At 39.2% G+C, this 144,179-nt stretch overlaps 2 protein-coding genes across 2 annotated transcripts; one reads left to right on the forward strand and one right to left on the reverse strand.

Moving 5' to 3' along the window:
* Window positions 1-18,059: 18,059 nt before the first annotated feature.
* Window positions 18,060-22,343, forward strand: ERMN (ermin; the record flags this gene model as incomplete). The annotated part of the gene is made up of 3 exons (XM_079782973.1): window positions 18,060-18,300; window positions 18,913-19,005; window positions 21,847-22,343. The coding sequence occupies 3 exons, from the start codon at window positions 18,060-18,062 to the stop codon at window positions 22,341-22,343; spliced, it is 831 nt and encodes a 276-aa protein (XP_079639099.1).
* Window positions 22,344-31,915: 9,572 nt separating this feature from the next.
* On the reverse strand, window positions 31,916-78,202 carry GALNT5 (polypeptide N-acetylgalactosaminyltransferase 5). Its single transcript, XM_079783076.1, has 10 exons — window positions 76,557-78,202; window positions 59,023-59,189; window positions 56,851-56,970; window positions 50,401-50,536; window positions 49,710-49,829; window positions 47,761-47,878; window positions 46,452-46,775; window positions 39,185-39,265; window positions 35,553-35,714; window positions 31,916-32,318 (listed from the first exon to the last, which is right to left on the reverse strand). The coding sequence occupies exons 1-10, from the start codon at window positions 78,008-78,010 to the stop codon at window positions 32,178-32,180; spliced, it is 2,823 nt and encodes a 940-aa protein (XP_079639202.1). The 5' UTR covers window positions 78,011-78,202; the 3' UTR covers window positions 31,916-32,177.
* Window positions 78,203-144,179: the final 65,977 nt, after the last annotated feature.

The raw sequence follows: 144,179 nt of genomic DNA on the forward strand, positions 1-144,179 counted from the left end.
TGAGGATGAAACATTTGCAACTAGAGTCTTGGAGTTAGTTTTTTCCTCAAAGTGACACACTAGCCGAGTTATGCTCAGTTTTTTGGCGAAGTTTGACACACCAAGCTCAAAAGGTTGCCTATCACTGCATTAAAGTGTAGTAAAAAGGTGTGGTAAATATAAACTTTGGAGAAAAATATACTTCCTAGATCTAGCCTTGGACATCACACAGTCTACTTACAGGGTACTGACAGACATTATAGAATCAACAAATAGCTACAGGTTCTGTGAGCTAGACTGTTGTACTCTATATCATCTGAGCTATAACTTCAAGTTTGAGAGTAGGAGTTAGGTATAAATATTGTGTTGGTAGTTAATATCTGGAGGTACTTTGAGAAGAGTTGGGGATGCTCTGATATCTTAAACACTAACTTCCTGTTACACCTAAATGTCAATTTAACACATCTGACTACTTAGTTAGCAACAATTGTGTACTCAGTACTCTGATTGTTACTGTAGGACAGGCAAAGGAGGTAGGGTGTAGGAAGCGGTTATAGGGTTAAGCCTTGGACTGACCTGTGGCAGGCTCACAAACAAGTTCGTTTGGAGGGCAGACCCCTTCCAGCATAATTAAGTCTGATTCTGTAACTGATCCCTAGATCTTTCCTGGGTAGCTAGTGGGCTGTGGGAGGGGCAGCAAGTGCTGCCAAAACAAGTGAAACTTACAAGAACATTGTTAATTGCCTTGTTTGTCCCTGATTATAAATAAAGTCTCAGCTTTTCAGTCTGGATCGGTTCTGTGGCCTTAGCCAGGCACAGAAAGATCCACCCAGCTCCCAGCTTCATGAATCTATTTCTGCGTCTTGTTTTCTTTATTTCTAATATTTCTCAATCCCTGGCTGCCTCCATTTAGAACCGGTTCGTTCATCTCTCTTTCTGCGAGGGATGCGGAAAAGGGAGATCCCTGCCATGTCTGGCCCCCGCCGCATCAGGCCCCCGCAGTAGGGTATGATCCTAATTTAAGGAGATAAAATCAGATATCAAAAGCCAGTTGCATCTTTATTATTTATGTATGAATCTTTTTAAAATTCTATATAGTAAGCTTTGGGAAGCAGGCTTAGTAATCTGTACCATGCACCAATTTTTTCCAAGAATTATTTTTATAGTAATAATTACTACAAATAAAACTTCATTGGTAATACCAGTATAATACATTTAAAAGGTATACAGAATATTTTCTCAGTCTTTTATATAATAAATTTATGATTTTTGCCAAACTTTAACTCACCTATACTAGTTTTTTTCTTAATTTTATTTATTTGTTTTAGAGAGAAAGGAAGAAGAGAGAGAAAGGGAGGGAGGGAGGGAGAGAGAGAGAGATTTATTGTTCCACTTATTTATGAATTCATTGGTTGAGTCTTGTATACGCCCTGACCGAGGATGGAATGAACCCACAACCTTGGCATATTGGGACAACACTATAACCTGGCCAAGGCTGTACTAGTTTTTGCTTATTTAATATAAATCAATTTTCTTTTGGTTTAAATTATTTGAAAAAGAATGAGGCATTGAGAATGTATTGCTTGTTATAAAAAGAAGGTAAGAAAAAATATGTACAGTTAAAACAAAATAATGTAATTAAATTCTAGATAAATGCTGTTACGTCTTAATAGGAGGCCTGTGACCTATTGTTCTTTTATTTCAAAAGGAGATTAACAAGTGCTAGAAAGGTGGGGAACCATACTAGCACCAAACATTTTCTTCTTTACGTAAGTAGAAGGATTAAAAGAGAACTGCAATATTTTTACTATGTGATTTAGTGTTATTTAATACATGTACAATAGCCATCTAAAATAATCATGTTTCACACTTTGGAATTCACTGTTCTTAGGTTCCAAGATCAAGTTGATGTATTGTATTTCATTTACCCTTACAAGAACCTTATGCAGTTGGTGTTAACAGCATATTCAATTATTTACACAATTTTACAGATGTGGAAGCAAAGGCAAAAACAGATTAAAAGACACACAACCCCCAACCTGCCTTTTGTTTAGTCAGTGTTAGGTACAAACACAAACCCAGATTTTTTAAAACAAAACCCCTTTTCCATTATACAATCAACATATAATATTATATTATACACTATTGTTATATTATACATTACCCATCTATCATCTCAAACTTTTTCTCCTCCCTCAGCTTCATCCTATCTAATAAAGAGGGAATATGCTGATTGACCATCATGTCCTCACAAAGATGGTGGCACCCACAGCCAATAAGGAGGTAATATGCTAATTGACTGCCACAACCTCAAAGATGGCAGCGCCCTTAGCCACAAGATGGCAGCACCCAGTCCCCTCAGCCCCACCAGGGTGGCAGGCATGTGGCACGGCCAGGCCGGCCCCCAGGCAGGTCCGGCCGCTCTGTGCACCTGCCTCTGGAGTCCCCCAGTCCCCTCAGCCCCCAAGCCACCCAGGGCTGGCCCAAGGAGCAGGCAAGCCTCAGATGGCGGCTGCCGGGGAGGCCCTCCCGAGGCATAGGCAAGCTTGGATGGTGGCTGCCCAGCTGCCCAGGGCCACCCGAGGCTCAGGTAACCAGGGTCGGCTGAGGCTTATGCTGCCAGCAGTGGCAGCAGCAGAGGTGTGATGGGGGTGTCACCTTCCCCTGATCGCTGGGTCGCCTCCTGCCCCTGAGGGCTCCCAGACTGTGAGAGGGGGCAGGCAAGGCTGAAGGACCCCCCTCCTGTGCATGAATTGTCGTGCACTGGGCCTCTAGTTTAGATATAATTGACTATAGCATTGTGCAAGGTTTAAGGTGCACATCGTGTTGATTTGATACACTTATACATTGCAAAATGATTACAACCATAGTGTTAGCTAACACCTACATCACATCACATAATTACCATTTCTTTTTTTGTGGTAAGGACATTTAAGATTCACTCTCTTATCAAGTTTCAAGTATATAACACAGTATTATTAACTACTGTATTTCCGGCGTATAAGATGACTTTTTAACCCAGGAAAATCTTCTATATGCCCAGTTGTCTTATACGCCAGAAAATATGGTATAATTACCATGTTGTACATTAGACCCCCCAGAACTTATTCATCTTACAACTGGGAATTTGACCTTTTTTACCAACATCTACCTATAACCCCCAGTTCCCCAGCTCCTGACACCTACCATTTTACTCTCTGTTTCTATGAGTTTAGCTTTTTAAGATTTCCACATGTAAGTGATATCATTCAGTATTTCTTTCTGTCTGACTTTTTTTAAGCTCCTTTATTATTAAATATCTATATATATAAAAGCCTAAGCAACCGTTACAACTTAATGACTGGTTGACCAGTAGCTATGATGTGCACTGACCACCAGGGGGCAGACGCTCAAAGCAGGAGCTGCCCCCTGGTGGTCAGTGGGCTCCCATAGCCAATCCCATGGCCTGCCAACCTCCCGCAGTCCCTCCCCCTGGCTGGCCAGCCCAGATCAGCCCTGGGACTGGGCGAGACAGACCCCATCAACTCCACCCATGCATGAATTCATACACTGGGCCTCTAGTCTCAAATAAGTAACAATGAAAATTATCTTACCTTATAATAGAGAAACATGCAAATTGACCGCACCTCCGCTATGCCCACGATTGGCTGGCAGGAGGCTGGGGGCGGGACTCCGGGTGGCATATCCGCCGTTGAGAAGATCAAGATGGCGGTGCCCAGTGGCCGGGCCCATGCCGCCGCTCCCGGGGGTGCCTGGGGCGATCGGCACCCCGTTAGGGCGTGGCCGGGCCCATGCCGCCACTCCCCGGGGTTCCTGGGGCGATCGGCACCCCGGGGGGCGTGGCCGGGCCCATCGGCACCCTGGGGGGCGTGGCCGGATCCATGCCACAGCTCCCAGGGGTGCCTGGAGCGATCGGCACCCCGGGGGGGCGTGGCCAGACCCATGCCGCTGCTCCTGGGGGTGCCTGGGGCGATCGGCACCCTGGGGGGCGTGGCCGGGCCCATAGGCACCCCGGGGGGGCGTGGCCGGACCCATGCCGCCTCTTCCCGGGGTGCCTGGGGCGATCGGCACCCCAGGAGGGCGTGGCCGGGCCCATGCCGCCGCTCCCGGGGGTGCCTGGAGCGATCGGCACCCCGGGGGGGCGTGGCCGGACCCATGCCATCGCTCCCGGGGGTGCCTGGGGCGATCGGCACCCCGGGGGGCGTGGCCGGGCTCATAGGCACCCCGGGGGGCGTGGCCGGGCCCATGCCGCGGCTCCCGGGGTGCCTGGGGTGATCGGCACCCCGGGGGGCGTGGCCAGGCCCCTCCCTCCCCTCCCGGGGGTCCCAGGGGCCGAGGCTTTTCGGGCCTTGGGCACCAGTGGGGAGCCTGCACTGATCGCAGGAAACCACTGGGGGTCGGCTCCTGTGATCGGTAGCAGGGACGCTGGGTGCGGCGAGCCCAAGGCCAGGAAAGCCTGGGGCAGAGGCTTTCCCGGCCTTGGGCACCAGTGGGCAGCCTGCAGGGATCGCAGGAAACCACTGGGGGTCGGCTCCTGCGATCCTTAGCAAGGATGTTGGGTGCCGCTGAGCCCAAGGCCACCGCCCGGGGCCAAGCCCCGACCCTGAAAAAGGCAGAAGGCGGTGGCCACAGCCAAGGCCTGGGTCCCTGGTGCCGGCAGAAAACTGGTGCAGGCAGCCAGATGAATGAAGGTCTATTGCAGGAATCTTCGTGCAAATGGGCTACTAGTCAAATATATTTTTCTTCAAGAAACAGGGCATTTATTTTCCTCATTTCAGTACCCTGATGATAAGCATTTTATTAACTAGAGAGGTATTTGGCATCTTCTCAATGTTTATTTCAACAGGGATCTTGATTAGTAAGTAAATTTTATTCATCTGCATTTGTATATAGTGTAATAGATATGTGGATATCAAAAGATCTTAGTAACATTTAGGACAAGAATATGACCATCAAATGAACAAGCTTAAGAATAGGGGGTTATTTCACAATTAGGTTATTCCACCCCCTCATAGTCCGGGTGAGTGGACATATCCTAGGGTGCAAATAAGGACAGTGATATGTCAATAAATTTGAAGGATAAAGGGGAAAATGGAAGACAGGAAAATGCAAAAGTAGATTCACATTTTTAAAAGAGGAACAAAAGAAGCTTATATTCTGCCATTCCAGAGTAGTGAACTCTAAATGAATGTTGGGCAAGGTTCCAGAATGAATTATTAAAGAGATGATTCATAAAATCTTAGAAGGGGTTTAAGCAAAAGTTCACTATTCATGACAGAATAACATCATTTTCGTCTTTAGCCAGAAACATTGTCTGTTCTATAAGTATGTCTGATATTCAATAGGCATATTGAAATTGCTTTCATGCCCTAACCAGTTTGGCTCAGTGGATAGAGCGTCAACCTGAAGACTCAAGGATCCCAGGTTCGATTCCGATCAAGGGCATATACCTTGGTTGCAAGCACATACCCAGTAGGGAGTGTGCAGGAGGCAGCTGATGGATGTTTCTCTCTCATCAATGTTTCTAACTCTCTATCCCTCTCCCTTCCTCTCTGTAAAAAATCAATAAAATATGTTTTAAAAAAGAAATTGCTTTCATAAAGTTTCTAAGGAAAGGATTTAATGCAATGATCAATACCCAATTGCAAGAAGTTTCATATGTGCATGAATAGGGATGCTTGATAGAATGATATCATACAAAGAGGAGGTTCTTATGTTGCCTCACTAGATACTTCCGTATTTAACATTTTTTGCATGACAGGTCTGCTGATGACAAATTCCCTCAGTTTTTGTTTGTCTGATTAAAGTCTTTATTTCATCTTCACTTTTGAAGGATAAATTCATAGGATATAGAATTCTAGATTGGTGGAGTTTTTTTCTTTCAATCATCTTGATATTTCTCTCTTCTCTTCTGTGGGGGCTGAAAAAAAAAAAACACCTAAAAGTTTTCCTACCATCTAAGTTCTTCTAGCTGGCTATTAATTCAAATTACATTAACAGGAAAAAAATCAGATTTTAATTTGTATACACAGGGAATTCACATAAGCATGAAAAGTGAAGATTTGCTGAAAGGAGTGGGGCCTGAAAGCTGTCTTCAACTATTTAAAGGATTGTTAGTTAAAACACAGACTAGACTTGTTCTGTGTGGCTCCAAAAAGTTCAATCAAGAACAACTAATGTGTCTGTATGATATATAGGAACATTGTAAAGAGAGTATAGCCTATGAGTTCTCATTGCAAGGGAAAATATTTTTCTTTTTTCTTTCTTTTCTTTTTATTATATTTATATGAGAAAATAGGTTTTAGTTGAACCTATTGTGGTCATCATTTCACAATATATATAAATCAAACCACCATGCTGTCCACTTTAAATTTATACAGTGATGTATGTCAATTATTTCTCAATGAAACTGGTAAAAAGAATGTATCATTGAGAAACTCCTCTCTACTTTCTATTTGTGATGGGCTGAATAATGGCTCCCAAAGATGTCCATGTTCACATCCTCCAAACCTGTGAATATATTACCTTATAAGGCAAAAGGGACTTTGCAGAAGTAATTAAATTAAGGATGCTGAGGTGGATTATCTGAATTATCCAGGTATACCTGATATAATCACAGAGATCCTTAAAAAAGGGATGCAAAAGAGCAGAGAAAGAGAATATGCTAAGCCTTTGAGGTTACTAGGACCTCTCCATCCCTTCAGTCTCTGTGAACCTTGACTTTTAGTAAGGAAGGGTTCGAATTCTAAATTAGAAATGTAGATAAGTGTAAAGATCGTTGCAAGTCTATCCATGAACACCAGACTATAAAGAATGTTAACAGTGTGTGAAATTGAACACTGGAATTCTGGAAAGTAAAAGAAGTTGAGACCATCCTATTTAGGATAAAGTAAAAAAAAAAAAAAAAAAAAAAAAGATTAAAAGCATTAAAAGGTGTCATGTGACTGATATATTAGTTACCTGATCCCCTGAGGCTCCATTAAATGGAAATGCCATACAGGAAACTTGGCCCTTATTTTGAAGAACAACTGTTTAGTCCACGTGACTGATTTGGTAGTGAATATTACTATGCTTTTAATAAAGGGTGGATTTGTGTTTAAGAGCAGATGCTCTGAGCCAGTCTTTCCTGGTTCAGATTGTGGCTCCTGGCTCTGTCCCTTCCTAGATAGGTGACTTTGGTAAGTTACGTAAACTTTTTCTGTTCCTCACTTTTCTTACCTGTAAAATGATGACAGTAGGAGTTACCTAGCTTAAAGGGCTGTTGGGAAGATTAAAGGGATAGTGTATTAAAAACTCTTTGACCAATTTTGGTGCAATAATAAGTGTTAGTGTGTGTTGGTTATTATTATTATTCCTTTTACTCCCAGAAGTTTATTTGTCCCAAGGCTTTAAGTTCTTAAGTAATATGAATAATAATAAAAAAGTGTTGTCCTCCAAGAGAGCTGCTACCCTTTCCTTCCCCTTGTGTAGGCATGAGCTGGAAGTTAGGAAGCGTAGTATTGCTTATGAGACAGTGTACCAGACTAACACAGGTTCTTATTGATAGTGCGTATTCTGTGTCTCAACCAAAAACAGACTATCTGGGAGTATGGTCTAGAAACCTGTTTGCTCTAAATGGGTATCCAGAAGATTCGAGGCCAACTGAAGTTTGAAGACAACTGAATAAAACAAACAAAACCCTACTTTTGCTTATCACAGCGACAGGTCCATTTCTTGAGCATATATTAGACACCAGCCACTAAGCTCTCTAAATTGGATCTTATTTAACCCTCACAAGGGTCCTTGGAGGGCAGGTAATATCATGATTTAAAATTTTCAGGTCAGGAATGATGGCTTTCATGGGTTCAATGATTTGCCCAAAATCTGGTGGTGAGGGGCACACTGAGGGATTGGGTGAGGTCTAGCTGTTTAGGTGTTCCTTAACAGGTTGAACAAGTCACATTCTGTCGGAGCACATAATTCTCTGCTGAGGCTTTCAGTTCTGGCAAATCAGACCCAGAATATTCACCTCCAGATTAGTCAGGGCTGAGGTAGCAACCCCTCCATCTGAGGAGTGTATTAGCAAGAGTACTTTCTGCAGCCGGGAGGATGGTGAAAAACAGAACACAGAATAAACATCTGAGGGGCCATAGAGCTGTGTTCACTTATTTCCTAACTTAAGTGCTGCCTGTCTACCAGTAGGTGGCGTCTTCTCGATCATACAGCAACCCTACACTAGAAAAAGCAACACTTAGATCCCAAATCCCTAATTTTTAATTTAAATAGATAGAAATGGATTTATAAAGAAAAGATGAAAAATGGGGTCAGAGATGTGTTCAAATGAATTTTCCTGTCACCTTCTAATGCCAGAAACCTCCGTTGCCAACTCAAATCATATTTATACAACATAGACTTCTAATGAGGTATGCTTGTCTCTACAGAAGTACAAAAATGAACCACACAGAGTTTGCAAAGACCTGAAAATACATTAATAGCATTATTGCTATTGCTCAGATCTCACGATGTGTCAGACACTGTAATGGTTGATTCACATGTATATTGTCATACAATTTAATAAAAACCTCCATGAGAAAGACATTCATTCTCCCAAATAAATAATTTGCCCAACTTCATATAGCTTTTCAGTGGCAGGACTGAGATTTAAATCAGGGTCTTTTCATTACAACATAAGCTTTTCTGGTAGTTAGATAAGACAATTGCCTAAATATGCAAGGCAACCTGAAACAACATAAATTGCTAAGAGGCTCAAAGAAAAGTACAAGTAGAGCCTTTGGGTAAAAGTGTCATAAAATACTTCCTAGTGGATGTAACACTTGAGATAGGGCTTGACACAGGGCTCTGGCTTTGGAAGAGAGAGTGAGGAGGATGCTAGGTGCTATGAAGAGGCAGGTGTTCCAGATATGGGGGAAAGAATAAGCCAAGAAATGAACATAGGAAATTATGTTTGGTAATATGGAATGGTTCTCTATGGAAGGGTGAAAAAAGAACTAGGCACTGTGGGCTGATAAACCTGAAAAGTAGCTGGATCATGTTATAAGGAGTTTGTACTTAATATGATAACAATGGGTCAATGGGCAAAAGCTGAGTTTTTTTGTTTGTTTTTTGGTGTGTGTGTGTGTGTGTGTGTGAGAGAGAGAGAGAGAGAGAGAGAGAGAGAGAGAGATTATGGCAAATATAGAATATTTTAAAATTAATTTTTATTGAGTGTTTACTATGACTAGATAATGTACTATGCAATTTACTATTATTATCCCAATTTGGAGGTGGGTGACAAGAGGATTGGAGATGAGGTAGGAGATTGGGTTGAAGGCTATTACAATAGCCCACATGAGCAATTCTCAGAGGCTAAATTCACTTTACTGTGGGGACTCCACTGAGTCCCTGTGCTGCTCTGCTCCCACGTGTCTCTGAGTTGCACAGCTCCTGAAGTACATTTCCTGTCTGGCTTCAAGTTCTTGGAGGTGAGTAAGCTAATCAATAAATAGAGCTTTAAAGTCATAGCTCTCCTCATCTAAAGGTCAGTAGTACAGCTGGCCAATATTCCTTTCTTAGATTCAACACAAAGGCTTTACAAGAGCTTCTAATATATCTGCGGATTTATCTCACTCCCTGAGAGCATGCGAATTTTCCTGCTTTCCTTCAGACAGTGTACTGAGTGAGCTAAGTTATCAGAGGCATCCTAGGAGGAACTGTATTTTTTCATGGTCACATCACTCTCACCTTCTTGCAAAATCAGAGACAACTTGTGTTTTTTTTCTTTGTTCCTTAAGGAAAAATGTGTTTAATTATTTTGTTGCATTTCTCCACTGAAAAACAACATGTTGCCTTAAATTCCTGGTGACATTCAAAATGAGAGGCTGCTGACAGTGACATTACTTTCACGGAGTTCTGCTTCCCCAGTAGGATCATAAAATTTTTCAAACTACCAAAGAGTATGTATGCATATATGATTCAAAATTCTCTCTCTGTGGTTTTATAAACACCTGCACAAATTATATTTCTATGTAGCTGACAGAGTCTCTGTGAACAGAGAAACCATTCTTTCCATTAAAATGTACTAAGAAAAGTCCCACTGTATGTAGACAGAATTATAAGTGCTTAGCTTAAAGCTCTAGAGAGCCCAGCTCATTGGGGGCACTCCCTTATGCGTCTGGGATAGCAAATCTCTAAATTATGACCAAGAGAGGGAAATGATTTTATTTTGTGGGGATTCCCCCTTCCTTACCTGTGTGATTGTTCTGCTATGGTCTCATACACGATTCATTCTCTACTGCATGGATTCATGTGAAGAGCAATCTATGGGTCAAGGTCTACAGTCACCCTGTTATTTCACACTCTTTTAGGATCAGTTTCCAACAAGTCAATGCACTGGGGTGTTTGTAGTGGCCATAGGCTAATCACACACTAATCCCTATCCAAGGTAAGGAAGATGAAACCATGGTACTCACCCAAAGTGTGTGTTGTAAGATAGAACACATGTCACCATTGTTTGCAGTGACATCCTACTACAAGCCATTCTAAAGGATGCTAATCAATGACTGAAGGTTTCCTGGGGATTGCAGGAAGGATAGGACTGGGGCCACATTAGATCTAAACTCCATGTATGTGCACCAATCTCAAGAGTAGGCATGTCACAGCCTTCACATTGCCTTCTTCTGAGTAAATAGAACCTTTCCGTTACCAAACTCCACCAGTCTGACCTCAGAAATCAAATTTCAGAGTTTGGCTTGTTAAAAAAAAGTCCATGCATATGTAGATGAGATATGCCCTGTTCTTTCAGGAGACTTTCATTCTCAAATAATAATAAAAATAATATATACTCTTCATGGAGGAGCAATGAGAAGCGGCGAGAATTCGCTCATGCCTGATTGTGAAACTGACCATCATTGCTCTAAACAGTCCCCTTAAATCTTGATTTAGACCATTTCTTACTTAAGACTGACTTTTAGGAGATTTGGTAGAAAACTATCAGGATGCTCTAATGTTTGTAATTTTCTTACAGTATTTTTATAAACTGCTACAAGCTTCAGTCAAACTTGTAGTGTCAGAAAGATGAGAGAGAAGCTAATACAACCTGATTGTGAGAAGCATTTTTGGCCAATAAGAAGCAATTCAAGATAGTTGAGTATGAGTATCAAAATTACATGCCCACAATGGTTGAAAGAGCTGAATTTTCTGCTCCTAGCCATCAATGAAAATGAAGCCAGAGACAGGATAATTAGTGTATTAGTCTCCAATTACTGTGCTGACAACTTACCACACATTTAATGACTTGAACAGTACAAATTAATATTTTTGGCTCTGGAGGTTTGAAGTCTAAAATCAAGGTGTTGATAGGACTGTATTCCATTAAGAGGCTTCAGAGGAGAATCCGTTTTCTTGCCTTTTTCAGCTCTTATAGGCTGCCCATGTTTCTTAGCCCATGATCCCTTCCTCACATCACTCCAACCTCTTGCTGTGGTGTTACAATCCATACTACTCTCTTTAACTTTGCCTCCTGTGAAAATATTACATTAGATTCCATATAATAATCTAAGATAATTTCCTTACTTTAATTGTGTCTGCAAAATCCTTTTCACCGTGTAAGGTAACACTCACAGGCGATGGCCACCCTTGGGCTGGTCATCATTCAGATGAACACACTCAGCTGGAGATATTAGAGAACTCCAAAGAAGACTGAACCCTCAGGCCCACCCAAGTGCCTACTAATATTCACCTTCCTTGTAATTGGGAAAGGTTATGTGACATGGTTGAAATCCTTGGATCCAAATAAATATGAAGCCAACTCTGGACTTTCTGCAATGCAAACAGGCCTTGCCCAGGGTCACAAAACTGCAGAGCCATGATTTCATTCCAGGTCATCTGATACATGAGTCCATCCTCTTGACCACTATAGGGGTCACTGATCATAATGCCCATTTGTCCTCTATTTGCGGGGGCCTCTTAATTCTTGTTTAGTGCTATCCTTCCCCATCTCGGACCCCTGTTGGGGCCACAGGGACTTACATTGTGGCTCCTTTCAGAGCTATACTCTCCACGAATCCTCACCAAATTACCAGCCTATTTCTTCCAGTGCTTTTCTTGACACGCAATGACTCACTGAGAAGCCAGGCCCCAGATTCTAGGACCACAAACAGGTACACCTTCCCTGGGATATAAGAAAGGCTTTGTTTTTAGAAAAATAATGGACACCCTACCCCCAACACACACACACACACACACACACACACACACACACACACACACACAAAGTGACTCACCTCTAAGTTTGGAAAGCATGCTTCTTATAATATGCAACTGAATTTTCCAATTCTGTTACATTGGATCCTTAAAATTTAAGTGCTATGCATAGACTTCATCACTGGCTTTCTGGGAGAAGCCATCCTTTACTTGAGATCTGGTATTTCCAAAATGATAGCTGTTGCTTCACACTAGGCATAAATACAAACACAAGATACCAACTTAATTTATACCCGGTGGAAGGCAGTTATTGTACATTAAACTACAATATTTGGAGACCGGTTGATTTTATTGTATTATGATATTTTATATTTCTGTCTTATAAATGGAATGTTAATTCCTCAAGTGAACCATGTCAGATTATCCTATCTCCTCAGGGACCTTCAGGGTTGCACACTTCCTTGAGGTATTACTTTGTTCTCTACAGAAGATTCTGTGGGTTATTAGTGGGATTTTGACCTGAAAGTTTGCACATGGCACCACTCTGGTTTTGAAAGGAGCTTAAAGTCCAAAGTAGTGATGTTGTTATGTCAACCTGAGATTTGCATAAATATTGCCTCCAACCTGCCAGGATCAAACACTGATCTTTCAAATTTACTTCTTGTTTTTATTCAGGGCTCTTGGGCTGTTGGAGCTATAACATGAACTTGTGGCTTGGCTTTTCACATGTTGTTAAAGGTCAGGAGCTATGACTTTTTCTTAAATCTTGTTTCTGGACTTAATATAGCCTTAATGTTAATCATTTGGCTTTTGATAAATGGAATGTGGATATTTACATAATTTTATTTCGATACTTTATAAACCCAGGTGAAGAAACTCTTATCATATTTTGTTATAGATTTAATAGTTGATACATTTATATGAATTTATATAATATCCTTTACTAGAAAGCATAGTAACTAGGGGAAACAACAACTAATTCAGTAAATCATCTAAAAAAAATCATCTTTCTTGCAATGGAGATTATACAATAGTATTTAAATTAAGGATCATCAGTGCAAATTCAAACATACTTTACAAGTAATAGTTTGTTACATACAATGGGTGGCAACTTACCTCGTTAAGGATAAAAGACCCTCTGTTTTATTTTTTAGTTGGGTAGACTCATCTTGGTATAAATGTATCTCATGTTGCCAACTACTTGTAGGAGCATAATACATGCTGCAAACCAGTGGCCTGATGTCCATTATTCTGTAGCACAGCATACGAACACTGCTCTTTCTAGAGGTAAACACACTGGTTGGCTGATACTGATGGAATTCTGGATAATTTCTCTATCTTTCAAAATCTGAAATCTAATGCCAGGGGGAAAATGTCAAAGCATGGCATGAAAAAGAAGATAGTAAAAAAATTAAACTTCCATAAAAACTAAGCCAGGGGTATGAATCACAGGTTGCTATAAGATCATAGAAATCTAGGGGTGGAAAAGATAAACTCAACTTTCTGCACACTGCTGTGTCCCTGGATTAAGGAGCTTGGCAGTCTCAAGGGAATGGAGAGTGATTGAAGACAAGTCTTCAAGGATAATGTGAGCATTTCTCTGTTTGTATGTTTATTGCAGGGCATTCCATAGAATAGTGTCACTTCCTGCTCTTAAGGATCTCACAATCTAGTATGTCCCCATGTGTCCCTAGCTTGGTGTTGGTTTTTGTATTTTTCCATCAAATTTCATGCAATATTTCCTTTTTGCCTTAGATTCTGGGCTGTTTTCACTACAAGTTAGTGGGATGGACTGACCTAGCCCTCAAACTCCAGATTCTGATCTTTGAATCAAGTGATTAACCCTCTTATTCCTGGTGAGAGAAACACCCTGGCCCTCCCAACACTGTCCTCAGCAGCTGGGGTGTCCACCTTAGGGAGGTCTTGTCCACCTCAGGCACTCTGCTGCACTTTCCTGGCTACAACTACTTCTTGTACATCTTGCTGCAAGGTGGTTCATTCATCAAGCTGGAGCCCAGTGGAACTTATGGCTGAAGGAGATGGTAGCAGCCTGGCCAGGGATGGCAATCGGCTTGATCTATGCTGCAAACTCTCATTGGTAGGCTTGCTGGCTGTGTGACCTTGAACAAGTTCCTCAATCTCTCTGGGCTTCAATTTTCTAGTCTGTTGAAAGGGGACAATAATAGTACCAACTATACAGGGCTTTTATGCAGATCAACTGTGTACTATTTGTGAAGCAATTTGAATAGTGCCTGGCATATAGTAAGTGCTATATAAGTGTTTGTCAGACAAAATAAGATCAAACAAATGAAGGATAACCGACTATGCCACCCCAAAATATGTCTCTTTGGCCTAAAAATTCCTGTGAGCCAATTATTTTTCAGAAACAGTAGACATTGGAGAATCTCTGAAAACAAAGCAGAGGATGTAGGAACATTCCCCTTTGGGGGGGTGTGGGGGGGTGGACATTCATAAAGAAAATCTCTGTAAGTGTGTCTCCCTCTTGGTACTAGAGAAAGAAGAATGACTCAAAACCACAAGGGAATCTCATCAATGGAGAAGGCATAACTACTGCAAGACAAACCTTGCCCTCATTCACTGTGCTTCCCTGGTAATCCCTCATAACGCCCTCCCCCCGACCCCCTTTCTTTCCTTTGTCTTTAGTTGAAAGTGATATTTAAGTAACTTGGGCCATCTCAGGGAATTACTCAGTTTCCCTGGGTATCTCCTAGGTATACCTGAGATACACTTGTTAATAAACATCTGTTCCCTTTTCTCTGATCTGTTTTTATTGCAAGGCCTCAGCCAATAACTCAGAAGAGTGAAAAGTGTTTTCCTCTCCTACACAAACAATTAATTAGTGTATTGGGCAGAGAAGAGCGAGTGAAGACAGGGAGAGAATTCCAGGATCTGTAGAGATGTCTTCCATGTACTTGGTGATACGGGAACATGGGACTGGAACATAATATTCCCTTGTGCAGGATGGTTCCTGGGTTCTTTGTCTGGTGGAGTAGAAGAATGAAACCACAGATAAAAGATGGTATAGCAAAAGGTGGAAATTATTGAGAAACAAGCACAGACTCTCACGTGGGGAGGGGGAAAGAGTCCCACCGAGTTCCCCTTCCCATGGTTTATAAAGGCTGCAGTTTCCCCTCGGGTTGGTCACTATTCCCCTTTGATTCGGTCACTATAGCAACTCCTGAGCTCAAGCCTCACATAAGTGAGGTTCCCTCCTTCTCCCTTACTGTTCTCCTATTCCCTCTGGGCTTTCCTTCTCTGCTCTTTGAATGAGGGGCTTCCTTCCCTTTATTCTGTAAATGTGTACCTTTTGCTACTCTCAGCTCCCTTATCTTATGGAAAGGTACCCTTTGCAGCTCTGTAGCTCTGTGCTTTTTCCATGGACCCCTTAATTCCTAAAATTTTCTAAACCTGCCTATTTCACCCCTTTCATTGGAAGAGGATGAGCCCAGTGCCATGTTATTTGTCATTACTGACATAGATCTTAGTGGGCCTAGCCTCGGATATAATTTTAAAAGTGATACACTTATAACTACTATCCAACCTCTCTTCTCTCTTTTTAAAAAAATATTTTTATTCATTTCAGAGAGGAAGGGAGAGGGAGAGAGAGATAGAAACATCAGTGATGACAGAGAATCATCAATCTGCTGCCTCCCCAATGCTCCATACTGGGGATTGAGCCCCCAACCTGGGCATCTGATCCTGACTGAAATCAAACCCAGGACCCTTCAATATGCAAGCTGAAGCTCTATCGACTGAGCCAAACGGGCCAGGGCTCTTCTTCTCTTTAGAAAAGATCTGAAATGTATTCTCTTGGGAGTAAAATTTATTCATTTATAATATTCAATAATATATTATTTTATTGAGTACCTACCTAGTTCAAGGCAGATGCTACATGGTGAGGACACCTGTAAGGAAATTAAAATGGTTCCTGCCCAGATAAAGCTTAGGTTCTAGTTGGTGAAAGAGATGTTACAGATAATTGTGCAATTACTAGTTTAATCACAATGTTCAGGGTACTCTGGAGGACAAAGATAATGTGTAGCAGGAATCCTGTTTTAATCCTTTGGGTCAGGGAAAGTGTCATGAAAGAAAAGATATTTGAGGACCTGGTTAGGACAGGGGTTTGGCCTTGCGGAAGGGAAGGCATTCTAAGGCTGGGGGTGGGGGCAACATGAACAAATGCTCTGGGATCATTTTGCACTAGATGAGATCCAAAAAAGAAAAATATAATCACCTGTTTCCCCTAAGGGCAGGCTATGTTGGTGCTATATAATTTTACCAGTGTGGACAAAAGGGGCCACATGCTAACCTGACTAGCTCAGGGAAGGCCTGCATGGCAGTCTTGCAAACTCAGAGACCTAAAGTAACCATAAAGGATGGTCTGAAATTAAACTTTAAATAAAGCAGTTATGGTGGGTAGTCACCTCCTAGGCTAATATCTTTCCTGACAAGGTCAATCTTTACCTTGACTGAGTTTATTGTCTTTTTGCATCTATGATAACATATCCTTGCAACATCAGGGTAACTTGTAACTTCCTTTTTCTCAGGACTACACAGGGCACAACCAAATGCCCTGGGTGCCAAGACAGCTGACCACAAATTCCTTCATTGTTGTTGTTATCATGTTAATTGTTGACTGTTAACTATCCAACACCCATGGATATATACTTCTGTGTAAAAGAAGTATGTGTCTATCATTTTACTTTTTATCCAATCCCAGAGGTCCTCTCCCCTTTGCTTTCTCCCGCCTCCCTAATCTAGCACCAATGGATTTCATATAACCCACTTATGTCTTCTCCTTTGATTGTAAGTTATAAAAATAGGTGAAAAACCGTCATTCTCTGGAGCATTATCCCAATTCGTTGAGATTCTGCTTCCCGGTAATTGTCAAGAGTTTGGCTCAAATAAATTCACAAAAATTCTTTACTGGTTTGAATGTTTTTATGTTAACACCAGCATCATGCAGTATCAGTAGGGAGTATAGAGACAATTTCTGATTGGGGGAGACAAAACTTCATGGAGGAAGTTATGGGAGGGATTTAAAGGATGGGTTGGGCTTCAATAGATGTAAATAAACTAGAGAATAAGAAGCTATAGACCAAATGCATTACTCTAAAATTGTAACATTTTTGCTATTAGCAAGATGGCAGAATTTTTTTGCTTGTGTTTTTCTCTTAGGTCCCTTCTCTGGGCTCCTGAAAGCAAAGCATGGAATCTGCTGCCAGAACTGCTTCTAATAAAGTTGTCCTGTTTACAGGTTTTCGATAAGCTGTTTTTATTCTTAAATAAATAAGAAGCGATGCCATTGTCCCTTACAAAATAGCTCAGGCTTTACTCGAACAAAATCTGTTTGGAAATGTTAAGCTGGTTTCACAGAACTAATTTGCCTCAAGGTGGTCATTCTCTCTGGATTAAAGCTGTGGAACAATTGTGGCTCCTGTTACAAGGAAAATAACAAAAGGCCATTATGAAGAGGGACAACAATCTCTGTTCCCAGAGGGGGGCTGACAAGCTGAAAGTCCCCCTCTACAAGCCAACACAAAAGCCTGATTGCCTCCAATTGTTTGTTTATGTAAATCAAAGGCAACCATTAATTCTGCTAGTGGGACTGTTAAGCAGCAAAGAAGGTGACGATTGGCCCAAATCTTGCTCATGGGCTGGTGGCAAATCTGACAAATCCTATTGCTTTTATTCTAAGTGCTCTCTGGGCACCTTTAGAAAAAGAAGCTTGTTAGTAAGTTTTATTTTCACTAAAGTAAAAAAATTTGTACTCTTAGAGTCGGAGTTGGAACTATAGGACTTGAAGGCAAGAAGGCTTATCGAGGATCGGTTTACTCAGTTTCCCAAAGCTCTTTCTAAATCGGACTCAACTGTACATCATGACAGATGTTCCAGTGACATTTAGCCAGGTTGATTGTAATGGGGATACACCACCTGAAAACGGTAACCCACCGATCCCTAAAACCAATGACGAAGTCAGTGATGTGGATGGCACCCCACCATACTACAGGGTGGAACCGAGTCTTGAAGATTTGCCCACAGAAAAGAATCAGGAGAAAAGTGAAAAATTACATGGGAAGATGCTGCTCAACTGGCCCAAGGATGAGAAAACTTTAAAAGGTAAAACATTTTCCTTCTTTTCAATTTGCTTGATTTGATTTGTAAACTCATCCAGAATTCTTTTGATAGATTGTCATGACAGGAATGAGATGTACATCCTCCCACCCCCATCCCTGTTCAAATGTGGTCCCTTTTGCTACTGGGGCTGCATAGTATTAGGACTAAATTTGTGCCTCTGGTCAAATTCAGGCTTATCTATTTCATAGTTCTGTGATCCTGGACAACTTTCCTAGCCTCCTGAAGACTTAGTTTTCAGAAGACAGAATAATGGTGCCAACATTTGTCGGATTGTTGTGAGGATTACTCAGTATTGATTAAATGTTAGCTACTGTTATTTATTATTCTTATGGACAGCCCCATTATTATTTGAGCAAAAAGAATTCAGAATTTCCAGTTTTTCTTCTAAATATACCATAAAAGTATTTGAATCATGGTTATATACCATAGATATCAAAGGAAGATTAGCATTATGTATAAATAAAAGGAACCAATGAAAAAAAGGGGGAAGAGTGAAATAGTTATTTTTACTGATCACAATAAAAAAATCAATTATTATTTAACCTTGAACTACTTAAGCATTAAAATATTAATCTAGTGTGCCCCCCTCCCCAGAAAAACCAGAAGAGCATCTCTTCATTGTTCATAAGGCCATCACAGATCTTTCTCTCCAAGAAACCAGTGTTGATGAAATGACATTCAGAGAAGGTAAGAGGCACTGCTCCATTTTGTACACTATTTGTCTGACTGGGTGTGGATGACAGTTTTGGCCTGGGATGTTGAGTGAGTGTGGTGCTGAAAAAGCAACCCAGGCAATGCCTTCCAAAGCTCAAAGCTGCTGTAGGCAGATAAAGGAGTCTTGATTATCTGTGGGTTCCACCTTAGAAAGTATTCTAGAAGCTTCAGGATGGACTACGTGGACTGGTGTAACTGATTGGCACATTTTGACCTGACACTACATCTGTCTCTTAATAAGTTAGTCCACTAAATCAATGTTTTTAAAATTTATTTAGTATCTCAAAAATCTGTGTGAGTCAACTTGTGAAATATAAATGTTTTCAAAGGGTTTATCCTAAAAGTTTACCATTGACATACAGTTTAAAATAATTTTATAAATTTATTTGGTATAAAGGAAAATTCCAAGCCGATGAGGTAAACACAAAACAGCTACCTAATTCTTATCAAGGAAATCTCCCAGGTGGTAATTTTAATTGTGTTTTTCAGAATGAAAACATTGTGAGAATAAAAAACAAACAAACATTGATTTTTAAGTGACTATATTACATTTCAAATAAACTCAAGAGACTAAGAGTCATACAATCTTTTAGACTTCTCTTCTAAGGAGACACCTATATTCAAGCAATTTCCAAATACAGAGAAGGATAAAAACCTGTTAGTTAATAATGTGTGTCCTCTCGTGCAGCCATAAGCCTCTTATCTCAAAACTGAAGGCAGGTTGTTAGACCTAAGCAATTTAGTTTAGTTAGGACTTTAACAGGAAAAATATTTGAGAGATTATTGATTGAATTTAAACATCACATATTGTAAAATGATAGATGCCTGAGAAGACATGGACGCGATTGGCAGTTTCCTGGGTTTGTCCACTTCGCCTGGACACCTCTCAGACTGCCCACTGACCGCATGCAGTGGTCCGCTGTGTAGACACTTAAGGAAGAATGAGGTAAACAACAGGCATTGTCAAGCTCTGGCCTTATCACCGATAATTAGTCACTTAAGCCCCTGGGAAATGAGCTAAAACTCTTTGCCTTGATCTTTGGGCTTCCAATGTAGCAGGGATCTCAATTTTAGAGCCCCTTTCAAATTTCTAATCAGGAATTCTAGTGGAGACAACAGTTTCCTAGGATCTTTCATTTTTATCATATAGAGAACAAAAGCAGTCTGGATTTTCAGAGTAGTGGATCTAAGGGTGAATTTTTTCCTGAATGAATCATTTTGTTTTTGGTGGTACATGTGTTTTTCCTGTAAGCTAGAGGTATATGTTTTGTTGTTTTGTTGCCTTTTATCTTCACTATGACAAGCAGCTATAAAGTCTCCAAAGAGAATATTCCTGGGTTAAAAAAAAATAGAAAGATGCTAAAAATATTGAAGAAAAACTATAATTCAAATTCAAGAAGTAATTTCATGCATGACAACTCCATGCCCAAGTCATGAATATGAGCAAAAAGATCATTTTATTTGTTTTTTATGGAAAAAAATAAAACAAAACAAAGTTCAACATTCTCATGCACATTTATTTATAGAGTAAAGAACATGGGCTGGGTATCGGCGCACAATGAGTTAGAAGTGAAAAATCCATCTTCAATTCTATCTCTTTTTGTAAGTTTACCATTTGACTCCTATAGTTGGGAAAACAAAAGAATAAAAAGAGAATGAAAATATTTGATGGAAATGAACTTGTGAACATCTTTCAGTGAAAATAGAAAATTGTGGCGGGGAAGGGCAAAGAGAACCTCATCTCTCACTTTAGGTCAAGACTCCTAGAGTGTTGAAAGGGAAGAGCGAACCCAGCCCTGACAAGGACTCAACACAGGCAATATTTCTGAATCATGCACACTGCAGACAGATGCATCCTACACAAGTCCTCTGGGGTGAAAGGTCACAGAGCTACCTCTACTCTCTTATAATTAATTCTTTTTGAATTCTCAATACATATTGTTGAGACTATCCTAATATGATCCGTTTGTAAAGTGAAGTTTGCAATGAATTAAGCCTTTTAAAAATCAGGACATGGTACCAAACAGCTTGAATTAATTAGTTGTCATTAGGGACATCTCTAAAGCAATAGACTAATCTAGCATTATGTAAATATGATTCAACATTATTTTTAAATCTTGGCTCTCTGGAAATTCATAGCAGGTATCAGACTAAAGTGTGTGTGCTTTGTGGGTTTGGTTTAGCCTCAGTTCATGACTTCTGACCATCCGTGGTCCTCTGCTCCTCCTTCTGTACCTGGTACCTTAGGACATCTCTGAGAAGCATGGTGGCAAATACTGAATGTGCTACTCTGAGCATGGCAGACAGGGGCCGTCATTGTTTTTACTATTGGAAGAAAGCCATCTTCATTTCCTTGTGAGATATTTTTTCTAATTTTCCCTGAGGGGTGTGTGTGTGTGTAAGATATAGGTCCAAATATTTATTTTACATATTCACATCCAGTCATGACAGGCTAGACACGTTTTTAGAAGTGTGTCTCAGGGAATACCAGTCTCACTCAATACAATAGTCCACAAATCCCTAGTCAAGTGAGGTTGAGTTGATAACTTTCTTGGAGATTTACAATATTCTTTAGCATTTAAATGGCTTGGATGAATTATGAGGAACCTCGCTTAATAGTGTTTAATGCAATGTTTTCCAAATGAATTTGATGGACTAACCCATTTTATTGTATAAAATAGATTAGTAACCCACAAAATAGTACTTCATAAAACAAATGTGGGGAAATGATTGTCCAGAAAAAAAATTTTGTAGAATAACATCTGAGTTTTTGGAAACTCTGCCCATCTCAGCTATCAATTGATTTTGCTACAGGGCATCAGTGGAAGAAGATTCCTCTGAGCAGCAGTAACCAGGAAATAAGTAGACAAAAGGAAAGAATTGCTGAACAACCTCTAGAAGAACGAGAAGTTGGGGATAGGAAGAACAAAGCTTACCAGGCAACTGAAATAGAATGGCTGGGATTTCGAAAAGCTGGCCAAGTTGATGTGTTGCATGACGAGGAGCAAGAGGTTTGGGATGAAGAAACTAACAATGAAGATGATGATGAAGATGAAGTTCGAGTGATAGAATTTAAGAAAAAAAATGTAGAGGGTTCTCACTTCAAAGAGGAAGGTGACCCAAGTGAGGACTCCCCACTGAGCAGCCCCAGCTCCCAGCCTGTGACCCCTGATGAGCAGCCACCTTTTGGGAAGAAGAGTGATATTTCCAGAAATGCTTATTCACGATACAACACAATATCCTACCGGAAAATCAGGAAGGGGAATACCAAGCAAAGAATTGATGAATTTGAGTCTATGCTGAATTTATAAACTAACTGGATCTGAGAAGTTCTCAGCCCCACTAAAGCAAAAGCTAATTCTGTTTTCCTGAGATGCATCTTTGCATGCCTTATGTCAGTTATCCTCTTTAAAGATGTGGAAGCTTCCTTTCTGTTTCACTGTAGAATAATGTGGAAATAACCCTAGACACAACTCAGTCTGGTAACTTCATATCAAAAACCTTTAAGTTTATTCACGGACATTTGCTTTTTCAAACTTCACTAACATAGCACATGTGATAAGCCCTGAACAGCTGGAACCCCTGGGGAATCTGGCATGGTTTGGCTTTAAAAGGAGCAGCACTGGGAAATACAGTCATTCAGTGAAGAAACCTATTTGAAATGATTCCTATATTTCTTTTGGGGTCTTATTTTTCCTGTACCTTGAGGCTGATAGAAAATCTGTTGTTAACCCTTTCTTAACTTTTAAGCTCTATTTTATAGACTCGGCCAGTAAACTTTTCAAAAGACTTCGCCTTTCCTATTACCTTCAAAAGAGATTTTAAGTGGTTTCCTTGGCATCTGCAGAGTGAAAATTTGGTACAGGCTTCTTCCTCAGTGTTAACCATTCACTGAATTTTCTCACTAGAGGAGCTGAGCAATTGTGAGTCCGGAGAATTCTGTTTACTGAATGTTGCCTTTATGCTCTCAAGATGAATTAAATCCATTGTGAGGTTGGTACAGGGAAGGGCTACACAAATGGAGGGCAACAGACTAAAGAATTATATTGGATAGTTTTATTTCTGTGACAAAATAAAATCTTGTCTAGCAAAGTGAAAGTCATTAAAAATGAAAATGAGGGCCTTAGCACATCTTAAAGAAAATACCCCCTCTTTATTATCACACTTTTTCTTATTAATTATATCTCAGAATAATTTTCTTTCCTTAGAAACCTGAGACAACTCTAGTCATAACTGTACTAGTTACTATGAAAATGGAAATAATTATCTTAGAATATTCTCAAAGTAGAGTGTGAGCATGCATTTTTAGTGAGAAAGCTCTGATAGTTGTTGGGAATATATGATTCACTGGACTTCAGCCCAAATTGAGATGCTTAAATGGAGTTTTATCAAACCAATGTGTCAAATAATGTATTGAATATTTATGAAAAAGGAGAGTCTACATTTATATAGATTTCTTAGATAGTTTCATAATTTTTTATTTCATGCTTCCATATATATTATCTGGTATTTTCTGTTGCCACAGATAAAGATATTTTTTGGCCCTGCAAATAAAAAGACAATTCCTTATTGTCTGAATGTAATACAGTCTTCATTGTACTATTCAACCCTTTGTTTATTTCTTTTTCATTTTGTAAAAAAAACCCTGGTTTCTCCCTTCTTAGATTATTGCTTATTTATGTGTAACAAATCCCACACATTCTAATGGAAATTTCTTTAAGTCTTCCTGGTCATGTAATATATTTCCAAAGTATTATGTACTTTTAGTTAGTGTTTACAAGGCTCAATTTTGAAATAAGATTGCAGTGTTCCTCTTATTCTTTCAAACAGATACTTTGCATCCTGAATGTATAAATGTTCTGCCATCCTTCATCAGTAGAACCTATAGCTTTCATTTTTGACAAGGCAAGTTTTCAGAATAAAGCTAGGAAAATTAGGTCTTTATTGATAAACGTAGATAGAAAATGAATGCACTAGAACAATTTCCTGTTTATTTAGATCCTCTAAACCTGTCCATCAGGACAACCTATTTTTTTTTCTGGATTATTGATGACCCCTACAATTTTCTATTTAACTTCAAAGCTCAGTGTTGTGTTAGCCACCACACAACAGGATCATATTGTTAATCTACCATGAACAGAGCCTATATTTTAAATTATTCCAAGAGAGATGATGATGTGGTCTATGGCCTTATGATATGGCCAAGCAACTAGCTCTTTTGCAGCTCCAACACGTATATATATATAGTAACCCTGGCCTTTTTAGCTTTGTGCTTTTACCAGACAATTAATGAAGCATGAAAGATTTTGTCAACAAAGACTTCTTCAGGGCATATTTGATGAGTACATACTTAATGCTCATGGATGAGTCAATGTAGTTGCAAAAGAGCACTGAAATTATTCTTGTTTTAAAATGTGTTATTGATTTTAGAGAGGGGGGAAGGGAGAGGGAGAGAGAGAGAAAAACATCAATGTGAGAGCAAGACATCTATTGGTTGCCTGCTGCACACTCCCCACTGGGGATTGAGCACAACCAGGGCATGTGCCCTGTCTTGAATCAAACCAGCAACCTGTTTGTGCATGGGATGATGCTCAACCAACTGAGTCACACTGGCCAGGACTGAAACTATTCTTTGACATTGTCCTGTGCTGCTGCCATTTTATACTAAGGCCACAGAATTAGGTGACCATAAATAACATGACAGTGATGGGTGAGTGTTTGATTCTTTGTAACCTAGGAAAGACAAGGGTCTGATTGCATGAGGGATATTATCATATTAGAATACAAATTGGTAACTATACAGGAAAGTTTACCACTTTTGTGATTCAAGGTTCCAGGTTGGAAGAAGGACTCTGGTATTTGGGAGGAGGGAGAGCTGATTTATTGTAAGAATGCTGATATTTCTTACATGACTTTTAATTTTCTTCAGTAGCTGGATGAACAGGAATTAATAACAGCTCTATTTCTCTGTCAATTTAAAATGTACCTTTAATATATGGCTAATTTTGAAGACACAGAATATGTCACAGTCTATCCATCTAGTAACAAATTAATTAAAGAACTTCTGTGTCTGACTTGTTCTCAATAAAAATTTGGATCCTTGTTTTTGGTGTCTAGATTTTATTTTCTTTAGCTGCCCTTTAAAATTGAGAAGGAAACCTTGCATATCAACAGCTACTAAGAAGATCAATAAATGCTGCTTCAGAAATCAAGAGAACATGCTATTTCAATTCATTTGCATTGTTTATATATATATATAGGTCTTCAAATGATCATATATGAAATTGCAAAAATTTCTAATGGCTACTATGTAATGTTCATGAAAATTTCTATTATTTTTATAGGAACTGAGCTATTGTTTTAGATGTATCTTAACTCCAAAACTTGAAAAAAAAATATTTGTAGTCATGAAGGTAATATATGTAAACTATGCCAATGCTTTTATAGTAATTATTTCTGCATATTTACATGGGGTAGTAACTCTTCGTACACTTACAAATGACGAATGGATATTTAAGTTTTTCAAAGTGATATGAAAAATATTTAAAATAAACAATAATAGAGAATTATGGGAAAAGATGAAGCACTCAAGTATCATAAAGAAGAAATATGTTTGACCATATGAGAAAGGCAACTCCATTTTTTAAAGCTTGAACTTTCATTGTTCTATAAAAACAAAAAGGCCTATAAAAAGTAAGGCAAAAAGTTATAGCATACATTTGCCAACATTACAATATCAGACAATCTATATAAAAGGCTATTATGCTAAGTGTCCTACCGGTCGCTATGTTGTGCACTGACCATCAGTGGGCAGACGCTCAATACAGGAGCTGCCAAGCTGCAGTGACTTGGCAGCAATGATTCTGGGTGATGCACCCCGAAACCAGAGAGGAGGGAGCTCGATGAAACCACACGATTCCACCTTCCGCCATGGGTTATGTTGTTACTGTCAGACCAGAATCTGGTTTACTGCACACTTGCATTTGCGTTTCACACCCTGTACAACAGCAACTTTGCAGAGTGCCCGCTTGCACTCTGGGACCCCTCGGGGGATGTCGGAGAGTTGGTTTCAGCCCAAACCCAGCAGGCAGGCTGAGGGACCCCACCTGGCAGAGGGACCCCGCTCACTCTGCAGATGCTGGGGAGGGACCGCGGGAGTTTGCTCCAGGGCATGTCCAGCCCATCTCGCCCAGCCCAGCCCCACTGGCCACCTTCTAATTAATTAATTTCCTTAAAACATGCACAAATTGGTGCACTGGGTCACTAGTAACATAATACATATGAATTCCAAAATGTGTATACAGCTCATAAAGAACACGAGGTGACTAGACCATACAATCAACAGAAACACAATGACTTGGGTAGAAATCAGCAGTAGGAATCAGTCAGATACATGGCAAACTATGTAATCAAATGATAATGTCTAGTAATTAATTGCCAGCTAAGGAAATTTTTTAAAATGAATTTGGAAAGTGATTTAGATTTTTACTTAGAAACTTCAAAATCAAACATTATATGTTTGCTTCCTTCTTTATAATAACTTCAGTTGGTCAGAGGCAAAAACACTGGGTACTTAAAAATGTTCAAATTAACTCAAAATTCCTGTATACTCCATAGTTTTAATCCAGTTCTTCCCATTGACAAATGTTTTCAGATAATAAAAAACAAAATTCACTAATTTGACCTTTGCCTCTTCTGATTTTTATCTCCACTTCTTATAGCTAATATGTATAAAACCAGCAACATTTGGGCAGTTGTTTTGAAGGAGAGGAATTAAGGTGTGTGTATAATCCTAACCTGAATAACAAAAATTTCGAAAATTTAGGGTTTGATTACTCCTTTCAAGTATGGAAAACAATACCCAGAGTGAAAGTCCACCTGCACTTTTGTCCAGAAAGCCAGATGCAGACAGAGCTATGCACTTAAAAAAGAGAGTTAAAAATATCAAAACATTTTTTTTATTTTCTTTATTTTTAAGTAGAAACTCTTGGTTTTACTTTCTCCCAATTCAAAGCATAAAATATAGAGACTCATATATACATATATATGCATAAAAATAAATATATGTGTGTATATGTATATATTCATATATATTTGTATAAATTCATATATACAAACATGCACATATATTTACAAAGATCAATATGTTTTTCAATAGTCAAGTGAAGATCTGCTATCAAAAATTTTAATTTTAATATCTAATATAAAGGCTTTATATATATATATATATACATATGTATATATTATGACTAATATTCTAAAACTGGCAAATATCTATCAATCAATAATAAAATAGAAAGCCTCTGTTTTTAAGGAAATTATTTGTTACTTATTTGATGGCAACTGTCATCATTAGGGACTCAGCATATTAGCAGTTGCTCTATTTGCTGGAAAATGATAATTTTATGCATGTTTTTGCAAAACAAAGATTCACTTAAACTTGCAAAGAGACCCTAATTGGAGTGGTAACTATTAGTTGACTCATTAGGTTGAAAACAGAGGCAGTAAGTCTGCTTAGTGTAGTGGTATTTTTTTTTATTTTTTTTAGATACAGGCACCACCAACACCTGAAATACTATCCAATAAACCTCATCAGGAGTATACCAGTATAATACTTTACATGGCTTATTCAAACCTGTCCATGAGATGGCTATTTGCCAAAAATAAATATTTTCTACATTAGCTTTGGTTAGTGTACCTTTTCTTGTTGCAAGACATTTTGGCTTGTAAGAATTGTTGAGTAACCTATGCAAAAGTTGTTGCAAAAAACACTATGGTGGCAACACATAGAAGTCACAATTACAAGTCTCGGTGTATGCTTTAAATTAAAGGACTCCTCAATTTTTCACTTCCCACCTTTGTTCAAATCTGTCAGCTGTGATTAATGCTTAGGGGAAGAAAGAATTGGTAATATTCAAAGAGAAGCAATCTCTCTATAGCCACTTCTCCCTCTCATATTTATTCCAGAAAAATGGAAAATAATGTGTCCAACATGAAGTCAAGGAGACAGACCACAGCAAAGCATGTGGGGATGGCTATCCTTAAGCTACACTTCAGTTGTTTAACAGAAGGGGTGCAATTTCTACTTCCTGTCTGTAGAACATCCAAGAGTGAAAACAAAGAGGTTTGATTCCACAAGCAAAGGATTTTAACTGAGCTGACTGCCTACTTAAAAAAAAAAAAAGGAAGAAAAATAATAGTAATATGGCATAATGAAAGAGACTCTTTCTTTGCTCCTTCTCTTCTTCTTCTTCTTCTTCTTCTTCTTCTTCTTCTTCTTCTTCTTCTTCTTCTTCTTCTTCTTCTTTTTGAGCCACATAGAGTAAAAATTGGGTTTTTAGCTCTTACAGTGGGATGACATTAGGCAATCCCTCTCAGCTATGCTGTTGTCTGCATAATGAGGAGAATGAGACCTACCTCTCTGAGTTGTGCACAACAGTGAACTGTGCCTAGCACATAGTAGGTAGTCAAAGATAATTTGTTTTCATTTTTTTCCCCATTTACTCCTTGTCATTTCCTTGTTTTTATCCAAGGTATTGGGGCCTTCATCTGAGGCCTAATTTATTTCCTGGGTTTGCATGTGGAAGTTAAATTAAAGGTGTTAAAACAAATAAAGATGGTACTATCTGGTGCATCTCAACCCCATTATCTTGCATGAGAGCCTTCCTAAGACCACTGTAAGCTATTCATGAGTCCGGGAAAATGGAATCCCTATACTCTAACTATATTTTTGCCCCTTTACAATTCCTAAGGGCATACTAGAAACAAGGTGTTTTAAAAGCTCAGAGAATATTTCCAAATTAGTGTGGAGAAGACGACAGTGCATTGTGATCATGATACATGATGGTTTTTGGCCCAGTGAGTGACAGCTAATTGAATGTCAGCAAGCAGAATTGAGGAAATTTGATGCTGGTGATGAAATATCATTGTACCAACAACAGCTGTGCCATCCTTTGGGGGGAGCAGGGTAGAAGCTTTGGGTAGCTGTTGAAAAAGAGAAAGAAATTGTGCAAACTGAAAAGCTCAGAAGCACTCAGATGGTTTGGTAAGTTAGTTTCTGGTCAAATAAATCCTGAAAAATATTATAAAAGCTACACTTGTGTCTAAGGTAATAGACATTTTTCTAAGACGGGCAATAACTCAAGTCAATCAAGGAAAAACTGTGAAGTCCCCAATAACACAGCCCCTATAGAAAAATTCAGGGCTAATAAGGGTCCTATTGTGTCCCTTCCAAGGGTTTTTCATTAGAAGTATCAGAAGACCTTGTAGCACTTTTACCTTTATTACAGCCTTCTGAAAACAAAATTTATAGGGCAATGCTTAAAAAAATGTTGGTAATAGATTTCACAATTAGCACTGGCAAGGTCAGGCCTAGAAGATTCCTAACTAGTGATCAGTTATTTGTATCTTAGAGGACTTGAAAAAAAATACATGCTAAACGCTGGTTTTAAAATTCTACCCAAGAACAAATATGTGATGTATGAAAACAATGCTTTGTTGTATTGACAATATAGATTCAAATATAGCTTCATATGATAAGTATGTCAATGTAAAGTTGGGAAGAGCACACACTGAACAGACTCAAAGGTTTTTTGAGAAAAACATTCACATTTCTTCTGCTGTTATACCCGAAGTGGAGTGTATGCAAACCATAATTACTCTTTTTCTGAGCAGAGTTGACATTTTTGATGGAATCTGTTTTTGAATAAAAATACAGTCTTTAGACCGGGGGAAAATAACTGTTCAACATTTTTCAGCTACATGAAGAATCACACGAAGCACCTAGTGTATTCAGTTTGGGCAGCCATTTAATTAGACATTTGGCAACCACCTTGTGTTTTATTCCCCCACTTGGCTCTGTATTGAAAGAATTAGCTCATTTTCTAATCATTCTCTTATCTCACCTACAATGTCAATTATTTGAAAAAAAGCATCCCAAATATGATGCAAATATGCAAAACTATTTCCTCTTCTGATTCTTGGTTATTGCTCTGCTCTTGTGTAATTAATTGGGAATTATAAGTAAATTTTAAATATGTTTTTATTAATTTTTTAGAGAGAGAGAAAGGGAGAGGGATAGAAAGATAGAAACATTGATGAGAGAGAAACATCTCGATTGGCTGCCTCCTGCAAGCCTGCTGTTGTGGATCAAGCCCAAAACCTGACCAGGAATTGATTCCATGCTCAACCAATGAAGCACACCGGCCAGGCTAAAAATAAATTTTAAATAGGAAGTCAGAACTAAAGATGCCCAGGGTTAGCCCTGGCCTGTGTGTCTCGGTTGGTTGGATGATTGTCCCATGCACCAAAAGGAGGTTTGATTCCTGGCTCGCTCTCTCTCTCTCTCTCTCTCTCCTCTTTCTCTCTCTCCTCTCTTTCTCTCTTAAAAAATTCCTAGGTTTATTATCTCCTCACCCGAACAAAGCTTTTTGTTTGTTTGTTTTGTTTTTTAAGTATTAATAAGCATATAGCATGGTTATGGTTATCTTCCAGAGATCCACCCTCAGCAAAATGGTTTCTCATCTCTTTTATAGAAATGCTGTGGAACAAGTTGTGTAGGCCAGTGGCCTGGGGCAAAAGAATGAGACCTATCTCTGGAGATGCAAGTTTAATCCTGATTCTCTCCTCTGAGATTTTCAGATGGGTAATGTGTCTTCTGGGTGTCAATTTTCTTACCAAAATGAATGTGGATTTCTAAGATCTTCTCTGATATGCCTATGTATTGACATACCTAAGATTAGGACTCACTATAAATCAAAGAAATATTACTTTTCCCCAGTGTTATCCTTAGGTCTATATCTAAGGTTTTATTATTCCCCCCTTTATAGGTGCCAGATTCCCTTTCTTTTTTGGCCAAATCTAGGGCAATTTTTTCTTGCCTCTCTTCCTAAAGATTGCTTACCTCATTCTCTTCCCCTTTCATTGTTTCCTTCATTTTATTTCTACTTTAAAATCTTTACAGCCCATTTTAGCATAGTTTATCCCCATGAATGCTGCTAAATCTAAGGCAGTATTTTATATAAAAGAACCTTAAGATTTTTCAAGGCTCTATTTCTGTTTTATTAGTTCCAGCTCCTCATATGTGTTCAGTGATTAAATGAATTTTGGGTTACTATAGTGTATTGTGATCAAGCCTCTTTTACTTTGCCTTTTTGGTTTTTTAATATTCACGAGTCTAGGAAGTTACTAGCATAACCATTTTTTAAGTGTAGTTTTAAAAGCACAAAATGAACTGAAACAATGTCCACATCTAGAATTGAACAAGCATTTGACATCCTCAATTAAAAATGTTCCAGTGACTCAGACTGGTAAAAAAGCATCATATAGTAATCTAGATCAAAATCCTGCCACCAAGGAGTATCCTATATAATAAAAGCCTAATATGCAAATCAACCGAACGGTGGAAGGACTGGTGGAATGACCGGTTGCTATGACGTGCACTGACTACCGGGGGGCAGACGCTCAACTCATGAGCTGCCCCCAGCCTGCAGACTCCAGGCCAGCCAAGGCGGGTGCCAGTGGGGGCCCCCCTGATCGCCCCACTGGTTGCTGCACAGATCAGCCCTGATGGCCGGCCAGGCCTAGGGACCCTACCCATGAAATTTGGGCCTCTAGTAATATTAATACTATTCCAAACTGTAAGGTAAAGATGAATGTAATCTGAAGGGTTTTTGCCAAGGTGATAGCTGTGTGTTTATGAGTATTTCTAGCCATAAAAACTCAAGTAAATTTTTTGATGAAAAAAATAGTAAATAAAGGACCAGGTTCTCACTACTGTGGGCCAAAGAGCTGGTTATTACCCAACACAGTCATAATGAATATCATCGTACTTCCCCAAGTACTCTGTCTTTATTTCTGGGGACCCGATAGGTTGTACGGGGAAATTTACAGGCTGAGTTTTAGCACAGAGCAGAAAGCAGGCAATTCAAAAGGACTTCTAGTGCTGAGGAAGGACTCCAATCCAATGTTGGACTGTTTCCCTGAGTTAACTTTTGGTATCTCAAATATTGTGATTTTAGAAAATCTTCTATTCAAGTGCTATTCATTTTAAAAATTTAAACAACCATGGAGAAATATAATCACCAAGTTCACTGTCATTTTCACAGTGTATAATGGGCTCACTAGATAAAAACATCAGTTCCTCTTCAGTCTTCAAAATAGTTTTCGAATTTCCACTTTTGATATGGCTTCTTTGGGTCACAAGCAGCAACTTTCAGGGTTTTCTGAGAAAGATTTCCTTCCAAGCATAACAACTGATGATAGTTTCCAAAAACAATGTGATTCACCTGGAGAGAAAGGGGATCTGAGAATGAGCCACGGTAAAGAAATGGAAACCAATTAAAAAAAAATAAAAAGATAGGTACTTACATTTTTATTTTTTAGGGATTATCCTGAACTAAATTAATAACATAAACACAGGCTTTGGACAGTATTAAGTTTGTCTTTCTCTCTCAAACTAAGTTCTCATACTTCAAAGATGAATTTTCTGATCATATGGCTGATTACTATATTATTTAAAGAAAATAGTACCAGATGGCATTTCTATATTTGAGGGATGATGGCTCCCTCACTGATGGTAGAAAAGAAACACACACACACACACACACACACACACACACACACACACACACAAAATAAAAAACCCCACAAAAAAACAAAAAAAACCCAAAAAACACACCCACATACCATCACAGATAGTGAGTCAGTTAATTTCTTAATTAAGTCTATGACTTAGAATGCAAAGTTAGAATACAAAGTGCTAGATAAATAATGTATTCTATTTATGAGCTCCCTACCATAATCTCTGAGTACATAATGCCTGATGTCCAGAAAATTTGGATGTAATTAGGAAAAAGTCAAAGGCACTTCAGGATTCTATTATTGCTTAATACGTATTAATATCCTAGAAATGGTTGATGGCCTACTTAGAACTTTCCCATGGTTTTGTAATTTTTTTTACCTAATAAACTTCTCAACTATCCAGGAGTATGACAAAGATGACTATATATAGTTTTATAATACTTTAAAAATTATTAAACAGGGGTGACAATAATTTATTTTACAGATGTTCCTGCAAAACTATGTTAGAAAAAAATAGACCTCTGGTAAAATCATTCTAAATGCTTTTATCTACTGAATCATTTGTAATGTAATTGAGATTTAACTTAGATGATCAAGTATGTCATTGGGTTAGACCTCTCCACTGAAACTATCATCAGCATCACCCAGGAGACAGTTGGACATGCTGACTCTCAGCCTCGCCATAGACCTATGGAATCAGAATCTACGTTGTAACAAACTCCCTTGTAGAACTTTGGCAATATGATGCTCGAGTATGCTCACGTTTTGTAAAGGAATTAAACTTGAACAACATTATTATTGACTACCTACAATGTTCTGCTGCTGCATTGTAAAGAGGTAACTAAAAAACTTGTCCCCAGCCCTGGCCAGTGTCCTCAGTGGTTAGAGCATTGGCATGTACACTGAAGGATCTCCGGTTAGATTACGGTCAAGGGCACCTACCTGCGTTTCAGGTGTGCTTCCCAAACCTAGTTGGGGCTTGTGTGGGGGGCAACCAGTCGATGTTTCTCTCTCTCTCTTCTCCCCTCCCGCTCTCCCTTCCCCTCTCTCTGAAGAAGCAATGGAAAAAATATCCTCAGGTGAGGATTAACAGCAACAACAAAAACTCCCCACACACCAAAAACGTGTCCCCAACCTAAAGACACATGGGGTAGAGAGGTATTCCATTCCTCAAGTCCTAGAAGCCACCTATGAAACTATTTATCTTTAGGTGACCTCATTCCGGAGCATTTGGGGAAGGCTGACCTAGAGAACGTCTTTTAAATGCTGATTTATGAACGTATAACTTTAATAACTCATTGGTATCCAGGGTCAAGCTTACCATTACCCCTCCTCCTTCCATGAAGCTCCCAACTCCTAATGCTTCCTGAAAAGGGAGACATGCTCCTGCCATTCATAGTCTTATTTTCCATTTCTCCCTTTTCTTCCTAAGACTTTCACGTCTACGGGGACTCAGAAGGGTTAGTATGAAAACTACCAAAATACTGAAAAAAGAAAAAAGACCATTTTCAAGATATTCATTTCTATGACATCTAGCAGCATGAAAAGGGGAAGTCAAGGCAGAAAGCAGCTATTTATCGTGTTAAAGCCACAAACAAGGTGGGGGTAAGGATTTTGTTCTCCTTGTATTCTGTATTTTCTTTTTCTTTTTCTTCTCTCTCTCTCTCTCTCTCTCTCTCTCTCTCTCTCTCTCTCTCCCTATCTCTACTTCTCTCTCTCTCTTTCTTCCTCTCCCTCCCTCCTTTGGCACAGGGTTAGAGAAGCAGAAGGTAAGATGTAATTTATTTGATACATATTTATGGATTTTCCCAACACCATAAAACATAAAGTTATCAGTTTATGCACTAATAATTCCTAATTTTTCAGAAAAACTCAATAATAACCACTATTACTAAAGAGAAGAAACATGCCCTGAAGGAACTGAAATGTAACAGAGAAAATCTAAAGGGGGGAAGGCTGGAGAATGTGTGGCTCGGGCCCTGGTTTTGACCCTGGGCAGGAAGAAAATTATCCTGAGAAGAATACTCACTGGCTGTGACATCAAAAGGAATGGAGGCACTCCAAGTAAAAAAGTGGGCTTACTTTGGGGCTATTCTTGAGCAAAATGATGGTCTCCAATACTCAGTGTGTTTAGCAGATTTGGCGGCTACCTCCTGGTGAGCTAGTGGGAAATTTGAGAAGGTAGTCCTGACATTATTTCTGCCACTCCAAGATCCTACATAGATGCTTATGACTTTTTACCCTGTTGAAACAGAATTGGGAAAAGCTGAGAGGACTTTGAGGGACTAGGGTATCGCTGGGATGTTCTGGTAAATATGAACGACCAGACCTCTGGAAAAACACCCCCTGATTTGTAGCATGGATATAAATACACCCATTGTGGCTGGTTTGAATTTACCAAAGCAGGATCCCTGAAGGTGCAGTTGGCAAGAGTTGAACACAACTAGCTCCTGCAAGCTGGTGGGAGCTGGCTCCAGCGCCCCAGGTGAGCCCTGTCTCTGGAAACCAGAGGGCATGAGCAAACGCCCCTTGTTGGAAAGAGGCAGAATGGGGAACCCGATGCAGAGTAAAACGCAGGGCTTGGAGGGAGCGCACTGCTTCTTACTTTCCCCATACACTCTCCTTTTGAGCTTTTCTGGTAACCGATGCAAACCAATCCTAGCCTATAAGCCCAACTTTTGGCATTGTTAACTGACTAAACAACAACTTTAGAAACAGATGATGATACCAATACAACCAACAAAACCTGGTGACTTCCATTTAAAATAATTGATAATTTACAAAAATATGCCTATCGCTCTCTAAGAACTTTTTCACTGCCTCTGTTGTCACAAACACATTGAAATCTTCAGATTGATTAGCTGCCAGTGAGGGTGTTCTGTTACATTTAGTGGGAAGTTGGATTTGTGGTAGAGAAGAGATACACATATTTTGCTTACCAGTTCTGAGTGAAAGGCTGATGTTGATTTGTGTAGCCATTTCAGCCCTTTGTTTCTGTTATCACAAGGGTGCAGCCTCAAGGCTCCCCGATCAGGGACGGGAGCCAAGCACCATTCTTCATGTTTAATAAGTCTTAACCAGGTGTAATTAAACTGTTGAAGCTGTGGAAGAAATGAGTAAGAGAAAGGTCACCTCAGGTGGAAAACACAAGTAAGGGCTTCGTCAAACATTTTTGCCAGCAAAGGTTAAGAATATAGGCACTCTCGTCAGATGTTTTATATGTGAATCCTGGTCCTGCCACTTTCAACACTGATAGTATAAGCATAATATTAATCCAGTCTAATCTAATTTTTATCCATTTTAAGTTGGGTAGCAACTTCAATGTGTCTGTCTCAGAGGCTTGGGTGATGACTGTCAAGTGTTTAGCATACTTACGTAAGCCTTGAAAAAGTGTTAGTTGCAACAGTACACCATAGTCCAGTTCGTACATATCTGCAAATAAATGTCATTCCAGAGTTCGGAATCCCAGACAACCTGGTGCTTGAAGTATTGGAACATCCAAACCACCATAACCTTGAGCCAATGGGGCTCCAGGAGATCCAAGTCAGGGTCTTAAACTACCTTGTGGAAATTATTATGCTAGACAATTGGACCCCTGGAGGAAATGTTAAAAATCTTTCTTTGCTGATAATGAGAAGAACTGCTCTTGGAGAAGTCCAGTTTTGGGGAGTCACCAAGGTCTAAAATAAATACCAATTCAGGTGATGGAACCATGTTTTCAATTTTTATTTACTTTCTCCAGTTATTTATTTACAACCTAGTACTATCTGCCTGGTTAATAAACTGTAAGGCTCTGGGTCTGTGGAAAACTTGTAAACATATTAGGAAAAAAAGGCTGCTGGTAAAATCTATCTAAATGCTTTTATCTAATGCATCATTGGTAATGTGATTGAGATTTCACATAGATGATCAAGTATGGCCGTGGTCGGCAAACTGCGGCTTGCGAGCCACATGCGGCTCTTTGGCCCCTGGAGTGTGGCTCTTCCACAAAATACCACAGCCTGGGCGAGTCTATTTTGAAGAAGTGGCATTAGAAGAAGTTTAAGTTTAAAAAATTTGGCTCTCAAAAGAAATTTCAATCGTTGTACTGTTGATATTTGGCTCTGTTGACTAATGAGTTTGCTGACCACTGAAGTATGGCATTGGGGTAGACCTCTCACTGAAAGGTCTTCTCCCTGGCATATGCCACTCTCTGGACCAGCATTAGGGACACCTACATCTAGTTGGAAATGCTGAGAATCAGTTCTGCCATGAACCTATTGAATCAGAATTCACATTTAACAAACTCCCCAGGTGATTTGTGTGCATATTAAAATTTGAGAATGTGGAATAAAAGGAGGTTCTATGGAAAGTAACCTCACTGGGGGGATCTGATCACAAATTCCCAACTGGGCAGGTCATGGTGGGTGGTCATGCCCCAGGCAAAAGGCTTACTTTGCCTTAAGCAAGCCTTGTCTATTGTTTCTGTGCATCTAGGTTAACACATCTTTGAAACGTCCCCCTTTAAAGACCCCTCCTTCTAAAGTGTGACCACCCTTTCAGACCTGTTTCAAAAATGCTTGAGAGCACATAATCTGAACTACACACCTGTAATCCAATCCCTGCCTTGTTTTCTCCCACCTTCATGTACTTCCTAACATACCTTAATCTCAAATGCACACACACACACACACACACACACACACACACACACACCACACAACAAAAAACAACCCTGCAAAACTGTTATTCTCTAGAGCATTTGGGATCTTACTCCCTGGTATATGCCATCAGTTTGCCTCAAATAAACTCATTAAATTTTTCTATAGGTTTGGATGTTTCTTATGTTGACAAGAAGCATAGACATAATACAAAGAAGCTATGTAGCTATGAAGAGAAGCTAGATAGTACCTTGCAAAGGGACATCTCAACTGACTGAGAAGTTAACTAAAGAGACTTTTTAGGTAAGGTGAAAGATAGGGCTTGATGGGTCAATCCTACAACCCTAGGGATTTATTCCTTTTAAGCTTTTTTTTTTTTTTTAATAAATGCTGTAGTCACTGGCTTGATATTGTCTCATTATTTCTGGCAAAAATAAGTTAATTTCCACCAAGTTTCTTTACTTTTTATTACTCAAACAAGCCACAGGAGGCAGAGGCTGAAAAGGAGTAACAAGACAAAAAGGGAGATGGGCATTTGTGGAAGGTAGGGGTTGCACAAGTCATACCTTTCCCTCCTAGTCTCCCCTCAAGAGACTCAATGGTTATTGAGAACAGAACTTGGGTTTTCAGATAAAATACTGATGAGACTTGAAGGATTGCACTATTTAATATTTAATATTTCATTTTCATATAATTTGGACTAATTGTTTTGTTTTACTATTTGTGAGTTGTTTCCTCTCAGAGTTGTTAATACATACAAGTTATGTCTTTCCATTGATTTTTGACACTTTTCTCTTTCAACTGTCTCCTCTTTTTCCGAATTAACAGTCCCCTTAGCCTCAGGTTACAATCCACAGCTGAATTATAGCCGCAGAGATGACAAAATGCCTTTTCTTCTAGTAGCAGCTTTGAATGAAGAGGTAGAGATGGGATGTGCTTCAAAATAAAAGCAATATCTCTTAGTCAAATCAAAGAAGTATGTTTTGGCAAGCCTATGTTATCACGAAAAATAATTTCTCTACCTTAGAGTGGCCTGCAATTTTAGGGGACTGAGTTGTACTCATGAATTGATGTCCCTGTGAGTCCTATTTGACACCCAAACCAGAAACTGTCCCCACAGAATAAGAATGGATAGGGAGCATGTGTTGGAGAGGGAGGTGCCATCACCTCCAACTCCCCTCCAGCTCCTCTCCAACTCCCTCCAGCTCCTCTCCTACTCCCCTCCAGCTCCTCTCCAACTCCCCTCCAGCTCCTCTCCAGCACTGCAGAGTCCCTGCTCCGTTCTCCCCATGCCACTCTCTCCCCTAACCACTGTGCTCTGAGTCTGTGGGAGTGTTGCTGCAGGGTTTTCCATCATGGATCATGGATTATGTGATTTAAATTATTTCCTTCAGATATAGAAGAATGGGGGCAGGGGATTGAATCAGAGAATCAAATTGTTCCGAGATTAATTATTTAAAAATTTGTCCTGTCTTTTTCTTTATTACTCTATCTTTATACGTCACGTGCTATTTTCCACTTTTTTTGGTCTGTTATTACAGCAGTGAACATTTGTGGAGCATTAAGTACTAGGTGTTGTTCTACATCCCTCATAGTTTCATCTAATTCGATTCTCACGCTAGCTTTAGCGTAGGCGCTATCATCACTGCCATTTACCTAAGGGTTAAGAAACAAACAAAATTCACACACTTTGCAAGTGAAGGAGCTAGATCTGCATTTCTCATGGGTTGACTTCAGTACCCACATCTTTACATTTAGTGGTGGACCCTCTTATCACCAACCTTAGGATTATATAGGAATTAACTATTGTTTCTGTAAGCAAAAACCAATTTCTCAAGTGAGTGATGAATGTGTTATACCCCGCACTTACCAGCTACACCAGTTCCGTGAACTGCACCTACTATAAGAGAGCAAACCCCAGCCCAGCATACCTTGCTGCTCCCGTCACAGTCTTCCAGAATAGCTGTGGTATTTTCAATGGAAATGCATTTACCCAAGGCCACGTTAATAAGCTAGGAAGCAAAATATAAAATATGTATGAAGAAACAAATATTTCAAAGTAGATCAAGACATTCAGAAAACACGGAATATAAAACTACAGGAAGGTTAAAAGACAGTTAATAGCTCAGCAGTACTTAGCACTATAAGATTTCAGTGGTTGCTATCTCTAAAAGACATAATGTAATCTTGCTAAAGTACAGCTTCAATCTGTCAATTGAGGCCTGTGATTTAGCCACAGAGCCAACAAACAGAAGCTTTTAATTAACCCTTGCCTGGAATGCTGAATAGGGAATGAGTAAAAGGTGGCAAGAAAAAGTAGTTATTTTCTTGGCTCAGGTTTGTCTGATGCATACATTAAAAGTCAGTGCACACACTTGCAATTTAATCAAACTGACAGCTACGGGCTCTGTTGCCTGGCTGACCCCTCCAAGCTACTTGACTGCTCAGGCACTGAATCACAGATAGATAAATTGAGTCCTTCAAGAACAGCAGATTTCCAGCTGATTCCCTGTCAGAATCTTCCTAATGACTCAGGCAAGCTACAATTCATTACAGGAAAGTCACGAAAATGAATACAGAGCCAAGCTTAAAGGCACTTTCTGGCAGGCCCCCAGATTTTTAATGGATTTGCAGGGTCAAATATGGAGGCAGCTTTCTATAAGTCACCATTGAACGCAGAAAAATGTTGATTCCCTTGCCCCCTTGACATCCTGGGCAGGGCTAATGAGGCAGTGGGTTAATAGTGCAATTTAGACTTCTCAGGTTTCTAGAAGGGCTGTGTAGAACCAAGTTTCCACTCTGGAGAGCCTGCAGAGCAGGGAGGCGGTGAAGTCTTCGTTTCCAGGGACACTATTAGTGCCCTTTCCTATTCCACGTGCCTAACACAGAGCTCTAACTCTGGGGTGATGACTCAGGCTATGTAGCTCACAGAACTACCAGCTTTCAGAACACAATGCTCAGTGAGTTGGTCCTCACTTTTGCACACATAACTTAGCTGCAAGAAAGTAAGAGGTGCCTTCAGGAACCGGAAAATGCAGACAACAACTAAACTAAACTAAAAGCAGTGGGGAAACTGCAAATACTATAAGAAAATGACCAAAATTTTATGGACAGGAGAAAAACTTGGGCATGGATAAGCCAGAGAGGTGGGATTGCAGTCCTCCACATAATGATGCAAAACTAGAGTAAGGCCCTCAGTGGAATGGTGCCTTGGGAAAAACAATCTACCCTTTAGCAGAGGGACACCACAGGGCGGCTAGATTCTGCCAGATCTAAAACCTTACAGCCACCTTCATTTGGGTTTGAGATGTAAATTTACACTTGTATTGAATATAAACCCTGACAGACCCTTGAGGCACTGAAACAACATAAAAATAGTATCCGGTTGGTTACTTTGGGGATGGCTGGAATGCAAAAGAAATTCTAGAAGGACAGGTACTCTGTCAGAAATCCTCAAAGAAAGCTCTGTTCACAATTTAAAATGGCAAATATGGGAGAAGACCACCCACCATTAGTAAGTGGGAGCAGTCAGAACTCACAGAAGGAATCAACCATCCTGAACTTCAGAGAAGAGAGTTAATAGAGATGAATGAAGGTAGAATAATCCTGGAGATTAAAGAAAGGAAATGGTGCCTCAACTGTTCTCTGGATTTTTAACAGAAATAAATATAAACTCCTCTACTTGTGGATTATTTAGAAAATATCTTATTGTCAAAGGGGTATGGGAATCTCTGGCTTCAATCTCTTGAACAGGTGGTCTTACCCCGGAACCTTTCAGAACTTTCAGTAGGGTACCATAATGTTCAGCTTGCTGCTCTAAGAGGGAATGTAGTGTGTTTGCCAAATGTATTTGACCATGGATCCCTAGTTTTGGCAGCACAGCTATAACATGGCCCAGAACAGTGTTTGGGAGCCCCAGGTTCAATAGATTTCTTTGTATTTATTTTGTACAATTCCTTCTTCCAAGAACTGAGAGGCATTAGAAGGAAAAAAGAGCAATCTTTTCTATCCTTGCCTCCCTCCCCCCCACCCAACCCACTTCATCTGAACATCTGTTTCTCTTCCCTCTTTATCAGTGATTACTAGAGAAATTTACTGGAGAAACTCCTTTTCTTCGTAACAAAATATTTGATGAAGTGCTAAGGAACTATGATTCTTGATCTCATTGTGAATGGTTTTCAAAATTGAGTCATTTTATTTTATTATTATTTTATCCTCACCTGAGGATATTTTTTCCATTGATTTTTAGAGAGTGGAAGGGAGGGAGGAGGGGGAGAGAGAGAAAAACATCAGCATGAGAGAGACACATCGATTGGTTGCCTCCCATACATGCTCCTATGGGGGCAGGGAAGCCTCAATTGAGATACATGCCCTTGACTGGGAGGGAATCAAACCCAAGACTCTTTGGTCTGTGAGCTGACTCTCTAACCACTGAGCGAGCAACAGACCAGGGCTTCATTTTGTTTTTAAAGAATTGCACCCATGATTTTACTGTAAACCATTTAAATATTTTTTTAAAAATCAGGTAGTATATCAATTTTAAACTTTTCATTTTGAATTATTTTATTGCCAAATTAGGGAATGGGAGTTAATCCCAGTTTATCACAGAATTGTTAAACATTAAGCTATAGGCCTGTTTCTAAGAATTTTATCCAATATAAATGAACATTATTGGTGAAGTTATTTTATTTATTCCAAATATTTTTCCCTCTCTCTCTTTTTTTAAATAAATCTTTATTGTTCAGATTATTACAGGTGTTCCTCTTTCCCCTCCCCACGCATAGCTCCCCTCCACCTGATTCCCCACCCCTCCATGCCCTTACCCCCCGCCACTGTCTTCATCCATAGGTGTAAGATTTTTGTCCAATCTCTTCCTGCACCCCTCAGACCCCCTTCCCCCTGATAATTGTCTGTCCTCTCCCTTTCTATGTCCCTGATTTTATTGTATTCACCAGTCCATTCTGTTCTTCAGATTTTTTATTCACTTGATTTTTAGATTCACTTGTTGGTAGGTATGTATTTGATGTCTTTTTGTTGTTCATAATTTCTACCTTAATTTTTTTTTCTTCTTCCTCTTCTTAAAGAATACCCTTCAGCATTTCATGTAATCCTGGTTTGGTGGTGATGAACTCCTTTAGCTTTTTCTTGTCTGTGAAGCTCTTCGTCTGACCTTCAATTCTGAATGATAGCTTTGCTGGGTAGAGTAATCTTGGTTGTAGGTTCTTGCTGTTCATCACTTTGAATATTTCTTGCCACTCCCATCTGGCCTGCATAGTTTCTGTTGAGAAATCAGCTGACAGTCGTATGGGTACTCCCTTGTAGGTAACTAACTGTTTTTCTCTTGCTGCTTTCAAGATTCTCTCTTTGTCTTTTGCCCTTGGCATTTTAATTATGATGTGTCTTGGTGTGGTCCTCTTTGGATTCCTCTTGTTTGGAGTTCTGTGTGCTTCCTGAACTTGTAAGTCTATTTCTTTCACCAGGTGGGGGAAGTTTTCTGTCATTATTTCTTCAAATAGGTTTTCAGTATCTTGCTCTCTCTCTTCTTCTGGCACCCCAAAAATTCGGATGTTGGTACACTTAAAGCCATCCCAGAGGCTCTTTACACTATCCTCACACTTTTGGATTCTTCTTTCTTTCCGCCTCTCTGGTTGGGTGTTTTTTGCTTCCTCATATTCCAGATCTTTGGTTTGACTCTTTGGGTACGGTGATCTACAGTTGAGTTTCTGTATATTCTTTATTTCAGACAGTGTATGCATAATTTCTGACTGGTCCTTTTCCATTTTTTTGGTATTCTCATTAAGGTCCTTGAAGGTCTCTTCAAGTTTCTCAGCGGTTTTTAGAAGATTCTTGAGTAACCTTATAAATGTGGTTCTGAACACTGTGTCGTCCAGTAGTTTACTTTCCTCCATCTCTCCTATTCGTGACATACTTCGGTGTTTCCGCATTTTGGCTGCCTCCCTGTGTTGATGGAGTGGCTTTGTGTGGTCAGTGACCTATAGGGGCCGGTAGCTCAGCTTCCCCAATCACCCTAGGTGGTCACTCTTGGTACACCCCTTTGTGGGCTGAGTGGAAAGTCTTGGTGTAGTTAAAAGCCTTGATTGCTGTTGGTACACTGGGAGGAATTGACCTCCAGGCCAATTGGCTGTGAGGACCTGCTGTGTCTATAATGGAAGCGCTGCTGCGCTGGAGACACGCTTGTGATACAGGGCTTGTTTGAGTGGGGCTTTGGTGCTCACTGAGTCCGCCTCCCGAATGTGTCACTTATGGATGTGAGGAGTTGAAATCTGGTGTCTCACACTGACCACTAGGTGCATTGGCTAGTTCAGCTGCTGTCTGAGGCTACCCTGCAGGAGCTACAGCGAGAACTGCCGTCCTCTCCTCCCTGCTTGGAGCTTGGAGGCCTTGGAGCTGTCTGTACCAGGTTGCAAGTTTACTAGTTTAAACTGCAATAGAGAAGGCCATTCATATGCAAAAGCCGCTGCTAGGAGCTTGGGTGTGTTTGTAGATTGTGCGGGGTGGAGTCTCAGGGCGTCACTAGGCTAGGGCGTGGCCAACAGCAATGGCTGGCAGTGAGCTGCCTCCAACCGTGTCCCTGCAGTCTCGTGCCCCGGTTCAGCCAACAATTCTACCTCCACGCAGCTCTGCTAGTAAGCCACCCTCACTCTCCGACCCACTGGCAGACAGCCCAGTCTCTCCCCAGAAACTGGATTTCAGAGAGATTGGGGGCTTGTCTCTCTTCAGATTGAAGAAAGCAACGCCCACCTCCAGCTGGGCTCCACCGCCAGTTAGTATGGCGCGTGCACTCCCCTGTACCTCAGTTTTTCAGCGTTTGCACCCTGATTGCTCCCGTCTCTTTCGGTCTAGTTGTAGAGGTTCCGCTCAGCCAGCTTTCCCGTGGTTCTGGGTGATAGACGTTCCGTCTTTTAGTTGTAGTTTTGGAAATTGTTGTGGGCAGCAGCAGCCCAGATGTTTATCTATGCCACCATCTTGGATCCTATTCCAAATATTTTTGGTTCACTAAGAAATTACTTGTTCTCACTAAAAAACACAAACAGAACCCCCTGCCCCCCCCGCTTGCCCCCTGCCAGCAAACAAACAAAAAACTTCACTGGATTTAAATTCCTAAGTGTATAGGTTGTGGAGCTCATTTTCATAGAAATTTTCAAGATTGTCTATCCAAAATACCATTCTAGTTCATCTCACTCTGCATTGCCTGAAGAAAGGTCCTAATTTTTTTTCTTTTCTTCTTCTTTTTTTTTAATGGTAATAATGCTCCCTACTGGTTGCTTCAGAAGGAAGCAAATGACATATTTAATAAAATTTGTCTAAGGAAGGCAAAACATAGTGAGAGAAATAATTTGTTAAAATCATTTAAAAATATACTTTTTGCATTTTGATATATAATAACTCAGGCATCAGCCAAAGGCTGTTTCATTAGGAGAACTCTTCAAAAATTTCATGGGAATGCAAACAAGTTAGCCGCACAGAGGAAGCAAAAGACAGTTTTTTAGTTCCCTCTGGTGGTTAAAGCTCAGTAATGCTCTTGCTGAGATTTTGTGTGGTTAGGACAGAAAAAATTACTATGGTGAAAATTTCTTTTCTTTTTATGCTCAAGAGATAGAATTAAAAAATATAAATTTATTTTACAGACATATCATTTGAATAGTGTATAAGTCCAGGGTATTCTTCCTATTGAGTTGCCTAAGATAAAACACCAGATTGAACTACCTGAGGCAGTACGATTCTATTTTGACCTATAAGGATGGCAATATCATAATACATTTATGGTACGTACAAACAGATCATGTGTACCCATTTGTCAGTTGAATTTCATAACAAAAGAACAAAATTCCAGACCACTTTCCTCTGTTTCACAGTCTTCCAGGATATCCTTATACCACCAGGGAGAATAGTTTTACTAAGTCCTTGTCATCAGGAGATTTGCTTGGAAAAGAATGGCTGGTTTGCACAATCCCCTTTCAAAGGCAAACAGAAAAAAAGTTGGCTTAAAAAAGCAGGCTTACTGCGGTTCAAGTCTGAGAACCTCTGGCATGAAGAAAGGGGAAACTCAAAGAAAATAAAACAACACTGGCAGTAAACCTTAAATGAGAAATAGAACAATAAAATAAATTAAAAATATGCATAACTAAGGAAGAGCTCCAGGTCAACACTTGACTAACCGTCTCCAAACCCATCCTATCGTAAATGTCCTCACGTCTGGCCATCCTCTTCAAGTCCAGCCTCACTCCTAGAAAATAGGTTGAAATGGTTTTTGTCTAGTTTCTCCTCTTCCTTGATTCTTTCTTCGCTCTGTACTCTATCCCACCTATCTAGCTTGGCTTCTTCCCTTTTGGTATATTACCTTATACCTTGGAATTTTCTCTGCTGTTTTCTGACAATTTGTTGTTTTTAACACGTCTTTGAAATCTATAAAACTCTAACTAAATCATGCCATCCTATTGTTTAACCCTACTCAATAACTTACCATTACATTCAGAATAGAGGGAGGAAAGAAGGAAGGAAAGAAGGAAGGAAGGATCTTTACTCTGCCTACAAGGACCTACATGATCTGACTCCTTCCTCCCTCTTCAACTTCACCTGGTGCCATTCTTTCCTCCTTCACACCCTGACAACAGTCATCTCCTTTCCAGTTCTTGAACACCTCGGATGGTCATCAGTCTCAGAGTTTTCGCACAAGGGCATCCTGTACCTGGGGCTCTCTTTAGCGCTTGGCTGACTCTTGGTCTTTCAGACCTAGCCTTCAACATCTGCTCAGTTGACCACTTTAACTTAGAAGGATTCTTCACTGTTGGCCTGTCCCCCAAATGAGAGCTATTACATTTATTCACTCTTTACTTGCTTATTTTTATAATCTTTTTTTCTCTTCTCAACTCCAAGCTCCACAAATAAGAGGTCAAGTCTACTTAATTTGTCACCTGATAATTCAGTTTTAAAATACTGCCTGGTTTATTGATACTTAACAGATATTTGCTGAATTAATCAGTGAACACAGCTGCCTGGAAGCCTTCTTCAAGTTTACCTTTTATTTCACCCTCAACCCTGCTTTGTCTCATCTGCACTCATACTTGGTATTTATTTATAATGTAATAATTAATTCATTCTTTCCCACACATTTTCAAAAGTATATTGGCATTTTATTTTTATGGAGTCAGATTTTAAATTGCTGCTTGAACTTACCACACCACCAGCTCTCACAATGGGAGCCTTCAAGTCAGGAAACACATTGTCCAGGTACCACTTGAAACTTTTGCATTTTAGTTTCTTTCGAAGTTCCCGTTGTTGGGTGAGGTTTCCGACATCTAGCCCTTGGTCTATGAGGTGATCCCCGTGGCCATAGAACAGCTCCTTGTACTCGTCAAGCCAGACCTCGGCCACCCTCACCAAGTTCCGCTCCACCGTCTTCATCCGGTCTTTGGGGAAGGAATATGGGTTGTCATTTCTGAAAATGTGGCCCACTCGGGAACAGGGAATGATCTCAATTTCGCCACCACACATCCACACCTGAAACAGTTTAATGATAAGCATCAATTATCAAATCCTTGTCCACAAATCATGGGCAATGAATGATGACAAGAAACCACCTGACTATTCCCCTCCCCCACCCTGTTTGAAGTAGTCCTCTCAACTTCTAAAATCTTCAATAGAAAATTAAACTCAACAGGTTTATTTAGTTTTGTATGTTGCTGTGGACCATTTTAGAATTAGTAAAATATATATTTCCCCTTCCTTCCTTTGCAATGTAAATTTCTATTTCCCAAAGAAATCCTCACAGAATCTCATTATATAAAATGAGTTCCTGCTTTAGTTGAATCAGGGAAAGGAGTATATATTTTCTTAAAAACACACACACACACACACAAAAACATAACTCGAAAACCATTCTCCTTGATCAGGAGCTCAAATAATACTACTTTTACTACTTATCACCCCACTGCATACGAGAGCCATTGTTTTTTGGATGCTCTCCTCTATGGCTGCTGCTACAGCTTCAAATATTAATCAATGACTTTATAAATACCCAGAGTCCTCTGATATGTCCCAAGTTGCTGCACTATGGCCTGTCCGCAGCCTGCCCTATGGTCACTTTCTGTCATGTGTCTTCTCCAAGTTGACCCATAACTAAATGATTTCATTACTTCCAATATATTAGAAAAATGTTCCAAGAGAGTTATTTTATATTAAGTATGAATCCTACAGTGTTTACATGGGATGACAGACAATTATTTCCCCCATATTCTGATGCAGAAACAGTGCTGTGAAATATTAGGGAGCTCTAATAAATTTCATGAGTGCTATTGATTCTTCCAAATTCAATCTTGGATATGAAAACATTAATCCAGAGGCCCTAAAATTTCTGTGAAATCCCTCCCCCCCCCCCGCCACTCCACCCTGAGGCAGTCACATATCTGATTGTATTAGTACAATGAAATCATTTAAAACTATAAACTCTTAATTGTAAATAGAATTTGAGAAACACTAGTAATACCTTGAATGACAGCTCCATATTTTCTCCACCCCAAACATCAAGCCCAGGGTCATATGTTCCAAGTTCAAAAAAGTAATTTTTATCAATAGAGAACAATCCACCTGCCATGACAGGGCACCTACAACGAGAAAAGGTTGTTTTTTTTTACCTTGCATATCATGGGAGTTCAGTTGTTAGCATAGGTTGTGATGAACTTGGGAGGCTTTTTAGAATAGCTGCCAAGTGTGGGGAGGTCTTGGAATAGAGTCACAAACAGCACTTAAGTGGCAACTTTCCTGGTTCATGGTGGCAGAGCGAAGGTGGGACCTGGAACTAGGATGACCTGTATCCCAAATGTTCTGTCTGGACTATTCAGAATACATTCTCTTCCTAATATTATGTTGAGTTTAATCTGAACCCTACTACTCCATTGATCCTCAACATGAGAGTCTAATAAAGGCAAAGAGGTTCTTTAGGTGCAGGATCAGAGCAAGAGTGTTAGGTTCAGGCAGATCTGGGTTTCAATCCTAATTTCTGCTTTTACTATCTATGTATCCCTGGGAAAATTACTTCACTAGTTTTTTGAATATATTTTTATTGATTTCAGAGAGAAAGGGAGAGGGAATCACCAATCAGCTGTCTCCTGCATGCCCCCTACTGGGGATTGAGCTGGTAATCTGGGCATGTGTCCTTGACTGGAATTGAACCTGGGACCCAGTCTGCAGGCCAATGAACCCAGTTTGCAGGCCAATGCTCTGTCCACTGAGCCAAACCAGCTAGGGCTACTTCACTCTTTTAAGTCTCAATTTTCTCATCTCTATAATGGGAATAATGCCCCCTCTCTCCTAGGGTTATAGAGTGGGTTAAAAGCAGAGCGCTTGATAAATAACAGTACTCCTACTTCACTGGCTAGGAGCATCAATCCTGAAGCAGCATACCTGGCAAGGGATGCGTGTGCTTTATTGAGGATTACGTTCAGGGAAAGCATGCTGCAACGCATAGTCTCGGTTTGGGCTTTCTCTTGGAACTTGCTGGCTTGAGTCTACAGAAGAACTCTTTCCGACAGGGAAAGCTCAGGGTTCCCACTGCACAGCCTGGGGCTGGCTGCCTGCTTGTTCTGTAGGGCTGGACTCTGGGGCAAGTGTTAGGAAGCCTCCACTTTGACTTCCAGTATAAGTTGTGTTCTTCTGTCCAGCTTCTCCAGCAATAAAGCTCCAATTTTAATTCACATCCATCTTCTACATCTATTTATTAATTCATGCATAGAAATTGACAGTTCTCCCATGAAGGGTAAGACTAGATTCGAAAAGAAAATCCTAATAGTAGCTATTATTATTATAATGATACTTCTATTACTATTATTTACTCTCTTAATTTTCACTCTTATTGACTTCAATATTATGTGTGTTTATATAGCATATATGCAATGCATTCAACTAGCTTAATGTTTCTTGAGTTGTAAATCCCAGTGAACAGAAATTGTGTTAGTGAATTCCTCTGCATTCAGGGCTGACTAGGGTGCAGTGGACCATTTGAAAAATGAGCTTTGGTAGTGGGAAACTATTTTTTTCAGGAAAATTTTGTTTACTTTTGGACTATTGGCTATAACTATAATTCTTGATATCCTATTGAATGACAGGATATACTTGCTTGGTGAAATTGCTTCCTATGCCTTTATAAAAAGACGCATGAGCCCTGGCTAGTGTGTCTCAGTTGGTTGAGCATCATCCCATGAACTAGGAGGTCACGGTTCAATTCCCAGTCAGGGCACATGCCCTGGTTGTGGGCTTGATCCCCAATAGGGGGCATGCAGAAGTCAGCTGATCAATGGTTCTCTCTCATTAATGTGTGTGTCTCTCTCTCCCTCTCCATTACTCCCTCTCTATTCATTTAAACAAAAATGAATAAAAAACATACTAGGGTTTAAAAAACACATGACTGTTTCCTAAAATTAAATTTCACACACTTACCTTATTACATCAGTTTCTTTAATTTTGTTTTTTGCAACAACGTCTGGAGGAATTGTTCTCCAACCAAAGTTCATGGGCCACACAAAGATGCCTCTTTGAAAGTTGTCCACTGTCATGTAACTAGTTCAGGGAAAAACCAAAAGTGCTACCTGAGATCATACATGTATACTTAACCAACCCAATGCCATGTCTTGTTTAATGAATAAAATAAGTGCTTATGCAGATGACTTTAGATCATTACAAACTTTTAAATAACATTTCTGGAAAATTTATAAGTACAATTTGCATTAGTGACCAATTGGCTGAATTGATATTTTTAACTTATACTTAAACAAAAAATAATATTATGGCCATTTTTAAGGGGGAAAAACCAACTTACAAGCATATATATGTATTTACCACAAAAATAAGAACTAATCTTAAGGAAAATATGTATTTTTGGTTCAGTTGAATACAAAGAGGAAAGAACTGGATAATGGTGTTAAGGGTTAAGAATTTGTGATAATCAAATAAACAGATTCACCTGTTCTGATCCCAAGATATCTATCATGTATTTCCATTTATTTAAATGGATAAACTGTGTATTTCTTAGATTTGCAAAAATGCACGCATGGCGAGTATGATCAGTACTTTCTGTTGCTGCTGGTTAAAGACTCACTTAGAAGCATCTTGTGGAATATGACAATATTACCTCATATCCTTATCATTGATGACTTCAATTACTGGACAGGCTACTTTTTTTCTACTTAAATAAACTCTTTCCAGAAGAGGTTCCAACCAACCAATGTTACATTCCACGTGAGAATCTAAGAATGTCAACACATCACCTAAAGAGCCAGAAAAAAAAAATCCATTTGAAAATGTGATATAAGATCTTCGATATTGTTCCAGAAGTGTGGTTGTAAAGGCAGAAGTCTTCTTTTCTCACTGAATTCCTTGTCCTTATCATTTTTGTTTTACAATGAAATAAAAGAAATTTTGTTTCTAGCAATTGCATGGGGCAAGTGCCATTTATGTTTGCAAAAAAAACTGATAAGCCACATAGAATGGGTGGCCAAGATTCTGAAGGGAATACTCAGCATTGGAGGTGGTTGCTTATGTCCTGCTAAGGAGATGTGTCCCAAAAACTCCGGGGGTGGAGAACTGGGATTTTGTTCTGCAAAAGAGCAGGAGAAGTTAGAGATTCCACGTTTGGCCTTAGGAAGGATGAAGAGGAAAAACTGCTCTACATAATAGGGGCGAAAAGAAATTAAGGTAGAGGAAGCAGGAAGACTAGGAGGTAGTGTTAAAATGGTTGTTTAATGGGTCTAGAGTTTGAGTTTTGCAAGATGAAAAGAGTTCTGAGATCAGTTGCACAACAATGGAAATACTAGTATACTTCACAGTACAGAACTATATACTTAAAAATGGTTAAGATGGTAAAATTTTATGTTATGCATATTTTATCACAATTTTAAAAAGTTGTAAGAGAAAAAATAAAACTTGGAGGCCGGAAATATTTATTAAGAATTCTTTTTTAAAAATTAGTTGGGTGAAGTAACACTCTTTCTCTTCTCATTGAAAATCTCAGCAGTATCTACATTGTTCCAAACTGTGTGTGTGTGTGTGTGTGTGTGTGTGTGTGTGTGTGTGTGAGAGAGAGAGAGAGAGAGAGAGAGAGAGAGAGAGAGAGAGAGAGAGAGAGAGATTAATAATACTCAGAGGAATCTGGCTTGGCCAAAATCCTATGTGGAATCTTTCAGGCTCTACCATATGCAATTACAAAGGCTTTACCCCGCAGGCTTCATGAAGGAAGCCACCCTCCCCTCCAAGATTTTGTGCACAGCTGGTGCACTGGAGGAAGGTGCAGTCCAGGATGCAGGCCTTCCCTCCCTCTCAGCTGGACATGCTTTTATGGATGTCTGTGTTCCTAGCCCAGGTTTTTCCATCTGGAGGCCTCTCTCTAAGGCCGATATCTCTGCCTCATCTTATGGGAGGTGGGTGGATCTTGAAAACATTTTTGTACACTCTGACTCAGTACTTTTCTTATATAAAAATATATATTTTTAGTGATTTCAGAGAGGATGGGAGAGGGAGAGAGAGAGAGAAACATCAATGATGAGAGAGAATCATTGATAGGCTGCCTCCTGCATGCCCCACACTGGGCATGTGCCTTGACCAGGAATGGAACCATAACCTCCTGGCTCATAGGTTGAACCTCAAACACTGAAGCGTGCTGGCCTGGCACAGTAGTCAGTACTTTTCCACTCCTAGCCCTTCCCCTTCTCTCTCAACCTTTTATTCTGGATTCCTTTCACAGCAAGATTGATATCTGTTCTCGTTCACCAGCCCAGCCCCATTCCATGGGGAAGACATCAGCATTGGGGGAGCCAGGACTTTCTTCTTGTTTAGCTTCTTACACTATGGCAGTAAGTGATGAAAGCAGTGACTGTACTTTCATTTGGGCTCATTGTGTCAATTGATCACTCTGACACCTAGCTGCTCTCCTCTGCTCTTGACAAACCTTTAATAACATCATTTATCTCCTATTAAGTGCTTGCTCTATGCCAGACATTGTTGTAAGCATTATACATGGTTGTATTATTTAATCCTTACAATAAACCTGAAGTATAGATCTAAATTTATTCCCATTTAAGAGATAAGAAAACTGAGGAACAAAGAACCTTAGCAGATCCCACTCCACTTCTGTCCATTCAGACCCAGAGTTTAAATAGCAGTTTCTGCTAGACCCTATCCCTATCCCCACAGTAGGCTTAAAGGGTCAAAAGGGTTGGATCATCTTCTTCAGGCCCCAATGGCAGCAGAATGGGTCCCCAAACTTGTCTTCAATTCCTGTCTGTCCCAGATCCCCACAAAGTTTCTCATTCACTTATTGCCACAACCCGAGGGAAATAGCATCTGTCTAAAACATCGGATGACATTTTATACTGTATTTTGGGAGGGATGAGACCTCCCATGAAAGAATGTCATTGCTCCACACTTTTTAAACAGGATCACGGGAATTAGAACAGGGAGCTGTGTCTCTAACTTTGAGTGGGATTTCTAATTGTTCTGGATATTGTTTACGGACATTTTACATACTGTTCTTAACTCTGAGAGGCTGAGAGGCATGGTGAAATGAACATAGGATTGAAGTTACACAGAACTGTCTTCATCCCAGAATGGCTGCTCTTAGCCACATTGGATAGTTAACTTACAACTCTTTGAGCTTTCCCTTATGAGGCTATTTCTAATATCTACTTAATACCTAAATGCTTAATAAGTGGTGAGTATTGTTTATATTTTTCCATAAACAATGAGTGTTTAAGTTACAGCTCAGAATAATTAACTCAATCTGGATAGCCACCTGGCAGGGTTTTTTGTTTATTTGTTTGTTTTCTAGGAGTAAGTTCCCGTAATGCTAGAGTGTTTGTATGTGGGTTTCACTGTAACTTATTATTTATTTTTTTGGCCACCCCAGAGCCACTCAATGTGCCAAACATTTTTGGCTCCTTTTTGAGCACGACTCCCACTTATATTTAGCCGACCAGCTTGGGAGATAGCTGCCAGCACACAGTAGTGCTGGAATGTTGTGTTTAGGGTTCCTTGAGGAATGTGGACCTGGCTCACCACTTAATTTTGCATAATGATTTATAAGTGATGCTCAGAAAACCACCTGTTTTAACTTCAGCAGAAACTAGTGGTAGAAATTTACAGGACTGTTGCTCTTTAGGAGACCTCAGTGTTGGCCAGGAGTTAGATGCCACTTCTTAAAGTTAGCCAACTGATTCTTTGGAATGCAAAGAGCAATGTCAAGTATTTTGTTAAAGGCCATGAAGGAAATGAAAGTCTGATCTCTACTCTGACTCTCTACTCAATCTGCCTGACAAGAGGCTCCTCTTGGCAGGGCAAGAAGTCACTGGGCCAGCTGGTTGGTTTATTACCTTGTACCTGAACTACCACATCTCTTCTTACTTCTGCTGCTTTCATATGGGAGCCTTTCCCTAGAGATTCATTGACCATGGCCTTCCCCTCACATTTTGAAATCCTACGTGGCCTCTCTACCTCCTCATTCCTAGTAAATAACTGGTTGGAGGTTATTTTTTTAACTGATTCAGATTCAGATGAAGAACTGACCGAGCCCTGGAGCCTGAATTAGTAGTGGACATGGCTAGAGATCAGAATCACTGCTGTGCCCTTATTATTTTGTAGAAGACTCAGAATTTCAGAAACGATACTTGGTTGTGATGTAAAATTTTATCTTATAATATAATAGCTTAAAGGTTAATAAAATAAAACTAAGCTAATGTACTCAAGGGTGCTAATGAATGACTGAGAAACAGATTTATATTTTTATATTTGGATTTATTAAATTCAAAGAAATTAGTTTACAGTTGTAATTACTAGTGCTTGAATGGGCCAATTAGGCAACTGCTTTGATCAAGTTCATAACACTCCATTTGAAGACAGCTTCCCATGTTGTCTAACAATTTACACTATTATGAAGATCCTTACCAGCATGTTTTGTACTCTAGGCAGGCAGAGGAAAATTTTTTTTACAAGCAGAACATTTGTGGTTCTGTATTCATCATCTTTCTTAGGCATCTACATGGATGTCTAATTTTCATCTCCAACTTACATGAACAAAATCAGAACTCATTTGCAATCCCAAATCTATTCCTCTGGCTATGATCCTACTGCCCATTGAGTTGTTCAAATTCTTTCCAATCCTAGGTTTCTTTTTTGACTCCTCTCGTTACTACTTTCTTCACATCTTATCTGATGTCAAGTCTTGTAAGTTCCATGTCCACAATATATTCTAAGTCTGACCACTTCCTCCATCTGTCTTGGTACCTTCCTGGTGCCTATATAACTACAATAGCCACCTAATTGGTCTCCCTACTTTCTCTCTCATCTCCCTATATCAATTCTCTACAAAGTGACCACAGTGAGCTTTTAAAATATAAATCAGACAGTTTTACTCTCCTCATTAATGTCTTTATTGGCATTACATTATCCCAAGAATAATTCCTACACTCCTTAAATGATGCAAAAACTTTTAAACGCCTACCGTTGCCTTTCTTTCTAAATGAATCTCTTACCTCTCTTTCCATAGTTAGCATTCATCAGTCAAAACTTCTTTCTTTAACCTGAATATACAGAATTTGTTTCTGCATCAGTATATTTATACTTTTTGTTCCATTTTCCTGGATATGTTCTTCAACTAGATCTCAGCTCAAAAATTATCTACTTGGACTATTTCTTGACCAGTCTATTCTTGTGTCATTTGTGGACAATTATTTTTCCATAGAAAATCAAACATGAAAGTTCATTTATTTTTTCCAAATGCACTTCATTATTGAGAATCTTAGTTGTCACTGCAATGCCAATTTTGGTATGATGTATTTGTTGTCAATTGAAAATTTATATTACCGAGAGAGAAGACATTTTTTAGCAAACCAATGGGATAAGAAGACTTCCAAATTTGAGCTATAGTTACAGGAATTGAAACTCAGGTGAGCACATAATTCATCATCTGGATATGCTTGAATGCAATCAGGTGGAGATTTGCAATGCCATGACTTACAGGGGCAGAATGGTGGCTACCTATTTACAGACAGCAAAGTGAAGTAGATAAGAGTGAAGATTCTGGAGGGAAGATTTCTGTGTTCCAATCCTGGCTCTACAACTTATTAGCTAGGAGAACATGGACAAATCACAACCTCACTATGTCTATGTATCCTAATGTGTAAAATGAGAATGGTTGTACCTACCTCATAGAATTAATCGAGGATTAATTCAGTTACTGTAGAAAGTTTTTAGAATGAAACCTGGTACAAAATCTCAGATATTTTTATGAGGTCCTTCCACAGAAGATGTGAAAATGAACCAAAATGCTTGATGTTCATTTTAGAATACCCATGGACAGAAAAGATTCACTTCCTCCCATTCATCACCAACACCCACACACTAAAAAGCGGTGAGGACAAGAAGTCATATTGCTCTTTAGGAAGACAGAAAGGGCTATCAGAAGAGCAAGCATATGTCAGAGGAGAGACAATTTTAAAATTCTGAAGATCTGAAATATTGATGGGGTCAGGCTTGAAGGGGCTCCTGGTGTTCAAATTTGGGACAACTGAGCACATCCCCCCAAAATAATGCTGATAATATACACATTTATTTTTTTAAAGTTATAAATCCATAGTGATAGGTGCATGAGAGGGGAGGAAAAAAAGGAGAGAGGGAAGGACGGAGAGATTACTATTTTACAAGTCAATGGCAGCTAATAAAAGAAGAAATGATAGAATTAGAAAAAATAAATTTGCAGCTCTTAATGTAATAACTGAATCAAGCAATGATCATCATTGAATGCTAAACCATTAGATAAAGTCTGTGAGAAAAACAGGATATTTGATTGGATCAAAGAATCACCCCACAAGTACCTTTTCATTACCAACTAGCTGCTAATTTCTTAACCAAGTACTCAAAAATGAGTATTACGAACAGCGGGGCAACCTGACATCATGTACCTCTTGATTTGAAGCAATAAGTACACAATTCTTTCACTTATGCAGTTGAGTTCTCTATAGTATTCATGCCAAAAACATTTATCCTGTAGGTAACAGGAAGAAAGAGGAAATTTCAGACTGTGGTCAATTATACAATACAAATGGCCTATACTCTTCGAAAACACACACACCACAAGTCAATGGTTGCGACGTTGTCTATTCTACATTGAGGGAGTAAGGAGAGCGAACAACCAAATGCAGTGCATGAAACTTAATTAGTTCTCAAATTTGAAAAGAAAAAAAACACAGCTATATAAAATATTTTGGGAGCAATGAGAAAATTTGAAAGGGTGATATATTAGGTGATATTTAGGTCTGCAAGTTGTGCCTATGTATGGAAACGCCTCTGTTCTTCAGAGATGCCTGCTGAGGTATTATATACAGTGTCATGATGTCTGTAAATTCCTTTGCAAAAGTTCAGAAAAAAAGGTGTGTATGTATAGACGTGTCTGTGTATATGTGTGATGAAGCACATATTGCAAAAAATGACAGATATATGGATGCACTGTACTATTATTTCACATTTGATGTATTTTAAAAAAATTAAAATAAAACAAAAATGTGACCAAAACAGAAAATCAGCAGCTTCTTACCTGTTGCAATCTGTGCCCCTGCCAGTCTGGCTCTTATTAAGCCGTGTCTCTCTTTGAGGTGAAGAATCCGAACTTTTGGAAACTGAGACATGTATTTATCCAAATTATCTTTTAGGTAATCTATATCAGAGTGTGAGAGTAGAAAAGACATCACTTAACTAGATCTGGATAATACCAGAAGTAGTGCCTCCTCAATATTAAACTTCAAAAACTATGATATTTATAAATTACAAATTTTTTTCAATTACAGTTGACATACAATATTATATTAGTTTCAGGTGTTAAACATAATGATTAGACATTTATATAGCTTATGAAATGATCTCCCCAATAAGTCTAGTACCCACCTGACACCATACATAGTTATTATAATATTATTGACTATATTCCCTGTACTGTACTTTACATCTCTATGACTAATTTTATAAGCGGTAATTTGTACTTCTTAATCCCTTCATATTTTTCACCAATACCCACAATCCCCCTCCCACCTGGTAATCATCAATTTGCTTACTGTATCTATGAGTTTATTTCTGTATTGTTTGCTCATTTATTTTATTTTTATTTTTTAGATTTCACATATAAGTGAAATCATATGGTGTTTGTCTTTCTCTGTCTGACTTATTCCACTTAGCATAATACCCTGTAGGTCCATCCATGCTGTTGCAAATGATATTTTATTCCATTGGCAATTATTTTATTTTCTGATGTCATTTTCTTGGATGAATTTTTATCTGGGTTCAATACTCAACTCTTTTCTTTTTCCAACTGTTTTTTTAAATCTCAAATCCTTCTTCTCTGTGTTGCCAAATTACACAGAGGAGGGATCACCTTTTCTGAGTATTTGTAAGTACAGGGGCAAATTTACCTAGAAATAAATTAAAGTTGTACCATCCACCCTCCCCCCCCCCACCCCCCTTAACAAAATCCCCTTCTAAGGCCCAGGAAAAAGGCTAAGCATTGTATGCAAACTGAAAAATTTGCAAAAGAAAGATATTGCAACTGTAATTGCTTAAGAACACTGTCACTTCCTGCTGTGACATCCCCCTCCATCACAGCTACCATGTCTTGTTGGATGGCAGCTAAAGGAACGTGTGTGTGTGTGTGTGTGTGTGTGTGTGTGTGTGTGGTTTTATAAGGTATTTTGATGTGCCTTGTGGTCACTTCTATGTGCAATTAACATTCCCAGGGAGGACTGGCTTTAGGAATACTTCTGCTGCTCACTTTCCTACTCACTTTGTGTTGTTTTTCTTAAAGAGACTCCATTGAAGCTTCAGGTCCCACAAAATCTGGATACGCCATTCCTAAAGAGACTGTTATCTGTTTGGTAACTACATACTATTTCTGTGTACACTTTCTTAAAGTTTTCAACTAGTTTTCCTTAGGCATCTCATTGCTTCAGAAGCTCCATGTGATTCCAGTGGGAAACTCTGAGGCTGAGAAAATTAGCTGTCATTGTGGTCATGAACAAGGCTAACCTGCTCTATTAAGGTTTGCCATCTCTTTGCTATTTTCTAAGCTTTTTGGAAGTTGGCTGCATTTTGGGAATTTATAACATGGCAGTCATGGGATCTCTCGTAGTCATGGGACCACTTACACACACAAATTATCTGACAATCCAAACAGAGAGTCTTCTCTGTAATAAACAAAACAAACGTAAAGCCCTACACTGGTGGATTCTGCTTCTGAACTCCGTTAGAACCTCATCTCTCTGGTCCCATTGGCAATTCATCTTCTTAACACTTAACTGAAAATATAGAATGTTTTTCTCTTGAGGAAGAAGCCATAGGACTTCCATTTCCTTATTTTCCATAGAGTCTAACTCAAACTCTATTTATAGGAAAGGCACCCCATTAATTGTGAGGTGTTTGCTTATTAGATCCCATAAAAATGTGTTTGTGCAATTGAGAGAACATCTTCTGGTTTCTAGATTTCATAGTGCCCATCTCCAAGGGGCTAGAGTTAGAAAGTCACTCCTCTGTGGCAGAGAAGTTACAGCTGAAAGGAAGTTTGGGAAAGCTAACTGGACAGAGCCCTGGATGGTTGTTAGGAACGATGATTTGGCATTTGTAAAATGTATATGCTTTATCAGATTACCCAGTAATTTTGTCATACATCTAAACTGCAATTGTTTTATATCAAACTTTGATTTTTCAGGATCGGTTTTCTTACCTTTGGTGCTAAAGTCATCCACCAGCAGAATCTCCTTGATGAGATGCGGAGGAGAGCGATTGAGGACACTGTGAACAGACCTCAGGAGAGTGGACCACACCTCATCCACAAAGCACATGATGACACTGGTGGTTGGGAGGTTATTGTGAACGAGCTGCTTTGCACACCTGGGCCAGAATACAAGCTGAGCATAAGTGATGTGCTAACAAGATCCACAGGATGAATTTAAAGTACAATTGTGTGTGTGTGTGTATACATTATCTATCTATCTATCTATCTATCTATCTATCTATCTATCCATCCATCCATATATATCAAAGAGGATTCTGTTGTGTGCTTTTTTATAGGGAGGTGCATAAACAAAATAAGAGAGCAAAGGAAGAATAGCCACTAACAGGAGTTGGTGTAAAAGAACTAACAATGCGAGACACGAGAACTTCCTGTGGAGGCATCAGGCTATAGTGGAAAGGACATGGGCTTTGCAGATGGTTAGACACTATTTTGAATCCAACCACCAATATTTCTAAGATTTTTATTCATTGATACCTTACTTAATCTCTCTGTGCCTCAGTTCCTCATCTGTGAGATGAAGTGATGGTTCTTATTGAACTGAGTTGTACAGCCTAGTGAGAATGTTCATAAAATGCCAGGCACAGTTCTTGGCAAAGAAATTCACCAAATGGGAGTATTTTGTTATCCTGATTAGATTATTTACCATGAGAGAACATTCAGAATTATATAGTGCTACCAGGTAGTTTATGATTGTCCTTCCAACTGGCCTTCTGCCAAGTGCCAAATAAAATACATTTTTCCACTCTGTGAGTAAATGTATTAATACCAAATTTTACACACACACACACACACACACACACACACACACACACACATACACACACACATACACTGAGTGGCCAGATTATTATGATCTCTGAATGCATAATAATCTGGCTACTCGATGTATTTGTATCTCAAATGAGTACCAAAAGTATTCTAGACTTTTGCTGGAGATCAACCACCTATTTGCCCTGAACTTTCTATCAGCCAGTGCAAAGGGGAAAACTGATCAGGTGCACGATTTATAGTATCTTTGATATCAAATAAATGAGGTACTCAAGAGAAGTTCACTGAGTGGCCAGATTATTATGCGTTCAGAGATCATAATCATCTGGCCACTCAGTGTATATAGTGTCCCCAAAAAGTGTATACACACTTATCAGCTGATAACTCAATTTTGAAAAGGAAATGTATTTTAATAAACATTTCTTTATAATTATTTGAAGTATATATATACATTTTGGGGAACCCTATATATATATCTTATATATATAAACATTAAACTCTTCAGCTTCTCTATCTATTTAGGGTTTTCTTGCTGAGACTCTCTCTGCTAAAGATTAGCCACAGTTGAAATCATTTTGCTGGCATAAAAATGAGAGGAAAGCTACAGTGGGAGTTGGTATTCAGGTAGGTCGTAATTGGTTTTGGTTTTCTTACATGCCTTGCACTACATACTGCCTCACTGCTGGCATTTTTCCATCTCCTGCCTGGGTTACTATTCAGGGATGGTGCCCAATGGAACCTCACAAAGAGTATTTGCCATCCTTTAACACAACCGTTAGCAATGCAATACTTAAATTATGATGATCATAAGTAAGTACTATGGGCAGTCTACATTATTTCAATTTAAACTTCAAACCAACAGCATATATTTCCCTTTTTATAGGTGAATAATTGAAATCATGGGGAGACTAGTCCATGAATATACTGTTAGTAAAGGGCAGAGTTGGGACTCAAGTTCTGGTCCAAGTCTGGCTCCAGAAATAAACATTCAGGAAGTCTTAACAACACTAGAACAAAAGCAGCTGGCAGTAGATGGGCATTTTGTGGGGAACAGGCCCTTCTGCCAGATAACATAGTTACACTTTGTTTAGGTCATAAATAAGAAGTAGATACACATCACATTTGTACAGCACTGTACAATCGGTCCATTGTTAAATTCAATTTTTATAACAACTACTTGATAATACATATTATTATACTCTTCTTCAAATGGAGCAAACTGAAGCTTGAGAAGTTAAATCATTTACCCAACATTATTCACCTAGAAAGCATGTACAGTTGACCTTTGAACAACACAGGGTTTGGGAGCACCAGTCCCAGTGTAGTGGAAAATCCATATATAACTTTGACTCTACAATCTGCCCTTCACATCCATGGATTCAACTAACCATGGTCCAAAAACAGTATTTCCTCTCTGTGGTGAGGAATCTTTGGAGGGGAATTGGCAGTTGGGAATCCAAAAATCCTGTTTGCCATCCTGGGTTGGCTGAATCTGAAGATGTGAAACCCAAGGATATGAGGGCTGATTGTATTTACCAAAAAAGAAAAACAAGCAAACAAACAAAAATTGATGTGTAAGTGGGCCCATGCAGTTCAAACATATCTTGTTCAAGGGTCAACTGTATACTTTTTTTGAAGAGAGAGATGACACATCTGTTATTTCCTTGGATGGGTGAGTGCACTCTCTACCTGTCAACAAAAGGTTGGTTTACTTTGAACTAACAGAATTATTAAAGTAAAGGAATATCTTCTTTATTTTTTAAACTACAAAAAAATAATAAACTACATTTGAATCTTCTTTGAAATTACACATTGAAGATCATGAAAGTGTTAAATTGGTGACATCAAATTCTAAATCCTACTATTAAAATTTAGAGTTCTAGCCCAGCCGGCATGGCTCAGTGGTTGAGAGTCAACCTATGAACCAGGAGGTCACGGTTCAATTCCCAGTCAGGCCATATGCCAGGGTTGTGGGCTCAATCCCCAGTGTGGGGCATGCAGGAGGCAGCCCATCGATGATTCTCTTTCATCATTGATGTTTCTATCTCTCCCTTCCTCTCTGTAATCAATAAATTTTTTTAAAAAAGTTAGAATTCTAATATTATTATTTATAATTCAATTATAGATAAGAAAAATATTAGAAAAAGGGAGAAAAATATGATGGATTTCTAAGCATTATGTATAAGATTATAGCATTTGGGGTTGCATCATTACTAATAATTCCAGTAATTGAAGTATAACTTTGATACTAGACAAACTTTAAACTATGGAATTTTTTCACAAAGCAATGTGACAGTCCAATGATCAGAATCTCTGGTGATGACCATCAAAGATGAGAGGTAATAGGACTAAAGTTCCCCAAGGAGGAAATGGGTTGGGCTAGATTACAATGAATTTAGAGTAAAAGGTTGATGAAGGAGTTGAGATTATTTTGTAGACTATTTTGGGAGGAAACCTAGAAAGAAAAGAGATAGGGTAACTAGGTGGGTGTAGGGCAAATTTGTTATCTCTGTTCCCTTTCCCTTTTCTGAGTAGGAAGAAACAGATCAGATTTATGGGCTTCAGGGAAGGTATAAATTGAGTTGATAGTTGAAAGAATCAGTGATTTATGTGATTTTTGGTGGAGTGAGATCTCTCTCCTTGTATTAATCAGACTTACAGTGGCATTGACTCAATTGTCAAGTCTTGCCTCCTTGAGTTACTCTCCTTTTATGTCCCATGAGACACTATACACTCCTGGTTTTCACCCATCACTCACTGGCTTTTTCCCTTCAGTTTCCTTCTTAGCTTTTCCCTCTTTTTACTCTCTAAACAGAAGATTCTCAGAGGTGGGTCCTGCTTTTTGTGTCTCCTGTGTACAATGCTACTGTATGATCTCATCCATGTCCACAGCTTTAAATATTATCTTCTAAGTTTATATTCTGGCCAGATTGGTCTCTGAATTCCAGACTCATATATCCAACCAACTACTTAACTTCACCTCTGAATGTCTCACAGGCATCCTACACATAAGTTTTTTAAATAGAAATCTTCATTTCACCCTACCTCACCCAACCAGTTCCTCTGCATTTTCCCTCTTAATTAGTGACATCATTACCCACCTTTATTTACAAATATGAATGTTAATTCTAGATTTACTCTCTTTCTGTCTGCCAGTAAAACCAATCTCTCATTAACTTTTGCCTGTTGTATTGCCAAAATATATCTCAGCTCCACCTTTAACCTCCTCTGTTACCCCTTCTTCTTGAGTTTCCATCATTTTTCTTCAGGATCATTGCTGAAGTCTCCTAACTGGACTCTCTAATTCCACTTTTCACCACATCCACACTACTCTCCTGTTTAAAATCTTTCAATGATTTCTATGGGATAAAATAGAAAAAGAATCCAAAAATTTTACCATAACCTATAGGACCCAAATAGTATGACCTCTGGCCATCTCTCCAACTGTTTGTGAGTTATTCCACAAGCACATCACACACTTCCCATGGCCACATTGACCTTCTTTTAGTTCCTTAAATGATGTGAAACTCCAAGTTGACCCTCCCTATGCCTTCATGGCTGGCTTCTGTTCATTTAGGTCTTAGCTGAAGTACTACCTCCACAGAGAAGCCTTCTCTAACTACTCAATTGAAACTAGCTACCCTCCTTTTATTCTCTCTTCAGTCATCAGTATTCCTGCAGGAGCATTAATTTACTTACTTTACTCCCTTATCTTCTGCATCTAGAATTTCTTGAGGGCAGGGCAAGTATTCCTTGCTTACTACAGTGCCACAAGCTTCTAGCATTGTTGCACATAATAATTATTTGATAATTATGGATTGAATGGATGGTTGAAGGAATGGAGTTGAAATGGAACTGAAATCACAAGTTTAAATGATGGAAATAGATATTTCCTTTGAGATAAGAAAAAATGATGATAATGTATAGTAATAATTTTATGTATCAGGGATGAGAAGTTAAAAGAATTTGGAGTTCATACAAGAGGAAAGGTTAGTTGCTCATGTAATAGGGTAGAAACTTGAGGAGAATTGAGAATATTTGGGATAGACTATGAGCAATAGGAGACAGTACTGGCTAACTACACCCATACACACACACACACACACACACACACACACACACACACACACTGAGGGGCCTTGAGCACTTTCCTGAATTTGGATATCCCAAAATTTTAGTCAAAATACAAGTGTGGTTTGCTTTACCAGTGTCTGGCAGCCTAGGTGTAGGAGGAGATAAAGCAGATGGTTAGATTAATCCAAGTTTGGGGGTTACCAGAGCAAATGAGGTGGAAAGAAAAGTGGCAGAATATTTTGAGGGTACTGATGTGGAATGGTAAAATGCTTCATCTCGGGCTTTAGTTTGGGAAAGAGGAAGTAAAGCTAAGAGGAATAGAAAATTGAAAGGGAGGGTAGAAAAGACATTAGTGACTTCCTATGACTTCTTAACATTATAAAGTAAATTAATGGGAAATACATATTTCACAATTAAATATTCTTTACAACATTTCGTGCTGAAAAGATAAATCAGTTCTAAAAAGGAAGGGTCAGCTGCACAAAATCTGCATGTGCCATTTGAACAAGCAAGGCTGTGAAGTCTGGAGAGTTGCTCTGTGGCTGAAATTTGGTTAATTGTAGAAACATCTGGTTATAGTGGGAAGAGTTAACCAAGGACACTAATGCAGATGAAACTTCTTATATTAGAAATCAGTAGATTTTTGGCCTCTTTTAGAAGGAAGTTCTAAGAAGTATTATAATGCTAGCCAATCTGAAATTGGAGGCAGAAAATGCTCTCAGAGATTTGGGGACGGCACCTCCACTCACCACCCATCTGATCCTCCATTGACCACAACCTGTCATGGTGCCTTGATTTTACCAGGGGAACCATGTGGATAGATTATGAAAGATTCCATTAGATGCTAATATCCCAGGAAGTAAGGAGTGCCTCTGCTAATTACTGACAAGCATATTTTAGGTGTATTTAAGGGATCACATTGAAGAAAACCTTGTGGAGGACTGTATTGTATAGATCAGTGGTCGGCAAACTGCGGCTCGCGAGCCACATGCGGCTCTTTGACCCCTTGAGTGTGGCTCTTCCACAAAATACCACGTGCGGGTGCGCACGTACAGTGCGATTGAAACTTCGTGGCCCATGCGCAGAAGTCGGTTTTCGGCTCTCAAAAGAAATTTCAATCGTTGTACTGCTGATATTTGGCTCTGTTGACTAATGAGTTTGCCGACCACTGGTATAGATCATACTGGTGTCTGGAAAAAGGGGAAGCATTAAAGTGTGGGGAAGTGGGCACAGAAGGAGATGTGAGAGGTTTCAAATACAGAGTTTCAGAGTGTGCCTTGGTTCAGGAAGCTAAGATGTCAGGCCACTCTAACATTTATAGCTACCTGGTTTCCTGCATTACTAAACAAGTTAAACATGTTTTCAGGTGTCTAGAAAAAACAGCATGCTGTTTTGTTCAAAGGCAATGTGGGTCAGACCAGAACATTTTCAGTGTTATTAGCTCTCACACCATTTTTACATACCATCAGCCGCCTAGTTTTCACAGGTGGTAAAATCTATTTCAAGTTATCTTAAACTGACCCAACTGAAGTAAATTTTCTTTCTTCCAATTTGCTATACTGGGTGAGGAATCACAGCGAAAGTCAAGTCTAATTTAAATGCAAGCCATTTCTGGGTTGGTAATCATTTTTTGGAGAATAAGAAATCATACTTTTATTCTATATGTCGATTCATTACAAACATTAGGTATTTAGAGTCTGCAGTTCCCTTGTTATCCTTAAAAATTAGTCCAATCTATTTTGTTTGGGGGAAGTCTAGACTGATTAGTGTAGGCAATCCAACAACTAAAAATAAATGGGGCCTCTAATGTGGGGGATTCGTGTCCTGCGCAAAGTTGATACGCTACTGCGGTGGGACAGAAAGACTCTGGACTTGAGAAAGATGATGAAGGACTGAGTTTTGAGTCCTTCCAGACACCTACTGTCTGCATGACCACGTGCATATCCCATGACTTTCCAGAACCTCCATTTCCTCACTGTTAGGATGAAGATTTCAATGCCTTCATCACAGAATGTCTGTGAAGATCTGATGAGATAATGGATATAAATACTTTGTAAGCTCCATGGTGGCAAAGAGAAAAAAGCCATGTGAGGACCTATGATTATCCACAATGTAAATACGCCCATTTTGACTGGGGGCACTGCCCTTTCCCCAGGCAGTTCTTTAATCCAAGTCTATCAAGGGCTCATCATTTATCAAGAGACTCAGAAAGTGATATGTTTCACTTTCTTGGCTTGTGTGTGCTGATCCTCAGCCACTCACTTGATTTGAATGTAGCCCATCAAATAAAGAAGGTTTCAGATGAGAAGATTGAGGGAATGATAACATTCTCTCACGTCTATGAATTTTTCATTTTATTCCAAGACAGTCAAAGTGTAGGTCAAATCTCAGTCCTCTCAGGTTTGAACAGAAGGTCGAGGAGAATATTTTCTCAGCTTCTATTTGCAATTCAACTACTGCCTCGCTGTGAGCCTTGGGGGCTCACTGCCCAAGCTCTGGTATCTTCAGGATGATCAGAAGGAGAATGGAGCCTCAGCTGAGGAGCTCTGTCACGAATTTTATTATTTTCTCCAAGACCTTAGAATTATTGGGACTTCTTTTGCACTTACTGATAAAGAGAGTATTATTAATTAACAATATTACTTTTATGGTTTGTTATTTCTAGGGTAGACTACTCCTGACATTTAGTCAGAATTGCCTGACTACTAATTTAGAAAATTTCAGTCACACTCACTCCATAGGCCTTGGCTGGCTGAAGCCGTGGTTCCTGGGGTAACTGAATATCAAAGCTACTGGACTGGGGCTTAGACACATAAACCACCAGCATCGACATTAATCACTTTAACAATAGGCTATTTTGAGCAGGCAGCTGTCAGAGTGAAGCTGGGAGGGAGGGAGGAGAGCAGGAGGTGGTGTGATGTGGTGGAAATAGTTCTGGGTGGAGGTTTGGGCATCTTAGGGGCCGTTCTCTCTCCCACAGTGTATGACCTTGGATGAGTCCCTTCCTTCCTCAGACTTCTTTAGAACAGAAGGGATTAGACTGCTTTTGAAACTTCATCTAGTATTAACATTTGGTGATTCTATATTCATCGTTAGCCTCTTTTACCCATAAGGGTTTCGCTTCCCTCTGGCTCATGAGATTTCTGAGAAAGGTAAATTGTTTTTTCTATGGCTTTAAATTTTTCAATGTTTCCCCCTGGCTCCTAGAAAAACCTTAACATGGCCCTGAGTATGTGAACTCTGCTTACTTGTATAGTTTCGCCCTATGTCAGATTTCCCTCACTTTCTCAATAGATCCCTCTTTTTACCTTTCCCCCCTTCTCTAACTCCCTACCCTTCAGGTCAGAGTTCAAATACTTCTGCCCTCTCTCAGGCCACATTTGACTATTCCTTTGCTTACTCCTTTAGTATGTACCCTCTGCTTTTGTCTAACACTGCTCCAGGCCTTTGAAGTAGGACCATGAGGTTAAAGTGCACAGCAGGAGCTCTGAATATTTGTTCACTGCTGAGATGTGGATGTTGGGCAGTTTTCAAGAATCACCTTTGCTTAGTGCTATATAGAAAATGGCTTCCTATTAAATTTCTCTCTGTTGAGGTACCTAACAGGCAAAAAAAAAAAAAACATATATATTTTCTCTCACATGCCTCTGACTTGTGTATAAGGAAAACAGAAATGTTCATTTCTGCCAAAGTCATCTATATATATAAAAGCCTACATGACCGTTATGACTGGTCCACCACTCGACCAGTCACTATGATGCACACTGACCACCAGGGAGCAGACGCTCAATGCAGGAGCTGCCTCTGGTGGTCAGTGCGCTCCCATAGCCAACCTCCCACAGTCCGGCCAGCCCTGATGGGCCCCAATCGCCCCGATCGGAACTGGGCAAGATGGCCCCGATCACTGGCCAGACCGAGGGTCCCCACCTGTGCACGAATTCATGCACCAAGCCTCTAGTCTTACCTAATAATAGACAAACATGTAAATTGACCGTACCTTCGCTAGGCCAATAGCCAATCAGAGTGAGTATGCAAATTAACCCAAAAAAGATGGCAGTTAATTTGCATACATAGGCGCCCAGCTCCTGTGTCCCAGGAACATCCTGGCACCCAGGTCACTGTGAGCGGGAGCGGGGAGCGGGCCTAAACCATCAGTAGGACATCCCCTGAGGGCTCCCAGTATGTGAGAGGGGGCAGGTTGGGCTGAGGGACCCCCCACCCCCCAGTGCACGAATTTCGTGCACCGGGCCCCTAGTCTATAATAAAAGTATAATATGCTAATTAGACTGGACGTCCTTCCGGGAAGCCTGTGCCGGCAGCCGGGGGAAGGAAGGCCTACTCTTGCATGAATTTCATGCATCGGGCCTCCAGTATGATTATGAAGAAACAAAGGAAAGGGTCCTGTAACCAATGGGGAAAAAATCACTAGAATTAGAAGTCAGAAAATGTTCTTTTGAATCCCAAATCTGCCATTGGCTTGCAGGTATATCGTTTGGTGTTTAGAGCCTCACTTTTCTCCTCTGCAAGTCATATGAGAGGTAGTTTGTCAGCTGTGAGGATTGATTAGAATCGCACACCCTCATACACACTGCTGCCTGGAACATAAATAAGCTCTTTTTTTGGTGAGGCTCAGCAAGGGAGCGATTCCCCTTATTCAGAGAGCTTTGGCAAACCCGGGAGGGGCAGAGGTGATGCTGGTCACCATGAGGGAGGAGTGGCTGGGGTCTGGGAGGGAGCCAGCTGGTGTAGGAGAATTATTACTGAGTGAGGAAGCATCAGAAGACCAGCAGTTGTGTCCCAGGCCTGCTATTTGATAGCTGTGGGCCCTTGGGCAAATTACCTTTCCCTGGATGTTTTCCCTCATCTGAAAATGAGGAGAGGTAGCATTTTATCCATCTTGCAGTCTATTGTTAGGATCAAAGGAGATGATGTGAAGGATGAAAGGTCCCACCTGCCTGGCATGGTGTGCCCAGCTCATGAGAGTCAGTGAGCAAATAGCGCATGGAATGAAATGAACTGCCACCATCTGAGTTATCTGCCCCCACATGACACCCCAGTTTCCTCTTTATGTCTCAGTTTCTCTATAGGTAAATCTGGGGTAATGAATGATACCACCTGCCTTGAGGAGTGGTTTTAAGGAGCAAATGAGAGGCAAGTCGTAAAGGCCCTTATAAATACTAAGTTTCTCCATATTGCTCCTTCTCACACCAGTCCATAAACCAACATTTTAGAAGCTGGGCCAATTTAGAAGATGATGTAGTTTGGAATAATATAGACTTTTATTTATTTATTTTTTCACTGAATTTATTGAGGTGACATTGGTTAATAAAATTATATAGGTTTCAGGTGTACAATTCTCTAATACATCATCTGTATATTGTATTGTGTGTTCACCACCCAAAGTCAAGTCTTTTTCCGTCACCATTGATCCCTCCTTTACCCTCTTCTACCTCCCCTCCCCTCCCCTCCCCTTTCCCTCTGGCAATCACCATACTGTTGTCTGTGTCTCTGTTTTTTTCTTTTGTGTTGTTTTTATAGAGGGGACTCTACAAAGATCCTTTCATTTTGAAAGCAAACAACAAAATAGAACCTGTAAACACTGCTATGTTCCCCGAAGTTTCTGACCCTTGAGCAAACAATGTTTCCTTTTCGAGAGGCTCTTGCTCTGAATGGCTCAGCCAGAATAGCCGATGGGAAGTTATTTTCTGGCACCAGAGTAGCCACGGCAATATTATGGCAAGAAGTTGATAAAATTAGGCCAATGGTTAAGTTGGGATTAAACTGGGCCCTTAATTGGATGTGTAAAAACGAAGTACAAACAGGTTTGAATTCCTACATTTACTAATTACTCATTCCCAGAAATATTTCTAGGTCTAGGTTTAGGAGAAAAAGTCACTGATTTGATTTAACATTGCTCAGTTTTACATGAATTAGACACTGTTTAACTGTTTTCGTCTCTGAATTAGCAGTAGAAAACGTATTTTACATTCTCCTAGTTATGGGAAAAGTGTGGTAGATAAAAATATCAAAATATTCTCTAATCATCTTTTAGCCACATTTAACCTTGGTTATATGTTCTAGCCTGCTGATTTTAAACTAATTTGCTTTTTAGTTCCAGTTTTCCTACACAACTTTTCAGTGAAATAGTGCACGCTGCTGAACCACACACAAGCACACAAATGTGTACAGGTATGTGCGCATACACACACACACACACACACACACACACACACACACACACACCATTGCATAGTGTTGACCTATATAAGGGTGAAAGCCGGAAAAACCCTTCACATCCACCTTGTAAGATTCCTCCTTCTGCCCACGCCCGCGCCCCCCCCCCCCCCCCCCGTTTGGTTTTTCAGGGAGTATCTCACAGCTTTTCCAGTCCATTTCAGATTATGTTCTCCAATCACTACTAGTCACAAATGCAGTCTCAAGCTGATCCATTAAAATATTCATCCCCTATAAAAATAAGAGAATGTGAACTTCATTTAACTTGAAAGTTTCTCTTTTTTCCAAGCCTGATAGATTTTAGGAGCCTGAAGTTTGGAAGGATATGTGGTCAGTTTATTTTTTTCTCTCCTAGCTCCTCCTCCTTCTCCTCCTCCTCCTCCACTTTCAGTAATTCATTAGTTATGGTTTTTGACCCCACAAGGGTTGGAAAGGGAGGGGAGGGGATGGAAAGTAAGGTTCCAGAAAGGTTTTTCTTTCCCCTCAGTAATTTAGACTGGTTTGTGGCAAATGCATGGTGCTATCTTTTGCTTTTCGTATGTGCCAGAAGAAAACTCCCTTTAGCTGTGTAGGAAGGAATCAAATTATCGGTTGACAGCCTCAGCTGTGGGCTAAGAGAATATCCACAACTGCTGGTCTTCTGATGCTTCCTCACTCAGTGCTTTGCATCATGTTGTGGAGGGGCTTGCCAGAGCTCTACAGGAAAAGCTGCACCGAGTACAGGCATGACGACAGCAGGCGTGGAGGAGCGTGCTGTCATTCTTAGTGCACTTTAAAAACAAAATGCTGGCAGCAAGAACCTTGTGGAGTCATTTTTCTCTAAATACAGATTCAGGAAGTGCACCTTTTAAAAGAGTTCATTTTTGGAGTGCCACCTTAATTCTAGCTGCAGGCCCGAAGACAGACTTCTTTGAGGAGAAGTGCCTTGCATTTTCAATGGACAGGACTATGTGTAACAACACTTGTATGGCGTATGGGTTACAACTGATTGAAACAAACTCTAATAATTAACAGCAAAAACTATAAGGTTTAACTTCGTCTGAAGAAATGATTCATTCTGAAACTTCAAAATGACTGTCAAACAAGCATTTTATTTTAAACATACTTTATAGGCAAAAGTGAAATTGCATTTGACTTACCGACATAAAACATTCTTGTAAGATAAGTAAGGAGATTTTCCTCCCTTGACAGTCAAAACATTAAAACAAAAAAAACAAAACAATCTATACTAATAAAAGGGTAATATGCTAATTAGACCAGAAGACCTTCTGGACGTCCTTCCGGATAAAGCCATGGTGGTGAGGCCAAGGCAGAGTGGCAGGGAAAGGCAGTTGGGGGTGAGCAGGCCGGTGGGGGGAGGGGAGGGAGCATTTGGGGGTGAGCAGGCCAGCAGGGGGAGCAGTTGGGGGCGAGCAGGCCAGCAGGGGGGGCCAGGTAGGGGCAAGCAGGCCGGCAGGGGGCCAGTTGGAGGTGAGCAGGGTGGCAGGGGGAGCAGTTGGGCAGGGGCAGGAAGTTAGAGGTGATCAGGTCAGAAGGGGGGGGCAGTTGGGTTTGATCAGGCCGGCAGGCAGAGTGGTTAGGGGCAATCAGGCAGGCAGGTAGGTGAGCGGTTGGGAGCCAGTGATCCCGCAGGGATCAGGCCTAAACTGGCAGTTGGACATCCCCCGAGGGGTCCCAGATTGGAGAGGGTGCAGGCCAGGCTGAGGGACACCCCCCTCGTGCACGAATTTCGTGCACCGAGTCACTAGTCTATATATATGAAACCTAATATGCAAATAGACCAAACAGTGAACCGAACAACTGGTAGCTATAATGTGTGCTGACCACCAGGAGGCACACGCGGAACATGGTGGGCATCGGCCATGGTGGTATGGTGGAACAGGTGAGCAGGGGCACCAGACCAAGGTGGGACACGGGTCATTGTCATCGGGGCAAGCCTATGGTAGTTACTGAAAATTCTTTGCTCCCGCACACTGTGGTCCCGCCCTGTGCTCGCACAGGCTGCCAGCTCCTGGCACTGGCCCTGATCACTCGGCGCCATCAGTGGGTACAAGTGGTGGCTGCCCACCAGGATTGCTCCTCATGGCTTCTCCACCTCCCCCTGCTCCTGAGGGGTGAGTGGGGTCTGCAGCCGCTGCTCTCACCCACTGTTGTCTATGGACCTGCTCGCACCTGCTGCTGGCGCTGGCCCCAATGGCTCTGCTCCATCAGCGGGTCTGAGTGGGGCCAGCACTGTCAGCACATGGGAGCAGTGACAGCAGCAGGAGGGGACTGCTGGCAGACAGGGGATGGCGGGGGGTGGGGGGGCTGCTGCGGGAGGGGCCAGGCGGGGGTGCAGAGGATGGACCGAGACCTGCCCCTGTGCCCACGGCAGCCCTCACGGCCCACAGTTCCTTTCAAGGTGCACTGGGCCCCTAGTAACAAAAATATGCACTAAGGTATAAACATGAACTAATGAATATATTGTAATGTTAGAACAGGATGTGTTTACCTTAAACCTGATACTAACATATTCCCAATATTCAAAACGAAAAATTATAAAGTAATTATTGATTTATGAAAACTCATTGCAAGCTTCATTGGAATAGTTACCTCTCATTACTTTTATAAAAAAGTATTAACTTTAAAAAAAAATCATTTTAGCCTGGTCAGTGTGGCTCAGTGGTTGAATGTCGACCCATGCACCCAGAGGTCACTGGGTTCGAGTCCCCACAAGGGCACATGCCCAGTTGCAGGATCAATTGCCAGTAGAGGGCGTGCAGGAGGCAGCCACTCGATGTTGATGTTTCTCTCTCATTGATGTTTCTATTTCTCTCTTCCTTTCCCTTCCTCTATCTCTAAAATCAATAAAAACATATTTTTAAAAACAATTTTAGAGCAACATACCTTTTAAAGCCATATTGTGTAAACTTGTATCTTTTGAGTGCACAACGCTGTGCTCAGTGCTAAGGAGTGCAAAATAAAGTACAAGAGTTTTTCTCAGACGCTTAAAATTTCACGGAGAAGGCAAACTAGATTCTCAAGGCTCTAGTTAGTGCAGAGTATGCAACAAGGAGTGTTTCAGTGACCACAAGAGCATTAAGGGCGGGTCATTGGAATGTAGAGGTTACATCACATCGTGGTCCAGGTGCAGGTAAGCTACAGTCGGATTTTGAGCAGTATCCAATTAAAATGTGTGTGTGTGTGTGTGGGGGAATGGTGAGGACTGTGCAAGGGGAGGCTGGTGGGAGGCTGTGGGAAGGGACTAGCTGATAAAAACACTAGTGGATGGTAATGAGTATAATAATATGTAGGAAAGGGTAATGAGACTAACTTTTCTCATGCTGAGGGTCTATACTGGAGAGAATGTCACATCCAGAAAACTGTAGCTACACTGCAAGGGGAAGAAACGGTGTCACTGAGAAGGACAGTGAGAAAAATGCTGAAAACAGAAAGGAGTTCCTGTGCTTTGGGAAAAGGCCATGATCGTGTCTTAACATCTTAGAGAGATGATTTCTGGGGACCCAGGAGAAAAGGAGGGAAGATCAGATTTGGGAAAGAGAGTCTGACTTTAGAGCAGATGAGGTTGTTCTGCTTGCCTCATCTCCTCAATGCCAACCTCTTCCTAGCATATCTACTAAATCATCCTTAAAAAGATAATAACTAGTAACTAGTTATTATTATTATCTTTATTGAAGGAAATATAATTTAAATAAACCTACTAGCAAATCTATGGTTTTTATCCCCCCCCCTTTTTTTTTTAATTCAATCTATATTCAATTGGTAGTTATGATGTTCCAGTAACAGTGTTAATCTGTAATGGGAGATCTGGGGGAAATGTAAAAGGCAGCAAGGGAGAGAGTCCATAGAATTCTTAAGATGTAAAGGTTTCAGTGGGATGCTACTGTGGCTAATTTTAAGGCTAGCCTCTCTCTCCCCCCCCCGCCCCTCTCTCTCTCTCATCACACACACACTTTATCTTATATTCTATAACAATTTTTCTTTTACATTTTATCTTAAAAAGATCTTAATGTATATTTTTAAAGCCATCTCATATACTTTAGGAACAAGGCTGAAAATAAATAAAATCAAAGTAAGAAAACTTCACTCCAATGCCTGCCAATATTTTTCATTTGTATTTTCTTCCAACCATTATCCATATGAATACATATTTTTACACATATTTGTAGTTGGCGTGTTTGAATAAAAGAAAAAAAAAAAGATTTGTTCCCTTTCAAGGAAGCATGACAAGAAAGGGCTATAAATACTTGAGGGGGTCCCAGGCATAGGATCCCTGGTGACTCAACTGTCACCTCCATCCTGTTGGTGGAGTGGCATCAGGTAGGCAACTCGCAGAGAGCAGCTGTGTTTAGCCAAGGTGGGTTGTGTGATAAGAGGGAGGGGCCTGGCCACATGCTGTCTGACTCATCCTCTCAAGCACACGTGTCAGTTTCTCCTGCAGTCTGGACAGCCTCCTTCCAAAGACAGAACATGACTGTAAAAGTAACTTTCCTGGGCTGTTAACCTCCGTGGACCAAATTTCAGAAACTAGTAAGCGCTGAGAGTCAGCAAGTCGTCAATAAATCACATGCATAATAGCATCATTATTACTTGCTTTTGGCCCTCGTACAATTGCCCTTTGGAACTGCAGCCTCTGCTTCTGTGCACGTCTGATTCTTGACCAGGATCCGTAGCAATCTGCCGGCTATTGAAGGGATGCTGAAATGGAGCTACTTTCACTATTCCTTCACTCCCTCGCACTTACGTTCAAAGCTGGCATATGTGTATATAAAGCGTATAAAATACATGTGGAATGTAATATACAAAACTTCAGATCAGAGCTGCTCCACCATAAGTTTTAAGATCCTTTACGGGGGGCCAGGGGGGTATAATCAGCAAGAGATGGCAGATAACATACAGCGTAATTTTGAGCGTGGATTTTAATCATTACTCTACAATTACTGGCTCTGTTATCACTGACAATTTAACTTCATGGGTCCTCGGTTTCTTTGTCTTTATTTTGGGTACATTTGTGTTCTCCTCAGGGTCTGTGAGTTTCACTAGAGTGAGGAACATGAATGGCACAGTAGTTGGTCTATGCAGGCAACTGGTGCATGTCTGATAGTCATCTGCCAAAGGCTAAGAGAGTGGAAAATGGCCTCCGTGTGGCTGGCATCACAGTGAAGAGGCTCCACTTTCTCATCTGAACACAGGCTCAGTGATCTCTGCCTTCCTCCTGGTAGTGCTGACTACCTAGATCACAAAAAGAGAGTTTTCTACTGAGGCCAAACAAAGCCCTTGTTTACATACCAAGTGTGCTACACTAGAATCTTGACATTCCCTAACTCCAAATTCCAGGCAAAGATTCTTTGGCTCAGGGACCAGCATATCAAGGCATACATGGGGCTTTGATGCTAATGGGTACAAAGAACCCTAACTTATGAGAGAGTTAAAAAGAGGTGGGGACCCAACTGTACTTGAATCAGAGCATATGGTTGTGGCTCGATCTGCCTTCTGGTGATGTAGGCATAGGAATTTAATTCCTTGAGACACGGGTTCACGAAGGCTCTTTGGGCAGCTTTAGAGCTATGCTGCTTTGGGAAAGTGATATAACTTCTGAGCCCCTCATCTGTTCATTGGAACCCATAATATCTGCAGTTTCTTTTCTAGGGCTCTTAGGAAGTTCGTGTGATGTGTAGGCAGGCTCTTTGTAAATGGTGCAACTCTAGAAATACAAGCAGTTATTATTATGCTCTTGTACAGGTTTTTGCTAGTTATTGGCTGATTGACTTTTTTCAATAATCTTGTTCCTGTATAACTGAACTCCTGAGCTGTCTACAATCCCTACCTCCAACAGATATTACACTTTGGGGAGAAAAGTCACTTTTTCACTTGCTATTTTTGTAATCATTTTTCATGATTAGGCAGAATTTTGCTGGTTAAGATATGATTTTAGGGAGGCCTTATCTGTGCTCCATTCCCAAATATATTCTCACCAAACCTTCTAACACTGTAAAGTTTTGAAACTGGGAATTCACTTCATTGTCACTCTTCTAGTGGAATGACATTTTAAGCTCTATCATTCATACATATCTTATTAAGAATTGAATTCATCTAATCATTTCTATGTTTGCAATAGAGGAAAGGAAATGAAACATAAGCTAATAGGGGTGAGGGCCAAAGTCTTCGAGAAATAAGAGTAAGAAGAGAACACAGTGGTATCCTAGTACTAATATTGGAACTTTTCCTTCTGTGGGTGGCAGACTATTTGGACTATGTCTAATGATTTATATTGCTTTAGTTCTCTAGGTGACCAAGAATCATACAGAATTATCTAGAAATAGCTAAGTTCTACATCAGAGCTAGCATACTTGGTGTGGAGGAAAGAGAAGAGAAATGGATCTTACCCAACAGGTCTTGTGTCTTCAATGGCTCTGTCCACTGGGATCAAATCGCTGAGGTAGACATTGAAGTTTCCTTCTTTCCATCTTCTTTCTGCCTCCTTCTCTTTTCCCTGGGGCACAACCACAGGACGTCCAAACTGCCCTGGGGCTTTGGGGTCCCTTGGAGAAAGTGTCATATCGATGCTTAATACTGGGTGCATTTCGCTGTCTTTAGGTGAAAGGGCTTTTGTATGCCTTTGATTGAGTTCTTCGTGCTGTACCGTGGCATTTAAGCTGATTCTTGCTGGCTTTAGTCCCCCAGCTAAGATGTGATTAGTTTGAGACACTCTTGCTCTCTGGAGAGCAAGTGAAGAGAAAGATGCCTCACTTCTGTTCTTGGAAATGTGTTTTCTTTGTCTTTCACCCAATACGAAAGGAAATACAGTTTTGATTTTAGGATTAGGGACCTCTTTGGTGTTTGTCTTTAGCTCCTCTTCCTTGGTTATAATCACAACATGGCTTTCAGAAAAATTGAATTTCTTCCCACCAGCCACTTTGGCTCCATCATCCTTTGGCAAGTCTCCCAACTGTGTCTCATTAATAGATTGCTTCTTTAAGTGATTTAAATTGGCAGAGAACTTGGGAAAGGGAAGGTTCTTATTGGCTTTGTGTTTATATGCAATTAGATATTTTCTCTGAGCCTCAGTTTTATTTAAGGTTAAGGCTTCCCTAGATTTTGGCACTGGTGGACTGGCAGGGAGTGTCCTCTCATTTGCTACGGCATGTGATATCTGCTTTGATCTGTCACTATTAAACCTGATGGTCACATCCAGGGTCCTTTCAGCGGCTTGTTTTGATGTGTCACTGCTGTGACTGTGTCTCTTCTGGGCCTCCTGGTTTATACCCAAAGGTCTTGTGTGTAGAGATAGTTGGGGCAATGGAGTTCCTCCGGCTGCTATGAATGTGGTTTTCTGAGCCCCCTGAGCTGTCGTTTGCTTTGGGGTCACAGGGCGAGAATAGGCTTCCAGTTTGATGGCGTGTTCATCTGTTATCGGCTTGGTAAAAGTCACAGGAAAGGTCTGCAGATGTACAGGATGCCACAAAGGTGCAATCTTGACACTTCCTGGAGCTTTCTGTATTCGTCTTTCCTTCTGGATTTGGTCCAAATCATCTTCAACCTTGAGCACACCGTCCTCCGTCTTTCTCAAGTTCTCTTTGCCCCATATGCCCTTCCCGTGGCCCCTGAGTGGGGGCTTTATCTCTTTCATGCTGCTGTAAAGAATCTTCATTTGGTCTGGCTGAACTCTGAACCCTATCCTCTCCCTTCTGACTACGTCTTCCTTCAGAACCCTAGTGTTGATCTCACTGAATGAGAGGCGGAGAGCTGCCATGTCAAAGAGCAGCCAGATGATAGAAGCTACAAATATAAATGCCAGGACTCGCCCACTTCCGCGGAAAAACTTTCGGATCTTGTTCATGGTACAAAGGCTTCCCTTGCAGCCTGCCCTCCCTCTGAGCCAGCTTACCTTGAGTGCAGAGGGAGCTGAAGCAGCAGCAGCAGCAGCAGCAGGACTGCCAGAAGGCGCCCCCCTCCCCTGAACACAGCAGGAAACAGCAGTCCAAGGGGAAAGCTCAGCTCCTACCGCTTGTCAGTCTCTGCCTGCGTGGCATTTCACAGCAGCGCATCTGTGCCTGCTGGGCTGGCCCCTGGCTAAACCCTGCGGAGCACTGTCCTTGGGTCACTCTGGGAGCAGTCGATGCCAGCTGCCAGATAGTTCAACATATCACTCGTCTTGTCTCCGGGAGCCCATGTCCACCTTCCTACAAGCCAAAGGAAAGGTGGGGGCCGGGCTGGGGCTGCTGCTTCTCTCCTCCCAGTTTTCAGCCTGCACGCTGTAACTCAACACCACTTCTCATAAGGAAAACATTTCAAGCCATTACCCAGAAAACTTCATTCAGCTCTCACCTTCTGTGTTATGTGAGAGTGTGTATGTTTTCCGGGCAATAAAGGGAAAGAAAGCTATCTCACTTGGAGGGCATGTGTTCCCGGTTTGCAACCCCACCTCCCCCATTCCTGCTCGTTAACCCTGTTGTACCCAGGTCTCCCAATGAGCTGCCTGAGCAATTAATCACTGACCTTAATGTTCAGCTTTAAGAGGTAGCAGCTTGAAGAGGGGCCTAGCATAATCTCACTTCCAGAGGTGGATGTGTAAGTAAGTCTTCCTTGGACGGTTATCAAAATGTTTGTAAGTCAACTGTTTATGTTAAACGAGTCCATCTATTTTTGTTATTTTATTTAATAACGTCATATTGCTGTAAAAGTTTCTAAAATCGTACTCTCAGTTTCGATGCTTATCAGTGCTGATTGCACTGAACTTGGACCAGACTTTGAGTGGCACTGGTAGCTGAGCAGTTCCCACACGGGCTTTGCCTTAAAATCACTGAGGAAGCCCCTCTAATTTCTGATTAATTGGTGGGGGGAGAGGGGGAGATGACAGTCGATAAGCTTTCCAAGTCTTTCTAATGTAAAGCCAAAGATGAGAATCACTGGTCTACAATAAAATGCCTCACTGTTTTCTGTTTGTTTGTTTGTTTGTTTGTTTTTGTTTTGTTTGTGTGTGTGTGTGTGTGTGTGTGTGTGTGTGTGTGTGTGTGTGTTTGGGGGACGGGGTTTGAACACGGAATTTTTGTGAATTTCCTTTTCACACAGAGTTAAACTTAACAACTGAATCATAACCTGCATTTTAACATTGCCTGTGATCAACATTGTCCATACAATTTGAGAAGCACATCGGTGTGATCTGCAGACGGCCATGCCACTTATCACTGTCGTGTCGGAGGAGTATAGTGTCCCTGCTTTGAGATCATCTCAGGCTCCCAAAAACGTGGGAAACGAAGAAGGAAAGATTCTGAATTCTTTACACTTACACATTGCCTCGGCAGCACTTGGCCTTTAAGTTTATACTTCGGCTCAAGGGAGGGAACCCCGATAAACGCAGCTATGGTAGGCTTCTTGGATCCATAACTGTCTGTTTTTTATTCGGTGACTGCTCACTGATTTGGAATACCCACACGGACTGTAACCTTTGTAGCTCTGCCATTTCCTCCATGCGCCTCGCCTCGCCTCGTCCATCCTTCCAATGTCTGTTGGGTGTTTTCCATGGCTCAGGTGCTGTGTTTGGTGTCAAGGATATTGAATAAAAGGACATAGTTCATGCCTTTGAGGTCTCACAGTCAGGCAGGGGAACACAAGCAGGTAGGCACATATAGAATCCTCAACAAGCAATAATGAGAGAATAATATCCCAGATCAGATTCTCTGGGGATGCAGTTTGGTTTTAAAATGCACCAATGACTTTTGAAGAAGCTATCCATAGGCCTTAGGGATGAGTAAGAGCATAATGATCTCTGCTCAGACTGTGGTCTAAGAAAATAAATATTAGTTGGGTGGTGAAAGGTAGATAAATTAGCCAAAGCATAGAAGTGAAGAGAGGGCACTGTCCCTTAGGGGAAGCACATGTTTCTGAGAACCAGCATATCAGAAACACAGGCTTTGGTGTTAGCTTCTGTGCATGTGTGCATGTGTGTGTGCGCATGTGCGTGCGTGTATGTGTGTGTGTGTGTGTGTATGTCCAAGATATCCCAAAACTTTGTCCAGCTCTTTTTATTGAGAACCGAGCAAAGTGTTTGGGATATCTTGGGCACACACACACACACACACACACACACACACAATGAGGAAGACACAATTATAACTATACTTTGTAATCAAGGAAACAAAAGCTTAGAGAGGTGACACAACTTGTAGAGAGTGGAGGAGCTGGATTTCGAATAAATGACTGCATGATGCTACAGTTCATGTGCTTAAATACCACACAGTACTGCTTCTCTAGCTGTATGACTTGCAAGTTAGTTAATTTTATGTGTTTACTCAGCAATGAAAAAGAAAAGAATTTCTGCTTTTCAGGTTAATGTGAAAATTTCAGAATATAATTTAAAGGTCTTGTTACTTAGAATGTACTCCACTAATGATAGTCACTGCCATTAATACTGTTGCTGATAGGAGTATGGGGTACAATATACTAGCTTGTATCAAAAATGGGATACAATATACTAGCTTGTATCAAAAATCAAATAGAAGCCCTAACCGGTTTGGCTCAGTGGATAGAGCGTCGGCCTGTGGACTGAAGGGTCCCAGGTTCGATTCTTGTCAAGGGCATGCACCTTGATTGCGTGTGGGCACATCCCCAGTAGGGAGTGTGCAGGAGGCAGCTGATCAATGTTTCTCTCTCATCGATGTTTCTACTTCTCAATCTCTCTCACTCTCCTTCTCCTTTCCTCTCTGTAAAAAATCAATAAAATATATTTTTAAAAAATCAAATAGAAGACCGATAACTAACACGATTTAAGCAATGGAGCACCAAGTCTATCTGTGTTTTTGTTTTTTTTGTTGTTTTTTTTTTGCTGCTCTTATTTCCTTTTATTATGGATTTTATTAATGAATAATTATTTACTGAGAGATAATTACATGCCTCCAAATGAAATAGGTGACATTGTTTCTGCCCCTAATGACCTTAAAACTCCACTGACTAGAACACCCTCAACCCAAACATGGCACAACTATTAAGGATCTATGTCCTAAAATAAAATGAGAAATGTTTGTTTTGAGTTTTTCAGTATTAGGGATAAGTGGTTTGCATTAAAGAGAATAATGATAAGCTATACATGCATCACTGAATTTGAATTTAGGTTTAAATTTTGGGATTCCAGTTTGAAGACAATATGGGATGAGGAAATTTGAATGGGAAAACTTAGTAAATATTACATATCGTTTTGCTTTCTTATTTAAATATAGTCATTTTTTCCTTCAAAAAATTTTTTGAGAAAAAGACACATTGTATCCAACAGAATAACACTATCCTGTGAGCAAAACCCACCCACACACAAAGAGAATGTTAAAATCACAATTTAAGGCTGGAGTTATTGCAAAATCCATGGGTAGCATACACATAACAAGTGAGAATCTTATTCCATTTTAACCAGTTCTTCCTGTGAAGAGGCATGAATATAACGGTGGCAGCCATTTTCACATTGGTGTATGTATCCTTTTTTATAAGTTTTGGAAGCTGCTTAAGAAAGAGCCTCCATCCCTAAGTCCCAGAGAATGAGACTGCTGTGGTCTTCCCTTAGACATTTGTTCTTGAAAACGGTTCCTTGTATTAGTGGTGGTAAATCATAATCATTTAAGTCTGACTTAAAAGAAAGATAATATACTGTGCTTAGACTTCAGTTTTCATTTGATTCTTGAAAAGTGGGGACAATCCAACATTTGTGCTTTATAGGTACCTGACCAGTATTAATTTTTTAATATTTTATTTTGACTAGGAAGAAATTTAATAAAGTTAAAAGTAAAAAAGTTAATTGAGTATCTTCTTTGGATAAAGAACTGTGCTAGGTTTCAGAAGCAAGAAAAAGAGAAGGTCTGCCCTAATCGGTTTGGCTCAGTGGATAGAGCGTTGGCCTGCGGACTGAAAGGTACCAGGTTCAATTTCTGTCAAGGGCATGTACCTTGGTTGCAGGCACATCCCAAGTAGGAGGTGTGCAGGATGTTTCTACCTCTCTATCCCTCTCCCTTTCTCTCCGTAAAATATCAATAGAATAATATTTAAAAAGAAAGAAAATGAGAAGGTCCCTGAAGGACAAGTTGTCAGTGAGCCCAAAACTTGTAACTCAAATACTAAGTTAACATAGGTTTGATTAATTATAAATTTGGGGATAAAAAGAGAAAATAGCTCATGGAGACTCTGATAAGGGTGTTATTAACTGAGACAGAAAAATTGTTTGAGTGAAAAGAGAAGTTTAGGTTTAAACATGTTGGATTTGAAATATATATGGGTTATATAATCATATATACAGTGTATCTCCCCAAAATGTATACACACAGCTGACACTTCAATTTTGAAAATGAAATGTATCTTTGCAAATAATAAATGCATATATGCTTATTTAAATTCAAGCTATACAGCAAAATTTGGAGTAAAATTTGAAAGTTCATCTTCATATCCATATTATTGAATGTCAAATAAGCATATATGCATTTATTATTTGCAAAAATAATTTTTAAGAATAGACAAACATACACCCAAATGTTAAAAGTGCCTACTCTGGATCACCGAGTTTCTAGTGATTTTTAATTTATTTTTAATTTTGTCTAACTGTGTTTTGTAATTCTATAATGTCTACCAATACAGTATTGTTTAAACTTTTTTATGTATTTATACAATTTATACACATGTAAACACGTGTAAAGAAACTGGTAAGTCTCACATCGGAGAAACAAAGTGGCTGGTGGACACAGAGGAGACTTTTTCTGAATCCTCTTTGTGTCTTTTCCTATTTGCCTGTATCAGCTATTTAGGAAAGTAAGTAAAATTATATACAAATTGCACCCCCCCCCATATTTATACTTTTAAAAAAGAGATCAGGTTTGATTTTAATTTACTGACATGGCAAGAGCTCATAACATATTGGTAAATGAAAAAATAAAATAAAAATGGTAGTTGATTCCATTTTATTTTATTTTATAAAATGTGGGTATATATGATCAGAAAAAATGGTTGCATCACTGGATCAATGATTTCTAGGGGAGGAGTATGGGGGATAGAATTCAGTGCAAAGGGGCATGAGGAAACCCATTTGGGGTGATGGAAATATCCTGTGTCCTGATTTGGGTGAGGTATACAGCTCTATGCTTATAGAAAGTCGATTATTATTAAATGTAAATTATACCTCAGTGAATCCACCCACCTCCACCACCAACATCAAAAAAGGTCTATATGGTTATATACCCAAACAAAAACAGATTATTGTGGTGGATTAGATTATTCAAAAAGGCTCTCTCTCTCACTCCCCACTTCCATGGAGTCTATTTCTCTGTTCCAATGTTGTTAACCCAAGCCATATGACTTCCTTTAGACTCATGGTAGGCCATGTGTTTCCTTGACCTTTGACTTTGGGATTGGCCATGTTCTTGCAAGCTTGTGCTCATTCTTTTGCATCTCTGTCAATGCGGTAAGAAAAGCTTCCTGCAGGTGACTGCTGGCCCTTCATCGAGGACTTCAGAATGAATAGACATGGAGCAGATCAGAGCCTTGCCCACACGAGCAAACCCAGCCAGTCCTGCAGTTTGAACAAAAGCTGCCAGTCACGCCCAACCAACCTCCAGATACGTGAGAAATAAATGTTTATTGGTGAATGCTAAAAAAAAGAAAAGAAAAGAAAATGTATCTTAATGAACACTACCTTTATAGTTATTCAAATTGTGTGTATCCATTTTTGGGGACACCCTATCTATTGAACAAATATGCATTGAGTACCAATCATATACTAGTTTCTGGGAGAACAAAGAAGCTAAAGCTCATAGTTTAGTGTAATTGTTTTCCTTTTTTTTATTGTGCATCAGCAATCTCATGGGGAGGGATTATTAAAATATAGATTCACACAATGTACTTGGTAAAAGTTGGAATCAGTTGTTATGAAGAGAAAGAAATGCTCTAACTCAGAAGAGGGGTAGGATGGTCAGAGAACTTTGAGAGTCCTGCTGACCTTTAAACCAATGCTTCTGATCTTGGGGCAAACACACTGAGTCACAACAGAACAGAGTGGGGATCTGGACAGCCGCCCAGCATTCATGAGGCAGAGTGTCAAAGGATGATGGGGAAGCAGATATGGAGTGATGATTTCTGATCAACTTGGTGGGAAGTAGGATGCCATGGAAAACTTCTTAAAGCAAGTGAATGGTTGAATCTTGAAGCATTAAAAGAACTTCTACAGATTAGAGTAGGAAGTAGATAGCAGGGTTTTCTTTTGTCCGTGTGTGTGTGTGTGTGTGTGTGTGTGTGTGTGTGTGTGTGTAAAGGAATATTCTAAAATGACCACAGGCATGTCAGGGACTTTATCCTTTGAAAATCTATTACTAATCATATAAACATCCTTCATCTGTTTCTTTTGGCAGAAACTGGATTAATCTTCAGCTGTTCCCTGACATCACCCACTTAAAAGTTTCAATGATTCATTTGCAAGGCTTGGGTTTAAAAAAACAAAGGCCTGAGTGAGTATATTTAGGGTTTGGCCAGAACAAAATTATCAGGTGAAGTGAAATGAGTGCTTGGTGCCCAACCCTCTGCCTCCCCCTCCCCGCTTCCCCAAGGAGCTCCACCTGCCTAACTTGAGCCACCTCTGTGCTACTCCAGGTGCTGCACCAATCATGCCCTCAGAACATGTCCTGATTCCTTCCTCTCTCATCTGTGCTACCCTGAAACCTGCCTGTTCTCACTCTGCTCTCCATTTCAGCACAGAGAACAGAAGGAAGAGGAGAGGAGTAGAAAAAGAAGTGTTGTGGGAGGGGCAGCCAGCAGGAGCTCTGGGTGAGGGGCATTTAAGGGCACTTTCATGAGCTGAGAAGTGGGATGAAATGAAAGCCTTTCAAAAAGAGCTCCTATCTCTCCCACCACCTCCAACTCCATTTCTGCCCCCAGGAGAAAGATCAAAATAACTTTCTGTGGGATGAAACGATGACAATGACTTTGGATCCAATTATGTTATCGTAACCTGGAAATAACCCTTCCATTTGAGGCTCGCTAACGTACTGAACTGTGAAACTCAAATTACAATGTGAGAAATGAAAGAGACTTGAACTCAGGGCCCTTTAGACATTTTCCTCAATATCAAAGAATGATTTTTAGTTCTGATCTCTGAAAAGAAGGAAACAGACAAGTGATAAGCTAACTGAGAAATGGTGGAAGCAATACCTAATTGGAAATGAGAGTAAAAGAGGAAAATAAAAATGGGTTCGGATTGATGTCAGCCTTGCAGTTACCGCAGGATCTGAATTTGTTTACATTATCACATATTTTCAGAGTTACTGACTGATGTGAAGTGTCTAAGTGTTTCCCTTACCCTTGGGAGCCAAGGATTAGGTAACTTTCCAAGGCTGGGCACACAGCAGACAGGAGCATGCAAGTGTCCACGCATGGTTAAGCTAAGAAATGTAAATATAGCTTTCCAGTCCCCCAACTTCTTTCCAGAGGAATGAAATAATCCTGGGAATAGTGCTACTCCATGAATTGGGGCTGGATTTTAGCCATGCATGTAAAGAGGGAGCACTTGAGAGAGAAGAAAAGAGGAGCAATATGTATATTTCACATGTGCACACATATGTGTCTATGTATTTATATGTGGACACACAAGCTCCATGTGTGGTTTATGTTTGTGTGTATATATTGATATGTATCCTCATATGTATGTATAGAGTTCACAGAGCACACACAAACAAATACACACCAGATGTGCTGATTTTTAGCTCAGTAAGAAAAAGTGAGAGGAATGAAATGGCTTTTGAGGACATTGGCCATATTACCAGGTATATTGCGTTTTGGAGGGCATATCATGTTTTGTGCATGTTTATTCCGGGTAAGAGGAGACTCAGGGGAACATAATAACTGCTTCAAATTTTTGGATATCATGTGAAAAAAAAGAATTTAACTCATTCCATATTGTTCCAGAGGGTAGAAATGAGGCTGAGGCATAGTAGATTTCTGTTCTAAATGAGAACAACTTTCTAACAATTAGTATTATACGAAAGAGACATGTATTCCTTCTAAAAGTAGATAATGATCTGCCTGCTCTTGGAAATGACATGTGGCAGAGGCTGCAGGGCCATCTGTCATGAAAATTGCAGGGGGCATCTTTCCATTCGGTGGGGGTTTACACCAGGCGTTTGTTGCACCATCTTCATTCTGAAATTCAAGGGTTCTCTCACACACACAAACACATTTTAAGGGAAGTCAAGTCAGATAATAGTTTTGGCTTTCTGACTGTTTTTATTTTATTCAGTGTCTTATGAGCAGCTAACTCACATCTTAATAGGTTTTAGAAATAGCATTTTTTTCTGTCTTCTATTTGATTTCTGTTCTCCCCACTTCTTTCCCTCACCTTTAATTTTTGTGTTTTCTGTTTTTTTTTCCTTGTCTTTTCTTCATTCTGCCTGTGCCCAATAGACATAAGGGATGAAGTGAAAACAATGTTTGTTGAAAAAGTAAAATGAGGTAGAAAAATGTTGAACTCAGTTAACCTTTATTTTCACTTCAAATCCTGGCTGTGTCTAAGTATGTACATGCATACTTGAGTGAGTGTGTGTGTGTGTGTGTGTGTGTGTGTGTGTGTGTGTGTAGACCCTCAGTGAGTTGTGGTTTTGCCTGGAAAATAAAGCTCATAGTATTTTTCACCAAGACTGTTCATTTTCCAAGTGGACGTTTGTAAGAGTTAGGGGTTGGGAACCACTTTTGGTTTTCACAATGCCTGGGGCTACTACTGGTGTTTAAGTGGAGAAAGGAAGAAGTATTCAGTGCTCTGCACTGTTCAGACAGTCCCATTCAACCAAGTATTATGCCACTTCAAAAGACAATAGAGCCCCATTGAGGAATCCTATATAATAAAGAGGTAATATGCAAATTGACCCTCTCGCCATTGCACAAGATGGCTGCCCCCATGTGGTCAAAGATGGCCTCCACAAGATGGCTGGCAGGAGAGGGCGGTTGGGAGTGACCAGGACAGCAGGGGAGGGCAGTTAGGGGCAACCAGGCTGGCAGGGGAGGGCAGTTAGGGGTGACTGGGCTAGCAGGGGAGGGCAGTTGGGGGTGATCAGGCTGGCAGGGGAGCAGTTAGGTGTTATCAGGCTGGCAAGGGAGTGGTTAGGGAGTGATCAGGCTGGCAGGCAGAAGCAATTAGTGGCAATTAGGCAGGCAGGCAGGTGAGCAGTTGGGAGCCAGCAGTCCTGGATTGTGAGAGGGATCCCAGATTAGACAGGGTGTAGGCTGAGCTGAAGGACACCCCCTCTGCCCAGTACACAAATTTCATGCACTGGGCCTCTAGTAATAGATAAAGGCTTTGGAGATAGACTCTCTGGGTTTGAATCTGGTTCTGCTCTGTGATCTTGTACTTTAATCTCTCTGAGCTTTAGTTTTCTCATCTGTAATATGGGGTATAATATGAACATCTACCTCACAGTATTGTTGGGAAGATTAAATAGATTAACAAGGCAAGTACTTAGAGGAGCACAGACAATAAAACACACTCAACAAGTTTCAGCAATAATTTTTATTTTTCTAAAGTGAGTATTTGGATTCATTTTACACGTTGACTACATGAGAGCTTCTATATGCTTTAACCAGTTTCAGGGGACCAGAACCCAATGAACCATTATGTAAAAAAGTGTGATCTATGGAGTTGTGAAGTTGCTGTGATATTACCATGGACATACATGTATAGTAATCACTGAAAGGATAAAATTAGTCTGCCTTTTCTTCTCCTCCTCTCACATATATGCTCCCAACTATTTCCCTAACACACACACACACACACACATACATACACACACATACACACACACAGTTGTAATTAATAAAATATATTCATTTAAAACCCTAGGAGTTTTGCCAGTATGTATTTGCTCAATAAGGGGATATAAAAATACATTTATAATATGTGGGAAATACGAAATTTTGAAAGAGTTTTTTCTGTAATTCATTATGCTTGAAAATGCAATTCATACCACATACATCCCTAATCCTACACTGACAATTAAGATTATTTTATCTTTTTAAAGACAGACTCAGAGGCATTTCAAGATTTGTCACATTCCAAGGTCAATTCACAGACTCTAACAATAATTCTGCCATAGTTAATTCTAGAAGGCATATTTGATTAAGTGGAATCTGTTAAAACATTGTTATGCCATAGAAATTGCTTAGACAAGAAATCCCTAGTATTAGCTTGCTTACCTTTCTTTTTAAAATATATTTTATGAAAACAGAGTCAAGATTCTTCATAATGGTGTGTACTTTGGTATGGTGAACAATATTTCCAAATGATTTTGTCCTATCTGTTTAAATAATTTCCCTTTCCTCTTTTGTCAGGTTTGTTTGGAGGAAAACACAAGTATGTATGACAATATGTGGGTTGAGCCCCATGATTCCCCCATGATATGACCATTGTATTTTTCTATGAGTATACAAGGAGAGGCAAGAAACCTTTTTCTGCCTTTCTGAATGCACTTGTTGATGTCCTTCTGGCACAGGTAACCTGCATGTACTGGATGCCCCAAATTCCATGCAGAGAATGGAGGCATTTTATAGTTTATTAAAATATGCACATTCTCCCATTTTTCACTACCATATTTGTTCTAAGGATGAAGTGACTTCTTACAGGTCAAGTGATTAGAAAAACACAGACAAATAAAACATACTCAGTAAGTGTCAGCTACAATTTTGATATTTCTGAAGTGGCTGGGAATGGAATATTTGGAATCATCTTGCCTGTGGAGTATATATGAAAATTTCTGTATTCCTTATCCAGTTTTTAATTAATTGGAACATGGTAAACCAGTACTAAAAAATTCTATGGGGAGGATGGAGGTATTTTATAATTCATTTAAATAAGAGGATTGTATGTACCACTCTGATACAAGATCTTGATAGTGGGGGAGGCTGTGCATATGTGGGGGCAAAGAGTAGAATATGTGGGAACTCTCTGTACTTTCTGCTCAATTTTGCTGTGAAAATAAAACTTCTCTAAAAAATGAAGTCTATTAAGCACTCAAAATACTATCAGGATTATGGTTTGGATTGTAAAATAACAACAATAATGTTTAAGTAGTTAGGCATTTTTAAGACCAAAACTTTAAATTCTTTTCTCTCATGTATATTCTCACCCCCAGCTCCACTGGGTTTTACCAAAATTCAACTTTATGAGGAATTTCATTTATTGATACATGCTTGTCTGCCCTTGAGGAAGTCCAGCCTAGAAAAGAATTCCAACAAGCAGTTACCTTCACGACTCTCTGGTTGGCCTGGTCAGGGTACAGCTGGTTTGTCTGAAGTGCTCGTGGTTCACTGGTTTACATAGCCATGATCTGGGTGTCATTTGCATTGTTTTCTTTTTATCTTTACAATTCTTGTTTGTGTTTTTGTGCATTAAAAGTTTAATTACATTCAAAATGTGATTACTCGTCCATTATTTATTTCTTAGCAAGGAAACAGAAACTTGGAATAGAACACTCCATGCACAAAAATAAGTTATCTATGGGGAGACAGGTTGGCATAGGAAAGAGCAGACAGAGTTTGAGATCACCAAATCTCAAACTCATATCTCACCTCTGCCATTTTGGAGGGACTTAAGCACCCCGTATTCTCATTGAGCTTCAGTTTCCTTATGTGAAAGCTTTGCATTCTGAGGCTTACTTGTTGGAGTTGTGAGAATTGGAGGAGGAAGGTGAAAGGATGAAGGTAAAAGGTAAACAGAATTAGGAGGAGGGTAAAAGCACCTAGCTGTGTCTGGCACATAGTAGATGCTTATTAGATGTTAAAGTGGCAATTAATGGTGGTTGCTATTGTTATCTTTATGGTGGAATTTTTGATGAATAAGTTTTGTTAAAGAATTGTCATTTGTTTTCAAACTATGACACCATAAAGCCATGCCTGCAACAACAATAACAACAACAACAAAGACTGGAGACTAAGCTCAACAATTTGTTATATAGTAAGTAGGCAGAAGCCTACATTCCCCAGACAATATTAGCCACAGACTTTAGAGACAAGATACAACAATACTACTCCATGTGACTGAAATGTACACACAGCGCCTTGGCATGCATGAGATTAGCAGGTGCTTGAAAGTTTCCAAGAAGTAACCCATATTGGATTATGATTTGGATGTAGGTAACCAAAGAGCTAATTTATAATAGGAGCCAGACTAAAGTGTAATAAGAATACGTGATTAACCAGAAAATTATGAATTTATTTATCAGCTACTTATTTCACAATATTATGTGATAGGTTCTGTGTTATGTGCTGGGAATTTATAAAACATAGTCCTTAAAATCAAGTTTCTTAGGCTAATAAACTAGCATTTATAACAAAGATAAATGAAAATGTTATGGAGAAGTCTGTGCCACATTTAGTAGACTACACAGAAAGACATCTGGCTAACTTGGAAAAGTCAGGGGAAATAGCTGTAGGGATGAGTAATAAAGATTGAATAACAGCTATCAAGAAAGACAAAGGGACTGGGTAATTCCAGTCAGAAAGAACAGTGTGTGCGAAGACACAGTGATTTAAGGAGCATGTGGGACATTTGGTAGATCAGGGAAAATGCAATAAATAAGCTTGGAGGGGGAAGCAGGGACCAGATCATGACATTGTTTGTGTGGTGTACTTATTATGATGCAAAAGAAGAGAGCTCACAATCAACAGTAGCAGGAAGGAGTTTCTCAGTTGTCCCTGTCAGTCAGTGAGCTAAACGCTTCTGGATCCTACATCACTTGGGTTTAAAAAAAATACATTTTTATTGATTTCAGAGAGGGAAGGAGAGGGAGAAAGAGAGACAGAAACATCCATGATGAGAGAGAATCATTGATCAGCTGCCTGCTGCGCTCCCCGCCACTGGGGATTGAGCCCGTAATCTGGTCATGTGCCATGACCCAGAACTGAATGACTCTCAACCACTGAGCCATGGGTTTTTATTACAGGGTGGTGTTTTTTGTTGTTGTTGTTGTTTGTTTTTCAGTTTTTTCCCCCCTGTCCTGACTCTGCTTCCCCAGGGAATCACATACATCCTGGTCGCTGATCACCAATGCTACAGAACATTTTTGTGCCCTATGTGGAGGACATAAGAGTACTTAGGAGTGAAGTTTTTGGTAGAAGAACAAAGTCCATGGTAATATGGTAAAAAATCTGTTGGTGAGCTTATAAGAACCAGAGCCTGCTCTATAAAACGATCCTGGTGCCTCCTCACCCACCAAACCATATTCTTATTTTGTCAGCTAGCTTGATTCTTCCAATTGTTACATTCCCTTAGGAATTAAGAGACTGATGTTTTAAGACTCTCTGCCTGTGATTTCTCATTTGAGACTCTTCTTGTGGAACTGGATCTCACATGCTGGATTTCCTTCATCTCTCTCAACCTTTGAAGACATCTCCCAACCAAAATTCTTCTGTGTACCTAGTGACTAGTTAGATCTAATGGCTTATTATGGTTCAATAGCTTCACCTTCCCCAAGAAGAGTATGCTTAATGTCTTCAACATGATATTCCCATTGCCTCACCTTTCTTGCTTACTCCCAATTTACACTCTTTGGAAATATTTCATGTAATTTGATAATCAGGTATTTTTTATAAAACTGATTTTAATTACTTCCTATATACCCCTTGCCTCCCCCATTATCAACATCCCCCACCAGAATAACACATTAGTTATAATCGATTACCTACATTGACACATTATAATTGCCCAGAGTCCATAGTTTACACTATAGTTGATGTTTGGCATTGTATATTCTATGAGTTTGGATAGACATATCAATGACATGATATCATTGTGGTATCATATAGAATTAAAATATTATATTTTCACTGCCCTAAAAATCTTCTGTGCTCTGGCTTTTAAAAAAAGATATTTTTATTAATTTCAGAGAGGAAGGGAGAGGGAGAAATAGAAACATGAATAATGAGAATCATTGATAGGCTGCTTCCTGCAGCCTCCTGCACTCCCCCTACTGGGTATCGAGCCTGCAACCTGGTCATGTGCCCTGACTGAGAATCTGTGACCTCCTGGTAGATGGTGAACAACCGAGACACTGTGGCTGGGCTGTGCTCTGCCTTTTCATCACCCCCGTCCCCTGCTGTGCCCTCTACCCATCCTCTCACAGCCACTGACCTTTTCACTGTCTCCATAGTTTTTCCTTTCCCAGAACACTATATACAGTAGTTGGAATAGTACACTATATAGCCTTTTCAGATTGGCTTCATTTACTTAGTAATATGCATATATGTTTCCTCCATGTCATTTTATGTCTTGCTAGCTCATTTTTAGCACTGAATAATAGTCCATTGTCTGGATGTACCACTGTTTATCTATTCACCTATTGAAGCACTTCTCAGTTACTTCCAAGTTTTGGCACTTATAAATAAAGCTGCTATAAAAATCTGTGTGCCTGTTTTTGTGTGGATGTATATCATTTTCAAATGCTTTCTTTTCTTTCTTTCTTTTTTTTTTTTTGAAGCAAGTCCATTGAAGTAAATAATGATGAAAAAAGCAATACCTTTACTATCAAAGGATCATCTATTGTTACAACTTAAGATAGGTCTCCATGTGTGTAATGACATCATAATAGGCTGACCTGGGTGATATTTGAGGAGGGGGTCTTTGGCCTCTCAAAACACTCAGTTCAAGAAAGTCATGATTTGCTCTATTGAGGAATTTTTTACTAAAATTTTATGGTTCTCACTCTTTTCAATTTCAGAGCTTGCTATAAATTTTAGTGGTCTACTTAAAAAAATTGTAAGAACCACACTTACACTGGACAGATCAACAGTCCCTCTGTCAGTCAGACAATATTCTAATATGTCTTGAACAGCAACTATAATTACTAAACTCCTGAGTTTGTCACCATTCAAACATTATTTCTTGTCAAATGCAACATTTATTGTCTTGTCTGTGATGTTATATATTCTCACCAGGCCAAGTTCTTTGGGGAAATGCATTGTATAGTTCTAGCAGACACCCACCACTGTTTTATTCTTTGAGAATGGTGCCTTAGAGTTGTGCAATGCTGCAGCTTTGCATGGTGGGTAAGCATACAATATTTATCTAAGTTTGTCTTGACTGTTACTTCATTCTTCCTTAACCTGTGTTTTTTATTATCTTCTCATACATCCCATTCAGCCCGATGTTCATCTGACAAACCACAATAACATTGTCCATATTAACTAGAATGAAATGGGATCTTGTTCTTGACTTAAGGCCAGTTTCAGCACTGAGTTCTAGAGGGTTGAGTGTGATGGGTAGAAAGTGCTGTGACTATTAGTCCTTTCTTAATTTTGTCCTGATTACATGCTTTTATTTGTAGCAAAATTTAATTTTACATATAGATTAAAAGTCACCCATATTACTTTTTAAATCTGAACACAATGACCCTATTTGTAGTCAGGCAATTTATATACAGATATTTATACAGACAACTTATCAGCATAACCACAAAGATCATAAATTCCTCAAATTAAGAGACTTGGTCTCTCTTTGTTCCCTTTGTGTTACATAAAATATTGGGTTACCACTTTCATTTCCTTTCAATCTTTAGCTGAAGGAGCTTCCTAGTCATACAGCATTATTTGTCTTGTTCTGCTATTGTCACTACTTTGAAGAGTCTCTAAATATTTAAATGAGAAACTTCTCATTGAAAATATAGCCCTTTATGCTATTTTAAAGTTGCAGAGGTATGGACTTAACTAATCAATTTGTCCACACAAAAGTGACTATTTTCTCAGGGGAAATAGTCAGAAATATATGTGTATTAGTAGAGAAACTCAGTCTATTGTTGCTTGCAATGGGAAGCCAATAGAAAATAATTTGGCCAGGCTAATTGAATAATTTTCAGGGTTCAGGAAAAGACCACAAGTATAGAGTATAGAGGGTTAAAAGTATAGAGGGTTGTCTTGGGAATTCCTTATGAGAAACTATAGATGGCCAGCTATTCAACTGAGCTGTGTCAAATATCAGACTTCATTTTTTTTTCAAAAAAACTTCCTTCAGCTTCCTCCATCTCTTTTAAAAATGATTAATTTTTTAGATGAAAAGATAGTGATATAATAACTAATTGCTACTGGAAATTCAATAGAGAGATCTTTATAATTGTCATAAATGTGCATTTTTTTCTTTTATTTTTAGAGAGAGCTTCTTATTTCATTTTAATAGAAAATACCTACATTATTTAATATCCAGATATTCCAGAGGTTATCCAGAACCCAGTTTTAAGTCTTTAGTCCAAATTTCATGCACCGGGCCTCTAGTAATGTAATAAAAACAATCATAAAATAGAGATCGACAAAGCCAAAAGTTAATTATTTGAAAAGTCTAATAAATAGTTAAATGTTTGGTAAAAATAGCATGAAAAGAGATAAGAAGGCATAGATAACCAATGGGGAAAATGACATAATAGATCTTTCAGAAATTAAAAATATCAAGAGAGTGTATTATGAACAAACTATTTAGTAATAAATTTGAATATTGATAAATTTCTAAAAATACAAAACTTACCAAAACTGATGCAAGAGAAAATATGCATGGGCCTTTGACTTTTAATGATATTGAATTCTAAATTTAATAGATAAATAAACTCAAACCAACAAACAAAATCCAGTCTGTCACAAAGGATACTCCCAATCCACTTGTCATCTTTAATGAATTCTATCAAAGAGTTTAAAAAGAAATACAACCATTTAGATCAATTCTATCAGAAAACAAAGAAGGAACACTCTGTAACTTGTTTTATGTGGCAAGTATAAACTTGATACTAAAACCTCATAAGGATATTATGAGTAAGGAAATTTATAAGTCAAACTTAGTAATGAACATAGATATAAAAACCTTAAAAAATATTAACAAAACCAATACAGCAATATCCAAAAAAGATAAATTATGATTACATTTGGTTTACTCTATGAATGTATAATGGTTTATCATTAAAAAATAATCAGTGTACTTCACCAACAAATGAGAACAATCATGTAATCATCTCAATAGATAAAGAAAAAGCTTATGATATAATTCAATTCTTTTTCATGATCAAATGTCTTAGCAAACTATGAATACAAGGGGACTCTTGATTTTATAAAGGATATCTGTAAAGAAATCCAGAAATACAATTCTTAATGGGGAATGCTGAGAGTTTTCCTTTTGATTTGAAAAATGGAAAAAAGTGTCTGAATATTCACTTATTTCCAAATTGTCTTTAAGAACCTAAATGATGCTATGGGTGAAGAAAAAGGAGCTATAAGAATTGGGAAGGAAGAAATACAATGGAAATTACATTTCAGATGATATGATTGCATACATAAGAAAGTCTGAGGCATTGATAGGCAAATTATTAAAATTTGTAAGTTAGTTTAGCAACATTGCTGTGTAAGAAATCCACTGAAAATGTTTCAATTGCATTCTTATATACTACACCCTTTAGGAACTTCAAAGATAAGCATTAGCTAGCCCACCTAGTCAAATGCAAAATTTTAGACAGACTCAAAAGTGTAATTAGTTTGAATCCATCTAAATCTGTGGAAGAATTTTATACCAAATGTCTTTAAAATTCTCTAAAAGTTGTCTTTCATAGTTTGTTTTTTGTTTTTTTTTTGTTTTTTTTTTGCAGCAGAATCCTATAGGAATAGTGGTAGATTAAAGAATGACTTCACATAAAATAAGTTGTTTGAAGAAAGAGCCAATTTTTTGATCTGGGCATATCAATTCGATATCTGTTAACTTCTTCCAAGATAGCAATGGCCAGCAAAGTCTCATGCTGGAGAAGCCATCATCAATAGTTAAATGGGATTTTGTTCTGCTACATTTCCATGCTGCTTTCTTCCCAAGTGTCAGCATTTCCTCATGATCAGCCTCTCTCTTTCCAAGCCCTTCCTGTGGTGAACCCAAATGTTGTTTATCAGGTGGGAGTGATTCAACCCACGAAAATACATCCTTGCCAATGGGATTCGTGCTATGAACTCCAGCCCCCTCTACCTACTCTGCATACTCATGTTGTTCTCAAAAGCTGCATCACGATCTGTAGGCATATGTAGGTGGTACCAAACAGATGCAAGCTTTTTATTCTTTTGAGTTTTTCCTTTGTCATTTGGACATGATGGTAGTAAAACAATCATTCCCTAGTTACAAAGGATTTAGACAGTCGGCTATTGGGGCTATCCTAACCCTGTCCTGCCCGTGTACTCTGTCAGACCTTGGAAGGGAAAATAAATTATGTAAGTCTTACATATTTTAGTCCACTCATTCCTTGTTGTGTTTCTAGACCTGGACCATGCATACCTAACTTGCAATAAGAGCAGGAAGGCAAGCGATACCTGAACAAAATCTGGACCTATAAACAGATAATTTACTTCCACTTTTATATTAATTAAACATGAAACATTTTAAAACTGACTTCTAGGACTCAGAAAATATAAACATGCTTTAATTACTTAGCAACCCTTTATAGGTTTAGTAGATATATAAAAATATGAAAAAAGAAAATGAGAATTTTATGGTAAAGAATTTCTTTTCTATGTACTCATTTTATAATTTAAAAAGAATTTTAAAACACACCTATCAATATTCATAAGAGTATGTAATATCTTTGGAAATATAATAAGAAATGGTAATAGTGAAAAACTAGGTGACATCAAGTAGAGGATCAGAAGATACATCTTCATTGCATTCCTTTCTGTATGTTTTGAATTCAGTACCATGTTTAGTCTCTATTAAAAAACAAATAGCTCTTGAAAAACCACATAATGTGAAGCATTACAGACATTTAAATTTCTCCTACTTAATCTTTCCACATACATTAATAAAGAATTTCTTTTTTTTAAAATCTCCTCTTTTATCCAGAAACAAAGCAGGAAACTCCTACATTTGGGGTTTGGAAAGATCCTAATTAAACCGTGAGTTAAAACAAACAAACAGACAAAAAACAACCTCCAAATATATGACCTATGTTATTTTCTCTTAATGTTTCCAAACTATTTAATCTAAGGTGACTTTCAAGATTATTTGGAGATATATTTCAGTAGGATATTTTAGGTGTTCTTTTCAAAAGGTCATTCCTAGTAGTTTAAATTAACTTAAAACACTTTGAAAACAGGAAGCTATGCCTTGTTACATCTAAACAAGATCATTTTAGAAATCAAATTGCGACATCTGAGGAGAATTTAAACTTGGCAGAACTGCATCTAGAAAAGGAACAGTAGATTTTGAAAGTATTGAAGGCATGTGGTTCATAATGGAAGATTTCACCACATGATCAAATCACTTGTTTAAATTAAAAATCTTTCCCCTCTTCTAAACAATGTTCATTTTGATCTCTTCCTGTTTTCAGATTTGGAACTGAATACCAATTTAGCTTTAGAAGTACTGCTTTTAATTTTTGTTAAAAATATCAGATTTGGATTGTCTTTTCAATTATTCAGCGGGTTTGTTATCGGTGGGATGCCATCTGTGTCCCCACCTGTTACCGGTGGAAGTGGGGTTCTTGGGATGTCTCAAGGAAAAGAATTTTCTGAGACTCACAAGAGAGGATGAGTGATCTTTATTTCTGTGGAATCAAAACTCTGGGCTTCCAATGTCCCATTTCTCTCCGTCCCACCATGGAAAAAGTCCAATCTTGCCTTCAGCGGAGCTAGAATGAATGACACTGCCCAGAGTCTCCCCTCCTTGTTAAAGCACAGTCCAGTCCAGCATCCTGCATGAGGAGTTCACATGGCCTTGAGCCATGCAGCTGCTTAAGGCCACATGGTTATGACGAGAGGACTGTCAAGTGTGGGTCACAGAACAAGGGAGGAGCAAGTGGGCAAGAGTGAAATAAGAGAGAGAGGACTCTATCTGGGGATTATATCCAGGAGCTTAACCAATTAACCCTTCAAGATTTCGTGCATTTTCAGTGGCTTCAACCCTTTAGCTCCGTGGTATCTAATTTTTATACTATTTATCAAGATTGTTTAAAGATAGTAGTCATGAATCCCTTAGTACCATGGTCGGCAAAATGCGGCTCGCGAGCCACATGCGGCTCTTTGGCCCCTTGAGTGTGTTAACGAAAAAAAAAACACATTGAAACCTGTAAAGAATTTTAGTGAGTTTATTTGAGCCAAACTGTCGACATATGCCGGGAAGCAGAACCTCAATGAATTAAGATAATGCTCCAAAGAATGGCGGGTTACATCTGTATTTATACATTGCCATCAAAGGAGGGACATAGGTGGGCTACATGAAATTCATTGGTGACGGATTAAGGAGGTGGGATAAAGTCAAACTGTGGGAAACCCCTGGGACTGGATAAAAAGTAAAATGATGGACACATACTTAGGTGGGTACAGGAACAATTAACATGATAATGAAGGAATTTGAGGCATCTGTCCTGGCGCCCACCACATTTGGTTGTGCCCCAGGTGCTCCAGCGAAAGAGGAAGTTACAAGTTACCCAGACATCTCACAGATATGTTATCTTAGAGGCAAAAAAGGCAAATGGGTTCAGGAAAGATCTAAGTTGATCTTTGTCAGGGAAAATATCAGCTTAGGAATGACTGCCCACTATAACCTGTTTGTAGTTAAATATTTAATTTTCAGACCATCTTTTGTGGTTATTTTAGGTCTCTGAGTTTTCAAGACTGCCACACAGGCCTCCCCTCAGCTTGTCAGGTTAGCAGGTGGCTTCTTTCATTCACAAGTGTGGCTCTTCCACAAAATACCACGGCCTGTGTGAGTCTATTTTGAAGAAGTGGCGTTAGAAGAAGTTTAAGTTTAAAAAATTTGGCTCTCAAAAGAAATTTCAATCGTTGTACTGTTGATATTTGGCTCTGTTGACTAATGAGTTTGCCGACCACTGCCTTAGCTAATTATCTTTTTCCAGGTTAGACTGACAGGCAAGCATCTTCTCTACATCACCCCAAGTTCACTACACATACACCCATCTCCCCCTGTGTTTGATCTCTTCCCCCAGTGATCTGCAAGGAATGGACCTGTGGTTCCGTGTGGGAGTGTGAAGCTGTAGTTTCCTGGTGAAGCTGCCCAGATGACCATGCTTATAATGTCTGGCCTCCCCTTTGCTTTCTTCCTATTATTAATGTTAATTACCAGCTAATCATGACAATAACAGTTTTATGTATTAAATCAGAAGGGCTATTTCTAGAAAGTAGAAAAAGATTCACATAAAGTATTTTGATTGGCCCTGGCATAAGTCTCAAACTTCCGCTGGGTCTTTGCCCTTTAGTTGTAATAGTCTACCAATTTGGGATTGATATCAAGAATACCATACTATTTTCTAGGAGTCCTCCTCAATATGACTTAAAGTGGCCAAATTAAAATATCTCAACTTGTTAAACATTATTTCAAGGTCCCACTTTATGAAGTTAAAAATTACTTAGGCTTTCATATTCAGACTTCCCTCTTTCTTTTCACTGCACTGCCTTCTAAGCGATATCAGAGATAGACTATTGATAATACTAAATATGCCAGAATTCTCCAACACATGATTTTGGGTGCTATTTTAAGCATAGCCCTGTTTTCACAGCAGAGTCCATCATGGATTTTTTTTTTTTTTTCAAGATTTATATTTTAGAATTGGTCATGATTCATCATCTGATATTCATACTACATATTTGGGATATTTAAACTCCTTTAGCAAATGATCATCTGCTCCTTGTCCAGAACACATGATGATTTTGCCAGGAGATTAAGGTCACAGTGTGGCAAACTCTCATTTGTTCAGAGCCTGCCCCCACTCCCTGACACAGCAATGAGCTCTGTCTAACCTTCTTTACTTCCTGACCCCAGGCCAACACCTCACTTAGCCCTTTCTATTGTAGCTCCTCACCCTAGAAGGCAGCCTTCCAGGATATAACCCCATTGACTTGCATTGAGCCCAACTACTTCAAGTGATGACTACTTGCCTAAGGAGACCTCCATTTATTTGGTCTCAACAATGCTGACCTTCTGTACTTGAACCAATTGGTGCTCTTTCTTTCTCCTCCTTTAAAATGCATTGTTTCTGAAATTTCTCTTATATCCTTCTTATAAACAGACTTTTGGCAAGTTACTTAACCAGTCCTTTAATCATGTCCAGTCTTGATGTATCTGAGTCAGAGAATGAGCATAGCTTAGTGTAGGATGGGAATAATACTCTAAATGTACCCATTTTATGATTCATTTAAATTCCCCATTGACTTTTTACTCAGTTCATTTGGAAACTTGCTATATATTTTTACTATCACCATTTCAGATATGTTTTCTTATTTATATAATTCACTATAAACCAGGAAAAACATTCTGAAAATTCCTGGCTTAGATCTATGTTATCTAAATAAGTTATTGGAGAAGCAATAGGTAGGAACATCTATATTTTACAGTTTTCTAGAGGTGTCCTAGATATATCATGATGCCAGGTCCCCCTCCACCCCAAAACTGTATTTTAATTGCAAATGTAGAAGCAGAAGGCAGTGGTCACCATAGAGAAGAGTGCAATTTTGCATATGGATAAGTGCATGTGTAGAGGTGTGAATGAGAGTAGTGGCTAAACAGTGGGATACTTAGTATTGCTAAGGTAAACTTTTAGCATTTAGTGTGTATTTTACAAAAACATATTAAAGTAGTGTAAATGTATTTTTCTTTATTGTTTTTATTTGAATTGCCATGAAAGTAAACCCCAAGACATTGGCAAAGTCAAATGATATTTCATATTTTTCATTTGGCTGTTACCAGTTCCATGAAGCTATTGTAGAAGATGAAATTTGTTCAATATGCCTCCCCTACTTCCCAAAGCCATTAAACTTTTGTGTTTTGTGTGTGTGTTTTTTTTTTTTTTGGAACACTGTTTTATTCAGTGTTTACAAATTCATCTCATTCTTTAAAAATTAAAATAATTATGTGTGTGTTTGTACATGTATCATTCTCTGAATATAGCACAAAAACTGGATTATAACACAGTTTGTTTCTTTATGCATCCCATGGTAGGAAAAAGCCCAGTGAACTTCAGAATGTAAATGAAAATGAAATTAAGACTCAGTAATTTGCACAAAGGTTGTGTTTCATTATTATGTGTCTTATATAAGCAGTCAGCTTGTAAAAATAGATGGTAAATCTGACCAAGAGTTTAAAATAATGAATAAGACATAAAATATGTGCTAAATTAATCAAAGAATTAATTGAGAAGCAGAAGTTATGAAGTAGACCAGTTGATATTATACATTTGATAATAGCAGTCATTTTTCTACCATTGTTAAATATAATTTGTCTCTATGTTATCCTTTGGTAGATTGTTAACAACATTGTATGATACATGTAGCTTATTAACAGTTTCAATAATTGCTATTAGAGGAAAAGTTATGAAAGCTAGTACATGTAGGAACAAATGTAGAGGCAGATGGTTGAAATTAGTGAAATGTGAGCAGTTGCTGAACTAGTTTACTTAATTAGCTTTCTACATCAGAATAGTTTAAATGAACTGTATTGTCTTCTGAAAATTGAAATTCGGGAAACAATCATATTATATTGTTAAGAATCAAAGAACTGTGGGTGCTGACCCATGACCATTAGTTAGTTCTGTATTGAGTCTGCTTAGGATGAGTGGAAATTTCCCCATTAGGGAATACCAACTGAACTGACATCTTTTCACTGCCTGTAACAGAGACAACAGAGGGAAAAGAGTAAGTGGAAGTTGGCTACTGACCGCAAACTTTTCTTGATGCTGTAACTTTTTGTGAATGATTCTCAGAGCAGCTGAAATAGATAATTTCATAAAACAGTTTCATCTTCAGTGAGAGGCCAGAAAGTTCTAAGGCATCAAAGTTGTAATTCTTTTTATGCTCAGGCCATTCCTGGCTATATTGCTGGGGAGAGGTGAGAGCGAATCAAAGGTACTTACTTTTGGTTAATTCTCACAGATTTGAGTTTGGCACTAATACAATTAAGTAGTCAAAGATGGTAGAGATCTTGATGGAAATATGGTATATATGTTGGAAAAATATATGATGGTATTTTGAATTGTTTAATGTAAGTCTCCAAATTTTGGGCGACTGTTTCATGGTTTACACCCAATGAGGTTTATATAGTTTTGGTAACAATTTAGTATGCCTTCTGTAATGCTTTTTCTGTGTTTTTAAAAGACATATATATTTTTAAACTTTGTAGCAGAAATGGATAGCTAGGCTATTAGTATTGTAAAGGTTCCAATTATACAGTCTTTATCTTTCAAACACATTAAAAGTGAGCTTTGAATGATCATGTGTTTACTGATATGAACCTAAATGACAACTATAAACAAGTATGACCCATTAATTAGCTACTCAGATATACTGTGGGACTTTTTCTGCTAATATTAGTTTATAAATTGTTTGATTTAGAAACTATAGAGCTGCTGCTACTAATGGTTTGGCCTTTGTCATCTCCCCTGCCTTTTTCATCACCCTTGGACTTGGAATAAAAGATAGGAGTGAGATGTTTTTTTTTTTCATTGTACATCTACTCTTGCTGAGCCAAGAACCTTTGAACTTTCCAAAGTCCCAGAGAACATTTGCATCCTGAACTTTAAAAATTATTTTTATATTATGAAATCAAATAATGAAAAAATTGAAATTAATAAGTTTTTACATATCTATAACCTGTAATTTAAAAAGTAATCAATTGCTTTTTACTGAACTCTTAGATAGTAATATATAAGTAATCATTATTATTGTGGAAAGTGGGTTTATTTTTATGTATTTTCTATGAAAAAAAATTAATTTAAAATACAGTCAATTCCTATCAAACTACGTTTCTATTTCCGTGCTTATACCCAGCAAAATGAAATTAGGTGCATTTTTACCACTTGTTTAAGCCATCATATTTAAGCCCTCAATTTTAATACTCTTTTTAAAAGATGAGAAGATACTAACTTGTTAGAATTTAGGAATAAAATTTAGGGATCCTAGGATGATCATTCAAAAAATAAATAAGCTTAATATTATTCTTCCAAATAATAACGGCTATAAGACAAACAATGCTATTACAAATATTTTGCATATGAAAAATGTAGAGATAAAAGTATACCACCAAATAAGTAATTAGGCCAATGGTACTACTATTTTTAACATAGGGTTGGCTCTCTAAGCAAAATATGAGTCAGCATAACTATATAACATAGTTAGTAGTAAAACATATAACAGTAACACAAAGAACTAGTGAAAGGAAATAATGTGTAGTCATTACAACATATGGAAATGACATATTTTTAGAAGGTAAGTTGTAAACCCTATAGAAAATACTAAAAAGTAAAATAGAAACTATATAACTAATAGGCAAATAATGTAGATAATATTGGATAAAAAAAATAGTAATTTAACCCAGAAGCAGGACAGAAAAGAGAAAATACAGAATCATGACACATCTAGAGAACAAGTAGTAAAAAGGTAAATTGAAATCTAACCATATTGGTAATTTTACTAAATGTAAATGATGTGAACATTTCAGTTAAAAGCTAGGTATTGTCAAATTGGAGCAAGATACAACTATATTTTGTCCACATAAACTCACTTTAAATATATAGATATATTTAAAGCAAAATGATGGAAAAAGATATACCATGTAAAAACTAATCAAATGAAGCTGAAGCTAGTATATTAGCATTAGACAAAGTAGACTTCAGAGCAAGAAATATTATAAGAGACATAAAGAGTATTACATAATGATTAATAAGTCATTTAATCCATAAACTATAATAATCCTAAATATGTATTCTTCAAATAATAGATGGTCAAAGTATATGAAGAAAAAACATGATAGAACTAAAAGGATACAGAAACAAATCTACAATTATAGTTGGAAAGTTGAAAAATTTTTTCCTTGTAAATGATACATGTAGACAAAAAAAAATCAGGACAAAGACTTGGGCAATAGTATTAATCATCTTTACCACATTGATTTTTATAGAATATTCCAACAAATAATAGCAAAATGCACATCCTATTAAATGCACATAGGACACTAATGAAGATTAAACATTTTGGGGCCACAAAAATTTGGAAGACTCACATAACCTGATTTCAAAACTTACTTTGAAGTTACCCTAAACAAAATAGTGTAGTACCACTCTGGCCAGTTTTCTCACTGGTTAGAGCATTGGCCCTCAGACCTAATGTTGAGGGTTTGATTTCTGGTCAAGGGCACGAACCTCATTGCAGATTCTTCAGCCTATGAATGGCAACCAATCAATGAATCCCTCTCACATAGATGTTTCTCTCTCTCTGTCTCTCCCTATCCTCCCTCCCTCCCACACAATGGAAAAAATACACTCCGGTGAGGGTTAAAAAAACACCAAATAAACAAAAAATAGTGTAGTATTGATTTAAGGATAGACACATTGAACAATGGAACAGAGTTGAGACTAGAAACATATATGGTCAATTGGCTTTCAATAAAGATGTCAAGGTAAGTTACTGGAGAATGAATACTTTTTTAACATATGAGATTGAAAAAATTGGGATCTATATGCAAAATAATGAAATTCAACATCTATTTGAAATGATAGTAAAAAAAATGCGCTCAAAATGGATTACAGATCTAAATGTAATAATTAAACCTAGAATAACTTCCATAATAAAACATAAGAGAAAATATATTCTACCTCAAGTTTGGCAGAGATAACTTAGGACACAAACAAAACATGAATTATGAAAGGAAAACAAATTGATAATACTGCCTATGTAACTTTTAAGAAGTTACTTGGTTATTATGACCCTCATTTCTTTTATCTGTAAACTGAGATAATAATTCGACCATAATACATTTGTAGTGAAGAGTATATGTATAAAGTATAGTAGCTGCTCAAATTAGTAGTACCTATTTGTAATTTTTATTTACTAGAGGCCCAGGTCACGGATTCATGCACTGGTGGGGTCCCTCGGCCTGGCCTGCAGGGATTGGGCCAAAACCAGCAGTCTGACATCCCCCAAGGAGTCCCAGAGTGTGAGAGGGCACTCTGCAAAGTTGCTGTCCCTCTGCAGCTCCTGCGTTGAACATCTGCCCCCTGGTGGTCAATGCGTGTCATAGCTACCAGCTGGTTGGCTGGTCAGCCAGTCAGCTGGTTGCTTAGCCTTTTATATATATAGATACTAGAGGCCTGATGCACAAAATTTGTGCAAGGGACTCGGCCCTCGCAGCCACGGTGGCTGCCTCGGCCCTTGCAGCCAAGGTGGCTGCCTCGGCCCTCGCAGCCACGGCAGCTTGCCTTGGCCCTCAAAGCCCCAGCTTCGTCTGGAAGGATGTTCAGCTGCCTGGTCTAATTAGCCTATTATGCTTTTATTATTATAGATTAGTAGTAATATGACCAGTGACATCTGAAGCAAAATGTTTCTCTTCAAGAATTTTCTTGCTTATAAAGCCTTATCTTTCCATAGGAAATGCTTAGAAGTATTTAAACAGTTCTTACAAAGATCAGAAAAAAATTATACTGGAACATTATTAAACTTGTTCTTTTTTATTAATAGTCATTAGTGGGGTGGGGATGGGGCATGGCCACTAGAAAATGTGTCAAAGTGAATTTTCAATCCACTTCTTCCCATCTCTTTTCTTCACTCTTCATGGCTTTCTCCAATCTAATTTATGGATTTAGATTTCTTTAATACCTACTGGTCAATGAGGACTGATTCATATTAAGTAAATACTAATAGTTAATAAGTATCACAAACAGAATTATGAACAATACTAATTTAACATATATATTTTTTCAACTAGATGCTATCAGCAGCAGTATGTATGTGAACATTATTGACAGGAAATAAAAAAAAAAACCACATAGCACAATATTAGAAATTGTCTTTTAGAGATGAATTTTTTTTTTTTTGAAATATGCCCTATGTTAAGACATTGGTGACTACTTTGTCAAATCGGGGACCCAACCTTCCTTTTCTTCACTTAAAAAGCCAAGTGGACTAATAGAATTTTTATTTTAGCTCTTTATTGATTATGATTCTAGCAAGTGAACAGAAGGGCTTATTTTTTAGAAATTCTGGTGAACAGCTTGCTGCAAGTTTAATCAAAACAAGTTTTTATTCAGACCAAGCTTGTCATTCTTGATACAAGAGGGGACAATAGACAAAGGCCTTCATGGGGTCTTAGAAATTAGGCTAGACTAAATGGAGTACTTATTTTGGAAGTTCCTAGAAGGGTCTTGTTTGAAGACTGTGTGTTTCTGATGAGTTATGGGGAACTGATCAATTTTTGTGATCTTTAACCTATTCCTTGAAAACTTATAATCTTACTAGAGGCCCAGTGCATGAAAATTCATGCACTGTAGGGGGGTCCCTCAGCCTGGCCTGCCCCCTCTCACATTCTGGGAACCCTCAGGGGCAGGAGGTGCCCCAGTGATCAGGGGAAGGCGACGCCCCATCACACCTCTGCTGCTGCCACTGCCAGCAGCCCAAACCTCGGCTGGCCCTGGTTACCTGAGCCTTGGGCGGCCCTGGGTGGCTGGGCAGCCACTATCAGAGGCTTGCCTGCACCTCAGGCCAGCCCTGGGCGGCTGGGAAGCTGACATCTGAAGCTTGCCTGCACCTTGGGCGTTGGCTGGGCAGCTGCCATCCGAGGCATGCCTGTGCCTCGAGCCAGCTCTGTGCAGCTGGGGGGCTGAGGGGACTGGGGGACTCTGGAGGGAGGCACACAGGGCGGGCCCGGCCTTGCCACGCACCTGCTGCCCCAGTGGGGCTGAGGGGACTGGGTGCTGCCATCTCTGGCTGTGGACACCCCCATCTTTGAGGGCAGGGTAGTCAATTAGCATATTCCCTCTTACTGGCTGTGGGCGCTGCCATCTTTGAGGGTGGGGCAGTCAATTAGCATATTCCCTCCTTTTTTGCTGTGGGTGCCACCATCTTTGCGACAGTGTAAGGGTCAATTAGCATATTCCCTCTTTATTAGATAGGATCATGAAAATTTTGATTTGCTATTTAAAGTGATTATTTGATAGATTTTGCATCATAATCTCAATTTTTATAATTATATTCAATGTCTTGAGAAAGAGTCATATTAGAACACAATTATTCCCCATAGTATCATTACCACTATACCAAATCACTACTAGCAGAACAAAGAGAAACTAGATGTGAATGTTAAGGTTCAAAATAATGTAAAATCCTAGACTTTTTATCACCTGCATTTCTAGATAATTGAAAACTGGGGGAAGTTTCAGAGAAGTACCACAAAGACAGCTCTTGTTAGAAGAGACTGTCAGCAAACCTTAAAAATATGATAGCAGTTATTCTAGAAAAAGTCAAGTTGGTTTTATTTTCTAGAACTTTTTCTAACTTAAATGTATTGGGATAACATCCTAACATATAAAAACCCAGGGTCTGTAATGTCCAAAATGACTGGTTGACCCATCAGAAGTCAGTCCTGCAGTCAGTGCTGGGTTGCAGTGGTGACCCAGCACTGACTGCCACCACTGTGGGCACGGCAACCCAGCACTGACTGCTGAGGGGGCTGTGGATCAAGCCTGGAAAGAGGCCTGGAGAGAGAAGTAGGGTCTGATCTGTAGCCTCCGTGGCAGCTGTTGATCAGCCCTTGCCTCTCTCTTTTTCTCCGGGGCTGGCCAGCAGCTGCACCTCTCTTTCTTTCTGGGCCTCCATGGGGGCTGCTGATCAGCCCCGCCGCTCTGGTCAGGCCCGGAGATATGCCTGGAGACGCTGACTGGCATAGAAACCGACCAATCAGAACCAAATCTGGGTGAACTGCGAAGGCAGAACCTAAAGTGGGAGCTGAGGAGGGGTTTTAAGGGCAACAGCTGTTTGGTGTAAGGTGTAAGAAAGCGGTTCAATTTTTTTATGACCGGTTTGGCAGTATAGTGCATATGACTGACTATCAGTCCAGATATAGGGATTATGTATTTTTGTCTTCCCAGAGCATCTCCTCCTGCTGAAAAAGCCCCCCCCCCCCATTTAAAGCCCCCCCCCCCATTTAAGCAATCCTATCCTATATAATCTATCTATATTAATAAAAGGGTAATATACTAATTAGACCGGGTCAACCTGCCATCTTCCAGATGTCCGACTTCCTTCCAGACAAAACCATGGTGGTGGGGGCCGAGGCAGAGGCAGGTAGGTGTGATTAGGCCAGCAGGGGAGGGAAATTGAGGGAGAGATCAGGATGGCAGGGGAGGGCAGTTGGGGCTGAGATCAGGCCGGCAGGAGAGGGCAGTTAGGGGTGATCAGGCAGGCAGGCAGAGGCAGTTAGAAGCAACAAGGCAGGCAAGCAGAGAGGTCAGGGGTGATCAGGCAGGCAGGCAGAGGGGTTAGGGGCAATCAGGCAGGCAGTCAGGGCAGTTAGGGGTAATCAGGAAGGCAGGCAGGTGAGCGGTTAGGAGCCAGCGGTCCCAGATTGCAAGAGGCATGTCCGACTGCCAGTTTAGGCCCGATTGGGATCGGGCCTAAACTGGCAGTCGGACATCCCCCAAGGGGTTCCCGATTGGAGAGGGTGCTGGCTAGGCTGAGGGAACACCCCCCCTCCGTGCACAAATTTCATGCACAGGGCCACTAGTCTATAATAATAAAAGTGTAATATGCTAATTAGACTGCACATCCTTCCAGACAACCTTCCAGACGAAGCAGGGGCTGCAAGGGAAGCCTGGGTCCTGGGTGCCAGATGGAAGCCAGTGCCAGCAGCTGGGGGAAGGAAGGCCTACTCTTGCACAAATTTCGTGCATCAGGCCTCTAGTTGGTTAATAAAATTATATAGGTTTCAAGTGTATAATTCTATGACACATCATCTATATATTGCATTGTGTTTACCACCCAAAGTCACCTCTCCTTCTATTACCATATATTTGACCCATTTTACCCTTCACTACTCCCCACCCCCTTTTTCCTCTGGTAACCACCATAATTCTGTCTGTTCCTATGAGTTCTAATTTGTTTGTTTTATTTGTTCCCTTGTTGCCTTCAGTTTTATATCCCACATATGAGTGAAATCATATGGTTCTTAGCTTTTACTGACTTATTTATTTCACTTAGCACAATATTCTCAAGGTCTATTCATATTGTCATAAATAGCTGTATTTCATATTTTCTTATGGCTGAGTAGTATTCCATTGTATATATGTACCCCACAACTTCTTTATCTCTCCAGGAACACTTAAGTTGTTTCCATGTCTTGGCTACTATGAATAATGCTGCAATAAACATAAGGGTGCACTTATGTTTGGGAATAAACGTTCTCAAAATTTTCAGGTAGCCTGGCTGGTATGGCTAAGTGGTTGAGTGTCAACCTATGAAGCAGGAGGTCATGGTTTGACTCACAGTCAGAGCACATGCTTAGGTTGCAAGCTCAATCCCCCGTGTAGGCCGTGCAGGAGGCAGCCGATCAATGATTCTCTTTTATCATTGACTAGAGGCCCGATGCATGAAATTCGTGCACGGAGGGGGGTTGTCCCTCAGCCCAGCCTGTACCCTCTCCAATATGGGATCCCTCTCACAATCCAGGACTGCTGGCTCCCAACTGCTTGCCTGCCTGCCTTCCTGATTGCCCCTAACTGTTTCTGCCTGCCAGCCTATCACCCCCTAACCACTCTGCTGCCAGCCGGTTTGCCCCCAACTTCCCTCCTCTGCCGGCCTGGTCACCCCTAACTGCCCTCTCCTGCAGGGTTGATCACCTCCAACTGCCCTCCCTTGCAGGCCGGGTGCCTCCCAACTGCCCTCTCCTGCTGGCCATCTTGTGGTGGCCATCTTGTGTCCACATGGGGGCAGGATCTTTGACCACATGGGGGCAGCTATATTGTGTGTTGCAGTGATGATCAATCTGCATATTACTCTTTTATTAGATAGGATAGAGGCCTGGTACAGGGGTGGGGACCAGCTGGTTTGCCCTGAAGGGCATCCCGGATCAGGTGGGGGTTCCCTTGGGGCGTGGGGCGGCCTGAGCAAGGGGCCTGTGGTGGTTTGCAGGCCGGTCACGCCCCCTGGCAACCCAAGTGGAGGCCCTGGTATCTGGAATTTATTTTCCTTCTACAGTTGAAACTTTGTAGCCTGGAGCGGAGCCAAGCTTGGGGCTCCCTCCGAGGCCGTCAGCCATTTGTGTTGGGGTTATAATTGAAACTTTGTTGCCTTAAGCGGGTGGGCACGGCCAGGGTGTGCGGAAAGCTTTGCTTCCCCTGTTGCTGGCGGCAACCCTGGCCTGCTCTCTCAAGCTCCATTCTGCCGCCATTTGTTTGAATTTGTTTACCTTCTATAATTGAAACTTTGTAGCTTGAGTGGAGGCTTAGGCCTGCAACGGCTGGCAGAAAGCTTGGCTTCCTCTGTTACCTAGGAAACCTTGCTCTCTGTGGCTGTAGCCATCTTGGTTTGGGTTAATTTGCATACTCGCTCTGATTGGATGATGGGCATGGCTTGTGGGTGTGTTGGAGGTATGGTCAATTTGCATATTTGTCTATTATTAGATAGGATGTTTCTATCTCTCTTTTCTCCCTTCCTCTCTGAAATAAATAAAAAATATATTTTAAAGTTTTTTTTTTCAGTGGTTGCTGGGTCATATGGTAATTTTCTTCTGAATTTTTTTAGGAACCTCCTTCCCACCAGCAGTGTCATCTTCTACATTCTGAAGGTCATTATTCCTCTACAATGAAAATGATTTTGCCCCTAGATTTTTACTAGAGGCCCGGTGAACAGTTGGCAATGTCAGAAGAATGATTTTGGTTGTCACTCCATGTAGGGAGGTTTGCGATTGATATCTAGTGGTTAGAGGCCAGGCATGCTGCTAAACATACTCTGACACACCAGATAGCCTGCTACCACAAAGAATTTTCAACCTCCAAATGCCAAAAAGGCCAAAGTTGAAAAACCCTTATCTACAATCATATATTTTAGTGTTCCTAATGATATTTTCAATACCCACTTGGCATGATATGTAGTTATCACAATATTACTGACTATATTCCCTATACTGTACTTTATATCCCATGACTATTTGTAACTACCAATTTGTACTTCTAATCCTTTCACTTTTTTTGCACAAACCCCAGCCTTTCTCGCCTCTGGCAACCACTAGTCCAGTCTCTGTGTCTATGAGTCTGTTTGAACTTTGTTTGCTCATTTATTTTGTTCTTTAGATTTCAATAATATATTTATGAGACCAAAATGGACAATTTGTTACATTTAGATTGTTTTGAGATTTTCTAGATATCTTCCTGATATTGATTTCTAGTTTAATTCCACTGTGATCTGAGAACTGACATGATTTATCTTTTTAAAAATTTGATAATGTGTGTTTTAGGGCCCAGAATGTGGCCTATCTTGGTGAATGTTCTATGTGACCTTTAGAAGAATGTGTAAGGCAGATCCTCAAATAAAGCTGTTTTGCTCAACACTGTTTTGTTATAACATTGATAATATACCTCAGAAACTTAGCTCCTACATATATCAATTGTCCTATGGTAAAATTGGTTTCATTATACAAGGTGGAACAAAAGTAGGTTTACAGTTGCTCATAAGTAATACAATAATAAACAATAACACAAAAATAAACTCTGTGTTTTATGTACTCACAACAGTAATCATTCTTTCGCCCTACCCTGTATATCAGTTCTTTCAAAGTCACAGAACCTATCAATGATGTTAAGTGAGGACTTAATGTAATTTGTTGTTAACTAGATGAAGTGGCTTATAGATGTCAATGATATTCAGTTGATCGATGGCATTGTTGAGTTCAACTATGTCCTTACTGATTTCCTGCCTGTGGGATATGTACAGTTCTGACAGAGGAGTGTCAGTGTCTCCAACTATGACAGTGAATTTATCATTTCTCCTTGCAATCAGTTTTTACTTCACACATCTTGATGTGCGGTCAGGTGCATGCACATTAAGAATTGTTATGTCTATTTGGAGTATTAGCCCTTTCATAATTACATAATACCCCTCTTTATCACTGATAACTTTCTTTGCTTTGAAGTCTGTTTTGTCTGGATTTAATGCAGCTATCCCTGCTTCTTTTGATGAGGTTAGCATAGTGTATCTTTCTCTGTCCATTTACTTTTAATCTATATTTGTATTATATTTAATGTGGGTTTCTTGTAGACAACATAGAGCTGGATTTTGCTTCTGTCTGACAATCTGCCTTTTAATTGGTTTATTTTGACCATTAATATTTAAAATGATTATTGATATATTTGGATTAATATTTACCATACTTGTTACTGTTTTCTTTTTGTTGCTTCCACTTTTTTCTGCTTTTGTGGTTTTAATTGCGCATTCTATATGATTTCATTTCCTCTCCTTTCTTAGCATGTCACTTTACTTCTTTTTCTAAAACATTTTTTAGTAGTGGTTCGAGAATTTGCAATATATATTTACAACAAATCCAAGCCACTTTCAAATCACACTGTACCACTTCATAGGGAGTACAAATACTTCAGAATAATAAAATATCCCTAATCCCTTCCTTCCATCACCTGCATCATTGCTGTCATTTATTTCACTTACACATAAGCATACATAAACGTAGATGTGTATAAATATTTCCAAACTGTTGCTAATATTTTTGAACAAATGGTTATCTGTTGGAACTATTAACAATAATATAAATTAAAGTTCTTCTTTTACATTCATTCATTTTTCAGTGCTTTGCCTTTTTTTATGTAGATCTGAGTTTCTGATTCATGTCATTTGCCTTCTCTCTGAAGAACTTCTTTTAGAAGAGTTTTTGCGAGGCAAATCTACAACTTTGTTTGTGATAATAACACTGATTTGTTTTTTAGAGGTATATGTTGAAGTATTTATGAATGAAATGATTTCTGATGTTTTCTTATAATAAACCAGAAGGATGGGAGAGGATAACAGGAAAACCATTGAGTTTATTTAGTCTAAAATTTCTATTTTATTGATAAAGAGACAAACCCAGAGAGGCTAAGGAGCTTATATATGGATATCAAGTACAGTTAATGGCTAAGCTGAAACTAAAATTAATTACTGACTTCCATTCCAGTACTTTAAAAAACATATTTTTAAATACATTTATATAATCTCAATTGAATTGATTTGTTTAACAAACAAAAATGAAGAAGAATTAAAAATAACCTCTAGCTGAACAATTTTTAAAGAACGGTATTTAACTTAAGTTGAATGAATTGTGAGCTTTAGACCTAAACTTTTCTTGACTTTCATTATGTTTCTTTCAAGGAAATACAATTTGTAAAAAATTTTGTATCTTAGCACATTTTTAGTGTTGCCCTGTTTCTGTTTGAAACCCTTAGCATACTTGTAGGCTGTCATATTGATACCCTAACTGCAAGCCGAAGTTCTTCCCGGGATCATGACTCATGGAGTTGAAGAATAAAATCATGGACAAAAACCAAAAACGATTAATGGAACCAAAGTTTATTGGGAGAAGCTAGTCCTAGAAAATGTGTAGCTGGGGATTCCAAGAGCAGGCCAGTGTCCAGGGCTTCCTTTCCATGTTACAGACAGGAGTAGTTTAGTATCCAAGCTAATAAAAGTCTATTAGTCCGTGTGTGGAGGCCCGCATGGCCATACGCCACGTGGACGCAGGGACGTGCTCCCCAGCCACAGGAAGGAACCCATTGCATGCCCCAGAGAGGAGAGAGGGCAAGAGGAAGTGCATGCCTTTTCATTTAGAGTGTGAGTAGTCTTGCTAGCTCTTAATTGATCTTTTCAAAGAATTCTGCCTGCTAGCAATATCCTTTAGATTGGTTTATATGCCTTACTGCCTTGTGATTGGTTATCTGCAAACTGCCTGTCTTAGCAATATCCATACATTTTAAAGTTCATGCTGAAACCAGTTTGGCTCGGTGGATAGAGTGTCGGCCTGTGGACTGAAGGGTCCCGGGTTCGATTCCAGTCAAGGGCATGTACCTTGGTTGCGGGCACATCCCCAGTGGGGGTGTGCAGGAGGCAGCTGATCAATGTTTCTCTCTCATCGATGTTTCTAGCTCTCTGTCCCTCTCCCTTCCTCTCTGTGAAAAATCAATAAAATATATTTTTAAAAAAATAAAGTTCATGCCTTTCTCATGAGTGCCCTTCCTTCCCTGCCCAGTTGGGGTGCCTTAGTAACTCCACCTAGTTGGGTTTCCGGTTCTACTTCCTCTCCCATAGTCCCACCCCTCTCTACCCATCTTCCTTTTGTCTCCTCAATATCCCCTAACTGTGGCATTTCATAGATTTTGGCAATTTTCCATATATCTGACTTTTATAGACTTTCATTTCCTTTATTCCAGTTCTTCACAACTTGATTTTTTCTGAGTAGTTTCTTGAAAGTGACTACCTAATATAGTAAAGTAATTTCGGATGTTAATGCATGGTAACAACTTGGCTTGAATGTGTTAACTTTCTGAAATACCTGAGTTATATGGAAATGTTACTGAACCCAGGGGGTTCATTTACCTGCACACATCAAAGCCCAATCAAATGGGAACAGGAGTTTGTGGCAAGAAAGTAAAGGCTCATTTATAAGAGAACTAGTGACTTGGTGCATAGATTCATGCACATTGACAGAAAATTAATTAGTAGGTGGCCGACTGGACGAGATGGGCTGGAGACACCCTGGAACCAACCTCCTGCAGTCCCTCCCCAGCGTCTGCAGAGTGAGCAGGGTCCCTCCAGCAGGTGGGGGTCCCTCGGCCTGGCCTATAGGTATCGGGCCGAAACCAGCTTTCTGACATCCCCTAAAGGGTCCTGGAGTGTGAGAGGACACTCTGCAAAGTTGCTGTTGTACAGGGTGTGGAACGCAAATGCAAGTGTGCAGTAAACCAGATTTGGGCTGACAGTGCCCCAGCGACAACATAACCCATGGCCAAAGGTGGAATTGCACGGCCCCATGAGGAATCAAGCTCCCTCCTCTCTGGTTTTGGGGTGTATCACCTGAGAATCACCGCTGCCAAGTCACTGCAGCTCAGCAGCTCTTGCGTTGAGTGTTTGCCCCCTGGTGGTCAGTGCACATTGTAGCGACCAGTCACATGGTGGGACACTTAGCATATTAGCCTTTTATATATATTGATGTTGCCAAATCTTGAGTCACAGGTGAGTTGTTATTCCTGAGACCTGGCTCTCCGATGGTTCCTAGAGGATGGGTTATATAGGAGGAAAATCATTAATCATGGTAGAGTTAAGGTTATGGTCTCCATTGATTGGTTGGCACTAGGGTAAAGGGTTGTTAATCATTGCATTTGGTCCTGTTGTTTGTCAGGTTTCACAAGGGTGTGGTCGGTGGGATTGTTCTGCTTTTCCAGGTCTGGAGCTGAAACACAACTGAGGCCTAGATGTTATTTCTAGTTTAATCAAAACTGTCTCTGTGGTCAACAGACCTCAGGCTTTGTTTCTAAGATTATTTGATGCTGACCAGAACCTCATTGTCCTGAGGGCTTAATGCTTAGGGGTGGATGGCCAAGGGTGAGGGCGGTGAATGAGTCAGGGTGCTCCTAGGCTGGACAAGGCCAGTTTGAATCAAAAGGAAAAAAGAGAAAAGGTCGGAGTAAATGAAGTTTCTGTGTGGTTACAAAAATGTAGGCGACTGTGATAGACTGGTAAAGACTAGGAATATTATTAATGGTGGGTGGGAAAACTTTCAGTGTTCTTCTCATAATATTACATCTTATACTATTTAAGGCCATTCTTATTGCCACCCACTTCAGTATTTAACTACTGTTCAATATTTTCAACTTTAAGTGCCAGAAATAATCAAATTATGGTTCAAACAATTCCAATGATTATATTGGTGTGCTAATATTTATTTCCTTTTGCTACCCATCAAATACAGACAAGAATAACTTTTGGTTAATTTCCTTCAAAGATATCATCTCCCATTAACTTTTTTAAAATTTACATTTACAATACATTTATTAAGACAACTTCCCATAACCAATTAAAAGTGCAGATAAAATTTTGCACCTACCATTACCACTCAGAAGTTTATATTTCATATTTTATATAAGTGAGAAAAGATCAAAGTTCTGTAAGCAAGGCTTAAGTACTCTTTCACTGAAAAATGTTATTATTTTTAAATTCACATGTACTTTAGAAAAATTAGATTAAATTGAATTCTCTTCAATTGAGAAAATATTAAATTCCCTTTTATAACACCTTTTCTCCCCATTTCTCTTTCTTACTATTCAATTACCTCTCCTATTGCTGGGTGAATTTTGTGATGATAAAATATTTTGTTTTGATAAATTCCTTTTGTTCTAAAGTCCATAAACTTCCTGCTCTTTTAGAAAAACAGTTAACATATAAGTACCAAAAAGAATCCTAGAATTAGAATGGGTTTAAAAAACACAACCACATAATTTCTGTGTTAGATCTAAAGCTAACTTTAAGTTAATTTCTAAAGCCCAACTTGAAATTAAACACAAAGCTAGCTTTAATTTAATTTATTTTTGTCAGGTAACAAAATGTTGAGCATTTGTGCTAAAAATATATATCAGATGTTATAGAAGACTTTAGAAGAAAAAGGACACAAAATTCAAATTACAAGAGAAGAATGAAACTTCACACATAAATATGGTTGAAAATATTTTAAAGCAACATATGAGCAAGAGCTCATTAACTGCTCAAGTGGTCAGGGTTCATAGGCAGTACAGCAACTGAGAGTACCAACTGGGATTGCGAGATCTGGGTTTGAATCACAGCCTGTCTTTCATTTTGACTTAGGATAAATTAATCTCTTGTATTAAAAAGTTTTCTTTTCTAAAAAATATGAATAATCAGAGGTGTACTGGAACCTACTTAAACTGGGTTGCAAGAGCCAATTGTTAAATTTTCAGGAATTGGGAAGTCTGGTGACTAAATACCGTCATTAAAATTAAATTAAATCATATAAACTTTCAAAAATAATGTTAACACCAAAGTTAATATATACTCAAAACTTAACACTTGTTAATTATTTTTATATATTTTAGTGCTACCTATGCTTTTGAGGTTATTTATGTCAGTGACATCTATAGGATGGAAATAATACATAACATATAGTAGTATATTTTTTATACATACTGATGACATATAAAGTAAGGCTCAATTTATTGTTTTGTTGATTTCTAGATTTAAGAAGGTGATGGTTAATGTTAACATTTTAGGTTAAATCTATAAGTGTACCATGAACCCTAGCTGGTTTGGCTCAGTGGTTAGAGGTCGGCCCACAGACTGAAGGGTCCCAGGTTCGGTTCTGGTCAAAGGCACATGTCCAGGTTGTGGGGTTGATCCCCAGTAATGGGCATGCAGGAGGCAGCCGATCAATGATTCCCTCTCATCAATGATGTTTCTATCTCTCTCTCCCTCTCCCTTCCTCTCTGATATCAATAAAAAATATATTTAAAGTAAATAAATAAAAGTGTATCATGATTGTAACTGCAAATAGCTCAAAGACTGAGGAATTATTCTTCTAGCATTTGAAAACAATGATCAAATTCAGCAAAAAGTCACTCACTCATTGATGAATGAAATTCAACATGTGTCTTTTTTTTTCCTTTCATCTTACACATTATCCTAAATAAGATACCAACTACATTCATTTTGGAACTACACTTGTTTCTCAGTTGCAACCATAGGTTAGCTACAGATAGAAGACATGCATAACAATCAATGAAAAGATTCTGTGAGAATCAGTTGGGTAAATGCAACTTACAATAAAGATTATTGTATATGTTATCATGATTTAAACATGACAAAATATCTAGAGTACCCAGAACAATATAGTGAAGGAGAAATTGAGGAGTTGAATTTATCAGCAAACGTGTTTAGTGGTAGATTTTGAAGAAGTGGAGTTATGAATTGAGATAGTCTAAGACTGGCAGCTACAATAAAGAGAATTCACTGATGTTCAATTTTGTCTTCTTTGTTTAATCATTTTGTCTTTTACCTTTAGCTTAAGTAGTCTGGTGTTCCTCACTAGCATCACAGGAAGTTTTTTAAAGCAAATGGAATCTTGGACTTCAGAGCCAATTGACTAAATCAGAATCTCCAGGGATTGGAGATGTATCTTGATAATTCTGGTGCAGCCAGCCAAGCTACACCTGAGGGCTGGGGTTTGAAAAAAATGCCACAATGAGGAGGTGGAGACTGAGTTCTTGATTTACATTCTGCTTCTGCTTTTTCCTGGCTCTGTAAACTTGGCAAAGTTACTTGAGCACTCTGTGTTTTGATTATCCCACATCTAAAGTGGAGCAATGATAAAATAGTAATGAAGTTGCAATGTATAAGAAGACAGATGATGTTCAGTATTGCTAAAAGAAAAAATACTCCATGGTTTTGTGTCCCATATTATTTTTTTATATTTTTAAAATTCTGTGAACATATATGTTGCTGTTTGAATCATTATCTCATCCCATTTTCTTTTTTTCACCCCCCAAAAATTTGCCATATACAAATACTAATATTTTAAAAACTCAATTTATATTAATTTTGTGATAAAAATTGCCACTTCCTACTTGTCAAAAAATTGACTATATTTTTAATTTAAAATGATCTATAGGCAAAGTTTCATGAATGATACACAAATTTTCTGTTTCTTAAAAGTAAAATCTATTTTTATTTCAAATTTGACTAAGGAATTTCAACCTTATATGTAACTGGGATTTGTAATCTTTAATCATATCTGTATAAAAACGTGTTAAAGCTCTATTCAGTTTTAAATTGTATTAAGTTAGTTAGCCATCTGTTTTAGAGAAAGTTACCACGTGCTTAAAATTAAACTTGACAAATATTTCATACAAAGTATGTGTGAAAAAAAAAAGTTTTTATGACTCAGATTGGCTTGAAGTACTTCTTTCTTCTAGCCACAAGATGGTGCTTTTGCACTCTGTATTTCCATTGAGGAAGCAAAAATATCTATAAAATGGTTGACAAAGACTTTAATTTTATAAGAATCATTAGAGTTCAAAGTGCTTGTAATCCTTAAAAAAAAAACAAAACCAAACACTCCTCACTATACCCTTGGATAAGAAAGGTTAATATGAAGGTGTAAATGGGAAGCATTTTTTAAATCCATAGGGACAATCCATTTTGTCTCTTTTTAAGCAGGGCTGTGACTTTGAGTGTAGTCATTTCTGTTCATAACTGGGGAAAGTCCCTGTACGTAATCAACATCTGTATATCACTACATAATCCCCAATGCGTCATTTACCCATTTATTAAGATGCCAGGACTGGAGCTGGTGAAATGCTGGTCTCAGTAAACTGTTCTCTAAATGTGGTTGGGTTTAAACAGGAAAAGGTAAAAAGGAAGAATCCTCTACAAATAGAAGTGTTATGCTTCATATCCAAAATGTCTTACTTTCTTCAGCTTGGATGCCATTGTTTCATTCTTCTGCTCTTTTATCCTAAAAGGACCCCATAACTTGTACCATATTGAGCTTGTTCCTTCCATGTGACAGTCAAGACTTGGAGCTAGAAAGCCTGTAAATATCTTTCCTCCAACCTCTTAGCCAGAAAAGGCATTCTCTGTATACCATCTCTTGATCTACCAACTACTGTTCAATCAACATTCTGTGATGGTTTTTTTGTTTGTTTGTTTGTTGTTTTTGTCAAATGATCTGCTCATGTTTTTTGTTTTTTGCTTTTTTTAAAAAAATCTGCTAACCTCATTCAGACTTTACTGCCTTAAGAGAGTTTATAAAGATCAAATATCTCCTAGCTTTCCTATATCTTGCCTTTTAAAATGTATGCCACTAGAGCAAATTATGTTTCAAAACAGATTCACCATCTACTTGCCTGGTAGGTCTTCTGGAGACATTGTATGGCAGGTTTTTTTTGTTTGTTTTGTTTTGTGTGTCTTTTTCAGGAAGCTACTTACCATTATAAAAACAATTACCCAAGAGTTCTCCCCCAGGAACGACTACACTTTCACCTAACTTCAAACCATTTTGAAGGTTCTTGTTCCTCCAACCAGTCTTTTGCCTGCTCTTCCAATGGCAGTACACACAAATGAATGCTGCCTCTGTGAAGCCTAGTCTTTCTTCCATTCAAGCATCATTATTTTTACACTAGGGGCCCAGTGCACGAATTCGTGCACCTTGAAAGAAACTGTGGGCCACGAGGCTGCAGTAGGCACAGGGGCAGGTCTCGGCTCATCCTCCGCGCCCCCACCTGGCCCCTCCTGCCAAGGCCCCTGGTCCTCTGCTGGCAGCCGTGCTCCCGCTAGCGGTGCTTCCACCGATCACCCCTCAGGAGCAGGGGGAGGTGGAGAAGCCCTGAGGGGTGATCGGGGCTGGCAGCTGCCACTCACACCCGTTGACAGCGCCAAGCGATCAGGGCTGGCACTGGCACTGGCAGCAGGTGTGAGAGCTGGGTGGGACTGTGGTGCATGCGAGCAAAGATTTTTCAGTAACCACCAGAGGCTCACCCTGATGACAGAGACCGGTGGCCCGCCTTGGTCTGGTGCCCCCACTCACCTGCTCCACCATCCCGCCGCGCTGACACCCACCATGTTCCGCGCGTGCCCGTGGTGGTCAGTGTATGTCATAGCGACCAGTTGTTTGGTTGTTCCGCCGTATGGTCTATTTACATTAGACTTTTATTATATAGGATAAAAATTTTACTTGCATATCTCAATTTCTTGCACATCTTAAGTTCTTTTAAGCCTTTGTGAGAATGGGGACATGGGTTAAAGGGGAGTGAAGCAGAGGAGAGGCAAAGGAGGAGAATATGGGGTTACCTAACTTACTTGGAGGCAGCAAGGAGACAACTGCAGAGAGAACTCACCTTTATAAGTAGCTCCCTGTCTTAAGGAGCTACTTATAGTCTCCCAGAGTCTCCAGAACAATTTTATTTGACCTTTTTGTAAAAGACCGCCTCTACAAGGCAACAGATTTTCCTCTTCCCAAGGGTGGAGTGTTGAGACAAGTGTTTCTGTTTCTGTATATATAAAAAATGTATCAAATCACGTGATTCCTGTGTAGGACCAAGGAGTCCTTAATCTAAAAGTGGAAGAGACAGTTAAAATTCCTGACTCAAGGATTATGTTACCTCCGTGTGATTACCATCATCCTGAGTGACATTATTTTTTAAATTCTTTGCTCCTAAGAGAGGATGGAACAGTCTGAGCACTCTTGTCTGAGACAAAGGGATGTTGTAGGCGAATGCCCGTAAAGGAAACTTTGTGTTTCAGGTTAATAATGTCTGAAGTGCATCAATTACTTAGGGCAACATGTCAACAAGTGGGATGCTTCCGTGTCCAGCTGCATGACGGGACAAAAGAACTGTTGCACATTGCCAAGGTAAAAATCATTCAGATGACTTTTCCAAGTCTCCCATGCCCACTGTTGTGTCAAATTTAAAAGGGAATATCTGCCACACTGTAAAATATATTTTTATAAATACCACGTTATACTTCTGGGGGAAAGTATACTACACTCTTCTCCCCATGAGCACCTGAGGTGTTTTGATATGAGGGTAAGATAGTCATTCTCAGCACTGTATCACCCAGAGCTATACCTGTTACATGTCTATGCTGCATGAGCCTCCAGTGTGAAAAAGCACCCGACCTAATCAGGTTTTTAATATGTGTTTTTATAATATCAAAGTCTGTGTCATAATTATACTTGCCTTTTTGATTTATTCCTCAAGTCACTTCAAGTGGCCCAGTTTATTGTTGCAAAACCTAAGGATGCCGACTATCTGGGAAGGTATTCGATTGCATTTCTTATCCAATTGAAAGCTTGGAGGAGGAAACATTCCCTGGGAGTCCCTCCCACCCATCTCTAACTTAGGTAGGTCAATGAACCAACTGTCCATCAGTTAGTCTCAAGTGTTATCACCTGACCTAAGTTAATAGCATGAAGGAAGAGGATAACAGACACCTGAGAAAGTTCTCCCTTTGCCAAGGATGGGGATAGATGATAGGAAGCTGTCCTTGGGTTCTGAAGCCACAGATAGGATTGAAACTATGCTGAACAAGGCAGGTCAGTATCTTGAATCACTCAATGCTTGGGCACATCCTTATGGTACCACTATTCAATTTGAAGAAGAGGAAAAGCTGGCCCAGGGACTTGGGGGGAGGTATGGAAGGTTGGATGGCTGAGGATGCCTGTAGGCAGGATAGTGTGACATTGACGGCTCACCACCCAACGGGGGCATCCTTCAAGTCCTATGTGAAAATCTAGCTACCAGAAGCTGTTTAGAATAAATTGTGACCATTGATATCAAGTCAAGCTGCAATTTTTTCTAACATCTGACTAAGTTTGTCAGAGGATAATTATTTACCATCCTGATGAGTCCAGGCGGTCCACTAATTAATTCTTCAATGGGATGTGTGCCATCCTTGTCGTTCCTTAACACTGCATAGTGGGGGCTGTGCATAACCGGGATTGGCACGGAGCCCACCATAATGATTATACACGTGGAACGTTTGGTGCCAAGTGCTATTTAATTCAGTTTCCCTGAGGTCAGGAGGGAGGGCTTCTGCTGTGCCATGTATTTACAATTTTTAGAAGAAGAGTAAGTGAAAGTGTGGTTTTACTACCGGCAGTTTGAAACATTCCTGGCCCAGTAAATATTGGAAAATAATTAGGACTAGGTACAAATGTATTGCAAATCTTCAAATGAGTATTAAATGCACTGGTTGGACTGCGAGCTTGCTAACATATTTAATATTTCTAGCAGTAAACAGGGTCACAACACTTAAGAAATATCTCTGATTCTTTCCAGACAAGGACACAAGAAACAAGTAAGTGAAGTGCAAGGTCATAACATCTTAGTCATAACAAAAAGAAATGAGAAGTCAAGTTAACATATTTTAAGTAAGTCTTTTTTAAAAGATGGGGCTGGAAATGATATGAATCAGATTAGCCTTCTAGGGCAAGACTAATAAAATACGTTTAATTGATAAAGATTGTTGATTAGTTGTGTTTTCCTGTCTTCTGTGCTACAAAACTCAGACCTGGAGGGATATTATTCAGTTTCATTTTCTATACCCTGCCTTTTTAAAATTCCAACTTATATTATTTTATGTTAAACTGCATAGGGGATGCCAGTTATGAGCAATATTTCACTTAGGACAGACACCCAATTAAGTTGACCTTGTCATTAAGAGAATCATGTGTTTCATTGCTGAATTTAAAGCTTTGATAATCATTTTAATGGTGCTTCAAAATGACCAGAAATCTCTAGCAATAGGGATTACAAATCCTCACATTTCCCCAGGCAAATAAAGGACAAGACAAGCCACCTAGTCATGTTCCAAAAGGCTTTTCCCCTATCTTTATCAGATAAGTATTTATGGCAGACAAGCTACCTCCAGGCTTTATCGATGATGATGATAAACTGAGAAGGAATGACAGCTGAAGGAGAGAGAAAAAACAGGAAGGCGAGCATGATCCGTGGACTGGGGCGTCCGTGTGCATCAGAGAGAGCCGCCAAGCATCCCCAGGAGCAAGGGGACCTCGGGAGCCGAGGAGTGTGTGGACTGACGCCGGAAAACCATTCAGAGTTTTAAAAATTCCAGGAAGTTGAAGAAAGCTAAAGAACTCTTAATTTCAACATCTGCTATTTTCTAAAGCTTGAGCCATATTTACCATTCAGATAGTTCTTGGGCATTATTATTCCTGTCCCTTTTTGGAATGCTGTAATTTTTGTTACGACATGGGTATGGGTCATGTAGTACTGGGAGTCAAGCCGTGACTATATGCCATGGAACACCGAGTCCCCTGCAGATGCTTTCTTCCTCTGCTATGCTCGCTGAGGGCCTAGGGTGACTGCCGAAGTATTTAGTTGTTGTTTCCTCAGATGTATGCAAGATGATTTACCTTCTGCCACTCAAACTTGTCTGACCTCCCCTCACTGCTTAGTCTGCCAAGACAGAACCTGGAATTTTCATTCTATTTCAACTCAAGAATAAGTTTATATCATATTTGTGGTTTAGTGAACACTTTTAAATCATTGTTATGATTTATTTCCTGAAACTATTCTGAAGTAGGAACAAGGTACAATGCCTTTCAGTTCTTAATTTTCCTGGTCAATGTGTGACAAATAGTATCATGGAGTTCTCACTGATGTGCCAGTGTGGGTTTTGCTGCCCTCTCATTCCTGGGAGCTCTAGGCACAGTGACCTATGCCCACTATTTAATATGTATAATATTTTTAAGTTGCTGTCCCAATCCAAAAAAAAAAAAAAAAAATCAAGCTTACCTTGTTCTTTGAAAATTTGGGCTCTTCATCAGAGACTTCCTGAGAGAGGCAGGCCAACAAGGGACTTGGGAGATGTGCACACCCCCCTGCTATTTTTCCTTTCTTACCAAACACTTTCAAGTGTCCCATGCTCTTTGCAAATACACCCCCTCCTCCCATATGCTAACCAGCACAATCATCTCTGTTTTCCACCCTACAATATGCTATATGAAAATTCCGCTTTACTATTGTCAACAGTGATTGGGACAACCATTATCCTTACCCAATGTACTTCTCTGCATTCAAATTTTTACTTGTGTGTTGAATGAATTCTTAAACATCACATTATAGAACCAGTGGTCTCCAAACTGATTTTTGTCATCAACTCCATCAGTAATAGATCTTTTCAGCATGTACTTACCCCACAAACTATGCATATTTATTTATTTAATAGGTTACATGCATATAAAACTAGTATACTATATATATTTCATATTATATTATAAATATAATGCATATTATATTGTATATCTATACTAATAATAGAGGAATATGCAAATTGTCTGGGACACCATCACAGTAACAGTAATGACCAAATAGCAGGCTGTGTGGGGTGACAAGGCTGGCAGGGGGGGGGGACAGTTGGGGTGACCAGGCCAGCAGGGGTGGCAGATGGGGGCAAACAGGCCTGCAGGTGAGGGCAGTTGGGTGGCACCAGGCTGGCAGGGAAGGGCAGTTAGGGGCAACCAGGCCGGCAGGGGAGGGCAGTTAGGGGTGACCAGGCCAGCAGGGGAGAGCAGTTGGAGGTGATCAGGCCAGCAGGGGAGCAGTTAGGCATCAATCAGGCCGGCAGGGGAGCAGTTAGGGGGAGATCAGGCTGGCATGCAGAAGCTGTAGGGGCAATCAGTCAGGCAGGCAGGGAAGCGGTTAGAGCCAGCAGTCCCGGATTGCAAGAAGGATGTCTGACTGCTGGTTTAGGCCCATTCCCTGTGGGATCGGGCCTAAACCGGCAGTTGGACATCCCCCAAAGGGTCCCAGATAGGAGAGGGTGCAGGCTAGGCTGAGGGACATCCCTTCCCCCATGCACTAATTTCATGCACCGGGCCTCTAGTCTTATGTAATAAAAGACTAATATGCAAATTGTTCCCTCAGGAGTTTGACCAACTGGGAGTTCGACCAATCACTATGACATGTGTTAACCACCAGGAGGTTGCACAGAATGAAGAAAGGCCCCAGCCAGCAGCCAGCAGCCAGGGGAAGGAAGGCCCCCATTGGTCCTTATTGACGGCCAGGCCTAGGGACCCTACCCATGCACTACTTTCATGTACCGGGCCTCTAGTTTATTAATAATACAGTAGTAACATTAACATTGTATATTTAAGCTAGTATATTTATACATATTAATCCAGAACAGTTTTAGTATACTATAAAACAGTATAGTTTACACTATATTATATATACACAAAATGTAAGAAACAAAGAGCATGATTAAGAAAGTAAATGTAAATATAAACTCAAGGTAATTGCTTTCCTTTCAAACTTAATTGGCTGTCTTGTGCAACACCCTGGGTTTCATGCATCACCTTTGCCGAATGCTGCCTTATTCTAGCAAGAAGCTTTAATGGAATTGTTACTACAACAAAAACATAATTTAAAATTATTTTATATGATGTGACTTGCTGGTTTGTTCTTTGACTTCACTTAGCAGTCCTTAAAATAATATTGGAAGTAATTTGCATCTCCTGATGGGGTACTTATGAGGTAGTGAATAGAATATCTTGAGTAGTAATGAAAAACTGGCTTGAGATTAAAAATTCTCTCTGAATAAATTTAAAAGTAAATAATTTACAAGTGGTTGATTGTGACTTTAAGGGTGGAAATGGAGATATAAGGATGATAGCATTTTCCTGAGATTCATGGAGTAAGTGCTTAAGGCAAAAGTGGGAACAGAAAATAAGTCCCCAGGCCTTGGGGTTCTGAAACAGTTGCTTTGGTACTTTTTATACTTATAATTTCTACAATTAAAGAATACACTTATGTCCTCGTTGGATGACTCAGTTGGTTGGAGCATTTTTCCATACATCAAAAAGGTTACAGGTTCAATTCCTGGTCAGGGCACATATCTAGGTTGTGTGTTCGATCCCTGGTAGGGGTACCTATGGGAAGTAATTGATCTTTCTCTCTCCCTTCCACTCTCTCTAAAAATCAATAAACATATCCTTGGGTGAGGATTAAAAATAAAAAAAATAAAAAAGAATGTACACATCCTTGTGGATAAGGTCTCTAACAGTTAATGTAATTAGCTATAGCCTTCTATGTAAATCACATGTGTCTAAAATTCCTCTCATTTAGATAACCTTTCACAAAGAAATACATAGTCAAGAATGAGAATGTATATTTTTTCTCCAGTTGGCACATTAAAGTATTTTAATTGGTACAGAACATTGACCAACATGTAAGTTAATGTTGATTGTTGACCATTCTTTTTAACATTATCTATACCTTGGGCATATACATTGCCTTCCATGCCCACATATCATTTCAAAAGTCTTTTCTTTTTGGCCATGCAAACAAATGGGTTTAAAAAATGTTGTTTTTAATATTTTTAAAAATATAGATAATACTCTTGAGAATTTGATGAAAACTGTTGGCTCTCTTCCTGCCCCAAATTCACATATTTACCAAATGATACTAGATTAAAAACCCTGTTCTAATATTATTACAATATAAAAAATTTCTTTTACCTGCCTTAGCTCATAGAAAAATTATTTTTAATGAAGTTATATACAAAATAAAATTTACTATTTCCTTATGAACTTTATATATGAAATTGTAGATGTTCCTCTGAGATAGCAGCTTAAAAGAAAAGGATATGGAAACATTAAATAGAAAAACAAAATAAGGGGAAATCTTCCTCTACTATGATTGACATTTTCCACCTTTGAGGATGGCTGAGTCAGTACAATGACAAAAGAATTCTCAAAACTATGGGGTTGGTTTCAGAATTTGTTGGGTAAGAATCTGGACTATAAGGCTCAGGTATCTCTTGGTTGTTGAAAGCATTTGCCATGGTGGTGAAAAGATTGGTGGGCCTCAAGATTTAGGGGTTGAGGTTGGAAACAGGGAATGTGAGAATAGAGGCCAAGAGTTAGTACAATTGGGAAATGAGAACTATTTACCAAACCACATTGAAGGCTGGTCTTAGAGGTAGGTCTGTTTAAGAAGAAAAACTAGGACTTCCCTACTTGGTCCAACTGAGCCTAATGGAATTGTCCCTACTTATTAATAAATACATCAACCCTAACAGTGGTTGTAACATTTACCAGGGAAGAACAGAATTTAGATTTTACTGAATGATAAATAGAGAATACTTGGAAATTATATTACCTTGAGTCTTTATTGGAAAGTGCTCCAATGTTTTTCTTATTTTATTGAATCTCTATCAAATTATTATATATTATTTTGCCACATCCTGGGAACTATTTGTAGACAGTAAGTGCTTTTCAACACTTTCCTGCTTCAGGGTCTTTGCACATGTGCTTTCTCTATATTCTGCTTTTCTGTGATAAGTTTAATGGCCCTCTCTCTCTCATCTCCTTAGGTTTTTACCTAAATGACATACTTTCTGTGAGGTCCCATCTTATCATCTTCTTAAAACTATCATCTTCCTTTAAGATTGTTTATCCCTTTGCCTTGCTTTATTTTTCTCATTATTTATCATGATGCAACATCAGCAATATCTTACTTATTTTTTATATTTACTTTCTGTCTCCTCCCAATATAATGTAATCTCTATGATGGAAGACTGTGTGTTTCTTATTCAATGCTGTATGCTGTATCTCAAGTGACTGGAACAATGCATATAATGAGACACTTGATAAATATTTATTAAATGAGTAATGAAAAAATAGGTAATTTCATTTATTCATCCAACAATTATTTATGCAGTACCTTTTACATGTAGAGCACCATAGTGGTCACTTGGGATGTGACAGTGAAATTTGCATGGTCTATATTCTCAAGGAGCTTATAGTATATCCAGGAAGACAGACCCATAAGTAAATAAACATAGCACAATGATATAAATACCATAAGATACTGAGAGGTTGCAGAAGAAGGAGCTGTTAACTCTTCCTGGAATAGTTGAGCTTGCTTAGCAATTGAACTTTGAAGTTGTATTATTAAGGATAAGTGAAAATTCACTAGGGAGAGAAGGGAGGACAGGTTGCATTTAGTGTGCAGGAATATTTGGTTAGAGTCAAAGAGGCTGCTGTTGGCAAATATTTTTAGGCATGTGAATACACGTGGGAAAAAAGGATGACTGTTAGCCCCTTTGCACTGGGTACCTCTGAAGATGATCTTTGATTAGCAGTATGGACTGATAGGCATACTATTTCTTTCCTTATGGTCTTTTTTGCCTCTTAGCCAGTGTTATGCTTTTGCTCAAAAAGAGCCACCTCATTCTCTGATTGTTTTATGCCAAGTTGGTGTGTTGCCTGTGATTGTTTCCCAGCATTCCACAGCTTGACGTTTGCTTTAGTGTATCCTTATGGTGTTTCTTATGCCTGCCCTGCTTGCAGGCTACATATGTTGTACCATTTTACACTTGGAGACCTTCCAAAATGTGTGCGAGAGAATGAGACCAAAGTGGTTGCCTTTAACCAGAAGTGGGTAGACAGGCAAAGAATCCTGGATTCCCAGAATCAAAGAGTTGAAGCAGACTTGAGAAGACTACTAGGTAATTTTCTGGACTCTTGGCAGGGTTACAGAAAAGCCAGTCCACTAAATAAACTAATTTTAAGTAACAATTGACTATTAAAACTTGAGCATCGAATGCACAATCTTTACTGTTTAGAGTAATGCAAGTTTTCATTTTTAGTAATGTATTTATTCATGCAAATGACAGGTACTATGATGTTAAAAAATGAAATAAGTTTCATAACTGTAAAACATGATGTTTGGAAGGAATTTGTCTTTGAGAGGTCTGTTACTGAAATGGAACTCTTTTATCTTCACATTGATACTGACCTGTCAGAGTGATGCAAAAAGTTGGTACTGGTTAGATACAGTGGTTCTCAACCTTTCTAATGCTGCAACCCTTTAATACAGTTCCTCATGTTGTGGTGACCCCCAAGCATAAAATTATTTTCATTGCTACTTCATAACTGTAATTTTTCTACTGTTAATGAATCATTTCCAACTCTGTACTTGGGGCTGTAGTATAGTCTATACTCTTAAGACGAGTCACTTCCAAAGAGTACAGAATAAAATAGTGCCAAAAAAGAGGATTTATCAAGACAGGGATCACTCAACAAATATGGAAGGTATTATAACCATGAAAATGCAAGATGTGATCTATATCCTCAAAGGATTCTTATGCTAATTGAGATTACATTTACAAACCAGAAAATAGTAGATGGTACATGGTGAATATTCTGACAGTGAATGTGATGACATTGTTGCTGAGCATTATGAACAAGTGGTATATTGACAAGTACTCCAGAACTTAGTGGTTGGAGACATTGCAGTGGGTTGACGTAGACGGAGGAGACACTCACAATTCAGGTGGAACCTGAGATGGGCTTGACGGGTAGGTTTTGCATGAATAGAGAGAAATAACAAGGACATCTTGGATTAGAAAACAAAACAAAACAAAATGCATGAGTAATATGTAAAATGTTCAAGAATAGAGCATACACAGCTACATTGGAAGATTCAGGTTGGAGGGTTTAATAGAAGCCAAGACATATTTGGAGTCTATTGAATGCCAAGAGGACAACCTGGATTTCATTCTTTTGGAAATGCAGAGCTATGGAAGACTGACCAAAGGAGAAACAAAATGGAAAGCAGTGCTTTAAAGAAGAAACATGAGTTTCAGTCCTTCAGATATTAACAAGGCACAACACTAAAGAATTGGTCAAGAATGTATGTATGCTAGGATCATCTAACATGGTCAGAGAAGAGGTAAAGAATGAGAGTGTGGGAGTAAAACTGGCTGAATTTGAATTCTGGCATCACCACTAACTACCTGTGACCCTGGGTAAATTAGTTAACTTTTTAATGCTTCCTTATCCTCATCTGTAAATTATGGAGATTGACAGGGGTTATGTCATGACTTTGTAGATAAGCAGATATGCATAAGGTTTTTAAAACAGCGCCCAGTAAAAGTTGAATGAATGTTAGCTTATTTTAGAGAATAGTGCTGACTAGCTTCCATGAAAAGATTATTGAGTAGATTTATAGAAATCTCAGCAGTAGAAATAATGATGACTCTACATTGCAGGGGTGTGGTTATGATCAAATGAAATAATCCTTGGAAAGTTTTCTAGTACAGAGCAAACATGAATGATTATTACTTGGTTAATTGATGGCTCCATCCCCACGCTGCAATTTAAATCTGATATCTTTAAGTTCAGATGGACCTGTTTAGTAAAGTTTGGTAAAAGTCCCCGTGGTTTCTGGATGCAGAAATCAGCCTCAGATCAAATACCTTATTTGGGTTTCCTGTAGAATGACGAAGACACAAAGACATGAAGGAAAGCCTTTGTTTGGGGAAACGTGATACTTTTTTGTTATTGCCAAAACAAACTCATTTGGACAAATAAAAATTGATTTGGAAATTTTAAAATAAAAATTGCAAACCAAACAGGACATAGCTTGGTTAGGGAGGAAATGATTCACTAGATTAGTGTAATGAGAGAGCTCTATTTGTGCAAGACTTAATTACTAAGTTCTTTCTTCAATACTTAGTGCTGCTGCTGCTGCCCAGTTCTGGTTTGTTCTAGGTGGAAAATGAGAAGCAGAGGGAGGAAAGCACACAAACCTTCCGTATGTGTGTGTGTTGTATGTGCGTGCGTGCACACCCATGTACTTAGTGCCTTTGCTGGCGATCAAATTTTCTTACAACTTTGTGCTTCCAAGTGATTTTTACATTTTAGTGTGATTTTGGCAGAGGAGAGCTTCCCTCACTTTGAATAAAAGGTAATGAGATCAAAGGCACTAAGTAGAAACTGTCTGAAAGCACAAGAGATATCGTTTAAGATCTCCCTCCTTTCCTTTTTTCTGTAAAAGATAGGTTAGAGCGTGGCATGTGGCTAGAGCTGTTGCAGCCACATGATGGAGGATGGGAGAGCTGTCACCTGCTTTGCTACTCAGGGTGCCCAGCTTAACCCATCTTTCTTTGGCAACTGTGCCCCAGTGAGAAAAGCTAGCAGTCCATATGTTGAGTAGGCACCATGCCATTTTGACAGGCGTGAGAGTCGGCAAGAAAGGGACCATGTATGAGCATCAAATGTGTTTGTTGTGGGAAGGATTCTAGGCCAGGAATATTAAAATAACTGTCTGTCCTTAGCTCTAGCACATATGGTTAAAGAGATATGCTATGATGACTCACATTAACGTTGGGAAAAATATATATAGAATACACAACCATGCTAAGTTAAGATTCTGGTGTGGATAAATCGAGTCTGGAATCTTCACAAAGGAAGGTTGTAGAGACAAACATAGCAATAATAGGCTCTTTTGTATCTATCAAATAGAACTGACTAAAGACTACATTCACATACAATTTCAGTTCCACTGAATTGATGAATAGACCAAAAGGTTCAGTTAAATTTTTACTGGGAGGTCCTCAGGTATTTTCTAACACTATTTGAAAAATAAATGGGATAGTATGGATTCATGTATATTTCCATCCCAAAGAAATTAAATTAATTTTAGCAATGCTAGTTCAATGCTATTTTCCTGTTACAGGGACCATTTGTTTTAAAATTATTAAAGAATTTTAAGTGACGTTGTCCTAACATTTGGTGTGATTCAATTAAGGGAGTTAGTATAAGTCATTTTATTTTTCCTTGGCTTTCTGCATAAATTGCATGTCTTTCTATCTAGGTGAAAGAAATTACTGAGCTATTTTTATAGTTATAGCCACTTTATATGTGTGTCTGTTGACGGTATAGATGTTTAAGCATGGAAATGCTTCAGTTGACAATTGTGTCCCTTCATAGTTTCCCCAGGGCTTGCTTAACTTCTTGGAAAGTCAGCATTATATGGTGCAAAAGATATAGGACTAAAAGTCTAAAAAGACATATGTAAGATTTGATAGTTGTCCACATGGTGTTTAAACTTATACCTACACACACACACAATTCCCCGTCCAAACCCACAGGAGTTTACCATTTGTCATATTGAAGCCAAGGGAGGCACATCTAAGTTTTAGTCGTTGGCCTCCTAGGGAAATACCCTGGTAACAACCTAAATATATACCAGGGGGCGTCTCACTAAAGAACGTGCTGTTTTCTAAGAACATGTTTCTCAAGGATGAAAAACATCTTTTCACATACTATAGAATTCTCATATATTATGTTTATTGTTTATTGACAGCTTTCCCTGACTAAAAATGTAATCCATGGAGAAGGACTTTGGGCCTGCTTTTATTATTATTATTACTCTGGCCCAGGCACCTACGTAGAACAATGCCTGGCACAAACTGGTAACTCAATAAATATTTTGTGTAGCAAATGCATCAATAAGCAAGGCTTTTCTATAGTGACGGTTAAAAGGCAGATGCCTGGGCTCCGTTAGTGCCAAGGGCAGTAACCACCCTGATCTCCATCAGCTCCCTCTGTTCTCAAACAAAAATGTCACTTTTAATATGGCCAATGTAATCGTTCTTGTATAAAGCGTGACTGAAAGTATATTTAGAAAACTTTAATATTGATATTGCTCTGTAACATACACACTAAGTTAAAAAGAGTGTGCTTGCTTTGCAAACATAGCCTTGTGGCAAAGCTCCCAGCTTCCTCTTCCAACCAGATGGCCTCCCCTAAGCCCTACCCTTCATAGAATTTTGGAGATGGAGCTGGCCCTACCCCAGATCCAAATCAGGGTGTCTGGGGTGGGACCTGGAATCGGCATTTTTTCAAGCTGCCTAGGGGTGTCGTATGAAACACCAAGGTCTGAGAGCACGCGGCTTGGGAGCTTTCTTTCTTGCGTGGGTTCTTTACCCCTGTTCTCACCCATAGCTCTTAGGACACCGACTTCTCACCGGTAGCCACAAATCCCAGCTTCGCTGCTGCCTGAAGTTTAGTAAAGGCTGATTTCATTATCCCTAACGTGATGTCTCAAGAATGAAGGACCACTGACATCACAAGCTTGGACTGGGCAATAAATAAGGAACTGGATGTTGCTTTGCAGACTTCCAGTTTTGCACAAACTACAGAACTGTCTCTGGGAAACAAAACAAAACAAAGTTGAACCTTATAAAGCAGCTGCTTTTTTTAAAAAAATATATATTTTATTGACTTTTTACAGAGAGGAAGGGAGAGAGATAGAGAGTTAGAAACATCCATCAGCTGCCTCCTGCACACCCACTACTGGGGATGTGCCCGCAACCAAGGTACATGCCCTTGACGGGAATCGAACCTGGGACCGTTCAGTCCGAAGGCCGACACTCTATCCACTGAGCCAAACCGGTTTCGGCACAGCTGCTTTTTTTTTTATTCCTTTGTGGGATGCACATGGGCAGAGCCTCCACAGGAATGTACAGTACCCAATGCAAATCAGGGAAAAGTGCTTCCCTGGAGCGGACAAATGCCGAGGAGGTGTTTCCCTCTGGGCCTGCCAATTACAAAAAGGTGCCCATGTCTCAGGTTGACTCAGGCTGGCTGAGAGGGGCCATGGCTAGCTTTTGCACTGCTCTCATGTCCTTCATGGCTTATGTAGGGTGCAATGGCTCAAATGCTCAACTGTATGGCTTAAAGTTTCTGATAACAGGGGTAAAAAGCTGGCCTCTGGTGATGAGGCAACAGTGACAGAAAAGAGAAAATTCTTAGGGGTGTCGCCAGTGCTCTGTTGGGTCTAGAGTTGGACCCTTATCTTTGCTGTGCAGGAGGCATTCCTGTTGTATAACAAGTGCCTATTGAAAAAAAAAGTAATACATGTTCTCTTTCTCAAATGATAGGGAATTGTAATTATTCCTCTTGCTTTTGCAAAACCCGTAAAGAGGAAAGTCCATTTACATGGTACTGAGGGGAGGGACAAGCTCTCACAGTGCAGACAGAGAAAACCCCTTGGCAGCTGCACAAGAGATTGGAGAGAAAATACTTACTTTTGAGTAGAGAAGTCCTTAGGAAGCCTGACCATGCAGATCGCCACCTCAGTTATGTACTGGCTACGTGATTGGGACAAGTCATGACACAAATCTGAAACTAACATCCACTAGTATTCCTTGGTGCTGTGGAATAATATATTTAGTGCTTATAAATTGAAAAGTGGCAATGTTAGTGATTATTTTGGAAGGGTATATATTATGGTAGGGATTCATAAGTTTTTAATGCTTTTAAAAGCCCATGTATATACTATACAGGTCAAAGAAACAAATGTAAATCTTTAAGATCTGAATATTTGTGTCTCTTATTTTTCTGAAATGGCTGCCTTCCTGAGGAACTACTATAAAAATATTTCTGCAGTATCCTCACAATTGTAGTAAATGTGGTTAAATATAGAAGATGTCAAAAGAGTAGGCAATACTAATCCCTGCCAATATAGCATCAGAGATTATGAGATTAAGGGATTTTTTAAACTAATAAGATGTAAGAGTCTCAATGGGTCAAAAGGGTGTATATATAAAAAAAAGAAAATATTTCAAGTATTGGGAATAAGGAATCTGACTGGATGGGACTATTTACGAATCTCAAAGTTTGGAGCTCATTAGTGTACATTAGAATCATCTGCAGCATCCTTTGAAACTTCATTCTTGGGCTCCAGCCCCGAGGATTCTGATTCAAAAGATGAAAGATTGGACCTTGGAATCTGAATTTTAATAAGTACCCAATGCAAGAGAGCTGAAGACCACACTTTGAGAAATACTGGAGGAGGCGATCTCAAAGGTCAATCTGCACTTCCATTTCCTTGAGTCATTTATTTACATTAAAAGTATTTTCCTGAATCCTTGTTAGGACTATGAGCAAAGAAATTTTTTTTTAAATGACTCACATAGTTGTAGACAAGAAAATCGTCATGAAATCTGCTCTGGATTTCTTCTACATTTTCAAATTTGCAAAAAACATCTTTGATGTTTAAATAACCATTCAGTATCTCAGATGTTATAACTAATCATTTGAAAGTGATCCTGTTATGCCAAGAAGCATTTGAGGCTTTTGAAAAATATATGCAGAGAGGAGAAATGTGTTATACTTACATGGAAACACTGCTGAAGGTTCATCTAAAGAAAGAGCAATATAGTTTTGAGATTTCCACTTAGATAATTTAAACTATTGTGTTATATCTTGGTCTGCAATTAAATCATCTAGAAATTTTAATCAACTACTTATAATTAAGTCCCAACCCAGACTAATGAAACATGAATTTGTGGGGATGGGGAGGGGGGAGGTGTATATATATATTTTAAAAAATATATCTTTTATTGATTTCAGAGAGGAAGGAGAGGGAGAGAGAGATAGAAACATCAATGTTTCTGTACACCCCCTACTGGGGATTGAGCCCACAAACCCAGGCATGTGCCCTTGACTGGAATCGAACCCAGGACCCTTCAGTCCGCTTCAGTCCACAGACCTACGTCTATCCACTGAACCAAACCAGCTAGGGCTATATTCTTTAAAAGCTATACAGGTAATTCTTTTGTTCCACTAAATCTAAGAATAACAATATAAAAATATATAATGAATATATAATTTCTAGTGTGATTTGTCTTTTCTTTATTTTGCATGTGATTAAGAAAATTTATTTGGTTTCTGATCTCATTTGAATGGGAGAGGGACAGCATTAATTACATTGACAAATATTTACAAATGTGATTCTGACCTCATGAAACTTACTAATTAACAGAAGTAAATATTTATAGCCTCCAAGACAAAAAGATATTAGCTACAATTCTCTGGCTTCCAATCACTGACTGTGGTTGAAAGTTGGTAGTCTAGGCTCCTTTTAGATACTGTGTCTACATCTGATTATAAGAAAAATAGTGGTAACTGGGTCATAGTCTTTGGATCTGAATTTGTTGATTTTTGATAGGCATCATTAAAAGAATGAACAAATATATTGAATGAGTTAAAATTCTACAAATATTTATTAATCATATAATATGTAAAAACTATAGTATATTAGTTAGAATGATTTTCACTATACATAACAAAATCCCATGATAATAATATGGTGGCTTATTATCACACAAACTAAAAAACAAGATGTTTGATGACTTCTAAGTAATTCAATAATTTCATGAAAAAACTTTTTTTTTTTTTCTGACCTCTTGTGTTGTCTTAAGTGTCTGGTTCTCCTTGTAGTTGCAAAGGAAAGTTGGCTTCTTGCAAGCATGTCAAACTTGCAGTCCGTGGGCCGCATGCCTCATTAATTTGTTCCGTGTTAGCCTTTGAGTTTGACATGTTTGCCCTACAGAATAGGTTCTGAGCCAGCAGGAGCAGATGAGAAAAATCTTTTACATCAAACACAGGATGAAAGTCTTTAGTCTGATTGAGCCAACTGAGGTCACCTGCCTACCTCTAAATCAGCAGGAAATGCGAGAAGAGAGCCATTTGTGGGTGAACCAGGATCTATCTCTGAGCTGGGAATGAACTCCTCTTCCTTCTCATGATAGGAAGTGGTGAGTAGCTGAACAAAATTAAGATTCTGATAGAAAAAAATAGAGGAAATGGAAGCTGGCTAGTTTACCCAAAGTTTTCAGAATGATAAATGATGTGGGTTTAAGTGAAAGAGATATTTTTATCTGCCTTTAAGATAAATAAAACTAATTATGTATAAGTATTATCAAAGAAGTATTATTAACTAATTACAAATTACTCATATAAAGAAAGTTTCGATTTCCATCAAGGCAAGATATTTAAAGTCATTTAATGAAAAAGGAAGGGATATAGACCTAACTTCCAGAGGTTATCATGCCTTGTTAAGAGTAAGTCTGAACTTTTCTTCCAAGTTTAACAAAGAAAGCTTTACACCAAATTGTTTGGAGTGGTCTGTCGCAGTCAGAAATGAGTGCCTCTCTTCTTTTTTAAAATGCCTTTCCCAATTTCAAGATCTTTATAGCTTGGAACAAATTCAAAGATTAATTTGAATATACCATACTTTTAAATTTAATGTAATGATAAAGATGTCACATGCTAGAGGTAGGCAGTCTTTATTTAAATGCTGTCCTGCCTCCACACATCCCTTTATTATTTGTGGATCTTGAATATGTTAATCAGCCATACTAGGCCTGTTTCTTTATTTGTGTACAGGGTGGAGTTAAAAATAGAATCTACTCCATAGGATTGTTTAAAAGTATTAGAACTAGAATTGTGCCTGTTATTTGGTAAGGGATCAACATGTATGAGCTAACATTATTAATTTCCTAAATAATCTATATAGGTTTATTATAAAAATGATCATAGAGTTGTACTAATATAAGTACTCAGCACTTATTAATATCTTAACATGTACTAGGAACTATATAATTATGTCAGTCATATAAACTGCACATTATCTTCTTATATCAACTGCATGAAGCAAATATTATTACCACAATTTCACATAAGAGAGTTCCTCTAGTTCCCATGTTTAGTAGATGGTTGAGCCAAAGTTTTAACTCACAGCCATCTATCACTAAAGGCCTCTTCTCTTTCCCTGTTTCAAAAGGTAAATTATTTTCTTGCCATTTGTAGACCTGTGAGAGTTTTAGTGATTTTAAAAAAAAGAATCTGAGCCCCATTTTTCTCCAAAATATTTAAACCACCTTTAATTGAAATAATAGGAAGTAAAACTGTAGGTCAAAGGCTGCCAACTTGGCAATACAGGCCAAATCTGGCCCAAGGATGTGCACATTTGGCTTCTATCGTGTTTACATTTTTCTGAATTAATTGCCAACATTTAAAGATTTCATGTAACAATAAAAATTTCTGGCTTCTATTCAAGTTCTGTAAGTTCTGGCCACTCTGTTTCCATGTGCTCATTTAAAATCCATTGAAGTGGACTTAAATAGGGGCTGCCACATTTGAGACTGGATGTAGCCTGGTTTGACCATTCCCACTAGTCCACTCACTTATTTTAGTTATTTAACTCTCCCTGGAGGCATTTTAATTGGTGATTTTGCTGTAGGTGGTCAAAATGACTTTTCAGTATGGTTTATTTTTCTTGGAGAAAAATAATTGCATTATACACTGAGTGGCCAGATTATTATGATCTCTGAACGCATCATAATCTGGCCACTCAGTATATATATATATTAGTGACCCGGTGCATGAATTCGTGCATAGGTGTGGTCTGGCCAGCCTGGTCAGGGGGAGGGGACATGGGCAGTTGGCCGGCCTGCCTGCTGGTCGAACTCCTGGTTGAGGGGACAATTTGCATATTAGCCTTTTATTACATAGGATATACACTGAGTGGCCAGATTATGATGCGTTCAGAGATCATAATAATCTGGCCACTCAGTGTATTGTTGTCAGCAAAAGTCTATTCCCCCACTTTGATATTAGAGCTGATGTGCCACTCAGAAATTTGGGACTCATGAAAGATCTTCAAAAGGGGATACTATCATGCCCTCTGCTTGCCTAGTAGAGAACTTTCTGATTCTGGATTGATCAAGGATAAACAATGAACCCTGGCTTGGCTGCTCAGTTGTTTGGCGCATCTTCCCATACAAAAAAAGGTTGCCGGTTTGATTCCTGGTCAGGGCACATTCCTAGGTTGTGTGCTTCATCCTCGGTCAGGACAACTGATCAATGTTTCTCTCTCACATCAATGTTTCTCTCTTCCTTCCTGTCTCTCTAAAATCTATAAAAAATATCCTTGGGTGAGGATTAAAAGAACCATAAACAAAACACAGGATAAACAGTGAGCCTTAGAAGCAGGTCCCTAAAACAGCACATTTCATTGATGTCATATCAGGTTTTCAAGCCATTAGCTACTTGATTCAGCTAGTATTTAAGGTCTTATCACATGAATCATTCATAGAGAGGAGAGAGCCTGCGGAATGTCTTCCTCTGGGGCAGGCGTATGGATGAGATGTGGTATTGGCGAGTGTCCAAAACTCAGATTTCCAGAGCGCTTGGCAGGAATATGGAGAGAGGGATTAAGAAGTAGGAGGTTCCTTTAAAGCTTAAAGCATCTGTGCCAATGGGACAAAAACACTATTACTTTTATATTTTCAGTCCCTACGCTCAGCAAGTTCTGTGGTTGTTTATTCTGGAAACATAGGTGTGCCTTCATTTAGGGAAATTCAAAATGCAAAAATCCACCTTGACCAAGAGAGATTGTGGATTTATGTCACAGAATGCTGTTCTTGACTGAATGATATTTTTGTCTACAAACTTTATTTTTTTTTAGTAATAAGCTTTAAGGCTCCCTGGGACACTTATGTCATAGGTGTACTTATAAAAATTATAAGCAGATTAAAAAATGAGGGCTCAGAGAAGTTGCCAAGTCTTCACAGTCTTCCTGGGTTGGACTGATTGGAGAGCACAAATCAAGCACTGCTGTTTTCTCCTTCAGTTCTCCTCGTTGCCAGGGCACCATGTCCCACAAAGTAGCTTCACCAACACTGAGGATCTGTAGTTAAGATTCTGAATGTATGTTCACATGAAACTCAGTAAGTACCCTCCTATGTAGTAAAGATCTTTTACTGAAAAGCAAAGGAAGAAGATACTTGAGAAATATTAGTAGCCACATTTTGGCATCTTTATTCTTGGAATTGTTGGGAAGTCATTCAAATGAATAGCAGATGTGGAGAGGGAAATGACAATAAAGCTTCTGTAAATGGAAAAATCCACAATATCTTTCAAACATTTTCCAGAAGACTGAACTTTTGTACACTCTTTGTTGTTTATAAATGTGTTCATTTGTTTGGATACTTATTTGTAATGAGACAAGTGATACTCATGCCAGTGTTCGAGTGTCCTTCTGAGTCCAGGCAAATAAAGCAAAAGGGAAATTTCACATGAAATAGTCTCTCAGTTTCTATCTGCTACTGAAGCATCTTCTATAAAAAACAACTCTGAACGGAAAAAATGCCTTTAATCATTGTACACTTTTATAATATAACCTATTCAATTGCTTCAGAAGTTTGAGGAGTTACAGATGTATGTAAACCCTTCATCAAATCATTGTTTAACATAAAACAAAAACTGCATGACTTGTTTATTCTTAAATTAAAAAAAATATTTTTTAAAATTTATCTTTACTGTTGAAAGTATTATAGCCCTAACTGGTTTGGCTCAGTGAATAAAGCGTTGGCCTGTGGACTTAAGGGTCCCAGGTTCGATTCTGGTCAAGGGCATGTAACTTGGTTGCAAGCACATCCCCATTGGGGGTTGTCCAGGAGGCAGGTGATCAATGTTTCTCTCTCATCAATGTTTCTAACTCTCTATCCCTCTCTCTTCCTCTCTGTAAAAAATCAATAAAATATATTTTTTAAAAAAGAAAGTATAGATGCGCCCCCCCTTTTTTCCCATTGATCCACTCCACCTTGCACCTGCCTCTCCCAGGCCTTCACCACACTATTGTCTGTGTCCAGAGGCTATGCATATATGCTTATAAGTTCCCCAGTTAATCTCTCCTCCCCACAACCCTCTCCTCCCTCCCTCCCCCCACAGTCCCGCTTTTCCTCTGAGATCTGTCAGTCTGTTCCATGCTTCTATGTCTCTGGATCATTTGTTCATCAGTATTTTGTTCATTAGATTCCACATGAGTGAGATCATGTGATACTTGTCTTACTTGTCTTTATCTGATTGGCTTATTTCACTTAACATAATACTCTCCAGGTCCCTTTAGGCTGTCTCAAAGGGTAAGAGATCCTTTGAAAAAAAAATATTTTTTTAATTATTTTTAGAAAATTATTTGGGAAAGAGAACAGGGCTTATAACTATGAGTTCTTTCAGATATGACCACCTAATAGTGATCACTTATTTTTGGGGAGTAGGAAGTAAAGGAGAAGAAAGCAGGAGCTGATGATAAATAAATCTCCGTGTTCCACCAGGAGCAATCATTTCCATCACTGTATTTCAATTGCTGCAATATGTTTGCCAAAGACCCAACCATGGAGAGGGGACAATTTGATATATTTAAATTTTGCTTTTTGATTCATGGAGATAAACAGCACCTTGGCGCAAGGACAAGAGCTCTCTGGCAAAACTAGCGGCCTACCAGGAAAGGTTTGCATTTTATTTATTCATCAGGCTGAAAGTGAAAAGACTTACAATAAAGAAATCAAGTAGAGTAAATGTAAATAACTGATTTCATCAGCAGATGATACATATGGGATATCTTAAAGTTTAAGCCAAGAAAAATATTGTAAATAAATGGCATTTTAATTTATTGTTACATAAAAAAATTTAGCCTCCAGATCAGCACAGGTAAGTTATTAGATAGGCTTTATGCAGGTGTAATTGCATAAACTGTGCACTTAGGAATATATTTTTAATCTTTATTGATGGAAGTATTACATATGTCCCCTTTTTTCTCCCACTGACCCCTTCTAGCCCGCCCCTGCCCTCTGCCCCAGGCCTTCACCACCCTATTATCTGTGTCCATGGGTTATGCATATATGCATTCAAGTTCTTCGGTTGATCTCTTCCCACCCACCCACCCACCCCCGCCTTCTTTATTAGTTTTATGTGGCATCAAAGGGCTCAATTTATCCAAACATGCTATATCCACACCCATTGGTTGTACCCTCCACACTGCCTCTGTGATTATCCATGAAACTTCTTTGTAGATTGGTAGCAAACTTGTGACTAGTCGCAGGAAAGCACTTACAGATTTGTATTTTCTCCTTTTTCTCAGCTTTCACCACTAGAATATGCTCAGGCTAGCTTGCTGAATTGTAAAGAAAAATGGCCTACTCACTGCTGTGATGATGGCCACCTAAGTGAGTGAGTCTAACCAAGACCAGCCCAGAAAGTTTAGCCTGATCTGCTGATCTCAAGGCTTACAGTAATGTGTATTATTTTAAATCACCAAGTTTTGGGGTTGTTTTATCATGCAGTATTATTATGCAGCAGATAGAAATACTTTATTTTTATTTATGGATTGGGTCTAAGAAGAAAGATATTTATAATAAAAGTGTCAAAAATAGATGTAAATAGCTTTGTTCATTGCAATTGATACATAAGAAATATTTAAGTTTCAATTATGAAAATATGCAATTAGATGGTATCTGAATACTAGTTATTATATATATATTATATATATATAACTAATTGACCACCATAGATCAATGAAAGATTTATTTCTTTATCAGATAGGTTGTTACACATGTAGGATTACATATCTTAGCGATGTAAGCATTTCTTTGTGGGTAAATATTAGGAGCATGATTGCTGGATCCTATGGTAAGGGTGTGTTTGGTTTTGTAGGAAGCCCCCGAACTGTCTTTCAAAGTGGCTGTGCCATTTCCATTCCTACCAGCAAAGATGAGATTTCTATTGCTCCACATCCCTCATTTGCATTAGGTGTTGTCAGTGTTTTGGATTTGGCCCTTCTATCAGCTGTGTAATAGTATCTCATTGTTGTTTTCTTTTGCATTTCCCTGATGACATGTGATGTGGATCATCTTTTCAACGCTTACTTGCAATCAGTCCTTTTTTTTTTGGTGAGGTATCTTTTAAGGTCTTTGGCTCATTTTTAAATCAGACTGTTTTCTTATTGTCAAGCTTTGAGAGTTCTTTGTGTATTTTGGATAAAGTCCTTTCTCAGATGTGCCTTTTACATTTTTTTTCTCCTGACCGGTGGTTTATCTTCTCATTCTCCTGACATAATCTTTCTCAGAGCAGAAGTTTTTAATTTTAATGAAGTCTGGCTTATCAATTGTTTCTTTCATGAATGTTGCCTTTGGTGTGATATGCCATGCACTTGTCAACTTGAAAATGATTTTCTACTACAGCCCTACATTGAAAATGGTCCTATAGCCTTTGATTTGCCATTTTCAGGGACTGATGACTCAAACTTCATGAGATAGTCCTTAATTTTTGTTTACTGGAAAATTCTGATTTTGTGTTTATTTGTAATTGAATCCTCTTCATTTCTCACCATAAAACACCAAAAAATATGTCTATTTATTTTTCAGTGTGACCCACAATCTCATTAGTCAAGATGATTCTTATATCCACACCATCAAGTCCTTTTATTTTGCCTCATGTAATGAGGTTTCTATATCTCTCATTAACAGAGTCAGTCTCATTCTGTATACTGTCTTAACATATTCTTGACATGAACTAAAGGAAAGAATCTAAGTTGATTTGATTCTTTCCTGTAGAACACTAGGACTGCAACTTCTCTTAATCTAGCCTCTCTATTTTCATCAATTCATCAGTACTTCTCCAATTGATTTAGCCTTTTCATCAGTTAGAATACAATAAGAAGAAACATGCTCAAAGTCACTAATCATCCAAGAGATGCAAATCAAAACAACAATGAGGTACCACCTCACACCTGTCAGGATGGCTATCATCAACAAATCAACAAACAAGTGCTGGAGAGGATGCAGAGAAAAAGGAACCCTCTTGCACTGCTGGTGGGAATTCAGACTGGTGCAACCACTGTGGAAAACAGTCTGGCATTTCCTCAAAAAATTAAAAATGGAACTGCCATTTGACCCAGTAATTGCACTTCTAGGAATATATCCCAAGAAAACAGAAACACCAATCAGAAAGGATATATGCACCCCTATGTTCATAGCAGCACAATTTACAATAGCTAAGATTTGGAAACAGCCTAAGTGCCCATCAGCAGATGAGTGAATTAGAAAACTGTGGTACATCTACACAATGGAATACTACACTGCTGTAAAAAAGAAGGAATTGCTACCATTTGCAACAGCATGGATGGAACTGGAAGCGTTATGCTAAGCAAAATGAGTCAGTTGGAGAAAGATAAATATCGCATGACTGCACCCATTTGTGGAATATAAAGTACATTATAAACTGATGAACAAAAATAGAT

Source organism: Cnephaeus nilssonii, assembly GCF_951640355.1.
Source record: "Cnephaeus nilssonii genome assembly, chromosome: 10".
NCBI lineage: Eukaryota > Metazoa > Chordata > Mammalia > Chiroptera > Vespertilionidae > Cnephaeus > Cnephaeus nilssonii.

Bases quoted from the DNA above. Each gene is read 5' to 3' on its own strand.
- GALNT5 (XM_079783076.1), bottom strand. From the start codon at position 78,010: ATGAACAAGATCCGAAAGTTTTTCCGCGGAAGTGGGCGAGTCCTGGCA. The intron at 56,971-59,022 runs GTAAGAAAACCG...ACTCTGATATAG, and splicing joins GGATGACTTTAGCACCAAAG to ATTACCTAAAAGATAATTTG. The intron at 47,879-49,709 runs GTAAGTGTGTGA...TTCTCGTTGTAG, and splicing joins AAAGAAACTGATGTAATAAG to GTGCCCTGTCATGGCAGGTG.